Below are 137,726 nucleotides of genomic sequence, written 5' to 3'. Positions count from 1 at the left end.
AAATTACAACAGTGAGGAAAATAAGCCACTCACTATAGAAAAGAAGCTTTACAGAGGTTTTGCTGAACTATCAAATGAGTGCCTACAAAGATCTAGCACTTTTTAATTATTAAAGTGATATTTGATGATCCTGTGTTCACACAAAACCATCACAGATATCAAAAAGGAAGAAACCTTTTATAAGAATAAGGATAAAATCATAATATCATCATCTGAAAAGTTATTGGTCATATGAATCTCAGTATATTTGTTAGTGGTATTATTAAATACAATGGAGAAGTCATTGGAAACTTCAAAAATAGAACCACAGAATTTTAAAACTGGTAAGATTCTCAGAGATAATTTAGTTCACCTGTTTAATTCTTTAGGCCACAGATAGGTGTCACAGTGGTGAGAATTCTGGGTCTGGGATCAGGAAGATTCATTTTTCTGAATTCAAATCTGGCCTCAGACACTGAGTGTATAACTCTGGACAAGTCAATTAATCCTATTTGCCTCAGTTTCCACATCTGTAAAATGATATGAAGAAGGAAATGGCAAATTATTTCAGTATCTCTACCAAAAACACACAAAACAAAACAAAATCCAAATTGTGTCACAAAGAGTAGGACACAACTAAAAATGACTGAACGACAAGTATAATTCCTTATAGATGAATATAGATGAATGATAATATAGCAGAGGCTAGCCACGTGTTTTCCCTGTGATTTTAAATGTAAGGAACCGATGAGGCCAAATGGTCCACTTAGAAATCTAAAGTAGTAAAGCAAATGGCAATGTGTTTTCTTTAGTGTCATTTAATTGATAAACTATATCCATTTCTAATGTCGATTTTTTTTTTTTTTTTTTTTTTTGGTGCCAACAATTTTAGTGATGAGAATTTTCTCTTTTGGATCTTCAATAGTTTGGAGACAAGTTGACTCCTCAAATTCCAAACTAAGAAATAAATTTCTTCTGGATTAACTCATTAATTCAACTTGCACTATGGCCTCCTTTTGGTGATGTGAAGAATCCTCTATATAGGTAATGAGAATAGAATATAGTTTTTTGGATCTGAAATACTACTCATTCAAGAGAGGGCTATTGTTCTTACCAACCTGAGTATATCAACCTGAGTTACCAACCTGAGTATGGGGAACTTTAGGTACTTGGAGAATTGTATTCATCAGCACATTATGGATTTGTATGTCTCCTTGCTTTTGCCTTTCTCTAAATCCCCAGTAGTTAGCACAAGGCCTGATATTTTAAGTGCTTAACACATGCTTGTTAATCAATTTTTTTGAGGCTAATTGCTGCCATTCCTTTTATCATGTTTCACATGCATTCATTCAACAAGCATTTATTAAGTTCTTATTTAAAAAAAAAAAAAAGGTTTAATCAATTGTTAAAGGATGTAAAATACTGCTATTGTTGTCAGTGAACATTGTGATTCCTAAAATGAACAAGAAGGAGCAGGAAAAAAAAGTTTGTTTTAACTTCTTATTTTCCAGTCACATCCAATTCTTTGTGACTCCATTTTGGGTTTTCTTGGTAAAGATACTAGAATGGTTTGGCACTTCCTTCCCCAGGTCCTTTATAGATGAGGAAACTGAGGTAAACAGAATTAAGTGATCAGGATCTCACAGGTAATAAGTAACTGATGTCAGATTTGAACTCAGGAAGAGGAATCTTCCTTACTCCAAATCCAGCACTCTATTCACTGTACCACCTCAATGGAATATGATCATATATGAACAGCTTGAAAGTTTATAAAGTTGTAGAGCATTGTAGCTTTTCAATTCCTATGGAAGTTTAAAATGAAAAAAAAAATCATAAATCATATAAATATATGGCAACTGAGGCATGAGTTCAAAAGGACCATCAATTCCACAGGGGGAAATTTGGTGAGTTGTTACCTTTAAGTGAAAATGGAGTCCTAGAATCAGGAGACTTAAATAGAAATTATTGAAAAATACAGGGGACATAGGAGATAGAAAACTTAGACAAAGTAAAATTGAAGAAACAACTAAAGGTCACCAAAGAACTTTCTTAGATCTCTCTGAAGCAGCCATCAGAGTAATCAGCTGAATGAGGCTTCATTTTGTGATTCCTGATTCACTGAAGATCCACCTCATTGAATAAAAGCTTTAATTCCAGATATTCTCCTTCAGGGTCACATAAAGCTTAAGAGAAGTGAAACTTCCATATTACTATACCATAAGAAAGTGAATATGCATAAGGAGAAAACATTCTAAAAAGCAGAATTCTCCAAAATAGAACAGGCTATCTTAAAAAGTAAATAGTTATCCCTCAGCTAAAACCCTCAAGTATAGGCCACTTGTTTGAATGTTGTAGAAAATATTTTTCTTAAAGGTATGGGTCAGACCATCTGACTTCCAGAATTCTTTCCTTCTGAAATGCTCTTGAAATGGTACTAAAAGTACCTGAAGTGGTAATATGAAATAGATTTGGAAGAGCATAGTTGTAAAAGCATATGATAAAAAAAAAAAAAAATTGTGTAATAGAAATTTGGTTACAGTTCAATCGACCTGAAAAAAATTAAATCAGGCATGCATCACAAGTAATGGAAATTTTACTGTTGTTTTATTTACGTGAGGTCACACATATAGGCTCAAACAAAGACAATGCAGAGTAATAAATGAATGAGCACCTTAGTTTTGAGGAACACAACTTTTAAAGTCTCAGGGGAGCAGAACAGAAAGGAGTTCAGGAGATAAAGGAAAACACATGGCTGACCAAGTCCCAAACCTGTCTAATGATATGCCAACCAAGAAAGATAACTTTCTTTTTGTATTCAGTTATGGTTGATATAATTCATATTATGACTGTCTTAACTTATGGTAATAAGATAGTTGGGTGATAGCATATGCTATCAGACTAGTCATGACTGCCCCTTGACCAAACTTTACAAATGAGGAAATAGCCCAGAAAAAGAAAAGCCTTGCTGAAAATCAGAAAGACTGAGAGAATTAAAATCAGAATGCCCAGTCCACCAAGTTGCTACTCCATGACTCCCTTTTGCTAAAGACAAAGTAATTTTTGTTGATATCTCTTGTATTTTACATTACCAGTTTTTCTCTAGGTATCCTTCTCCTCATCCCAGAGAGCCCTCCCACGTGACAAGTAATATTTTTAAAGAAAAAGAGGAGAAAGAGTGAACAAAATTAAGACATCAAAAAAAATCTGAAAATATGTATAACATACCACACCTATAGACCTTCTATCTTTTCAATGAAGTTGGGGTTGGGGGAAGATTTCTCATATACTTTTTTTTTTAAATCATGCTTTGTAATTTTGCAGCATTCATTTTTTATTTATTTTATAGTTGTTAATTTCCATTTCCAATGTTGTAGTCATAGTATATGTTGTTTTCTTGACTTTGTTTACTTACCCTGTATCAGACTATAAATCTTTCCATGTTTTTATAAATTCATTATAGTTATCATGTCTTACAGCACAGTAATATTCATTACATTTATGCAAATAATTTGTTTAGCCATAACTCAACTGATGGGCATCTACATTCTTTATAATTTGTTTCTATCACAAAAAGTGCTATTACAAATATTTTAGTGTATATGGGAACTTTCTTCTTATCAATGATCTCTTTGTGGTATAAACCTAATAATAATGGAATTTCATGAAAAAAGAGTCTGGACATATTGTTCCTTTTATTTGCCTATTTCTAAAATGCTTTTCTAAATAATTGTACTCATTCACAACTACCACCAACCAGTATATCTTTCTTCCCACAATCCCTCTAAAATGTTCTTTTCTTCCATTTTTTCATTCTTTTTAGTTTGTTTGACTGATGTCTCATAGACTCATTAGCTTCCTTCTGCTTGGTTCTAGTTTTTAATGTATGATTTTCTTCAGTTAACTTTTTCATCTTTTTTTCTATTTAATTAATTCTACTTTTCAAGATGTTTTCTTCAGTGGATTTTTTTTCATTTGGCCAATTATATTTTTTTAAGAATTGTTTTCTTCAGTCAATTTTTGTCCTTTTTCCAAACTGTTGACTCTCTCTTGCATAACTCTTGTTTCTTTTTCCAATTTTTCTTCTGCCTCTCTTATTTGTCTTTTAAAAGTGTTTGTGAAAGTTTCAAAGAAGCCTCTTTGGGCTTGAGACCAATCAATTTTTCAGATTCCCCATGTGGGCATTTTGTCCTCTTCTGAGTGGGTGTTTTGGTCTTCCCTATCACAATAGTAGCTTTCCATGGTAAAGGTTCTTTTCTATGTCTTGCTCATTTTCCTTTCTTTCTTCCTTCTTTCCTATTTTGTCACTTTTGAGATTGAGTTCTGTTCCTGAAGTACAGGGGGCATTGCCCCAAGTTTTTTTGTGATGCTGAGTCTTATGTTTGGTGTCTTGCTCACATCAGAGGTTAGCCCTATCTACTTTCTCCAACAACAACAGCTTGATTTCCCAGCTGGCAATTTGTTTTCTGTACTGGGACTGAGGGCTGTCCCCCTGGTCTGTTTTGCTATTGAGCCAAGACAGAGGGTCTTAGTTACTAATCTGCTGTGATAAAGACTCTCTTATTAGCTTTCCTAGATACCCTCTAAACTTTCTTGAAATCCTTCTAATCTGTCTTAAGCTAGAGAGTAGTTTCCTTCCATCAGACTCTGTTCAGAGGCTTGGTTTAATGTGGTTTTTAGGGAAAACTAGGAAAGATCAAACAGCTTCCTGGCTTCATTTGGTCATCTTGGCTCTGCCCCTGGAACTCTCCCTCTAAAATTTTCTATTCCTATTTTTGGGAATTAGTCTTTGCCTGTTTGTGAGGTGAGAAGTAAAACTTCAGGGTTGTTTTGATTTGCATTTCTCTTATCATTACTGATTTAGGGCATTTTTTTTTAAACATGGTAGTAGTTTGCAACTCTTCTTTTGTGACTTGTTTGTTCTGACCTTCAACCACTGAGCTACTGGGAAATAGCTTTGGGAATGATTTCTTTTTGTTAGAATCTCTGTTTACAGTTCAGATAAAGGCCTCATTTCTATAATATATAGAAAATTGACTCAAATTTATAACAATTCAAATCATTATCCAGTTGATAAAAGATCAAAGGATATGAAGAGACAATTTTCAGATGAAGAAATCTTCATCATGTGGAAAAAATGCTCTAAGTAACTATTGATCAAAGAAATGCAAATTAAGACAATTCTTGGGTATTACCACATACCTCTTAGAGTGGCTAAGATGCCAGGAAAAAATAATGATGAATGTTTGAGGGGATGTGGGAAAACTGGAACACCAACACATTGTTGGTGGAGTTGTGAACTGATCCAACCATTCTGGAGAGCAATGTGAAACTATACCCAAAGGGCTATCAAAATGTGCATACCCTTTGATCCAGCAGTGTTTCTACTGGGCTTATATTCCAAAGAGATCATAAAGGAGAAAAAGAGACCCACATGTTTGTGGCAGCCATTTTTGTAGTGGCAAGAAACTAGAAATTGGCATGCTTTATTAGTTGGTGAATGGCTGAATAAGTTATGGTATTTGTATGTTATGGAATATTATTGTTCTATAAGAAACAATCAGTGGAATGATTTCAGAGAGACCTGGAGAGACTTACATGAATTGATGCTAAGTGACATGAACAGAACCAGGATATCGTTGTACACAGCAACAAGAAGATTATGCGATGAACAATTCTGATGGATGTGGTTCTTTTCCACAATTAGATGTTTCAGGTCATTTCCAATGATCTTGTGAGGAGAATCATCTACACTCAGAGAGAGACCATGTGGAACTGAGTGTGGATCACAACATAGTATTTTCATTCTTTTTATTGTTGTTTGCTTGCATTTTGTTTTATCATTCATTTTTCCCTTTTTATTCTGATTTTTCTTGTGCAGCATAATTGTATAAATATGTAATACATATATTAGATTTAACATATTTTTAACATGTTTAACATATATTATTAGATTACTTACCATCTAGGGAAGGGGGTGAAAGGAAGGTGGGAGAAATTTGGTACAGAAGGTTTTGTAAGAGTTAATGTCAAAAAATTATCCATGCATGTGTTTTGAAAATAAAAAGCTTTAATGAAAAAAAAAAAAAAGAATCACTGCTTATAATGTCTCAAATTCACAGTCATTGAGGTAGATCCTGTACAGAAAAAAAAGGTTAGAATATATGACCTCTAAGATTCTTTGTAGCTCAGAGATTCTGTGAAGATAAGATGAATCTCTATGCTGATGGAGCTTTCTGTCCAAAAGACTGTGCTAAAGAAGAGTGCTTGGGTGTGCTAGTGTTAATGCTGCTTAAGATCCCTTTAGATTTTTTTGGCTGCTTCATTAAATGCTTGTGCATTTTTTTCCTGTACATAGAAAATGTGGTTGCTTCTGGATCAGGGTAAGGTTAGAAGCCTGAAATTTCTACCCTGTTGACCTGGTGTCAGCCTCAGTTTCTGACAGTGATTCAATGACAGAGAGAGAGAGAGAGAGAGAGAGAGAGAGAGAGAGAGAGAGAGAAAGAGAGAGAGAGAAAGAGAGATCCAAGCAGTCTTCATCACCACCCCGTAGACGGGATACTGTCTTCTTTATGATCTGGGTGGCTTACCTAGCAGGAGTGCTTGAGTCCGTGAATACAGTTAAGACCCCATTTTAAGAACTTCCCTCTTTTCTTCCCCCTTCCCTCCTTTCCTGGTTGCAGCAGGACTGGGAGAGAATAGAGAGGAATTTTTTTTTTTTTAAATTTTAGATATACGCTGGGGGAGATCCCAGCCACTGCCATTTTGTCCTCAGGCAACACCTCGAAAAATCTGCAAGCCGGTGTCTCTCAGCTCCCAGTTTCACCTCACGTCTCAAACAGTTCACTGCCACCTTAAAAATTTGCCACCTTAAAATCCCAGAAGAAAAGTTTTGAATGTCAGAGAGTTTCAAGGGGTGAAGGATTGTACTTTTTGAATATAAAAACTAGCATATTTAATATTTCTCTTGATTCATAAAAGGGAGAATTTTCTCCCAAAATTTGACTTTAAATTTGTGTGCATTTAAATCGGAAACCTGATTCTAAATTGTATGAAACTATCACTTTTAATTAGTGTGTACAAAAATTATGAATTTAGTCATTTATCTGTGCATAAGATTTTAGAAAAGTGTATTAGTCTTTAATATTGAAGTATTACTACTGGAAATTTAAATCTTTACAAGATTTTTATTGGGGACTTACTCAGCACTAACAAGGTCATATATTTGTATCTCCTTTAATTAGATTTAATTTATTTAAGGTGCTATGTTGCCTTCCAAATATGTTATGCAATTTGTAAATTGTAAAATTGTGTGAACTATGTCTTGGAACTGGATTTGACTTCTAGAAAGTATTGTGGAAAATATATTTTTCCATATTGTGGAAAATATGTTTTAAATCAGCTATGTTATTGTGTATAATGTTTTCTCTGTACCATTTAGGCAATTAAATATTTTTACCTTTGCTTGTGAATTGAGAAGAAGTTTCACTAAAACAAGTTGGCTATCACTTATAAAAGTTATAAGATTGTTAATGATAAAGCCTAAAATTGGTAATTATTGTACATGGAAAGGTGAGAAAGAGATGAAAACTTTATCTGGATTGGTTTTGCATTTTAGAGTTGTTTATCTAGGAAACTGAGGGTTTGTAGCTCCCTTTCCCTTCAAAGAATGTGGGGAGAGATGTCAAACAAGTCCCACAAGGATAGCTGGGATGAACAGACAAAAGGAGTAAGCTCAGCTCCTTCTCTATGGTCCCTGTAGACTACCCTTAATTTATAAGCTTGCCAGGTTTCTTAAAACACAACAAGCACAACAGCTTTGAGCAAAAACTTATTTGAATTATATAGTTTTCAAACTATAGGAATGGGTTTACTGGAAATCTATAAGCTTGTTACATAGAAATGATTTCTAATGTTACATAGAAATGATTTATACCAAGATAGGACTAAATTCAATAATGAAAAGAAAGAAAAACAATGGAAAGATGTTAAATGAAATCTCTTACATATGTGAGATTTGATGAACTTTGTTATTGTGATAAGGCTAATTTAGTTGGATATATTAAAGTCACCTTAAAGAACATGTTTTACTATAGACAATATTTCTACATTCTGAGTCTTTTGTTGTTGCTTATTGATCAATTTAAAGTAAGATCATGTACTTAAAACCATCTTCTAAGATATCAAGATAAATTGTGAATTTTCTGTGATGAATCTTTTACTATATCAATTCAATACTTATTATTTAGGATATGTGAATTTTGAGAGCTGAATCTACCTAAAGCTATGATTATTTGGTATTTGTGAAACTTTGCTTTGTGAAACTATTTGAGATAAAATCTCTTGGGATTGTAACTGTTATTGTTTTAAGTTTGAATTCAGCTATGGATGAAGTCAGTAAACACACTATCCCAGAAGAATGACTGCATGTTTGGTTGTCATCTGGAGTTCATACCTAATACCTAAACAGAGGTAAAGACACTTTCTATCATAATCATAATCTTGATTTTTCCTATTATAGCAAATTTCTATATTCAGAGGAAGTGGTCAATAGAAGCCATGAACACGATTCAAGTATGTAAGATCTTGTTTTCATTCTAAAAATGTGTAATCATCAGGCAAATTAATATTTGGCCTTGTCATTTGTCTGCTGTTAGATATATATCTTACTAGAAAGATATATTTGTCTGAAATAAAGTTTTTGAAAGTTTTAAAATGATGTAAGAACAATTGATACAATTGTTTGTGGGACCCTGTTGTCATTTTTATTAATTATTGAAACTAAATCTAAAACATCTTCAGTGTGGTTTGAAGAAGAAAATTTTATGAGCAGGACCAGGAGATCATTATATACTTCAACAACAATACTATATGATGACCAGTTCTGATGGACCAGGCCATCCTCAGCAACGAGATCAACCAAATCATTTCCAAAGGAGCAGTAATGAACTGAACCAGCTATGCCCAGAAAAAGAACTCTGGGAGATGACTAAAAACCATTACATTGAATTCCCAATCCCTATATTTATGCACACCTGCATTTTTGATTTCCTTCACAAGCTAATTGTACAATATTTCAGAGTCTGATTCTTTTTGTACAGCAAAATAACGTTTTGGTCATGTATACTTATTGTGTATCTAATTTATATTTTAATATATTTAACATCTACTGGTCATCCTGCCATCTAGGGGAGGGGGTGGGGGGTAAGAGGTGAAAAATTGGAACAAGAGGTTTGACAATTGTTAATGCTGTAAAGTTACCCATGCATATATCCTGTAAATAAAAAGTTATTAAAAAAAAAAAAGAAGAAGAAGAAAATTTTAGTGTAACCAGTTTTCTTAAAGAATGTAACTTATTGCAAACAATAGGAGGTTATGGAGACACCAAAGCCTGGTTGGTAAAGTATATTATAAAGAATATGAAGAAAAGGGATCACAATGCCTGTGCCACTGGTCACTTCAACACCCACATAGTACATTTCCCCTTAGTCATGAAAAAACTTGAGAGTGAATTCAAGTGAATGGTCCTCCTGTTCCAAAACAATACATTTGGAGAAAATTGCAGTGCTTTGTCCTGTCTGTAAGGAAAGGAAGCACTAAGGTTATATCAGCTTCTCATCTAGGTTTGGGAAATCACTCAGCTTGTCTCTCACAGCAGGGTGAAGGATTCCGAAATCTAGGGACTTTGTCATCATGCATTCAAAGTTGGAATGTAACTGAGGATAACTGGCAATTTCTCAGAGATAAATATACTTCTAGTTGACCTTTGGTGGTATTATAGACAACCTGGTTCAAATGTCTATTCCTTTTATTCTGGCATTTGAAAAAGAAAATGAGGATCAAACAACCATTTCCAAAGGAGTAAGAGGAGTTTACCACATGAATTGTTTGATGAAATAATGTTATCAAGACCAGAATCTTCTTATGGCATAATGAAATAAGATACAAGTGCAACAAAGTATAAATAAAAAGAAAAGAAAGGATTGCAGAAAATATGATTCAAGATGTTGCCTCTGCATCAAATTGAGGATGCCTACATGACAACACACACTGATAAATACTGATGTTACAAAGAACATGTAACTGGTTTTTGCCAATATGTTCATTTATGCCTACAGTTACATTTAGGGTTAGAGACTGACATGTAGGGATATTAGGCACTCAGGAGAGGCTGTAACTTCTGTAGTGCCCAGTCATTGGGGAATTAGGGGAGGGACTTGTGTCTCAGGACAGGGAACAAAAAGTTGTTTTAGTATGTTAAGAGTGTGTCTATTTGTGGATACCCATTCTTGCAAGATCATGAATAAAAATCTGTACCTGGCTTCATCAGAGTGTCTGCAGAGTACCAGTTAAGGTCTTTTGTTTCTGTGAATTAAGGGAAAACTAGTTCATGGACAACTAGGGGAATGAATGGGTGAGGTTTAGGCTGGTAGTTTCAGCACTGGGCAATGCCTTCAGCCTTTTCTAGACAGATACTATAGATAGGAAACATCTAGGAATCCCCTGCCCACCAAATAGTATGTAAATGATATGTAAAACACTGCCAGAGTAGTAAGTCTGTTTTTCATGATCAACAGCTGTGGAATTTTTCCTGAGAAGTCCCTTTACCCTGCAATGGCTTCTAAAAATGATAAATTATGGGATTAGACATTGTAAGCAGGTATTTCTGCCCATCTTCAAATTTAGTATGTGATGATAGGCATCTCATTAAACCCCTCTGGATCTCAGTAACAAGAAACCTTACATTTGTGAGGTTTCAGACAAACGTTTAATATCCTCCCTGATCAAAAAAAAAAGTTTTCATTAAATTTATGTGTGTTTTGTATTTATTGAATTTGTATGTGTTTCCTCACAATAAAATGCAAGCTCCTTGAGGGCAGGAATTAATTTCATTTTTCCCCAGCTCCTCCCCGAAACCTAGATTAGTGCTTTGTAGAGTAGGTAACCTGAAACAGGTTAAGATTATTAAAACTATGTAATAATCTTACTATAGATGTTTCAGAATGGCAGACTGACCTTTGTCTAGTTTGTTCCAAATTTTCATGAGCAAGACAGCAATTTTTGGAAATTGACATCCAAAACCAATGAAGGCCTCCTAAAGAAATATCTGTTAAGTCAATCTCCAAATATTACTAAGAATAAGAAAAAAACGACTTTTTGAAATAGCTAATCTACCAAGCAATCGTAAATGTTATGGGCACTGTAACTTGATAACATCAGAACAGGTTAGACAAGGACAACTTGGAAATCTAAGAGTGACTACTTTCAGCAAAGTGACATGCATTATTAACACTATAGTTTCTCAAAATGGAGATGAGGGATTCATATGGAAACCTGGATAAAATATATTCAATATGAAACAAAAAACTATTAGAGAATTTCTATTAGAAGAGAATTGGAGATTTAATTGAATTGGAGATTTGTATGGAAACAGGGATCAAATATATTATATGTGGAAAAAATTTGAGTAAGAATTAATTTTAGAAAAGCACAATTAATAAGTTGGATAAAAATCATGTCAAGTATAATTTTTATTGTATTGAAAATAAAATCAAATGAAGCAAATCCAAATTGAAATCTATTTTATATATCATTAAAAAACACCTTCTCAGACTTGAAAACTCCTTACCACTCTGAAGTAAACTTGACTGAGGGAAATATAAGAAGTAGTAACTGAAAGCTTATATAAATTAAATACCTCTTATATACCTCTGATTATTTCTTTCTTTTATAAGTGTTCTCTAGCAAATTATTGTTAAATGATATTTTCCTTATCTTCAATATCTCCCTATTGAAGAGAATGAGTGTTTATTGGCTGAATTGGTCTCCAGGATAAGGTTGTTTTTTGTTTACTCACTGTAGTAACTCATTTTCATTTTCTTAAGAAAGAGTAATAGTTTGTGTAGATTATTATCATTTTATCTATTTCTCACATTTTTTTGGCATTAACAACACAGTATGTCATATTGAAGAGAAACTTAGCATAATGGAGAGAAAGCAGGTCTTGAATTTTGGGAAATGAGTTCAAATCCTTTTTCCAATATCACTAGTTATGTGACTAAGAGAAAATCCCTTAAAACCTTTGAGTTCCACTTTCTTTATGTTTAAAATAAGGACGGTAATACCTACCTCACAGGAATAATTTGAAGTTCAGATTAGATAAAGTACTTTGGAAATGTCAAAGTTACTGTTTAAATGACAGTTATTATTATATACCATATTTTCTTAGTTTTATTCCTTTCTTACTTGGTATCAATTTTGATCTTTGTTCTAACAAGTCAATGATATGACTATATGGACAATTGATTTGGAAATGTTTCACATGTGGATAACAAAATCTTTTCCACTCTATTAGGAAATTGATAGTTTTATTTTTTTGTAATATTATTTGGTCTCCAATATGTCCAAGACCTCTTCTCTCTTCCTAAAAAGCCCCCCAGAAAATACTCATGATGTATGAGTATGAAGCTTCTATGTACTCTACAAACTTTTGATCTCTCTTGGTGAGAGCAGAGCAACTGTCTGACAAAGAGATAGTGAGTGCAGAGCAAGTCACAGGATAGAAAGTGGGTTGTGCAGTAGTGAGGGCCAGACACAGATGAGGCTCTTGATCAATGAGTATAACTTTTGGGGAACAAGAGAATTCTAATGTATAGCCTGAGAAAAAGCACTAGAGGATAACACTGAGTTTGGCAGAAGGTCCTTGCAAAGACATAAACTACTCCTGCCTATAGAAGAATTAGTCAGATTCTCTCACAGTAAGGAGGACAAGACAGATGATTTCATCTGATCTAGAAAATGCAAATGGATAGAACACCAAGTGATTGCCTAAATAAGGGGGAATCCAGAGGGAAATTTCAGCTTGAAGGGAAACTGGTGGTATTTCTTCAGGAGTTGGGAAGACCCAGATGACTCATTCTGACCCCTTCTTTCTTGATATTACAGCCATAGGAGCCATGGAGCCATGTGCAGAACCAATCTCATTATAGTGTGGACACAAGTGATAGCCTAGGGTATCTAAGAGCTCAAGCTTGAGGATTCAAGTGTATAGAATGGAACTGACAGCAAACATATGAAGCAGTTCAGGATTTATCCACTCTGTGATCAGGCTGGCATATATGATGCTTTAGGGTAAGAGAAGTTCCATGTTATCAGCAAGTCCATCTTAGGGCCCTGTTCTCCCCTAGAACATTATTTCAAGAAAGACCAGGCTGAATTTCCCTTCCTTACCTTTTCTTCTGCTACCTCTTCCACAAATTCACAATAGTTTCACCCAAAGCACTTTACAAACCTTATTCATCTCATTTAATCTTTATAATAACCCTAGCAAGTAGGTACTATTATAGATAATGAAACTAGGCTATAAGAGATTAACTAATTTAACCAGGAATGCATATTTATAAGTATCTGAAGTTAAATTTGACTCCAAGTCCAGCCTCTAATCCACCATGCCACCTAGCATTGCCAGAAATTCAAGTTGAAAACAGGCAGGCAGAGGGACAACTTGGTGGTACAGTGGATAGAGCACCAGCCCTGAAGTCAGGAGGACCTGAGTTCAAATCTGGATCAGACACTTAACACTTCCTAGCTGTGTGACTGGGCAAGTCACTTAAACCCGATTGCTTCAGCAAAAAAAAAAAAAAAAGCCCCTTTTAAGTATCATCTAAGTGGAGGTGAAAAGACAGTCCAAAGCATGTGATGAATTTCCTATTATTTATATATTTGAATATACCTTTTATTTTAATTTACCTTTTATAATTATAATTATAAAATACCTTTATAATTAAAATTATAAAATACCTTTTATTTTAATTTACATGGATAAGCATACTTATCCATGTAAATTAAAATAAAAGGTATTTTGAGAAGATAAGATAAAAATATATATAAATTGCTTACTTACAAAAGGAGTTGGTGTCAGCATATTGAGATGACATCAGATGGTGATTTTTTATAAATTTTCTGTGTGGGAATTCCAAACCAAAGAAGTAAGAAATTCTTCCTCATGTAAACCATTTATGTATTAAGCCTCTAACATAAGTGTTACATGTATGATATTAAAACTCTTTTGAGTCCTACCCCTGAACTCTCCAAACTAGCACCGTCTTATCTTTCTAGCTTAATCATATATTACTCACTTCTCTAGATTCTACATTCTAGTTAAACTGCACTAACTTTTGAATACAAGCCAAATATGCTCTGTTCCCTTAAGGAAGTTAACACTTTTAACATGGAAACATGTTTAGACTTGGAATGAAGAGAGACCTATTTCCCTAGCTGTTGCTATAGAATCCCTTGCCCCTAAGACTTTTTGCTTTCCTCATCTTTGAATGCTGATATCTTATCATCTGTTTTCCCCCAAGCTGCTGAGCATTATTGGGAGAAGAAATCCAAAATGCTTTCACTTACTAAAAATCCATAATACCTAACTTCATCTGGGGTCTGACTACTGCAAAATAATCCTTATTAATTCTATTTGTAAAAAAGAAGTGTTCAAAACTTTTTCTCCTTTTGCCACTAGTGGTACTCTACCTTCCCATACTTAGTACAAATTATCTAGTTTCATACAGTGAGACCATTATATGAGGCCTCCTTCAGTTCCCTGTCTCATTTTTTAAAAATTCAGCATATTTATGATCTCTCTTTTTCCTAGAGTCCCAAACTGATCCCATCCTTTTTCTCTCCCCCTGAACGTGGTTCTTGCAGTTGTTCCCTCTCACATATCCTCAGTCTTTTTTTACTTCCCTCTGGTTACTTCCCATCAGTCCAAAAATATGCTCAGGTCTCCCCAAATGGCAAATGTCTCTTCTTTCTTCTCCATTCATTATTTCATTACTTCCTTCATTACACCCTTTCATTATTTACTTTATTACTTCATTCTCTTCCCTTCAGTATTTCATTATTTTCTCCTCCATTCATGCACTCTTCCAAAAGCCTTGAAAAAGTTGTCTCTAATTTTCAGATAAAGAAATTAAAACCATTTTTAGTCATACAAAAAAATGCTCTAAGTCATTATTGATCAGAGAAATGCAAATAAAGACAACTCAGGTTGTCTCAGAGGTTGTCATACACCTCTTAGATTGGCTAAGATGACAGGAAAAGATAATGATGAATGTTGGAGGGGATGTGGGAAAATTGGGACACTGATATATTGTTGGTGAAGTTGTGAATGGATCCAACCATTCTGGAAAGCACTATGGAAGTATGCCTAAAGGGCTATCAAACTGTTCATACCCTTTGATTCTGTAGTGTCTCTATTGGGCATGTATCTCAAAGAGATCATAAAAAAGGAAACGGAGCTACATGTGCAAAAATGTTTTAGCAGCCCTTTTTGTAGTGGCAAGAAACTAGAAACTAAGTGGTTACTCATCAGTTGGAGAATGGCTGAATAAGTTATGGTATATGAATGTTATGGAATATTTATTATTCTATAAGAAATGATTAGCAGGATGATTTCAGAGAGGCCTAGAGAGACTTAACATGAACTGGTGCTAAGTGAAGTGAGAAGAACCAAGAGAACATTATACATAGTAACAAGAAGATTATATGATGATTAATTCTGATGGCATGAGTCTCTTCAATAGCGAGGTGATTCAGGCTAGGTCTTGTCATGGAGAGAGACATCTGTATCCAGAGAAAGAACTGTGGGGACTGAGTGTGGATCACAAGATAGTGTTTTGCTATTTGCTTGTATTTTGTTTTCCTTCTTTTTTTTCTTTTTGATATGATTTTTCTTGTACAGAATGATAATTATGGAAATATGTATAAAAGAATTGCATGTTTAACATATATTGGATTACTTGTCATCCAGGGGAGGACAGAGGGGGAAGGGAGGGAGAAAAAAAATTTGGAACACAAGCTTTTGCAAGGATAAATTTTGAAAACTATGCATATGTTTTGAAAACAAAAAACTTATATATATATTAAAAAAAGCTGTCTTTACGCTGAGTTTCCATCTATACTCTCTCTACTTGACATTGGACTTTCATTCTAACTTCTTTTTTAAGTTTTAGATATAGTATCCTTTCTTCAGTCATTGTTCCTGACTTTCCTGTACCTTTTTCCACTGCCCTCTTTGAAAAGTCTCTCTTCCTGTAGATTTGGAACACTGAACTCTGGGCTCCCCTTTTACCTTTCTAATTGTTCCTTCTGGCTTCATATTCTCTTAATGATCCTTTCATGAGATATACTCCCAGAGCTTTTCCTTGACCCTTTTCTTCACTGTGATATAACCCCATGATCTTTGTCATTCTCCTTTATTTCCACGATTTTTATTATTATTTCCATAGGGAAGGGAGGGGAGTAACCATATAACTCCTATATAGCATTTTCCAATATTATCTCATTTGATCCTCACAACAATCCTGTGGGGTGAATGGTATTATTATCCCCATGTTATAGTAACTGATTTCTGGGTACTATTTAATAATTTAGTAATAATTCGATTTTACAAGAGCATATTTACTTTGGGGGCAGCTATATAGAGGGGCAGGCTCAGAATTGGGAAGACTTCTCTTCCTGAGTTCAAATCTGGCCTCACACACTTAGTTTTGTGATCCAGGGAAGTTCCTCTATTCTTCATCTGGGGAAGAAAATGGCAAACTACTCCAATATATTTGCCACAAAAATCCAAACAGGGTCATGAAGAGTTGGACATGATTGAAATGTCTTAATGAACCATTTTACTTTGAAGATATAATGATAATGAAATTACAAACAATTCTCCTACTACTTTAGGGGCATATTCTCCCCTCTCTACTTCATTTTCTGAAAAGATGAGCTCAAACTTACCTTAGTTCCTTGATAACATTGGCCCCACCGAATTCATTACTGCTTGGCTGACTCCAAAATATCATTCCTTGCACCTTGGGGCATCGCTTCTGAGCAGGCTGCAAAACCTGGGTGTTGGGATGTCTCTGTTCATTTATCTGAGACAAAAAATGACAAAAGACAAGTAGGAAATGAATCAAAACCTATGTTCACAGAGGTATATTAGCTTAAATAGAAAAAGCTCAAAGCCTCTACTTTTTAACTATCTCTCACAAAATGTTAGGAACAAAACACTCAAAGAAAACCAAAAAGATTAAGCAACTTACAAAATGACAAAGAAAAATGGATGAGTCCAACTCAGCTATTTTAAAAGACAATAGCATTTCAGCATCCCATCAATCAAAAAGGCATCTCCTACTCACCATGTTTAGAAGACTAGAACCAGTTACAAAGGGGACACATGTTCAATGCCTCTCCAAGGCACTTCCATTACATGCCATTATACAGCACATTATCTTTCTCTTGCTCTGCCTTCATTATTTTTAACTGTATTCCAAGTTTGTAATCTAGAAGATATCTTTGGTTCTCTCCTCTCACTCATTTCTTTTTCTTTTATTTTTATTAAAGCTTTTTATTTTCAAAGCATATGCATGGATAATTTTTCAGCATTGACCCTTGCAAAACCTTGTGTTCCAAATTTCCCCTTTTCCTTCCCCCCCCTGCCCAGCAAGTAATCAATATATGTTAAACATATTAAATATGCTAAATACAATATATATACATATTTGTACAATTATCTTGCTGTTCAAGAAAAATCAGATCAAAACGGGGAAAAATGAGAAAGAAAACAAAATACAAGTAAACAACAAAAAGAATGAAAATGCTATGTTGTGTTTTACACTCAGTTCTTACAGTCCTTTCTCTGGGTGTAGATGGCTTTCTTCATCACAAGATCACTGGAACTAGCCTCAATCATCTTATTGTTGTTATAAAAGAGCCATGTCCACCAGAATTGATCATCGTACAATCTTGTTGTTGTCGTGTATAATGACCCTCTGGTTCTGTCATTTCACTTAGCGTCAGTTCATGGAAGTCTCTCCAGGCCTCTCTGAAATCATCCTGTTGTTCATTTCTTACAGGACAATAATCTCCCATAACATTCATATATCACAACTTATTCAGACATTCTCCAACTGATGAACATCCACTCACTTTCCAGTTTCTTGCCACTACAAAAAGGGCTGCTGTAAACATTCTTGCACATATGGGTCCCTTTCCCTCCTTTAAGATCTCTTTGGGATAGAAGTCCAATAGAAACACTGTTGGATCCAAGGGTATGGTGAGTTTGATAGCTGTTTGAGCACACTTTCATAGTGTTCTCCAAAATGGTTGAATCAATTCACAGCTTCACTAACAAGATATTAGTGTACTTGTTTTCCCACATCCCCTCCAACATTTGTCATTATCTTTTCCTGTCATTTTAGTCAATCTGAGAGGTGTGTAGATTTCACTCATTTCTTAATGAATTCCTGTGTCCTGTTGGTTTCAGATCTGTGAAGTTAATCAAAACTATTCCTTTAAGATGGTATCAAAGGCTCAAAAGGAAGTTCCTCCAAGATAGCATTTAGTTTTTTTATATAGTTTTTTTTAATTGTAGTAAGTATTTTTTAAATATACATTGCTTTATGAATCATGTTGGGAGAGAAAAAATCAGAGCAAAGAGGAAAACCATGAGATAAAAAAAAGAAGTGAACATAGGATATGTTAATGTACATTCAGGCTTCTTAGTTCTTTTTTTCTGGATGCAGATGGCATTTTCTATCTTAAGTCTATTGGGATTGCTTTAAATCACTGAACTACTGAGAAGAACCAAGCTTTTCATAGTTGATCATCACACATTCTTGCTGTTATTGTGTACAATGTATTCCTGCTTCTGTTTGTTTCCTTCAGCATCAGTCCACGTAAATCTTTTCCAGGCCTTTCTAAAATCAGCTGTTCATAATTTTTTATAGAACAATAATATTCCATTACATTCATGTAGCACAATTTGTTCAGCCATTTCCCAATTGATAGGCATTCAATCCTTTTCCATTTCTTTGCTACCCAAAAAGAGCTGCTACAAACATTTTTGCACATGTGGGTCTTTTCCTCTCCTTTATGATTTCCTTGGGATACAGACCCAGTAATGACACTGTTAGACCAAAGATGTATGCACAGTTTTATAGCCCTGTGAGTATAGTTCCAGATTGCTCTCCAGAATGGTTGAATCATTTTACCACTCCATAACAATGCATTAGTGTCCCAGTTTTTCTATATCCCCTCCAACATTTATCATTATCTTTTCCTGTCATCTTAGTCAATCTGAAAGGTATGAGGTGGTACTTCAGAGTTGTTTTAATTTGCATTTCTCTAATCAATAGTGATTCAGAGCGTTTTTTGATATAACTATAAATGGCCTTAATTCCACCATCTGAAAATTGCCTGTTTATATCCTTTGACCATTTATCAGTTGGGGAATGACTTGTATTCTTATAAATTTGGCACAGTTCTTTATGTATTTTAGAAATGAGATCTTTATCAGAAATACAAGTTGCAAAGATTTTTTTGCCAGCTTTGTACTTTTCTTTGAATCTTGCTTCTGTTGGTTTTATTTGTGCAAAACTTTTTTAATTTAATGTAATTAAAGTTGTCCAGTGTACCTTTCATAATGTTTACTAGTTCTTTGGTCATAAATTCTTCCCTTCCCCAAAGATCTGATAGGTAAATTATCCCTTGTTCTCCTAATTTGTTTACAGTATCATCCTTTATGCCCAAATCAGGTATTCATTTTGACCTTCTTTTGGTATGGGGTGTGAGATGTAGGTCTATGATGAGTTTCTGACATATTATTTTCCAATTTTCCCAGAAATTTTTGTCAAATAGTGAGTTCTTATTCCAGAAACTGGAGTTTGGGGTTTATCAAATGTTAGATTGCTAGAAATCTTGATTATTGTGTCAAGTGTATCTAATCTATTCCACTATCCACCACTCTATTTCTTAGTACCAAATGGTTTTGATTATTGGTGTTTTATAATATAGTTTTAGGTTTCATATTGCTAACCCACCATTCTTTGTAATTTTTTGATTAATTCCCTTGATATTCTTGACCTTTTGTTCTTCCAGATTAATTTTATTATTTTTTTCTAGTTCTATAAAACAATGTTTTGACAGTATGATTGGTATGACATTGAACAAGTAGACCAATTTAGGCAGAATTGTCATTTTTATTATATTAGCTCAACTTAGCCATGAACAATTGATATTTTTCCAGTTGATTAGATTTGATTTTATTTATAAGAAAAGTGTTTTGTACAAGATAGCATTTAGTTAAGAGCCTTGAAAGCCAAGAAACTAATAGTTAAGGATATACTTAGTCACAAAAAGGTGAAAATCCAAATGTCTCCTATGTTCTCTATGTTCAATTTCAAAGAAAGTTATAAGCATACCTGGGAGGAACATTCTTGATTATGAAGTTATCATGATCAAGTTTTTTTTGACCATTGAGTTTCTATAGAGAAAACTGATAACCTGATATTTATTTTGGATATGAAAATCAACAAATACCAGACCAAGCAGGTTCTAAAGAAGCATATGACATCATTGTCACCAAGGTCAGCACACTGAGCTAGCCTGATGAAGGGGAAGAAGGCCAGTATTTAATGTTGCCAAAACAAGCTAGAATTATTTCAACTATATTCAGCTAGCCTGATCTGTATATAACATTTTCTACTATATAAAAACAAACACAACCTGTGTCTTTCTCTCTATTTCAAGTAGTGTGGAACAGCAGCTGTTCTGGAGTCAAAAAGTCTGAGTCAAAAGATCTGAGTTCAACTGGCCTCAGATGCTTTTTAGCTATGTGACCTTGGGCAAGTCACATAGCCTGTCTCCTCAACTTTAAATGGAGATCATAACAGTATATACTTCCCATGATGGTTGTATGAATTAAATGAGATATTTATTTCTAAAGTGCTTAGTCCAGCATATGGTAGGTGCTTAATGAATGCTTGTCCATCCCTTTTTCCTCTATTCCTGCCGCTATTTCTTAGGAGCATGAAAACTTGTGGAAAGGGCACTAGTGTGTCCTTCATGGAAGATTTCCTCAAAATCTCAAGCAGATGTGTTGGCAGCTGTTTAGTGTATATAGGTTCTTGCTGTTTTATGGGAGTGTCAAGCAATAGTATCTGGACTAGTGTATATCGTATTTGTTTGGGAGACCCTAGAGCTGCCAGAGAAGTCAGCATTTCCAGGGAGAGTGTATTTCTATAAGAATAGAGAGTTAGAAAATCAGCGTAAGTGATGAGTGAAAAGATTAGAAGCCTAAGTAATGTTTGAAATTTAGCTTGGAGGAGAGAAAGTGTCCTGAGAGCAATTATGAGTATGGCTAAAAGCTTCAGTAACTCAGAACTTTTAGGAAATATTCAGAAAAGGCCAGTGAAATGAGGAATTCATACTATTACTGGTTCTGAGTCTGTGATTTGGTTGCAATTATTAATTCTCATTGATAGCAGACACAAAAAGAGAATGAAATTTCAAGATAAAATTCTTTCCAGTCACTAGTATATCAAAATTCTGGACATCTGGATGTCTCCTACCTTCTATATGAAGATTCTATAGTATGGAAGGTGGGGGAATTTTCACAGGAAAAGGAGGAATAAGAGGGAAAATTATGGATGACAACTGAAAGGTAGTTGTGATTGTGTTCAAAAGAAGCACTATGATTAGCTATCACAGAGAGCAATAGCTCGGTGAGCTCAGTGAGCAAAAACTCACAGCCTAACTACCCTTCCATTGATTGATTACATATCCCTTAGGATTTTGTCACAGCTCTGAGATCAGGCCAAGGGGCCTAAAGAGTTGGAACACCTTGTTCCACTACTTTAAGACTACTGCCCTATGGTAACTAGCTTGATGGAGAATATGAAGCCAGTTTTTCCTCTTTTCTCTTCTTTTTGAGTTTAAATAACCTTTGATTAGTTTTGCAAAATATCTGGCAATATCCTCTCCAGTCATTTTAGATATACTTTACAGCCAGGAGCCTATCATTCTTCTTTATTTTCTTCTTCTTCTTCTTCTTCTTTTTTTTAATTTTTTTGCTGAGGCAATAGGAATTAAGTAACTTGTCCAGGGTCACACAGCTAGGAAGTGTTAAGTATCTGAGGTCAGATTTGAACTCAGGTTCTCCTGACTTCAAGGCTGGTGCTCTATCCACTGCACCAACTAAGTGCCCAGAACCTATCATTCTTAAATTTTAATCATCCAGAAGTCTAAATCCCATTCACATATTGTTCACTTGTTTCCAACTCTTAGTGAGCCCCATTTGGGATTTTCTTGGCAAAGATACTGGAGTGATCTGCCTTTTTCTTTTCCAGTTATTTTGACAAATGAGGAAACTGAGGCAAACAGAGTTAAGTGCCTTGCCCAGGGTCACACAGTTAGTAAATGTTTGAGGTTATATTTTGTAATAACAGAGAACCTGAGGCAGAAGAGAAATTAGACAGTTTTTAATATTTTATTAATTGGAGAGCATAATTGACTAGACAGGACTCTTGTCTCAAATTATTCAGTCCAACAGAGATTAGAGACCAATTCAATAGCTTATTAAATGGAGAGATATACTGGGACCAATGGATCCATGTTGGTCCCAGGGCTCAGACTGTCATCTCAAAGAATCCAGCATCCAGCGATGAATGGGAGACTCCCATTTCTTAAGTACTTTTTACAAACAAAGGAAGGGAAAAAAGCAGGAAAACTTCTGTCAGTATGGGGGGACACCATAAATTCCTACTAAAAGCCAGAGTCAGAATGTCTGAATAAACACCAATAAATTCTTGAGGGCCAAAGGAATCAGGAAGTCTAAATTTCCCCTTATCTTGCTTACATTGACAATTTACAACCCCAGAGCAAATGGTCCCCAGGCTTAATGGACCACAGGGGGGGGTTGTTTACAGCTAAGGGGAGTGAGACAAAACAGTTAAGAGAGAAACTAATGCAGGGAAACTAGTACAGGGAAACTGAGTCAGGACGATTAAAGAGAACTGTGGCATAACAATTTGAACTCAGGAAGATGAATCTTCTTGTCTCCAGGCCCAACATTCTATTCATTATGCCACCTGGCTGCCCTACCAATTTGTTAAGCAGCTCTTCGCTTCCCAAATCTGTCTTTTGCATCTACAGATCTTGCCTTTCATAAGCACCAGTGATTAAAAACACTACCAAGTTTCTTAAGATCTTTTTTTCACAGATCTGCATAATCTTTAAGCATATTTTGCACTCTTTGTATGGCTGCATTAATCTTGGTTTGACAGATCTAGGATTTTCCTTTATGACTGGTTATCAGTCACCAGAAGACAGCAGAACCCTTCAATTCTGAAGCAAATAGCTGCTTCAGAGGACAGTCACCAATCACCGCTATTCATCTTTCTTCCTTTAACCTTTCTCCCAGTTCCAATATTTATACCTGGAGATGGATATCACTATTCCTTGTAGAACAAGCACCTGCTTCCTTTTCTGAGCACTTTGCTTCTTCTTCAAAGAGCCTCACCTTTGTCTCATTTCCAAGAGTTCAGTTGTCTTTCATTTTCTCCTTTGTGTGAGATTGATATAGTTCAGCCATTCTCCTGTGTCTATGATTCTCTTCTCCTCTTGGTTGTCACTCTGATGCCTTTCTTTAAATTATTTAAAGAAATTATTTCATTCTTCATAATAATCCGGGAAAGTGAAAAGATGTTTTCTAAGACCCCTTTCCTTCCAGGAGGAAGGACAGCTTGCATTCTGTACATAGAAAGTAGTCATTTGATCATTACAGAAATAAAAATTTGGCCATGACAAATAAAAGCCCTCTCTATTTCCTATAATGGGCTTCAGCCCCTCAGAGAAACTTTAACATAATTGGGAATACCCAAAGTGGTTGGGGCAGGTACCCCTCAAATGGGGGGGCCTCTGAACTTCCAAAGAGCTGACCAATGAGTAAGCTTTCCACCCCTACCTATTCCTCCTCATTTGGGGTAAGGGAGAATAAATTGCATAGAATAAATAGATATGAATAGGTTGCAGTTTGCATCATGTGTTTAACTTTGTGACTTCAAACATTCTGTGATTTTTATTAGTAATATCGTTTTCACTTTCAGGTCGGTAACTCCCGAAACATTTTGCTGCTATGATCAATAGAGGAAAAAAATGAAAAGCTTGATGCCATAAGTTTGTGGAGCGGCTAGTATCCTGCTTATATACTTTTACTGGTCTTGTTCATTAGAGCTCCCATGTACTGCATTCATTGCATGTTTTCATTGTTTGCTTTTAAAATTCAAGTTTTGTCTTCCAATTATGTCCTGAAAGCCACTTAATGCAAGTCCAAACCTGCAAAGTCATCAATGCTACTTTGTGAGAAAACAAACATTTTAGATAAAGTTTGGGGGGCTGCAAGTTTGGAGTTAATGAATAGACTATTTGTTATATCTGGGAGAAAAAAAAAAAAAAAAAAAAAAAAGGAAAGAATTCGTGAATGTTAGTGAATCTACTCCAGAAAGTGTTAAAATAACTTCGCTAGCCTTCAGTGAGGGAACTGAAACAAAATATATGTGAAAAGCAGCTTATCCTTTCTTACTTCTGCCGTCATGGTCCCTACCCCTTCCAATTATGTCCAGCTTTTCCTCTCCTCGCCTTTCTCCTGCCCTTTATAGGTTATTTCATGGTTACTATGTTAGTGAAAGTGCATATTATCAGAATCCGTGTTTTGTTATAAAGAAATGTATGCAGGAAAAGTATGTTTTAGCAATATCTAGCAAAACATCTCAAGTTTTTGTGGTTGAGGAAATTAAACCTCCTATTTCTCACAGATTCAATGTATCAGCGTTCAAATTTTTTATGGCTTTTGTTCCAGTTTTCTAGAAACATTATCCCTGAGAAAGTTGAGGATTTGGTATGTTTCCTTCTCTTCCTTGACATACTCACCCTTCATTCAAACTTCCCTATCTTTGCCAAGGACATAATTTTTCTTCCAATCATTCAAGTTTGCAACCTGAATTGAATTAACGTTAGATAATTAAATATATAATTATTATTCATAAGACTGTCACCAAGGACGTATGCAAAGAAAATAATGAGTTATATATAAGTTATATATTGCTCTCAACATAAAGATTGTCAGTAACTTATATTTGTTAATGAGAGCAAAATATGTGTGTCATGTGAATAGTTTTAAAATATTTATTTCATTTTATTTCATCTCATTTTAATTTTCATTTTGCATATGCTTTATAATGCACATAACATGTTATTTCAGTGCAACATATTTGTAATTTTAAAATATATATATACTTATAAGTTATATGAATGCTATGGAATATTATTGTTCTAAGAAACGACCAGGCCTGAGGAGACTTACACGAACTGATGCTAAGTGAAATGAGCAGAACCAGGAGATCACCATACATGGCAACAACAAGACTATACGATGATCAATTCTGATGAATGTGGCTTTTGTCAACAATGAGATGATTCAGGCCATTTCTAATGGCCTTGTGATGAAGAAAATCATCTACACCCAGAGAAAGGACAATGGGAACTAAATATGGACCACAACATAGTATTTTCTCTTTTTGTTGCTGTTTGCTTGCATTTTGTTTTCTTTCTCATTTTTTCCTTTTTTGATCTAATTTTTCTTGAGCAGAATGATATTTGTGAAAATATTTATAGAAGAATTGTATATGTTTAATATGTATATATTGAATTACTTGCCACCTAGTGGAGGGGGTGGGAGGAAGGAAGGGAAGGATGAATGTTGAATGGATGAAGGATGAATATATTTTGACAATAAAAAGCTTTAATTAAAAAATGTACTAATATGGGGGTACATTCTCAAACATTTTTCTTGATAGGGGTCTACCATTAAAAAGAGTTTGGAGACTACTGGTATTACCATAGACAGTAGATAAAACATAGGAAGAAAACAGCTATAGAGACATCTGGAAGATAAAATCCAAGAAAAATACCTATAATAGAAGCCTCCCCCCCCCCCCCCCGGGAAGGATGAATGTTGAATGGATGAGCCTCAAATATCTATTTAGTTGGAAATTTTCAATTGAATTAGGGAAATTTGGAGAGTGGACAGTTTTATAGGGGAAGATAATTTGTTCTGTCATGGACAAATTGACATATGGGACATTCAGAAGATAATAAATAGCCAGATAGATTGGAGCCATGTTGGAGAATAACTTTCGTGCCAGGATAAGAGTTTATTTTATTATTATTATTTAAAATAAATTATTATTAATTTTAACACAGATGAAGGGAGCAGTGGAATGACACAATTGAAGCTTTGCCTTAGAGATGATTTTGGCAGTTTTGTGGAGTACTGAGTGTAGAGAAGAAAGGCTGGGAGAGAGAAAAGTATTCAGAAACTATTACAATTGTTTGGGCAAGAGGTGAAGAGGATCTGAACAAGGATGGTGATGGCCATGTGGAGAAAAGAGAATGGACATGAGTAGTTGTTTGCAGAAATAGATTTCATAAGACTTGGCAAATGATTGGATGAAAGATAGAGTGAAGGAAAGCCAATGAAGAGCAAATAAGTTTGGAGGAATTGTAGTTCTAGGGGAAAAGTGAATTCATTTAATTTTGGGCATGTTGAATTTGAGATATGGTTGGAGATATTGTTGGAGATGTTCAATAGTTAGATAGGGCTAAATATGTAGATTTTGGAGTCTGCTGTATAGAGATAATATTTGAACCCACAGTAGTAGATGATAAGATCTCTAAAAGGGGAGTAGATTTCAAGAGGAAACAAAAGAGAGCCTCTGAAGGATCCCTGAGGGTGACTTATGCAAAAAGTAGAATGTAGATGATGATCCAGCAAAGGAAGCTAGGCTGGAAAAGATCAGTCTAACGATAGGAAGAAAGTCAGGAGAGAGCAGTGTTATAAAAGCCAAGATAAGGGAGAGTGTCCAGGAAGAGATGGTATTCATATGTATCAAAAGCCCCAGGGAGGTCAAATAGAAAAAGCATTGAGAAAAGACAATCAGATCCAGGAATTAAAATATTGTTGTTAGCCTTGGAGAGTTTGTTATTATTGTATAACATTGTAAATTATAGCTGTTTAGATGTTTTAGATATCTGTAGATCTTGTCTGCACTATGTATCTCCTTAGTATTTAGCTATGCATAAAAGAGGTATGCAGACACTGAATAGCTGGATGATCATAAGAAAGTCACTTAACCCAGGAGCCTCAATTACCTTCTGTATAAAATGGGGACAATGTGCTTTTATCAGTTGTGTAATAGATTAGACAGTGTAAAGGAAGGAAAAGGAAAGCATTTGGTAAATTTCAAAATTCTATATAATTGTGCTATATAAAGTACTATATAAATGTCAGTCATTATCATCATTATCCCTTCCTCTATGTTTTTTCTTACACCATTTCCCTACACCTGGTATATCCTCTTTCTTGCTCTTAACTGACTGAATTCCTACCCTCATTTAAAACCCAACTCACAGAGCATAGGAATAAATGGAGTCTTCCTTAAAATAAGTAGCACTTATCTAAAACCATCAGCAAACACTATATATAATGGAGAGAAGTTAGAAGCATTCCCATAAAGTCAAGGATGAAATAAGATTACTCATTTCACTACTATTCAATACTGTACTAGAAATGTTAACTTTAGCAATAAGAGAAGAAAAAGAAATTGAAAGAATTAGAGGAGCTAATGAAGAAACAAAACTATCACTCTTTGCAGATGATATGATAGTATATTTAGAGAATCCTAGAGAATCAATTAAAAAAACTATTGGAAATAATTAACAACTTGAGCAAAGTTGCAGGATATGGAGTGAACCCACATTTCTGTATGTTGCCAGTAAGATCCAGCAGTGGGAGATAGAGAGAGGGGTCCCATTTAAGATAACTGTAGATGGGGCAGCTAGGTGATGCAATGGATAGAGCACCATCCTTGAAGTCAAGAGGACCTGAGGCAAGTCACTTAACCCCAATTGCCTCAGCAAAAAAAAAAAAAAAGATAACTGTAGATAATGTAAAATATTTGTCTACCTGCCAAGACAAACTGAAGAACTATATGAATAGAATTACAAAATGCTTTTCACACAAATAAAGTTAGATCTAAATAAATGGAAGAACATCAAATGCTCATGGGAAGGCTGAGTTAATATAAGAAAAATGAGAATTCTGCCTAAATTAATCTACTTATTTAGTGCCATGCAATCAAACAGACAAGAAATTACTTTATAAAGCTAGAAAAAATAACAAAATTCATCTGGGAGAACAAAGGTCAAGAATTTCAAGGGGTTTAATAAAAAAAAAAAAAAAATGCAAAGGAAGGTGGCCTAGCTGTATTGGACCTAAAGCTATATTATAAAATGATGGTCATCAAATCATTTGGTACTGGCTAAAAAAGAGAGTAGTGAATCAGTGGAATAGGTTAGGTTCACAAGACACAATAGTCAATGACTATAGAAATCTAGTATTTGATAAATTCAAAAGCTCCAGCTTCTGGGACAAGAAGTCACTGTTTGACAAAAATTGCTGGGAAAACTGAAAATAGTATGGCAGAAACTCAGCATAGACCGACATCTCACACCCATACAAAAATAAAGTCAAAATGGGATCATAATGTAGACATAAAAGGTGATAATGTAAGCAAAGCAGGAGAACAAGGGACAGTTTACCTCTCTGATCAAGGGAGAAGGGAGGAATTTATGACCAAAGAAGAACTAGAGAACATTATGAAATGCAAAATGAATAATTTTGATTACATTAAATCGAAAAGTTTTGTATAAACAGACCATTGTAGCTAATATTAGAAGGGAAGTAGAAAGCTGAGGGAATTTTTTTATAGCCAGTGTTTCTGAAAAAGGCCTCATTTCTAAAATGTATAGAGAATTGACTCACATTTATAAGGATACAAACCATTCCCTAATTTATAATGGTCAAAGGATATGAACAGACAATTTTCAGACAAAGAAATTAAAATCATTTCTAACTACATGAAAAAATGCTTTAAATCACTATTGATTAGAGAAATGCAAATTAAGACAACTCTGAGGTACCACCTCATACCTTTCAGATTAGCTAAAATGACAGGAAAAGATAATGATGAGTGTTGGAGGAGATGTAGGAGAATTGGGATACTGATGCATTGTTAGGGAAGTTGTAAAATAATCCAACCATTATGGAGAGCAATTTGGAACTTTGTCCAAAGAACTATAAAACTGTGCATATCCTTTGATCCAGCAGTGTCTGTACTGGGTCTGTATCTCAAAAAGATCATAAAAGAAGGAAAAGGACTCACAAATGCAAAAATGTTTGTAGCAGCTATTTTTCTAGAGGTGAAGGAGTGAAAACTGAATATCCATCAGTTGTGGAATGAATGAATAAGTTATGATATATGAATATAATGGAATAGTATTGTTCTATAAGAAATGATTAGCAGAATGATTTCGGAGAGGCCTGGAGAGACTTACATTAACTGATGCTGAGTGAAATGTGTAGAATCAAGAGAGTATGTGGCAACAAGATTAGATGATGATCCAACTCTGATGTACTTGGCGCTCTATTCAATAATGAGGTGATTCAGGTCAATTCCAATAGACTTATAATGGAGAAAGCCATCTGAAACCAGAAAGAGACTGTGGGGACTAAATGTAAATCACAACATAGTATTTCACATTTTTTTTTTTTGTTATTGCTGTTTGCTTTTTTTTCTTTCTCATGGTTTTCCCCCTTTTGATCTGATATTTCTTGCACAGCATGATGAATATAGAAATATGTTTAAAAGAATTGCAAAGTTTAACCAGATTGCTTGCTCTCTACAATTGAGGCGAGTGAGGAAGGGAGAAAAATTTGGAACACAAGTTTTTGCAAAGGTGAATATTGAAAACTATTTTGCATGTATTTGGAAAAATAATATTTAAAAAACAAAAATAAAAAACCCAACTCATCTCATATCCCACCTCTTCCATGAAGCTTTCCACAATTCCCTATCTTTCTATTTGGATCTCAACAATTTGTTTGATATATCTTTAATGCCTATATAATGCATTTTCATAACAGTCCTTTTGCACTGCTTCATTGTGGAGAGGGGAACACGAAGGTTCGGCCATCAGAACACAGGATCAGGTAAGTCTTGCCAAACTGGAAAGGCTTCACCTATGGACTCATCCACAAACCACATCACAAAGTCCTGCGCAGTTAAACCCTAGAAGATTAACCATGAAGTAATGAATTCCTTGGCGATCATTATAAAACAGATACTTCTACAATCTTCCATACCCTTGCCTTTGGCCCTTTCTCCATTAGAATGAATTAAAATGTACCCATACTTTCTCATTCCGTGCAATTCTTTTCAATGTTTTCTTACAATCCCTCAAGAGGGATTCTTTAGGCAGCATACTTCAGGCCTTCTCTACACTTCTTGAACATTATGTGAGTACTAATGTTATCTATCTGTTAACTTGCATTTTTATTCATCATCAACCCAAATCCTTTTCTGTTTTTCTGGGTGATAACTATTTTTTAAAGTTTTATCTTCATCATTAATTGACATTTTCTCCATTGTGCTCTTGCCTCAAAATTAACAAAATAATTAGTCAAGCGTCCATTTATAATATTTGCTATTTAAGGAAGGAAGATGAAATAAATACTTAACAACTGACTCACAGGAGTTGACCTAAGATGGAAGAGACAATGACTTTTCCAGCCCTGATAATTCACAAAGAATACATCCTGAGATAGACATATAAGGGTTGTTATACTAGTCACTCTGAAAGTACTCACTGCTCTTTCTTTTTTTTTTTTTAATAGATTTTTATTTTCAAAATACATGCAAAGACAATTTAAATATTGGATGATAACTTTGTGATTCCAAACTTTTTGCAATCTATTTTCCAATTTTATCATTCAACTGAAATGGCTTTCTTTAAAGTTACACGGCAATTGCTTAACTGCCAAATCTAATAGCCTTTTCTTGATTTCTCTACAGCTTTTGATACTGCCAATCACCCTCTTTTCTTAGATAGTCTCTTAAGTTTTTGTGATACTGCTTATTTCTCATTCTCATATTTATCTGACCACTAAAAAAGACCTAGATCTTTTTCTGGGTCATGTCTACTAATGATAGATGTCTCTGAGGGCTCCATCCTAGACTCTTTTCTTCTTCCTCTATAATATTTTACTTGGTGATTTCATCGATTGCCATGGTTCGGTTATCATTTCTGTGTAGGTGATTTTAAAATCTATATATCCAACTCTAACCTCTTTCCTGATTTCCAGTCTCATGTAACAAACTCTCTCCTGGATAATTTACAGTAAAAATCCTGTAGATTTCTCAAGCTCAACATGCCCAAAACAAAATATATTATCTTTCACTCCACCCTCCCCTCTTCTGAACTTCTCAGTGACTGTTAAAGTAACACCATTCTTTATCTATCTAAAGTTATCACTAAGGCTTGGAACTCTGGCACTCACCCTACGTATCCAATCTGTTGCCTAGTTTTATCATTTCTACTTTCCCAACCTTTATTCTGTAAGTTTTGTTCTTTCTACTCAGATTGTTCCCACCCTGGTGTAGACCCTCCTCACCTCACTCCTGGATTATTATCATACTTCTCTGATAAGTCTCCCTGATTCAAATCTCTTCTTATTCCTTCTTACTACTACTCTTCATATTCCATTTAGCTGCCAAAGTGATTTTCCCAAAGTACAGAATCTGACCATATCTCTTTCTACTCAATAAATTCCAGTGGCTCCCTATTACTTCAGGTCTAAATAAAAATCTTCTGTTTGACTTCACAACATGACTCCTTCCTACCTTTATAATGTTCTCTTACTTTTCTCCCCACTATGTGCTCTACAACCCCAGGAAACACGATTTTATTTTGCTGTTTCTTGTGCACACTATTTCCCTACTCACTGACTACCAAAAATGACTATAATGATCTCCACCTTCTGGTTTCTCTGGCTTCCTTCAGAAATCAGCTGAAATCCCACTTTCTGCAAGAGGACTTTACTGCCTTTACCCTCTATTCTGAACTAGTGCCTTCTCTATGAAACTACCTTTATATGTAGTATTTACATTTTATATATAGTAATTTATATTCAATATGTTTCATTTTGTCTCCCCATTAGAATGTGAACGCCTTGAGGTAGGATTATTTTTAACCCCCCCCCCTTTTTTTTGTATCACTAATGCATAGTGCCTGGCACAAAATAAGTGCTTAATAAATTCTGTTGAATAACAGACTGATGCTTTTTATATTCCAGAAGAAGCAGATAACATTTGAAATGAAATTATTGAGAAACAGTCTTTCCTGTGTTGCCCTCCTCCCTTTTTTCTTTTGCAATGATGGTGACAAGGTAGGAGAAAAATAATTTGACGATACTAAGAATCACATAGCAGTTTGTTTGTTTTTACTTCCTACTCTCCCTTGTACCACACATCTAGTCATTTAGCAAGTCCTGTCAATTCTGGACTCTCCAAAATCTTTCCTACCCATTCCTTTTTCTCTATTTTCATAATTGCCTCCTTAATATAGACCCTCATTTTAGCACCCACTTGGACAATTGCAAAAACTTCCTAAAAGATTTTCCTGACTTTATTCTCTCTTCTATTCAAAACATCATTTATACTGATGCCAGACTAGTCTACTTTATGCATAGATATTATCTTATTCTTCTTCTTCAGGCGTTCTTATTGATTCCTGTGTCAAATTAAGACTCTTTTTGCCTGTCATCAAATGAAGACCTTATACAATCCTGGACTACCCCACTTTTTCAATCTTATCTCCTATTACTCTCTAGCACATTCTACTTTGCTAACTCGAACTTTTTTCTGATTCCTGATCATATGTACTATATTGTAGTCCATGTTTTTTTCCCCATACTATTTTCTATACTGGAAATATCTTCTTTTCTTTGCTTGTGAAATTCCCATGTATCCTTGAAATTGAAGTTCGAATGTTAACTGTGTAGAGCTTTCTCCCAATGCTCAGAACCCTTTTTTAACCCCCCTCTCCCCCGGACCCAGAATGTTTTGATTTGCCCCTCTATAATACCAGAATTTAAGAATTGTGTGGGACTCTGAGACCAATCTAGTATTACTTATATCTGGCAAAAAAAAAAAAAAAATCCCTTTCATAACATTGCCAAGAGTTGTTCTTTTAGGCTATACTTAAAGGTTTTGCTCTATCTCCTAAAATAGCCCATTCTCTTTTGGTAATCACTTTAACTTTCATAATTTTTGTCTTAACATGAAACCTAAATCTAGTATTGTCTTGTTGGGAGAGTCAACTTGAAAGTATTTGGAAGACTTATCATGTGTCCTCCAAGCCTTCTCTTCTAGAATAAAGTAGCCCTAATTCTTTCAACTATTTTTTTTGGGGGGGTGTTGAGGCAATTGGGGTAAAGTGACTTACCTAGGGTCACACAGCCAGGATGTGTTAGGTGTCTAAGGTCAGATTTGAACGTTAGGGCTGGTGCTCTATCCACTGCACCATCTAGCTGCCCCTCAATTGTTTTTCTTAAAAGCATGTTCTCTAGATTATCCTCTTAAATTATCCTTCTGGACCTGTTCTAGCATTTTGGGGCTTTCCCTCATTTAATCACCAGAGTGTGTTACTGACCAATTAGTTGTTTCTATGGGAAGCTCATTTCTAACAGTGATGAGTTTGGGTGAGCCCCAAACTAGAGACTTTCTGGGTGGACATGGCTCTCTTCTACAATGAGATGATTTAAAACAGTTTCAATTGTTCAGTGATGGAGAGAGCCATCTACACCCACTGTGGCAAATGAGTGTGATTCACAACATAACATTTTCACTCTTTTTGTTATTGTTTGCTTGGATTTTATTTTGCTTCTCTTTTTTTTCCTTGTGTGGCACGATAATTGTATAAATAGTTATACATATATTGGATTTGATATATATTTCTATCATGTTTAACATATATTGGACTACTTGCCATTTAGGGGAGGCCATAGGGGAAGGGAGGGAATTGGAACACAGGCTAATGTTGAAGAATTGTCCATGCATGTTTTGAAAAATAAAACCTTTCATAAAGAGAGAGAGAGAGAGAGAGACAGAGAGACAGAGAGACAGAGAGAGAGAGATTGAAACAGAGAGAAAGAGACAGACAGAGAGAGAGAGAGAGAGAGAGAGAGCGCACTTTCTGAGGATAATGCCAATCCCACTTCATTTCTCAGAAAACTGGCTACCTCTCTGTCCCTTGGCTTTGTCTCTTCATAGTTGTCAATTTTTATCCACAGTGGGAAAAATTATTCCACCTCTCTTTTAATGGAGAGTTTATTCACAAAAGTATGGAATAGCTGTATACAATTCTTTAATGGAAATAATAAGTCAAGGATAAAATCAAATACAGTGAAGCAATTGTCATCTGAGAGCCCACACTTCCTTTCCAGACCAGTAAATCAAAAAACCAGGTTCTCTATAGACAAATCAAAACGCAGGAGCTCATTTCCTTCCTAGATACTCCTTCAGGGAACTAGCCAGCATTAACACTGGAATTTATATCAGATATATCAAAATTTCCCCAAAGATCATTATTTAGCCAGTGGAGATGGCTCAGAAACTGAGGTTGTCAATATTTCTTTTGAGGTCTGAGCTCTAGACAATGGGCAATATGGAATCTGGATCAATGGCTAATGTCTTCCTCAGAATAACTCTGTCTCCATTTCCATCTCTGCTTAGTTTATCCCTGGCTGCATTCACTGCTTGTCCATGGTCTGACTTTTGTTCCAAGAGGGAGGTGACCTTGCTAATAAGAAATTATCTGAAGGGCCAATCATAACTAGTGGTATCCTTGATGATTGATTCTCTCTATGTGTGTGTCCCCTCTCACTTTCATCAAAGTTAGCACCAGTCTGATGACTTTCATATCTGATATTAGATATTCTTTCTTCTTGTCCTTCATTCCTCCCTCAGCTTTTTCCCCCCTTTGCCTCGACTGCTTTCACCTCATGTTGGCTGATTCAGGGGATGACAACAGTGGCAGAGGACAGGAAAAGAAAGCTATTGCATGCAATGTGATACCCAGAATTGAAAATGTTACTCCAGACATTATCTGACCAGGGCAAGAGTGTATTGTAAAGGTTTGTTTTTTAAAGATCTGAGAAAATGGGCAGTTTGGAAGTGAGTAGGAAAGAATAAATAGAAGATGAAGACTAGAAAGATGGTTGAGGTTACAAACTGCAAACATTGGAGAGAATAGGATTAAGGATATGTATAGAGAGATTGGTTGTAATAAGACAACTCACTGCCAGATTATGGGGAAAGAATTGGGTAATGGGGGATTATTTGAGATGGAATATATCAGATCCAATGGCCTCAATTTTCTCAATAAGAAGCAAGATCCTCTGCTGGGGGTAGGAGGTTACAGATTAGGAGAAAAGGGAAAATAAAGGAATCTTGAGGAGGGAAGAAGTTTTGAAAAATTTTGATAACTTGGGATTAATTAGGGAAGAATGAAAAACATAACCTTGTTGCCATGGGGGTAAAATTGGATAGTATGAATTTGACCTACAAGCTTAAACTCAATCCTATCTTTCTAGAGTCTTTAAGACTACCAATATATCAAATCAGACCTGTAAGATTTTATAATATATGCTCCATTACCTCAGTTCTCTAGTGGGGGGGGGTGGGGAGGGGAGGGGAGAGAAACTATAACAGCCTTCTCCCGATTGAGGATGTGTCAATAATGCTAAAGGGAATTCCAAGAGGAATTGCAAAGATGGTTAGCTAATAGAATTTTATTCATTATATTTGTATTTTAAGTGGCTAGCATTGTGTTAGTACCTATCAACTTTTTAATAAATACTTGATTTCAAGGTGATTATATTTGGAAGATCTGGTGATTCCCACTTGGAAGTATTAGTTTTGGTGATTTTTTTTAAGCTTCAGTTAGGAAAATATGATCACCTCAGACATGGGCAAACTATGTATCCTTTCTGTACACTAAGCAACTAAAACTTTTAAGATTTAAAAATTATAATCTAGGGGCATTAGATGGCGCAGTGGGTAGCGCGCTAGTCCTGAAGTCAGGAGGACCTAAATTCAAATCTGACTTCAGACACTTAACACGCCCTAACTGTGTGACTTTGGGCAAGTCACTTAAACCCATTTGCCTCAAGGGAAAAAAAAGAAATTATAATCCAGGGATGTGGAGAATTTGGAACTCAGAATTTTTCAATGTAAAAAATTGGAGGGAGTAGGCCTTCTGCATGCAATTGGAAAAAATAAAGTATTATCAGAAGAAAAAAAAAAATTGCCAAATAATCTGTTTATTCCAAGACGTCCAAGTAGACTGATTAAAACTGTAAGGTTTTAAAAGATCTTTATTGGATAAAAAGTTACCTGCATTTGAATTTTCTCTTGGCTATCTTAACCAGACCATCCACACAAGCTTCTTTAAATAATTATAAACCATAACTTAGAATTAACACCCTGCCACAGAGATCTTCAGCATACAAATTTTTTTTTTTAAATTTTAAAACAAATTCACAGATTAATATAGTTGTCATCAAATAGGAAGCTTTTCTGGAGGGAAAAAAAATCTAATTCAGATGCACTTGTGGTTTACTATGCCTATAAAAGAAAATCCTGATAAACATTATTTTTGATAAATATACAAAACTTTTGGTTATAGTAGGGTAATTCAGATGTTTCTATTTCTAACATTTTAACCTTTTCCATTTAAGAAGGAGGGTAATGTTAAGAGATGGAAGAAGTGGTTACAGGTTGAAATTAGTATCTAGAAATACACACTTTATCTGCTTTCAATTGCACACAGAGGAGGGAAATGCAGCTGTCCAATGTATTACAAAAGGACAGAGATTAACTGCTAAAGTGAAAAGGAAAAATTAGTTAAAGCTGAACAGACATTATAATTAATGGTATGACAGAGCACGCGAACATTTCTTTTCAACACAGTGACTAATGATAACAGGATGAACTTAACTTATACAAGGATTTGAAACTGGAAAGCAGTCAGCAAAATTGTTCTAAGGATCTTACACTTTAACTAGGAAGGACCATTCAAAACAATGTCCATTATAAAGATGCAATAACTGGAATGTATTGACTATGAAGCTTCACTAAATGAAGTCTACTCAATGCTATTTCAAGTTATCAAAATTAAAAAAATATGCTTCTACAAATTTGGATTTACATACATATAGCATGTAATATACACACATTGGACCTAATTGTTTACTGAAGAAATAAGGATAAGGGGTAGATAGGTTGTGAGGAAGGGAACATCATCACATTGACAATGTTAAATTACAAGGAGAATAGTAACTTTAATACATTAAGGAATACCACTACCAAGTCAAGAAACTATCAAACAGTTGGCCCTTAAAAAAAATCTTAGGCAGTGTCCTGACCTCCTATTCTAGTGTTTTGACCATACTATTCAATCTCTCAAATGATCCAAATCTTTTGTTCAAATTAACAAACCATTAGGTTCTCTAAAAATCAGTTTAATTTAGTCATAAGATACAAAGGTGTTCTAAAATTAGATTTATACATGTCAAATAAAATTCCATAATCAACTGCCGCTCTAATGCTTACCAAACATTAAAATTTTCAATTCCAACTTCAAAACTACATATGGACAATTTGAGCTCAGCATCACAATGTATAGGTGTAGATAAAACAATTTGTACCTATTAACTTAGATTATATTAACTTTTTAGCATTTCTTGTATTTTTCTGGATTGAAATTTCTAGAATTGGTTGACCTTACTTCTTAGAACCAATTTTAAAAATGTAATATGGCTGTTTTGATAGGATCATAAAAGTAAAGCTTAACAGGACAAAATGTATACACTTTAAGGAGAATCAATCTGTCTGGAGCATGAGCTGTTTAGGGGATACAGAGACTGGACCAGATTTTGTTGGTACAGAATTTCAGGTAAGGAAATTCCCCATTATTAGTGAAGGTTGGCATTTTCTTGGCAATTTATATAGTTTCCAAAAGTAGCCTGGGGCATTCACAGGTTGTAACTTGTCCCAGGTCAAAATTATCATGTGTGCAAAGGTGTAGGGGGAGGGGGGAGGCGGAGAGGGACGAGGGCAGGGCAGGTTTTAAATCTTGGAGGTCAGCTCTCTACTCACTACACCATGCTGTCTCTTGGGCTGAACTTAACTGCTTATAAATTATATTTTTCAACAGCATTTGTATTCAGATTTTCTGCCACCTGTGACATTCATTCACCAATTTCTGCACAAGAAACACACCCAAACCCACAAACTAAAATATTTAAGTTAATTTAGATATTCAGGGGACAATAAAAGATAAGCAGATGTTGCTGTAAAGGATTTTATTTATAATAGAATCCTATGTGCTGCAAATGCTACAACATAGAAAAAACACTAAGGAAGGTTTAAATGGAATTTCAAAAATAAGCTAATATCAATTTCAGAAACAATTATAAATTTGAATATATGACTTAAAATCTCTTAAATTAAACCAGGTAATATCTAATCATTCTAGGTATATAATACAATGACCGAAAATGCCTATGAGAATTAAAAAACAAACTGGGGAATTTAATGCTTTTGAAAATCAGGCTAGACTACATATAATACAAAATCTCATTCTTTACTAAGTATTTTCTTATCATGCAGTACCATTTTTGAATTATATAATTTCTCATCTGAATTCTAGCCATACTAATCTGTGGACATCAATTTTTAGTATTTTATGATGTGTTCAAGTGTAGCCATGAGTTAAAAAGGTAACCTATTAGGACAGAGCCCACTAGAAATGTAGTTTCTGCTACCATCTTGACCTGTAAGATCATCATATCTGTACATAATTGGTATTTTTGTTACCATCTAGCATTAAAAAAAATCACTGCACTTAATGACACCAGTAAATACTTCGATACTGTGTATATGAACCAGAGTTTGTCTTAATGAATTACTAAACTAGATGTAATAATTATTTCCAATTAAGATTAAGAACAAACCGATTACCAAGGGAAAAAAAAAAATTTATCTGAAAACCTAATCTGTGGAATGAACTAAAATAATCTAGTCACCAGTATTTAAATTTACATTTGTATAACCAATTCTGCTATTTAAAAAGTAGGAAATTGAAACAGCCTTCATGTTCTTAACTCCATACCTAGGAAAGATACGTTGACTGAAAATTTTAATTTGTCTATAATAATACTAATGGTTAAAGTAATGTATATTTTTATCAAAATAAGCCTAATTACATTGGTGTATGTATGGGTTTTGTTTCTTATTATTAGAAATCTTCTAAATAGCCACTACATTCAAAGACAAACCCATAAACCATTAAGGCGCTTTATGCTAGGCTTTTACCATAAATTTCACAGTCCCACAAAGATGATTATTTTTTGTCCAATTTGAGTACTTTTTTTTGGAGGGGAATAGCAGTACAGGGGTGTGGAGGCTGAATTTTGTCATGATTTTATTTTAATACATTTGCTTCATGATTCTTTTTTAATGTAGTAAGTGAAAAGTAAATTGCAAAGGAAGCTTTCTTAGCTAGATGATTAAGTACAGTACTTTGGATTGTTCAAAAAGGATATTGTATGACTATCCCTAAGTTTTCAGAGCCAAAGCCATCTAGTACTGTAGTTACTTATTGATAACTTGGCTAAAGTTCTTAAAAATTCACTATTGCAAAAGCTATACCTAACAATTTTCCATAATGGTTTAAAAGAAAAGTACCACTTAAGTTGTGACAAACCAGATATGCAGATACACTTTGATATGCTAACATGACTGCAATTTATCAAAAGACAAGATCAATTCTTACGTATTCGAGTTATTAAAAAAAATTAATGTTTTGGCCGAGCCATATTTATAAACACAAGTTGACAATGCAAAATAGTTGCATAATTAATAATGCTAGACAGCTATGATAGGTTCAAATTAACCCGACCTGTCCAAAAACAAATCTCCTAAAAATACTTGAGCCAATATGAACCTAAAGTATATGCCTAAATTTCAGTACTTAATCATTGTTCTAATATTTAAAACCACACCTAAAGGATAAGGCATAGCCATCTACTAATTAGCATAATTGTTTATTTCTCATTTAGTGAAAACGTCCTTATTTTATTTAAGTGGCAAAAGAAATTTCAACTCTGATTGCTATGCAAAAAAAAAAAAAAAAAGGACTGAATGTATCTGCTTTGCAATGAACTTTACAGTTCTCAACCACCCCCCACAACCACACCCCCACACACAACATGCTATATGAAAAAAGTTACTAACTGAACTACAGGTATTAAATACTGAAAAAAGTTAACAGTTTATTATAATTTATTTTATTTAACAATCTAGGAAGTTCGCAGCCATCAGCAATTCCAGTGCAATTTCAGGTGCAATTGGAAATTCAGGAATCTCTGTGGAGCTGTTAGTGTAGCGAACCTTGTAGGTAAAATACATGCATACTTTTGATAGCACATGTGATGGAATTTCTCTAAAATTAACCTCATTGGTTTCGTTTTCAGCAAACTGACCTGAAAAACAAAAATAACAGTTAAGATCTAGAGCTAGCCAACATCAAACTAAAGCACTCACATAATTCAAAATAGAAAAAGGTGAACAAGACCATGAAGATAATACTCTACCATCTTCATATAACAGAATAAGAAGATTTGACAAGGTGGTAGAGTATAAAGAATATTAGGTTTGAGAGTCAGGAGGCCCGAGTTCACATCTAGGCTCTGGTAGTAGATCAGGACATTTAACTTCTCTGGGGTTTAGCTTCCTTATCTTATGAAGTAGGATGCTAAATTTGAAGATTTTTTTCCAGGTTTATAACTATATCCTATTCCTATGAACTAGTTGGCATGTAGTTAGGCATAAAGAGTCATCTCTTTTTAAAGCTCTTTTTAGGGAATGAAATTCTAAAACTTTCTTTGGTGGTCTAGTTCAAGTACTTAATCATTCTTAATGACCTACCCTTACAAACTGTTTGTTCAATGTACTTTTTTTTTTTTTTTTATATAAAGCTGAGGCAATTGGGGTTAAGTGACTTGCCCAGGGTCACACAACTAGGAAGTGTTAAGTGTCTGAGGCCAGATTTGAACTCTGGTCTTTGAGTTCAGGGCTGATGGTCTATCCACTGTTCTACTTAGCTGTCCCTCAAAATTTACTTTTTATATGAACTATAAATTCTACTTCAAAGTCACCCATTAGCCTTCTCTTTTTCTGAAGAAGTCACTTAACCACTTCAGTTTCTCACAAGCATTTTTAGGATTATGCTGTAAGCTCTTCTATACTCATTGCTGGAAGCATATAAACTTTTTTGGAGAAGTCATTGGAGATATTACTTTTTACATCTTTGAAAGAAAGCATCCTATAATTTCTCTACTGTAGTCTTGTTCAATTTAATTGATAGTGAGGCTCAGCAAACAATATGGTATTCAACTCTGCTTGGCTAGAACACTACGATAACCCTAGAACATCCTCTGGTTTAAGACATATGCTGAAATTATGTGTTGTTAACTGTACCAACTTTGTATGGGTGTGGTGATAAATGGGTGGGTTTTTTTTTTGTTTGTATGTTTTGAAGAACTGCTTATGTTCAGAAAGAGTCAAAAGCAGATTGGCCAGCTGAATTTTTTGGACACAGTAAATTACAAAGGCCAACTTATAAGGTCTGTTAGTGAAATTCTCAACTAGTGAAACCATAGACCCTTCAAGTCCTGAAGTACACTTTGGTTAACTCACTATAAAACATTTCCTTAAAATTCTTAACCTTGACCTTTACTCCAAGAAGAGATTTAGGTTACAAGCAGCAAGATTTTACAAAGAAAGAAAAAAAGTCTGGATGTTTGGAGAAGACAGTATATGAATAACTCTAAAATCAAGAGCAAAATTCCTGAAGAAAAGTTATACTACTATCTTATGACTTAAGGAGTTGAACAGGGATACTCTGATTGCAGAGTGAGTGCATCCTCCTTTTACCACAATCAAATCATTCTCTGAAAAAGGTACTTGCTCTAAGCTATGAAGTCAGGTTTATGTGTAAAGAGATCTACCATTCAGAAAGTATTTTAAGGGCAGTAGACAGAATGCCTGACCATAAAGTTAATTTAATCTAGCTGTTTGAGTATGTGTTCAGAGCAGATATAAACTTTGTTGGACCAGTATATAATGATTTATTTTAGTAGTAAGAGAAGGGAGCAAATAGTGAAATAGTCTCAAAGTCAAAAAGACCTGGATTCAAGTACTACCTTTGATACTGTTTAACCCCATCCTGGACAAGTCACAAACTCTTAATGCTCCAAGTAACTTTTAAAGATTCTCTAAGTCACCTGCCTTCCTCAGCACACATGCTCCTATTCAAATTAAGCTATCCTAATCCTGTAATTCTGAAATCTTATACAAACCCCTTTCCCCACCCCAAATTCAACTGTTTTACTTCCATCCATCTCAACCCTGTCTTCTAAATTTCTCCAAATTTATCCAATCCTTTCACTGTATTCTCTAAGTACAATAAACTTACATACATCTTAAACCTTTTCCTTTCTATATATTTAGGCATCCTCTCCAGATGATATCACTGGCTACCCTTTTCAGTACATGCGTAGATCACCAATTTGCAAATCATTTTGGATAATAGTGGGAAAAAGTTGACATGCTTGATGCTTTCCATGGCTACTTCCAGATTCTCTCTCTCTAACCATCTTTTAGCAACCTTTCTTCTTTTGTGGCTCATTCAAAAGAGATTTATCATCTAATCAGGTTGTAGTAACTTTAACCCATAAACTTTTAAACACCTGCCATACTTTCCCCACCAAGTTTAGTACCAAGCTCATAGTTTCTTTCCACATCACCTTCATACTAGGAGAATCTAAGTTTCTAGTTTCTCAATTCACCGATTTTCCATGACCTATTTTTCCTCTGTACCTCAATTACACCTGGTGATACCCTTGATCTTGCCATGTGTTCTACTTCCATGCTCACAAAGTCCAAAATTTCTTTTTGAATATCATATCATTTTATCATATTTTTTCCTGTTTTTATGACTTAACACCCTATTTCTTCATACTTGCCATGGCCCCATATCCTTTATCCTGTCAGTTCTTTTCCACGTCATCAATGCTGCACTCTTCTCCTCCCTTCTCTATCTTAACCCCTTGGCGAATCAGTTTAACTTTACATTCCATGTCCACTTGTCCTATTGAAGATCACATCAAGTTTCAACAGTGGAGATTCTCCTCATTCACTCTCTTTGCTCCTATTCACGGCCTGCTGAACTTGTGAATTAAGTTTTGAAAGTGTTGATCAGAACCACTAAAAGTTTATGTTATATAATCTCAAATTGCAGAGAAGTAATACTTTTATATCTCCTTAACTGATGAACTATCTTAAAGTAGCTATTCCAAACCTTTACATCTCTTTCAATCTCTCATGGAATCTTTTCCTCCCATCCTTTCAGCTGAGAATCTTGTCCTACATTTAATAAGAAAAACCAAAAACCCAGAGGCATTCCCTGAGAATTTAGGTCCCAGGAGGGAGTGGGCATTCCTTCTTCCCTTTCCTCATCTCAAATCACTCTAATGTCTTCATCTCCCAGTATTCTCCTTCACCCATGTCTCCAAGAGAATCCCTTCTTATTGTGGAAAAAAAAACTGCAGTGGGAGAGAACACAAAGCAGGGAGACCAATCAAAAGGCTGCTACAATTGTGCAGGCGTGAGGTGGGGTCTCTGTCAGGGTGATAGCTATATAAGTGGAGAGAAATAGAAGTAGACAAGGAATGTTGTGAAGGTACCAACAATGAGACTTAAAAATGTAATATGTTGAATGAATGTGAACGAGAAGTTGAGAATACCAACAAGGTTATAAGCCTGGGTGACAGGGAGGATGGTGGTGTTTTTGCCCGCAAAAATAAATAAAGTTCAGGTGAATCATTTAAGTTTAGATAGGAGGGCTTGGGAAAGAATTAATTAAAAAAAAAAGTAAATTCTGTTTTGGACATCATGTATTTTACATGTTTATTCAACATCCAGTATAATATGTCTAATAGGTAGATGACGTGAGATTGGAGTTAAGGTTTGGTAGATTTGAGAATCACCTGCATGGAGATTATAACTGAATCCATGGGAGTTGAAGAGCTTATCAAGCAAAATAATACAGAAGAGGGTTCAGGCCAGAGTCTTGGGGGACACCCAAACTTAGTAATCAGGATCTAGAGGAACATCCAGGAAAGGAGATGAAGGAGTAGTAAAAGAAGACATGAGAAAACACTGTTATAAAAACCTGAAAAGAATACAACTGTGAAATTAGCATATAGGGAGAAGAGGGTCTGAGTTGGTGTCTGGGAGAGTATGAGTGTGAGAGTGAGTTGCGAGTGAGTGAGTGTGAAAAGATATTCAGACAATAGCTGGGATCAGGATGAAGATCAACAAAGAAAACCAAGAAGGAGGGAAACTTTTCCCAATAGGGCAGTTTCCAAAAAGGAAAGAAAAGAACCGAGAGAATATTATTAAAAATACCTAGAGAAAAGGAGATACACCAAGGAGAAAAGGGTAATAAAAGTATTTATACCACAGAAGTCGAGAAGGATGAGGACTGAAGAAAGGTCACATTTTGCCAGAAAAATATTATTATTAGCTTTGGAGAGAGACTAGTTTCAGATGAACTATAAAACTAGTATTTAAGTGAAGAATGTTTAAAAGAAGGAGAGAAAGTTGAAGTATCCATTCTAGATGACTCTCTCAAGAAGCTTAGCCATGAAAAGAATATAGAACAATAACAGGGATAGTTGGAACAAATGAAGGTTTTTTTTTTTTTTTTTTTTTTTTTTTTAGGATAAAGACATTTTTCCTTAGAATGTGAATTCTTTGAGAAGCAGGCATGGGTTCTGCCTTTCTTTGAATCCCCAAAATCCTGGTATATAATAAATTGCTAACTGACACATTCGTGTTTCTAAGAGCAGGAAAGCCAATACAGATAGAGAAGATGGGTGAGAGAATGGGTACGATTCAGAGGCAATCCACTAGCAATTAAATGGGTGGAATAGGATCAAGAGTATATTAGAGGGGCAGCTAGGTGGCGCAGCAGATAGAATATCAGCCCTGAAGTCAGGAGGGCCGGAGTTCAAATGAGACCCCAGATACTTAACACTTCCTACCTGTTTGACCCTGGGCAAGTCACTTAACCCCAATTGCCTCAGGGGGAAAAAAAAGTATTAGAGAGAAAGAAGGGTAACTTTTTTGTGTCTGATGGGTGAAGGAACAGATAAATACATCTTGGTGATGTGAGATGAAGGGAAAGAAAACTCTTGATGAATAACCTCACTTTTTTAAGTAAGGTAAGAAGCAAGAACCTCATCCTCATCTGGGAGAATAAGGGAAGAAGGAATGTCATGGGAGTTTGAAAAGAGTTTAAAATAGTGTTAAGTAGAATAGGGAATCAATCAGGGAGGTGACTTGCTGTACTGTGGGATCTTTTGAGATTACATAAGAAACTTGGAGCGAAGCATAATTTTGCACACAAATGGGATCTGTCTTTGGACAGTACATGGTAAAAATGCTTTTCTTTTTATCCTTAGCACAAAGTAAATGCTTGATAATGATGATGATGTCCTGTATCTTTGGAGGGCTGAGTATAAGGAGGGAAAAGGTAAAAATCATTTATAAGGTGCCTACGATGTGCCAGACACTGTGTAAAGATTTAAAAAATTCACATTGATCGTCATAACCTTTGTAAGGTTGGTGTTTTTATTATCCTCCTTTTACAGTTGAGGAAACTAAGACAAACAGAGGTTAAATCTCTTGTCCAGGGGCACACTGATCTTGTTCCTTGTACCCATCTCTCAACTATGTGCATTTGAGGTGTCTGAGGCTGAATCTGAACTTCCTGACTCTAGGGTCCAATATTCTATGCATTTTATTACCTAGCTGCCTCACTAGTCTCCCCCCGCACCCCCCTTTTCATTTATCTCATCTCCTATGGTTCCAACTATCATCTCTCTAAAGATGACTCTCCAGCCTACCTAAAATATCAACTTCTCATATCTCTCCGGAGCTGCCTGAATCATCACACATCTATTCAGATGCCTTATAAGCATTTCAAACTCAACAAAATCTACCTCTTTGCATAACTTCCCTATTTCTATCTAGGGTAGCACCACTCAGGTCTATGTTCAGTCATCCTAAAGTTCTTTGCCTTCCCGTACTTCTCATATGCAATCAGTGGTCAATCTTATTTCTAGCTCTCAAAGATATCGTCTTACGTCTATTCCCTTTTCTTCACTTACAAGCCCATCATATTACTTAAAGCCTTCAATTCTTTTGGGTGTGTATGGGAGGAGTGAGTGTTGGGTGGGAGGGGACTTGCAAGTGAGGTTATATGACTTGGCCACATAGCTCGTAAGTGTTCAATGTCAGAAGCTGGATTTGAACTCGGGTCCTCCTGACTTCAGGGCCAGTGCTCCACTGTGCCATCTAGCTCCCCACAATACTTTTCCCAATAGGGCAGTCTCCTAAAATGATCTCTCAAGCTCAAATCTTTCCTTTTTCTAATGTACTTTCTATACAAGTTGCCAAATGTGTATTCCTCAAGCACAGACTGGACCGTCATCCTCCTACTTCAAAGAAGCTTAAGTAGTTTCCTATTATAAATAGGGTAAAATAGAAATTCTATTGCTTCGTATTTAAATGCCCTTTACAATTTTGTTTTATTATTTTTCTAGAATTTTTCCTAGTTTGGAGGAGAAAATGCTCTCTAAAGTTACCAATGATCTTTTCTTAATCCTTATTCTTCCTGACTTCTCTGTAACTTCTGACAAAAAACAATCACCTTCTTCTGGATGTTATTCTTGTATCTTAAAGTTTTATAATACTGTTCTCTCCAGGTTCTCTTCTTTCTGACCATTCCTTCCTTGTTAGTCCCACATGCTCACCATAGTGTTCACTAAGGCTTTTGGCTTGAGATCTCAATACATGGTTTAAATTTTACTACTTATCCAGTCTAATTATCTTTTCTAATCTTTGATCTAACTGCCTACTGGATACTTCAAACCATAAGGCCTGTAGAATAAATAAATATAGCATTAAATAAATACTTATGTAGGATACAGGCAAAAAAAGATAGTTCCTGGTCTCAAGGAAGCTCATGTACAAGAGACATATGGGAAGTTTCAGATATTAGTCTCTTCTTCAAAGTCATTTTCATTGATAAAAATCATACTTCAGAGTCAAGAACTTTGGTGGCAAAAACTCTGTTTTCAGCAGCTATGGTTGCAATACCTTATAATTGATGGCCAGGAATTACCCCCACAGGGTTTACTTCCCAGGATGCCATCCGAAGATACTAGTCCCTGGTTGCCACCACATGTCTAAAATTGGATTTCTCTTCTTTCAAATTCTCCCTTCCTAATATTTCTATTATTGTTATAGGCAACACAATCATCCTAATCACCCAAATTAGCAACTGAAGTGTCATTTTCTATTTCACAATCTTTCACATCCTATATCCAGGCTATTGCCATGTACTGCAAAAAAGCATTTTTTTTTTCCCCAGTTATTCCTGCTCACCCATTAATGCTAATGACTTTTTTCTGAGATGATTTCCAATTTATCCTGTATATATCTAGTTTACAAAAGCAAACAAAACAAAAAGCTTTACAAAAGCTACAATAAGTAGCATGTAGTATCTTGCATACATAAGTACATTAATGCTTAATGAATTAATTTCATAGTAAGGATTTGTCTTTAACTGAAGATTAGCATAAATAATAGTTTTCTTTTAAAACCCTTATGAAACTTACATTGGGCTTTTTTTAGACCCAACCCCCCCTCAAAAAAAAAAAAAATTCATACTGATGGTAGGACACACTCAAAATCTCTCACCAGTACTTTTAAAATTTCACAAATCATTTAAACAAATATGTAACATACTTCACTTAAAAAAAAAAAAAAAAAAAAAAAAAAAAACAACCAAACACCCAACCATCAAGGGCTAATATGTATTTCTATACATACCTGGGCCACTTAACATGGCTTTTATTGTTCCTGATGTTAAAGCATGCTCTCTTTTAACAATAAATTCATGACCATCGGAAGATATCAATTTCACATACATAGCATCTGGGCCCTCACACCCACCATATGTTTTCTCTTCTCCATCTAAAATAAAACCAATGTTAAAATATCTTTATAATTACAGTCATAAAATAGAAATGTCATTTTATTCATTAATGTTTGAAAAATATTAAGACTTTTAAAAAATTTGGGGCACAATGTCTGGACATCACTATAGAAACTTCACAAAAAAATGTGCACAGGGAAATCTATCTACAAATTTATAATGTGATAGTAATAGCTTTTATTTTTAAAAAGTGGATGTTCTAAGCCATTTCTTTTTACAAAGTCTGTTAATGAAATGAACTTAGGACTTCAAAGGCAAAACAAACTAGTCCTTATAAACAATATTAAATTTTTTTTGGGGGGGGGGGAGGTTTCCACAAAAAAAAAAAAAATCAAAAAAATTCTCTGAAAAAAAAAAAAGTTAACATAGTCTTGGTTATTTGCTTTTAAGTCTCACATGGAATTAGATTCTTAACCTTGTTTTAAGGTACAAGTTTGCTGTTGGTCATTTTAATGATGGAAATATGATAACTTTAAAACGAACCATCTTAAACACAGACAATATTATTTGCACTTTAACTCAAGATATCATAGAGAGAAATTACAAAAGGCACACAAGCATGTTGTAGAAAAACACTAAGCAAATGTTTTAATGACAAATTTTAAATAAAAATAAAATTATACCAATTTAATGCTAACATCTAAAAGTTTGATGCTCCATGGTGGCATTTATGAAGGTAAAGCAAGGGTATTCTCTCTCTCTTTTTAAACATTAAAAGTTTTGTTAATTGGCATTTTTTCCATACCACTTACAGAGATTTAACTTCTGAGCCTGAAAATTATCTCTACCATATTTGGGTCATAGATTTAAAATTAGAAAAAACCATCTTGAGATCATCAAGTCTGCCCCTTTCATTTTACAGATAAGAAAATGAAGCCAAAATCAAGTTATTTGCTTAAAGTTATACTAAGCCATGATCACATTTACTCTTACAGAGCATATCACTATTTTTGCTATTTTATAAAAAGGAAAAAAAATCATGAAGAAATAATTTATACAAGATCACTTAATCCTAAAGACAGTTAAATATAATAGGTCAGTCTTGAACTCAGGAATACCAAAGTTCAAGTCTACTTCAGATACATACTGGCTATGTGATCTGAACAAGTTTTTTAAACCTCTCAGTGCCTCAGAAAATTTTCTCAAACTGCAAGTTGAATCACAGTTGCTTATCTGCACTGGTAGAGGAAATTTAATCACTAGCAATTATAATAATGAAATCATAGCTCTGGACAGAAAGAAAATAAAAGAAGCTAAATTCTTAGACATTTAATTTTAAATGTGTAAAATACAAATTTGTGAAACTAATTATTATTCCATCACAAATGCATTGTTATAATGCAGTTAAATTTCTCTTCATTTAATTAAACTTGTAGAAAAATCAAGTTTTTTTTTTAGCACTAAACAATGATAAAATTGCTATTAAACATTTTAATTATTTCATGATTAATTTTATAAAGAATCTAAATTTTAGTTTAGAGGAAAAGTGCTCAGTTATGTAGAATTCTGGAACTAAGAAGCGATCACTTTAATGGATTGTATTTCTAGAGCTAAAAATGCTTTGAAAGAAAAGTTTAAAGTCATAGGTTAGCCCTAAAACATAGAATCAAAGAACTTCAGAGCTGGAAGAGCACCATAAGATGAAGATGTTCTTTTCACAATGTAGAATAAGCCTTAAAAAGAAGTATGCAAAATTTATGGAAAGAAACACTAAGAACTCTAAGTTTTGTTTAAACAAAGGTAAATAACTATGCAGTAAACTGAAGCAAACATCCTTATTCAACCATGTCAACACTAATTCAGGTCAGGATATTATTTTATGAGCTAGAATTAAAAAAAAGATTCTTAACTACAAATGAATCACTTCTACATTTTTAACAGTAGCCCTTACTCAAATTTATACATGTCTGAAAAACAGACCTTCTATTAATCTCCTCCAAAGTGAAGATAAGAATTTCTATTTATTTTTAAGCAAATTGCTTCAAAAACTTTTGAGCAAATAAATTCTGAATAAAGGTCAATATTTTTCCAATCCTAAAAAATATTATGTACCTCATCAATTTGAATTATTAAAAAAAAATCATGCTAAACTCTCCTTTCAAAAAGTATTTTTTGTTCTGCTATTATTCTGCTCATTGTCTTCCTTGACCATCTACTTTAAAGAAAATTTTGAAGGAAAAAAGGATTATACTCATGCTTTGTAAAACTTGAAGTACTATATAAATCCTAATTATTATGAGCTGTCATTATGAATTATTATGATAACTATATATACATATAAAATAACATTATAAAAATTCCATTACCTTTATAAAACTTACCCATTATCTTCTTATGAAATTATATTTTGTTTCCACAGGAATTTTAACAAAACACCTTCCTGAAAAAAAAAAAAAAATCAGAATTTAAAGTTAAAATGTGAAATCAATATTTACACAATTAACTATTACTAATAATAATGTCATGAATTAAAATTCACTAATTCCATAATACACACTTTGGAAGTATGTACTACCTAATCCCATTTCTACATACTAGAGAAGCTACCTATATTATGAATCTGATGGGCATTAAAATATTTCATGACTTCTGGTTAGATAATTGGTAGAGGTGAAAGAATCTAGCTAGCTAAATTAATGAGCAAAAAAGTTCAAATCAATTGAACATCTAGTTATTAAGCATATACTATGTACAACATGCAAAGGCAGAAAGTGAGACAGACAGTCCCTGGCCCAAACAAGTTTACAATTTACTAGGTAGATAGAACATGTAAACAAGATTTTATTTATATATATATATATATATATATATATATATATATGAATTTTTTTTTTAATTACTAAAAGCTTACTATGTATCAAATGTTAAATGTCAAGGATACAAATAAAACAAGTAACCTGGTTCTTCCCTCAAGGAACTTACATCCTAATAAGAGAAGATAACATACATATAAGAAAGATGGTTACCAAGGAGGAATATATTGGTCAGGGAAATTACAACAATGATGAATACTTTCAAGGAATAATAAATGTTGATGTAATTATTATTCCCAGAGATCAAGTAAGAGGAGGGACATCCAAGGCAGTATGATGAAGATGGTTGGGGAATTATTAAGTGGCGAATTTGAGTCAAGCTAAAAATTAAGTCTGATTAACCAGAAGATGCCCAAACAAATGAAAGTGATAGGAAAACAAAACAAAATTGTGTGTATGTATACACACACCCCAATTTTTGGTTTAGTGGTGGCTGTCAATGGGAGAAGGAGGAAATAGGAAGAGGGTTGGGACATCACTCTCATGATTTTAAGTTTATTTACATTTTAATTCCAAAGTAAAGATACCAGCAATCAAGCAACTTTCTCCCCTGCCCTCCTAAATATTTCCTCCAAAAATGATTTTTGTAGGAGTTATGACATGTCACACAAAGTAATACATCTTTAAAATTGTCCCTTGAGGAGGCAGAATCAAGATGGCAAAGTATAGGAGACACATCGGAGCTCTCTCCCAAGCAATTCCAAATACCTTTAAATAATACTCAATTATAGCAAAACCCACAAAAAGACAAGAGTGAAACAATATTCCAGCTTAAAACAAGTTAGAAAGGCAGCAGAAAAGGTTTGTTGCACCAGGGTGAGAGTGGAGGACAATTCCGTTAGCACAGACCCAAGCAGCAGTGGTAATGGCTTCCACATATCTTAACCCATACCATAGATGGTAAGTTGATTTTATGAGAAATCAAGAAAAAAAAAAAAAAATAAAGCAAAACCAAAAGAAGGGGAGAGAGAAAGATATTGTAAAATCTCACTAGAGAGACAACTAACCTGAAAAACTGACCCAGGAGATAACTGAAGAATTATACCTGAAAATCATGATCAAAAAGAGCCTGCAGCTCATTTTTCAAGAAATTATGAAGGAAAACTATCCCGATATTCTAAAACTGGGAGGTAAAATAGAAATTGAAAGAATCCACTGATCACCTCCTGAAAGAGGTCCCAAAATGAAAACACCCAGGAATATTATAGCCAAATTCCAGACCTTCCAAATCAAGGAGAAAATACTGTAAACAATCAAAAGAAATAATTCAAATATATCATGGAGGCAGTCAGGATAATAGGATTTAATAGCTCCTCAATTAAAGGGATCAGTGGCCTTGGAATATGATATTCCAGAGGGCAAAAGAGAATTACAACCAATAATCACCTACCCAGCAAAACTAAGTATAATTCCTAAGGGGGAAAAAAAACCAAAACAACAAAAATGTACATTGAAATAGAAAACTTTCAAACATCCCTGATGAAAAAACTAAAGCTAAATATAAAATGTGGTTTTCAAATACAAGATGTAAAAGAAGCATAAAAAGCTAAAGAAAGAAATCATAAGGAATTATATAAGAATAAACTGCTTATGATCTCTAGAAACTATTATTAAGGCAGTTAAAAGCAATATACATAGAAAACAGATATTTGAGTTGAATGTGACAGTATGATTATCTAAAAGAAAAAGAGATTTAAAAAAATGCACTGGGAAAGGGGAAAAGGGAGAGAGAGAGAAAGAGAGAGAGAGAGAGAAAATGGGATAAATTATCTGACATAAGAGGCTAGAAAGAGATTTTATACTGAAGGGGAAAATGGAGAAAGCAAGGAGGGGAGCACATGAACCTTACTCCCTCTTTGAGCCAGTTCCAAGGAGAATTAATATAACCATTTAGATATAGAAATTTATCTTACCATAAGGAAGGAAAGGCCTTAAGAGAAGGATGTGAGGAGTTGATAGAAGAAAAGGCAGTTTGGGAGAGGCAAAAGTGAGAAGCTAAACACTTTTGAGAATGGACAGGGTAAAAGGAGAGAAAATAGGATGAAGGGAAATATGTAGTTGGTAATCAATGTGAAAAATTCATAGTGAGTTTCTCTGACAAAAACAGAAACTTAGAAAACTGATTCAAATTTATAGAAATAAGAGCCATTTCTCAATTGATGGTTAGAGGACAGGAACAGGCAATTTTGAGACAATAATCAAAGCTATTTATACTCATGTTAAAAAAAAAAAAAGTTCAAATCACTACTGATGAGAAATGCAAATTAAAACAACTGAACTACTACCTCACACCTGTCAGGTCGGCTCACGTGACAAAAAAGAAAATGACAAATGTTGAAGGTGATGTAGGAGAATAAAACGCCAATGTATCATTGGTGAAATTGTATAATGATTCGATGATTCTGAAGAATAATTTGAAACTATGTTCAAAGGGCTACAAAACCATGCCTACCCTTTAACCAAGCAATGTCACTACTAGGTCAATATCCAAGAGATAAAATACAAAAACGAAAAGAATCTATGTGTAGAAAAGATACAGCAACTCTTAGTAGTGGCAAAGAATTCCATCAATTGGGAAACAGCTAAACAAATTGTATATGATTGTGATGGATTATCATACTTTAAGAAACTGACAAGCAGGATACTTTCAGAAAAAATGTGGATTTAAGGTGAACTGATGCAAAGTGAAATGAGCAAAACAAGAGAACATTATACCCTATAACAGCAATAATGATGATATACTATGAATAACTAGCTATTCTTAGTAATATAATGATCCAAGACAATGCTGTAGGACTTATGATGAAAGGTGCCGTCTATCTCCAGAAAAAAGAACTGGCAAAGCCTGAATGCAGATCAAAGATACTTTTTCTTTATTTTTCTTTTTTTTAAATCTGTGTTTTCTTTCACTTGATGGCTTACATATAAATGTATTTTACATGATTACACATACATAATCGATTGCTTGCCTTTTTAGTGGGGGGGGGGAGGGAGGAGAAAATTACTCAAAATTAAAAAGGAATGTTAAAATTTTTTTTTACAAAACAAAAAAATGTTTTTACATGTTGTTGGGGGGAAAAAAAAACCCAGAGAATCAGCTAAGGTCTAAGAAAACCACCAATCATGCCTGAGAATACTGCTTTAAAACATTCATTTTCCACAACACTACAGTTAACTATCTATAAGATAAACAAGTTTTTAGCTACCACACTGTTGGCAGAAGACCCCCAAGAACATTCATGCAATCTTACTCAAGGAGGAAAAGGAAAAAAGCAGGTTTAAGGACTAATTTTGTTTATTTCTTGTGAAAGTGAATATATCTATTATACAACCATACATTCTTCCCATCTCTCACCTTTGAGCCTTTACATAATGTTTTAGAGCCAAATGATAAAGGATAAAGATTGTAATTTCATTGATATAGCAACCCCCAGGGGGGAAAACTACCTTCTTGCAAATTACAGTCTTAAACTTGGCTAGTATAATAGATATGTCTGAGGCAGGATTTGAAGCCAGGTCTTCCTGTTTTTAAAGTCAAAGTTGCCCTCTATCCACTTATACCATTGATTAATATACTAATGAAAAATTATATTTTGTCTAATCAAATAAAAAAAAGTGACCTTGATCCTATGTTAATCAATAATCCTTGATTACATGCCAAGCAATAGGTGCTGGGGATACAAAGGCAAAAGTAAAATGGCCCCTAAGAAGCTTACCTTCAATTTGAGAGACAATGTGTTTCAATGTTTGACAATTGCTAAAGAAAGCATGAAAGTATTATTAATAACTAAAAATGCCTTCTGGTACTCTCTTAGCAAGACAACTCATGGAATACCTTTCTCAAGGCTTTCCCTTGCCCTCAAAAGGAAGCAGGAAGACTTTATTTCTCTGCTTTAAGAGTGCAGCATAAATAAACCATTGAAGAAGAATGTTAAGAGTTGGAAAGGATTTTAGAGAAAGAAAAAGCATTAAAGTTATTTGCTAAGCAGTGTGCTAAATATTGGAGATATTAAGACAAATGCCTGGATTGTCTCAGACCTGAAGGAGCTTACATTCCAGTAGGGGAAGACAATGAGAAGATGGTGGCCAGGGAATGCAATATTATTCTTGATTTAACTAAAATGCTCAAAGTCACAAAGCAGGTGGTAGGTAGGACAGGAAATGAAACTAGAACATATCTGTTTAAAAAAAAAAAAAGCTTATCATTATTTCCCCCTTCCTGGGGCAATTGGGGTTAAGTGACTTGCCCAAGGTCACACAGCCAGAAGCTGAAGTGCTAAGTGTCTGAAGTCAAATTTGAATTCAGGTCCTCCTGACTTCAGAGCATCAGCCCTGAAGTCAGGGCTGATGCTCTATCTACTGTGCCACCTAGCTTCCCCTAAGTTTCAGTTTTTTTTTTGTTTTTTTTTTTTTTTTTAAGTTTTATTAGCAATAGACAGCCTCATTGTGTTCCAAAATGAGAAGACTTATGTTCAAGTCAACCAACACTTTACTAAATTCTCTCATTCAGAGAGGATGTGTCTAGTAAGCAAGCTATGAGGATAACTGAAGATGGCTTTGGATATAGTAGGAGATCTTGGCCTTTTAAAGCCAATATCTTTAACAGGTTTCAATTTGAGGCAAAGACCAATCAGTGATTAAGGTAAGAAATGAGGTAGGGAATGGCTTCTTTTACCTAGTTTCATTCTCCCTTCTTCCCCATTCCCCCTCCCCCCCAAAAAACCCCAACATCAATCTGAGAGGGGAAGACCCTCAGGATTTCTAGCCAAAACCAAAAAAAGTCAGTATTTGCAGTCACTGTGTGTCAATCAGGACCCAAAGACCAAGTAGGACTTGGGCTGGGACCTAGCCAACAGGCTAATCAATGAGAGCCAGAGTGATCTGGGTTTAAGGCATTGTCAAGGAAAAAAAAACAAAAAACAAAAAAAAAAAAAAACCCAGCTAGTAAACCCCAAAACAATTTGTTAAATTTCAGCAATCAAAATTTATAGTAATTTGGAAAGGGTACTTGCAGGTAGGGTATGATACCTTATGTGAAGGGAAGGAAGGGAAGGAAAAGAAAGGGAAAGAAAAGAAAAAAAAAAAAAGAAAAATTCCTCCAGTAGTGAGGAGAGTGAAACCGGTAAAGTGATATGTAAACAAACAAGTGGATTTACATGCTCTGGAAGAAACTCTAGAGAAAGACTCTTTTCATACACAAACCTATATGGTCCTACACCCTCGGCCTAGCCAATTCCCTTCTATTGTTGTGTTTTGGTATAGACTTAAGCCCTTAGAAAATGTCTCTTTGCAAATTCACTTGATAATGCCCACTTAATAAAGCCTTTTCTAATCAGCCTTTTTGACTTGGCAAATTTCTCGCTTTGGAGCCCCCGTAACCTGGTATTTTGGAGAACCAGGAAAACTTAAATTCCTGCCATGATCCATACATCATCAGTAGAGGAAAAAAAAATCCATATAATACACAATAACTATAGTGGTGAGGTACACAAAACCTAAGCTTTTTTTGGGGGTGGGGTGGGATATGGATCAGGAAAGTTCTTAGTAACAAAAAAAATCTATATAAGGCTTTAAAGAACAAAGAATGAGGTTGTAGGAATACTGTTTGTGTATAGTATCTTGATTGTATCAATTCCTTGATTCCTACAGCAACTTCTTAACAAGATTCATAGCCAAATGTTTCTTCATCTACTAAGTGAATGAAGAATCCATACTGGTCCCATGACAGGAAGTTAAATGGGCATCAGTACACATCTTGACTAATCACTACAGGTGGACAATAATTAAGAATTCAGTACTGAACAGGAAGAAAGAGAAATTTATTGTATCTGGTAAGCTATCACTTAATCGAAAGTTGCTTCCTGATGAAAAAAGAAAAAAAAAAAAAAAACAAACAAACAGTTTTCTCAGTGATGTTATAGAATTAGAAATCATAGAAAACCTTGCTCTCAGAAGACTCAAAATCACTGGTAACCTAAAGGACAATGGAAAAACAGTATGTATTTTCATACTGGATTGCATCACATTAACAATTATTTATGTTAAAGTAGCATAAGAGACGTTAAGAAAACATACAAACAATATAAAATTGTCACATAGTAAAGATGGAAAACCTTAAATGCAGGGATGGAAAGAAAACAAAAATTGAAACCAAACACTAATTATAATTAGCAAGCTTGATCACAAAGAAGAGTTATGAAAGTTCACCAATCTTTTTGCAGAGAGACCTATTGTAGAATACTGTATGTACTGCCCTAGGTATTAATTTATAACAGGAAGGATCTTCAAGTCTAACCACTCTATTACAAATGGGGGAGCAAAGGCTAAGAAAAGTTAAATGACTTGCCCAAGGGTACACAAGTCAAATGGTCAGATCAAGATTTAAATTTGAGTCTTATGACTCCAAGGTCAGCACCTTTTCCTAGATACCATGTAGATTAATTGGCTGAATTGCTATTTTCCCACCTCCCTTATTTATTTCTTTAATAAGAGATGACTAAGAGTGCAGTATACAAAAGGTAAAAACAAAATTAATAATTTTTGAAGCTTCAAATAGGTATTTTTCTAAGAATAAATGAGGGAGAATGAAAAGAACATTGGATCCTGAGCCAGAAATCCTGCTTTAAAATCCTCACTCTATCACTTATTAACATCCTGTCTGAGCTTCATTTTCCTTAATTATAAAATGAAGGTGCTATATTCCTCTAGTCCTTTCTTTCTCTATCTATGACGCTATCTGGAGTAATTCCCTAAGGTAAAAACTTGGTTATATAAAACTTAGCTGGTAACCAAGCAACTATACAAATCAGACAAAATCAGACCTTGAAAACGTATTATGATAGCAATAGGGTGTTTTTTTGCATTTAACAACAATACCACTCTTTGACATATTTTAGTTGAGAACAGAACTAAACCAAAATTTGAATAGTTACAAATTCTAATAGTATAGGAAGTAATTAAAATTAGGATATTTAAAAAATGCTTAAATTTGTTTTTTTTCTTTTATAGAAAAAAGATAAAATATAAATATATAGATCAAGTCACAGAAATTGTTTTGAAGTCACAAAACTTAGTTTCAATATTCATTTTTTGGGTAAGACTTTGAGTTCCAAATTTTTTCCTCCCTTCTCCCTCCCCAAAGAAGCAAACCGATATAGGTTGGTTTTTTTTACACACACACACACATACATATATACACATATATACACACACACATATATACATACATATATATATACACATATACATATACATACACACACACACAATCATTTTAAAACATACCAAGACTCACTTTGAAGTGTCCATTCTGATAACTTACTAACAACCTCTAAGCTTTAATTTCTTTACCTGAAAGCCAACCGTCTGACCTCCTTCAAAAGTTGTTAGTGGAGGATCAAATAAGAAAATCTATTGAAAAAACTATTTTTAATAAACATTTATTTGTACTTCCTATATACAAGGAACAGGTTAGCTTTGAGTGAACATGAAAGTACTTAGACTTGAGTCTTGGGGCACTTATCTACAAGGGAAGACACACATGTATACAAATAAATAGCCTAACAAGTGAGTCTAGATAAGAGTAAAGGAGAAACAAAGTGGTCATATACAAATATATACGCACACATATGGGCACACCCATAGGTATACAAAAACTTATACCCACATAAATGATAGCCATTATAAATAGCTGTATATGCCAATACAAGGCTGTCCCTGAGAGGTCAATTTTGAATTTGGGGTCCAGAGTTACATTCCCAGGAATATCTAGCACATAACTATAAAAATATAAAATAGATAGCTATACTCCTTTTTATTTCTTCAAATATACTTAACAATGTGAATAATTTAGAGGGGAAAAAAATTCCATCAATAGACATTAAATAAACAATTGTATACTAGATCCTACTTTCTTAAACTGCTATTTAAGACCCCATATGGAGTTTCATAACTAAATATGGAAGTTGCAAAATTATGATTTATTATCAATAAATATTTGATTTGTATACCTATTTTATATATCTACATATTGGGATTGTGTTTCTCAGGCAAAAAACGGTTATGAGTGGAAAAAGTTTAAGAAGCCTTGTCCTAGATGACTAAGATTAGAATTTAAGACCACTTAAAAATTAATAAAAATAAAAGTTTCAGCAACATAATATAACATTTAGGGTATATGGATTTTTTAAGACAAAAGAAACATCATAGGTAATTTATTGCATTGCCTTAAATATCAGGAAGGATAAGGAAGATCAGAATCTATTTGAAGGGGAAGACAAGAATTTCGATCTTAATTTAACTCCCAAGAAGAAATAAAAAACTTAAACTTGAAGGAATAAATAACTTAAAATTTAACATTTCTTCAAATTAATAGTTCCCTTCACTTAAGAATTCACAAGTGAAGTTTTCTTCTCATTTAGATTCATAATCAGAAATTACCAATTTCCTGATATTACTCATTTTAGAAAAGGATGTCAAAATCATTGTTTTTTCTTTCTTTTTAATAGTATTTTATTTTTCAAAATATTTGTAAAGAGTTTAACATCCTTTTTTGTAAAATTGTGTTCTAAATTTTTTCCCCTTCCCAAGACAGCAAGCAATATGATATAGCTCAAATAGGTACAATCTTTAGACATATTTCCATATTTGTCATTGCACAAGAAAAATCAGACCAAAAAGGGTGGGGGGGGTGGGGAAAATCAGATAGGTGGAAACATGCTTCAATCTACATTGTCTCCATAGCGCATGCGCTCCCCCGCCCCATCTGAATAGTGATTGGCATTTTCCATCCCAAGTCTATTGGAATTGCCTTGAATCACTACACTGTTGAGAGTAGACAAGTCCATCACAGTTAATCATCATCAAAATCATTCTTTGAAATGCTATGATTGAATTTATTATCTCTGTTGCCACATCTCCTAGGTTAAATTCCCAAGAGAAAATACCCTGAAGTGGCAGACTAGAATAGTAGAGTGAGTGTGAAAGCCAATTTTTTTTTTTTTTTTTTTTTTAAATCATGACTGATATATGGATTTGTTTTGCTTTTTCTGTGCATGTTACATGGAAGGTTCCATTTTGTTTTTTAAATGTGTGTAAAAAAAAAAATGAGTGATGCAAAAAGAAAAGTCATTGTAGCATTTAAAATGACAGCAAAGAAGGTAAATTAAGGAGGAGATTCAGAGCAGGAAAGCTTTGAAATGAATGTAACAAGTTAGTCTTAAAAAAAAAATCCAAAATGTACTAAGATTATGGTTTTATGGGAATATAGAAATGCTTATAATTGTTGATTGTCAAATTCTGAATTATCACCCTCCCCATTTATATTTTTAAAGAGTTAATCATGAATTTTCAATCTACCCAACAATATTTTATGTCTAGCAGTCAAAAACATCTTTTTATCCCCTATGGCCTAACACAGCATCCAGTAATAATTATTGATGAGCATCAAAGAAAAATTCCCAACTTCTAGAGGATATTATTATAAACTTGATAATGGAACATGGCCATCTAATGGTAAAATGGAGGATATACATACCAAGATACTCTCACTGAAGTGTAGATATATACAAACTTTACAGCTTCCAGAGAATGGGAGATATGTTATACTTCTTACCCAACAAGTACCTACCATTTTTGTGGGTGGTTTCTTTTGGTATACTGTCTTACTAGATAAACATATCAATGACCACTTTTCCCACAATCCAGTCCTAGCTGAATGAATCATTTTCTAAACTTCATACACCAAAATATATACATGAACTCCCCCTCCCCCCCAACTCGGAGACACACACACATATCTATATTTTTTTTTCTATAGAACTCTCAAACACCAAATATTTAAGCACCCACTGTGTGCCATACCCTATATATTCTAGGTGCTAGGGATACAAAAACTAAAAGGAAATATCCTTTCCCTTCCCCAAGAACCTAAGGGGAAATACACACATATAAATACAAAGTATATACTTTACAAAATAGAGCAATTTCAGAAGGGAAGAAGGAGATTTAGAGAACTGAAAACTGGAAAAATCTTAATGTAGGAAGAGATGGCATTTAAATTGAGTTTGAATGGAATTTGAAATGTTGAGATATGAAAAGTGAATGCATTCTAGACATGGGAACTAGCCTGTACAAAAAAATCATATAGAGCAAAGATGTGTGAGAGAGGGAAAGAATATGTATGTATGTATATATAATAACAACCAGACACATTAGGAAAGCAATGTGAAATTAACCTGGAAAAACTGGAGCCACATTGTGAAGAGCTTTAGATGTTAAACAGAAGATTTGGGATTCCCTACAGGTAAAAGGGAACACACTGCAATCTCCCAAGTAGGGGAGTTATACTGCCAGAACTTTACTATGGGAATATTATTGTGGCAGCCAAGTGGAGTTTGGATTAGAGAGAAGGAGACACTTGGGGCAGGCACAGAGACCAATTATGTTACTGAAATAGTCTGGGTGAAATGTGATATATAATGTCCCGAAATAGGGGTGGTGGTAGCATTAGTAGAGATGGACTTTGTATTAAAAGGAAATGTAGAAGACTGACTAGTACAACCCAGTAACCTATCCTGAATATGGTAGATAAGGGAGAAGAGTTGAGGGAGGTTGAAGATCCTCCTTTTGCCTTAATCAAATTTCGAGTTGAAGGGTCTAAATTCACAGAATCAAAACTTTCCTGTTCATCGACTATCTAATTCAGGTGTTTTTAAATTGGGGTATGTGAACTTATTTAGTAATATTTTGAAAACCATTTCAGTAAGTTTCCTAAGTATTTTATCTTGCATTTAAATAGATTATTCTGAGAAAAGGCTTTACTAGACTATCAAAGGGGTGCTAGATTAAGAATCTTACCTAGTCTAATTCAGGCCTCTAAATGTCCTTTCTATAACACCTGACAAATGGCTATCCAATAAGAAGCACATTCCATTTTGTTTAGAATCTTGGTTCTGTTCTGTGAGGTTCTAGGCAAGTCACTTAACTTAGGGTTCAGTTCTCATCTATAAAATAAGGACCTTGAACTAAAGGACATTAAGATCACTTGCAAGAATAAACTTATGATTCAAATTTTAACTCTTATCTCCATTATAAATAAGTATCTTTAGAGATTACTTTTCCATTTTTAAAATTTCTCTTAGTATCTTAAGTGCTTAAAACAAGTTTAAGGAATTAAATGTTTATTGAAATTTCTAAAAGTAGCCACATTTTGGCTAATTAAGCACTGGAATCAAACTAGCAACACTTTAGTCTTACAACTTGGTACCTATTCAATGAATCAATGGGAAACTTAAAGAATGTTTCTCTAATATTTTTGTAATTTTTCTGGGCAGATTAGAATTTATTGACTTGCAAATTATTTTGCTAAACTTGTAGACCAAGTTAGTGGAAAAGTAAAAGTAAAAAAAAAAAATTACAGTGACTATCAATTATTTTTGCAGATTTACTTTCAAAACAAAACATTCCAAAATAGTAAATGCTAAGGGGGAGGAGATGAAGAAAAGGAAGGGAACCTCCTTTAAAAAACAAACAAACAAACAAAAAAAAAAAATGAGGGCAGCGAGGTAACACATTGGATAGAGCACCAGCCCTAAAAGAGGTCCCAAGTTCAAATCTGATCTCAGACACTTAACACTTCCTAGCTGTGACCCTAGGCAAGTCACTTAACCTCAATTGCCTCAGCATTAAAAAAAAAAAAAAAAAAAAAAAAAAAAAAAAAAAAAAAAAAAAGGAATTATTCTGACTTCAATACAGAGGCTGATGGAGAGGGGAGAAAAGCCATTATTAGGCAATAAAGAAAAGGCAAACACACAGCAAATTTTTATTTTGTGTCCAAGCTCCAAATTAGGATATCATCCAACTTTTTTTTCTGACGTGTCTAGTTTTACTGAGAATTAAATACAACTGAACTGCATGTAATTCAATATAATACAGATAGTTTGCTGGGCTAATGTCTTATTATCTTTTAACTTTTTATAAATCTTATAATCTGCTAGAAATAAATCTTAAATCTTCTGGGTAATCAAGCTGAAACACCTCTGACTTTAAGAAATCTATCTGTATGTGCGCGTGTGTGTACATATGGATATGGACATGTATTGAGTTGTTACTCAACTGAAATGGTCAGAAGATATTAACAGGCATTTTTTTTTTTAAACAAAGAAAAAAGCAGAGTCATATAAAAATGCTCTAAATATTGAGATACAAATTAATACAACTTTGAGATCTCACTGGTATCAGATTGGTAAAAATAAGATATCCTTCAATTGGGGAATGGCTAAACAAAAAAATTGTGACATATGACTGATGGAACACTATTGCACTGTAAGATATTGTGAGCTGGTTAATCTCAGGGAAGATAGTATCCACTAGTAGAAAAATAAGCCATTAGATGTGTATATAATATGATTTTATGTATATGTATTGTGTGTGTGTGTGTGTGTATTCATGCTTAATAGTCTTCTTTAAGGGGAGGGAGAAAAGTATACAGCAGAGGGGGAAAAAAACCCAATTTTTCTTAGACTTTAGAATTTAAAAAAAAATCCACTCACTCATGACCATCAACACCTTTTAATTTCACACGCAAAAATTCTTTATAACTCTTAAAAGAAAGTTATCTGCTTTTAGGTCTGTTTTGTGAAAACAAGCAGTGAATAAAGCAATTTTAAAAATCCAGAATACAAATACACTAGCCATAAATTTGTAGGCCATATTTATCTTCCAAATAATGCTCTCACTAGATTAATAAAATTGTTTTACTTTTCCTGAGCATATTATAGCCAACTTCCTGTAGGTAAATTCAGAGGAAACCAACCTCCAATTATAAATTATACTCAATTCACCTGCTTTTAAAATAGGGGAAGGACCCTCTTCTCTTGCAAGAGATACCACAATTTAAAAGATTCCCTTCCATTGTATGAATAGTTATACAGAGAGGAATGAGGACAGGAAGGAAGGCCAAGAGGTGTAACAGATGTTATGGAGGAAATATGCTTATTCAACTTGAGTTATTCATACATTTCAATGAATGTCTGATGGAAAAGGGATGGTACCACTTTTCATTCCTATCAAAAGCTTTTTTTCCAGCCCTAACAAGCTGACTGACTATAGGACTCTCTATGCTTTTCTTAATCATAAAAAAGTAGTTTATTTTGTATTATATATCACTTAAATGGGCAAATATAAAGGAGCTTTACAATCTCTGAAGAATTATATTGTCAGTTTGAGCTCCAGTAAGTTAGTTTTCCAGATTCTCTACCCAATAGCTAGATATATATATATATATATATATTTTTTTTTTTTTGAGTACCAGTACAACATTCACACTGTCCCTGTAATCCCTTGCTCTTATATGATCAGACTACTTTCCCCCCCCCCCCCCCCCCCCATTAGTTCCTAGATGATAATCTTACCCTACAGGGATAATATGCTTTAGTCCAGGGCTTCTTAAACTTTCTCCACTTAAGACCCTTTTTTGCCCGAGAAACTTCTAAGTGACCCCAGGTATTTAGATATATAAAATAGGCATATAAATCAAACATTTACTGAAAACAAGTCATAATTTTACAACCCCTACCTTCAGTTACAAGACCCCATATAGGGTCATAAACCACAGTTTAAGAAGCTGGGCTTTAGCCTACTTGCAACTCTCCATTGTCTCAGGGTCCTTCAGTATCTATAGTGTTCCAGGATTGCTACAGCAGGAGAGGCTGAAATAAATGCAAGCTATTATTAGAGTACCTAGCTGATCATCATAGTTGAAGCAACTAAAATATCAATTTTGAAATTAGCCACTACTTACAGCTCTGACTACTCTTATTAAACCTTTAGGGAGAAAATTACAACTCAGCACATCATACCACTTCCCCTCCCTACCCCCCACTCAATCACTTCTACAGGAAATAACTCTATGGTTCATCTATCTCTTAGTGATAGTATTCAGTAGTCCATTAGACTGAGGTTAATGATTTAGAGTTCTTAAAGTACTGATTATAGGGGCAGATTAGGTGGCGCAGTGGATGGAGCACCAGAGTTCAAATCTGATCTCAGACACTTAATACATCTTTGCTGTGTGACCCTGAGTAAGTCACTTTACCCCAATTGTCTCAGCAAAACAAACAATAAATAGAAGTGCTGGTCATTTAGTGACTACTTTAATTGGTAGAGATGTATAAAAGATGTCCGTTATGAAGAGATTCTCTGTTAATATAAACTTCTACAAAGCTCAATTAACTATAATACTCCTTCCTATTACTTGTAGCTTTTCTTGAAAATCTTTAATGTAACATGTTAACAGTTCTGGTGATTAAAAACACATATTGTGTATCAAGGAATTCAGAAAACTAAGATATACATACATCCAGTAATTCCTAATCAACGTATCAAAACCACTTGTCAGATTTCACAAAGAAGTTTTAATACTGGTATATGCTAAGACTGGGGTACAGAGTAAACATTTATGTATCTATTTAATAATTATCAGGCACCAATGATGCTACTTGAGGAGGTGCTGTGGGAGATATGACACAATCCCTGTCTGTAAACTGCTTATAATAAGGATATTAAGACTAGAGCATAACTATCACAAGAGTCAGAATATGTACATAATAAAGGCCCAAAGACAATTCAGGAAAGGGATGCATGGGCTGTGGTTGGAAACATTACAGATTTCACGAAAGTTTGGGCCTTGAAGTCAACTTAGAGTAGACAGACAAGAAGAATTTCAGGTCTAGGGTATGTTACAGGCAAAAGTAAGAAAGAAGGCAACAGAAGGATGGAAAGGCAGAAAGGCCAGTGCCTGGTTAAGTACAGATTAGGATAACATTTGCTTAATAAAAAAATATGAGATGTAAGTTCCCAAAATTTATTGCTTTCGCAAAATGTTATTATAATTATGTTTTTTTTCCCCTCTTGAAATTATAACTATTCTAGAAAATCTAGAATGTGTAGCCACATATTGTTAGATTTATTTTTTTCTGAATTTTATAGTTCTACTTTATTACTCTGGTTCTCTCTTAATTCTTTTGTCCATGTCTCCCTCCTTATTCTTATCCCAGAAGTGTCATCACTATATGAACACCAATCATAAGTCTTGGTATGTGTGCCCTGTCTCCCTTTTTTCTTCCCATATAGATTTTATACAAACTCAACTTCCACTATATTTTTGTTACTTCCAATTTTATATCTCTGACTCTAACTTTTCTGAAGTTCCATTCTAGCATTTTCCCAACTGCTGAACAATGTGGATACTTCATTATCATTTTTGGGCTTTAGTTTCTTAAACTGAACAATTAGAATTTATATAACACTTCAACAGTTTTATAGGTTCACAGATGTGGAGAATGCACAAGCTATCTAGTCCAATTTCTTCTTTTCTAGAAGGGGGAACTAGGGTTGAGGCAGGGTAAGTGTATTTCCTAAGGTCACACAGTTTATAAATATTAGAGATGGGCTTTAATAATAAAAACAACTAAGAAGGCAGCTAAATGGTACCGTGGATAGAGAACCGGCCCTGGAGTCAGGAAGGCCAAAATTCAAACCCAGGCTCAGATATTTATATTTCCTAGATGTGACCCTAAGCAAGTCACAACCCCAAAAGTCTCAACAACAAAATAATAACAGCTAAGGTTTACTTAGTACTTACCATGTACCATGCACTGTGCTAAGCACTAGTCTCATAGCAACACTGGGAGGCAGGTGCCATTATTATTCCCATTTTAGAGGTAAAGAAACAGTAGCAAAATGAAATTAAGTGCCTTGTACAAAGTCACAGCTAGTAAATGTCTTGATTTGAACTCTGATCTTCTTGATTCCTGACCATGATTCTCAAGTCTGGAGGTCATGCTCCCCTTTCTTCTCCCCCCCCCCCCCCCCCATTACACAGTCTCCAAATTATGAGAAACTAAACTAACTTCACTTCTCCCTTCCCTTTCTCTATGAAAGAATTCAAGGCACATTTATTAACTATCTACTTTGTACAAGGTCCTAGAAATAAACAAAATAAAAATGGACATCTTTGGTTTCTCTCCTAATGAAATAAACACATTTCAAATCCATAGTATATTATACATTAGATGTGTGGAGCACTGGAGTAAAATACAAAGTTTCTTTAAGATACCAGTGAATTTGCAAAGAGAGTACAAAAATGGGGAGGATAGCTAATATACTGGGTGAGTTAAGATTCAAAAAAGTCTTGACAAGATAAGCACTATACTGAATCTAGGTCAAAAAAAAAAAAATCAATTCTACAAGTACAGGATGGGGAACACATCTAGCTAACCACTCAACTGAAAAAAGGTAGAATATTACCATTCTGTAAAAAATAATGAATAAAGGTGGAATTAATAAAAATGGAAAGACATATAAACTAACGTAAAGTGATACAAGTAGAACCAGGAAAATATAAATAATTTTAATATAAGTGGGAGGAAAAAATAGTTAAAACTCTACAAAATCATAATAAGTCTGGGCCTAAAGAAATATGTAAGTAAGTACCTTTTTCTTTGCATAAGAAAAAGTGGGCATGAAAACACTGCAAATTGTCAGACTTTAAGGATTCATTCGTTGGCTTTTCCCTCACATTTTAATTCTAATATAAGGGAAGAGAAAGAAAAAGGAATACATTGGGAAATATGAGGGAAAAAATAAAAGCTATAAATTTTATTTCAGATAAGAATAAACCAAATGTATCCTATCAAGGAAAAAAAAAAAAAAAAAAGTAGAATAACTTGCCTCAGGAGTTTGTATACTTCTCCTCACTTGAGATCTTTTAAGAAAGGCTAGATTGTCAGGTATATTGTAGGATATATCCTTTCTTTTTTGTTTTTTCCCATGTATGATTAGTTCTGCTTTCATACAGCTGACAGCCTAATAAGATACGACACATGAAAACATACCTATAATACAAAATTCACAATCAGTGTGTAAGAAATTCAATTCAATAAACATTAAGTGCTTAAAGGTAAGGCACTATACTGGGTGTTGGACTAGAGCTCTCCCCAATAGTTTTTTGCTCTTAAGGAGAGTATATTCTAGAGGGGAAATACAGCATATATTCAGATAATGCAATTAGAGAAACAAGAGCACACAATAACTTACATTAATATAGTATTTTACATCGATTTCAACTGCTCTAAATATTGTTTAAGCAAAAACAGAGCAGGAATCATTACACTTATTTTTACAAATGGAGACATTAACAATCAGAATAAAAAAAAAACAAAACAAAACAAAAACAAAAACACAACAGCTCCTAAGACTCCAAGTGTACTGTTCTTTCCAATAAGGACAGAAAGACTAGATCTATTTCTATGGACTATATCTTACAATATGAAAAATGATCTAACAAGGAAGGAAGACCTATTAAAAGTTTACTGTATGAAATGATCTTATAATTTCAAAGATTGATAATAAAGGATACTAACAGTGACACAGCAGTGATAGATTCAAAATGCTAAACAAGACAAACATTTTCAGTTGTAGCCAATGTGAGAATTGACTTTATATTTTTACTATATATTTACTATATACTATATATACTTACTATTTTACTCTTATATTTTTATTATTGTTTCCCTTTTCTTTTTTCCCCAGTGGTGGATGATGATGGTGAGGGAACAAAGAAGCATAGAGATAAGGTACTTTAAAAAACAAAGAAGATAAAAGCAGGTCCCCGAGGAAATTTTTTGGGAAGAAAAAAGGAAACTGCAAAGGGGGGAGGGAGGAAAAAAAAAAAAGCGCAGGCCCGAAAGAAGCAACAAAATCTGGACAGTTTGGGGGGGGGGGGAGGGGGAAGGAGTTATAGGTTTAAAAAGAAAAGCAAACTATACAAAAGAGAAAAATAGACCCACAGTCTTATAGTACTGTTTTACTACTTACATGGAAATAACTATTTTGTTAAGTTTTGAATTTAAAAAAAAAAAAAAAAAAAAGATTGGCTGACAAGTGAGTTATACAGAAATCTTACCACCCCTCCCCCACTCCCACCCTAACTATATATCATCTCATTTGCTCCTAGTCATCTTAGGAAATATTTAGTCCCATTTTAAAGAAAAAGAAATTAAACTGTATAAGGGTACATTGTGAAGGTTAAGTGACTTGCTCACAGTCGCACAAAAACAAACTTTATGCCCCATGAGAGTTCAGAAACATCTTCTATAAACAGAAGCAAGCCAAGTAAGCATAATCAGAAAAAAAAAAAAAAAAATGATGCTCAACTATAATATATATGGAAAGAACAAAAAAAAATGTAATGACCAAAACTGGAACTTAAAAAACAAACCAAACAACCCACAAACCCCAAAACAAAAAAGAGAAAGAAAAGGTTTTCCCCCTCCCCCCACTTCTCAGCAGAGGTAGGAGGCTATAGCAGTGAAACATTGTATAAACTTGATTGATACATCTGTTAGCTTTGCTGAATAGCTTATTTATCCTTTCTTTATGTTAAATGAGATGGCTCTAAGAGTAGAAGAGAGGGGATAAACAGATTTTTATCTAGGTGAAGTACATGACAGTGAAAAGTTGGAAAGGAGAGTTTGGAGCAAGACGGATTACCTTTTAGACATAATCGAGTTTGAGGTGAGACACTAGAGATGGATATAAATCTGGAAATAATCTGCATAGAAATAATTTTGGAAAATGGATGAAATCACCAAGGAGTCTAAAAGGAAAAATGAGAGACCAATATAGAACCTTATAGTCCATTCACAGGCATGACATAGATGAATACTGAGCAAAAGAGAAGAAATAATCAGACTGACATGAGATTTAGAATAGAGTAGAAATAGAGGAGTAGTACTCTGAAAACCCAGAGAAGAAGAGAACCAACAACCAGGAGGTGATCATTAAGTATCAAAAAGGGCAGTTTCATTTGAATGAAACCAGAAGTGACATTAGAGAGTTTATGGAAGAGAGTATTAGATGTAAAGGCAACCATTGTCAACTGAATTCTCAATTAGTTTAGTGGAGAAGTTAAGTAAATAAGATGGTAGCTGGTGGGGATGGTTAGATGAAGTATTTTTTTTTTTTTTTTTTTTTTTTTAAAGATGGGATGAACATGGTCATGTTTATAGGTAGCAGAGAAGGATCCGAAATATAAGAAGAGTGAAGAACAGTGCAAAGTTGAAATGATTCACCCAAAGCATCCAGGAAAAGGAGTACAATTGAGTATTAGAGTGACAGTCTGCAGAAGTGAGGGGTGGAAGGCTATCTTTTCACAGTGATAACAAAGAATAGAGTCAGAGGATACAAGGTATAGATAGGGAAAGATGAAATGATAAAAATTATGATCATTAAAAGAATCTTGAAATTCATGAACATAGAAGCAGAATGCTTGGTGATCACAAGTTCTAGAATACAACTATGTAGATAAGACAGTGGAGTGGATCATGGTAGTTAAATAGTTTAGGGAATTGGAAAATTAAGGTATTTCAAGAGGTTTAAGTCCTCTAGTGTGAGGGCAAGAGGGTAGAAAGAAAATAAGGAAGGAGATTATTTTAGGGGTTGACAGATAAGGCTACAGGCTCTGGATTATGTGATAAATTAGAATAGCATAAACCTTAAGAAAGGTTACTGAGTAATGGTGGTAGAGAATCTGAAAGTAGCAATGGAAAATAATGAATATTTTGACTTTTACCATCTTGACTAAGCATGTGGGAGGAGTATGTATGGGGTACGAATGAAAGTACAACCAGTACCTGAGAGGGTGATCAGGGATGCAATATAATCATAAAGGAGCCAAGTCCCAGCTATTGTCAGGAAATGAGGAGTGAGAAAGGAAAAGGTTTATTATGAAAGCAAGTTTTTGATTACAGGCTAGGTATTCCAGAAAGCTAAGAGTTAACATCAAGATTTCAAAAAAAGAAAAGGTAGGTGAATAGTGATGCTGGTGTTAAAAATAGGGATAAGGCTTGGACCTGTGTTTATTCACATTTCCTAATGAAAAAATTCCTACCAGTGCACAGGACAACCTTTCAACAAGTAGTAGCAGTTGCCCAGGGGCAGTGAGAAGTTAAGCGATTTGCCAGGGTTCTATAGGTACTATGTAAGATGGGAGACTTGAACTGGAATCTCCTTGGCTTGGAGGCTATCCATTATTCTACTATCTCACCTGTGTATGTATATGTATATATTTATGTATACATTTATGTATACGAAGTATCTGACACTAGCTACTCTTTATCCCTCACTTCTTACTTACTATATAATTCAGAGCTGAAAAGGACCTCAGAGGCCAACTTGTCCATTTCCTCATTTAAAAAATATGGAAACATAGGCCCAAGACTAAATAGGCATTAAGTTAAGGAGCTTATTTTGGAAGCTGGAGCCTCTCTACAAATCCAGTACTATTTCAACCACACTAGGTTTCTTGAGGCAGGACATAAAGCAAAGATTAAGTGCAATATGCTTATATAGAGAAAATTCATTTTGTATCAAACATGACTTGTCTAAAGTCTATCTCCCCATATTCCTCAGTCAAGAAACTTCTTGCATTGCTTTAATTCTGTATTCTGGTACTACACTATTAAAATAGTATCTTGTCCTCTAATGGAAAATCTTCCAAAAGGAATAAAGTATATAAATTGTTAAAGTATTTCTCCAGTAAATACTTTTAAAGCAACTGTACTTAATTTAATTAATTTCATAATTTAACTTTTTTTTCCATTTTAAAGGAAAGCACACTGCAAAAATATTGAGAACAGATGAATAGATTAATTTAGGTCATATTATTCACAAATAGAATAATAGATAAAACATGACTTTAAAACTGTATAGAAAAAAAACAAAACAGCTGTTGTAGGTTGGTATTAATTACCTTCAAACCTGATTAAAAAAAAAAAGCAGAATTTGCAAACTAATTTTGTTTCATTGGAATGGTTAGGCAGCACACAAAAAATTAAACAATTTGTAGTTTTTTTTTTTTTTTTAAATCAAGGTCATACTAAGGGCTGAAAGAGAATTAAATGAGAAGAGTAAAAAAAGTTTTAGATTAATGACAAAATCACAATGATCTGTGTACTTAAGTATCAACCCTGGTTATAAGAACACAGTAAATTATAGTCTCCAAAAAGCTTAGGTGAAGACCAGTATCTTCCTGTGTGTACAAAAAAAGGGGAAATTTTAAATAATTCAATTAAAATTCCAAGCTCATTTTAGTATTCAAAATAAAGATATTCAGTTTCTATTAATAATGACGTTGATGCCTTTACTCCAACTGTGAAATACTTTGTAAGTTAAGTAACATTCAGAAATAGATTTTATGTGAAATTGTCATACATTTAGAGAGTTGACTATTTAGGCATTGGCTGCTTCTTCATTGAAAGGGATCAGAAACTATTCTAGAACATCAATCAATAACCCAAACCACAAGTCCTCCCAACCACAGATTACCTTTTGCCTAATTATATTTCACCCTTATATTGCTAGTATTATATTAAACTCAATGGCACTCAAATCTGTCAACATTATTAACAATAAATGTCAGTCCATTATTCCAAGCCCGTTGTGTATAAGGCACGGAGGTAACCACAAAAATAGGCCATTGTCTATTCCCTCAAGAGACTTAAAAATCCAATAGAGGAGATAACACATAAGACTAATGGTTTTAAAATACCAAGCAAAAAGCAACAGCAGCCTGACAAGTATGAAAGTGCTTAATACTTAATAAATATTCAGACTCCAAGAATTCGAGGTACCAAAGTATAAGATACTTCAAACAAAAGTTCTCAACCTTGCAGACCACTGAAACAATAATTATCTAGGGATTAGTTAAGTATGCATATAAAGGATTTAATAATCTTTGGTATCATAATTAAACTTTCAATTTTCTATCTGACGAACTACGTAACAAACGATTAGGAAAACTGGATTTGAGGATTTAAAAACGCATCCATAAAGATTACGACACACACACACAACGCATTTAAAATGAGGTTTGGGAGTGGGTTGTTGGGGGGGGGGGGGTTTGGTTTTGCTTTTTGTACCTTAAAGAAAATCACTAACACCACAAGTGCGTTACTTGACACTACCATTTGAATACAGTGAGCTGGTGAAGGAAAAAGTCAAATGAGTGCACAAAAGTCCCTGTCTGTTGAACCAGCTTTATGTCCATCTTCACTCATCCCAAATTCTAATAATCCCCTAAATTTACCCAAACTTCCAAGCACACGGCATCGAGGGAACCTGGTTTCCGTTCAGATATCCCTGGGCAAGCCAGCGAGGGTCAGATTCAGCAACGCCAGAAAAAAAGACATTCCCTCCCCGCCTCCACCCACCCAGGCGGTGGGAGTCTGGCCCCGCAACTGGAAGCTCCCAGCAATCGAAAGCCCCGCAAGGGGTACCTCAAAGAGGCCCCGTCGCCCTCCTCTCCACCACCCTGTGACGGCCCCGAGAGAAGGGGTCGCCCGCGGAGGCGAGGTGGGGGGGTGGAAATGGTTTCCGTTCGCTCCCCGCCCAAATCCGAGGTCGGGAAGGAAAAGTGAGCCCTCTCTCCCTACCTCCCTAGTCTCCCCACCTGGCCCCAGAAGCGAACTCCCATTCCGGACCCAGACCCACGACTCACTTGTCAGTTCTGCAGCGGCCGCAGTTGGCTCCCCACTCACCGCCACAGCCCCAGCTCCCAGGGCCGTCCCCCCCCCCCCCCCGCGGGCCACAGCCGCCCGCCGCCGTCTCTTCCGGGGCAACGAAAGTAACCACTTCCGGCGGGTCAGCGCAGTGTTTCCAAAGAGATGGTATACCTAGCCACTAGATGCCTTCTACCAATTGGAAACACGTCGTATACCCTTCCCAATCCTCATACACTTTGGTCGAGCCTAAAAACCCGCCCCGCTTCCACTTTTTCACTCTCTCTACTTTCCACACAAACACTCTATCCTCAGAAGAGGAGCACGGACCGGACTGGTGACCAATCGGAGTCTAAGTCATGTGTTCCTACAAATCCCAGCATGCAACAGGACGACCCAATTTTTCAGCCGGGGGGTTATGTGTGGAAAGACCGAAAACAGGATGGCAGGGTTGAGGGCTGCAGCGCATGCTGGAATTTGTAGTTTCCCTTAATGATTCGGGGTCTGGGGCAGCTGGAGTCACGTACTCTCAGAGTGGAGGACAGATTGCAAAGCGTGGGGCGCGGTTTCATTGCTAATGAGAACATCCTGCTCTCAAACTAGCAGCTTCTGTCTTTTGGGGAATGTTGCAGAATAATCTGGGAGAGTGGCTTGGTAGATTCTTTTGATTCTTTTTTCCCAGTACTAGTTGTGCATTTACTGATTTTGATAAAACTACGAAACCAGATTGACACGTTTAGTTTGCTTATCCTAGTATTGTGCTTTGCACCCCGTAGCAGAACCTCCCCCATTTCTTTTAAATTGCTTCCTCCCTCCCACCCCACCCTCTTTTTTTTTTTTTTTTTTTAAAAGGCCTATGAATTTTTGTTGCTCAGACGTTCTCAATCAAAACATGCGGAGAATGGGGATTTATCTCAGTGGAAAATGATTACTTATGTAATTGGGAAGCATCAAAAATATTTTTTTTCCTAGACTGCAAGCAGTCGTGTTCATTTAAATTGAATACAAAGTTTTCTTGAAATTGATTGAGGTTCAGATGTCAAACCACTAGTTTGAAACACTGGTTGTAAGATAAGTCTTTTAACTGTAACAAACCAACTGCTTACTATACAGTTAGAAACAGATGACTGGGGGATGGGCACAAATAGATTGCTTTCATTTTTCCTCCCTCTCTCCCCATTTCAGCTGCTACAGCTGTTTTCTTACTTGTTTCTCATTCCATTATCAGCGCCTACTTTTTTTTCCTTACCTTCTTTCTTCTCCTTTCCTCCCCGAATCCTACCAGCTCTGAAATCCATTTCCAAGAAGAGTTGTGGAATAGAAATAAGTGATATCTTTAGAAGGATAAATGCAACAGAACTGGATTAGGTGACTTTACCAGTTTGAGAATTAGTGAAAATGTGGGATTGGCAGCATGAATTTTTGCAAAACACATTATTAAAATACCAATTTTGCTACTTAAAATGTTGTGATTCTGCTAGTGGGGGAGGAGGAGATTGTTGTCCACCTTAGAATAGATGTTCTTTGGCCATAATGGGAGAGAGAAAACAGTTTTTCTTTTATTATTATCTATATGGTATGGTATGCTATTATTAATGCCAAGTGTCTCACAGGTGCTCGAACAAAGGTGTGATAACAAGGATACATAATAGTGACTAATATTTAATTATTTAAGTCCCTCAATGTTTTATATACATTTAGTAAACAGAATTGATATAAGTAATGTATTGGAAGGAAATGAGGCTGGATCTATGATTTCATTGGTTTAGCTAACTTCTACATAAGGAGACTCCTAATAAAGGAGGTGGTAGCAGGTTGTTGTCTAGATCAGGACTTCTTAAACTTTTCATCCAGTAAATTTTTACATGATTCTGGGTATACGAAATATATATATAAACATAATTAGTGTGATAATAATATAATATATATTATGTGATAATAAGTATATTTTATACATAATAGGTGTACAAATCAAACATTAACTGATCATAAATTTTGCATAAAATCATAATTTTGCAACCCCTACATTCAGTTCCAAGACCCTATATGGGGTTGTGAACCACAGCTTAAAAATTTGGGGCATATAGCACTGAGAAATTAAGGTTCTTGCCCAAAACCACATTGCCAGTACTATTGAAGGCAAAACTTGAAACTAGGCTCTCTAGGCTCTTTCTAGATCTTCCATTATGCAATGCTGCTTTTATAAGTAAAACATTCAAACACAAAATGACAAAATTTTGAATTATGTTAATGAAATACTTAAGATTTTTTATGTTATATATTTTGTTAAAAAGAATTTCAACAAAAATTAGACGTTAAAAAACAATTGGAATTTAGACTTAAGAGCATGAGATGATAACAAAGAATTTGCATCTATTTTGTGGCAAAATCATAATCAGGTGTGACAATCAGAACTTAGAGGGCACTGAAATTTAAAGGCAGTACAATTTTTAAAGATTAAAATTCATACACAATTAATATTTATATTTTGCCAGTATTTCCATTAAATTGAGTTCTATGAGGGCAGGGAATGTTTTCACATTTCTTTATCTCTAGCTCTTAGCATAGTGCTTGTGCATATAGTAAGGGTTTAATAAATGCTTGTTGAGCTTATTTTACTTGTATTTTCAGTCCTTTCAGAGGATATAAATTAGTTAGCAAGAATAATTAGTTATACTAGGAAGCTACCAGATAGTACCAGGCAAAGTGTTTAAAAGTCCTATTCTGTAGTTCTCTTCTTCAGATAGCAGTCTCATGGTGTTCCAGGGCATCTCCCCAAGCAGGGTAGTTGGGACCAGAATAGAGATTTTTTTTTTTTTTTGATTGATTGATTTGAGGATATTTTTACTTATCCTAATTGCCAAAACAGAGTTTTAGCTGTTTCACTAATTTAGGCAGTAAAAAGCAAACAGTGAAGCTGAATGAAAAAAATAGAAATTTCAGATTAAAATTTCCTTGGAGGCTCTTCTTTTTTTAATGTAAATAAACTTGGCCTCTCAACTACTTGAACTGATAGACAATGGTGAAAATCAGTTTAATTTTGGCTTCTTTAATAATAAGCCTATAATCATAGTTATAATCATAACTTATTCCTTGAGATTCAGGATTGGTAACATATACAATTCTAAAATATGCAACAATATCTGTTGGACTCTACTGCTCACATTAGAGGTATCTTCCACTCCTGCAGTCTCTCCTGATTGGTTGGTTTCTCCCAGAGCCTTTAATGTAAGGAATGAGGCCCAGAACACACATTCCTCTCCATGATGTTCTGCTGACTCATCTCTACAGGACTTTTTCTACTGTACCCCTGTGTACCTGCACCCAATCTCCTTTTCAGTTTTTTTGTGTTGTTTTCCCATTTTAGAATGTAAACTTATTAAGTGCAAGGCATCAGTGCTTTATTTTTTCTTTTATTTGTATTCCCAATGCTTAACACAGTGTAGAGCATGTTGTTAAGCACTTAATAAATGCTCATTGACTTGTGATTTTTATGAATTTTCACTATCCTTGGAACAGACTATCATGGGGATTCAAATGAGAGAGAGGTGAAGAAGAAGGTCTTTCTGAACATAGGTATTGCCTATACTTCAGTCAAGGTACTTTGATTGAAGATGGAATAGCATGTATTGGGAATTTCAAGTGTGTCATTGTGGCTAAGAAAATAGAGTAAGTAAAGGAGAATTATGTGTAGTCAGCAATAATAAGCAACCTATATGGAGTTGACTGGAGCCAAACAGAAAAGGGTTTTTAAACGTCAGATGATGTGCAAAATCACTCAGTAAATAATACAAGTAAAGACCACAAAGGAAAAGATGGCAAAAAATCACAGAAATGTCCGAGCTAAGAATGTACTATCTTTTGTAGATAATCCTAAGAAAGAATAGATAGTCTCTCCTTTTGAACCAATGGACACACTAATAAAAGAAAAATATGATCAAAGGCTTTACACTGAGGTCTAGGTCGAAGTGATGCTCCCATTGGATGAATTTGGTGCAGCCGGGTAAGAGGAAGGAGACTTGCTTTCCTGTACAAGACAACAGTGTCGGAAAGTGACGATTAGGGAAGTGGGAGGAATAAACGAAAAGAAGCAAGGCTCACACCCCCACGACTAGTTAGAGGTACTGGATTATCGAATGAGGGGGAATTCACTACTTCCCAAAACATTCCATTTTATTCACGGACAGTTCTAATTTTGCTATAATTTTTTTCCCCTGACATCAAGCCTAGATTTGTTTCTTTGCTATTTCCACCCATTGTTCTTAATTCTGGCTCTGGACCAAATAGAATTGGTGCAATCTACTCATTCACATACCAGTTCTTCAAATTCTCAAAGAACACGACTTGTTTTTTGTTTTTATTTGGTAGGATTTTGGGGTTTTGGTCTCCGCGATACACTTCTTCGAAGTCGTTTCTCCAGCCGCCAGGCGTTTAGTTCAATCATAGATACTAGCAACAGTAGCTCTTCGATTTTCTTTTTGCTACATTTGCGCCTAAACTCTTCCTTAGGGTCCCAAATTGCAGCTCTACTCTCCCAACTTGGGAACTTTTGTTTCAGGACCAGTTTCCGCGGGGACAGGAAAGCCAGAGTACCAGCCAGACGACCAATCGCTAGCCTGAGGGGTCACGAGACTGAGGGAAAGAGCGGCCGGAGCGGTTGTCTCTGCTGGTGAGAACAGGCCGCTGTGGGTGCCCTTCCCCCCTAACTTCCCCTCCAGAAACTGCCACTCCGAGCACTAGAGATGGTGTTGTTCCTGGCCTCCAGCCGCCCGTGGGTCGCCCGGCTACAGCTCGGCGGTAGCGGGACGAGAATTAGGCCGTGGGCAATGGCGGCGCTGCGGGCTTGCTGGGCCTCCCGAGATCCCCGGGAGACCTCTAGCCTCAACCCCGAGCGCGCTGGCCGTGATTGGAGCGCACGCGCAGCACCCCTGGGAGTGGCTCGAGGCCTCCCTCCCTGGGCGCTCCTCCGAGAACAGGTGCAGCCTCCGGACTCCTGGCCCGTCTGGGGTGGGGGGAAGGAGGGAGGTTGGAGGTCCGGGAGTAGACTGGCGCCTAGGCTTGTCCCATTATCTCCTAGAATATTAACCTTAAAAAAAAAAAAAAAAAGAGAGAGAGAGAGAGAGACCGTGGCAGCCGCCTACAAGAGTCAAGTTTATAGGCGTGGAAGGCCTCGTGGGGCTCCACTTCTTGATTTCTACGTGACACGTGTCGGAAGAATCCAGCCTTTTAGATTAGAGACTGACCCTGGAGACGGCACTGTTTTCTCCTCTTAAGTCTCTTGGCCCTAGTACCCAGTGTGACAAGCTGTTTTCTTACTGTGACTCAAAGATCTTTGAAGATCGGTAGAAATAAGTATTGCAGTCAAACTACACCGTACCCCTCTCCCCACTCCCTCCTCAACAGTTGAGCGCATGGGCTCAGAACTAGGGAGAGTAGGACCCCCCTACTCTTGTTTTTCAAATCATAGTTCTATTTTTCAATTAATGACTTCCAATTCTAGGAATTACATTATATGAAAGTTCATCTGTACAGATATTATACCCCCTCTGGAGTGCTGCAATTGAATTTATGATGGTTACTTAAAGGAAATGACTCTAATGGGGTTGGGAAGTAAAGGGTTAGATAATAAATAGGACCATAAGACAAGATTTAGGATTTAGAGAGATCATGGTCACCTGGCTTCCCCAATTATATTTCACTTTTTTCGGAGCAAGAAAAGTCAATTGCAGTAATGTGCTTCAGCCTTAAGTTTTTGTGAAATTTAAAACAGTATCAATAAAAAGGCGATAAAACAACTATGTGAATTGAGGGTCCATCCATTGTATTCACAAGACCTTTAGGGAAGTTGTTGCTTTGATACTTAACTTGATTTTCTGATCATAAGCAAGGTTTTGTTTGTCCCAAATGCTTGGATTACCGGTAATTGTAGATGTTGGATACTTCTTTCTTTTTTGAAAATTCACTTTACATTCAGTTTCTCAAGATGTTTTTTGTGATCGAGACAGTTTTTGAGGAGAGTTTTGAAAAACCCTTAAAATAATGAAAAGCTCTCTCAAAATGGCTAGATACTATACTATGCACTGTGAACAATTTTTAAAAGTTGTGTAACATATACAATGTGCTCTAATCCATTAGACTGCTTTTTCTTAGGGTGGATGTGTTCGATATGTTCATACTCATGTCCATCTTGAACAATCAGAAGATGGAAGACTGATTTATACGGGGAACATGGCAAAAGCAGTATTTGGTATGTGATTAGAATTGGGATATTGCATATTTGTAATTTAAATATTGTTCATTCCATTGTTTAGAGAGGACTTTTGATAGGAATGGAATAAAGTGGTGTTTTAAATATATTTTTAAGGTCTATAAAGTTTGTTTGTTTTTTTAATTAGTAAGCATCTATTTTGTGGGTCAAGCAGTAGTTAGGTTCATCATACATATAACCAAAAATGAAAACAGTCTTTAGTCTCAAAAAGCTTGCGTTCTATCAAGGGAAATAGCTATACAAAACAATCTGAGGATGTGGCACTAATAGCTATAAGGATCAACAGAGGTCTTAGAGAAAAGAAAGGGGTCAAGAAAAAGGAAGGAAATAAATATTTATTAAAGACCTACTGTGTGCAGAGTACTTTACAAATATTACCTCATTTGATCCTCAAAACAATCCTTTGAGATAGATACTCATAATAGTGCCTATTTTACATTTTAAAATATTTTACAAATTTACGAAGGAACTGAAGCAGATAGAGATTATGTGATTTACTTAGGATCACACAGCTAGTATATGTTTGAGGCTGGATTTGAACTTGGGTCTTTCTGATTCCATGTTTGGTATTCTGTCCATTGTACCAACTAGTTTCTCAATGTAAAGCATGACACTTGAACTGAACTTTGAAAAGAGTTAGAAATTATAAGAGGTAGAGGTAAAGAACAAGTAAATTCCAAGCATGGAGGATAGCCTGTGAAAACACTTGAATATTAGAATTAGAATGTTGTCTATAGCAAGCAGAACAGTTTAGCTGGAATATAGAATGCATGGAGGTTATCATTGTCAAATAAACTTGGAAAGGTAAACTAGAACCAGATTGTCAAGAACATTAAATGCCAAACAGTAGTTTATACTCTCTCCTAATGACAGTAGGAAGGTACTAGAGCTTTTTGAGTCTTTTACTGATATGGACATTCAACAATAAGCAGATATTTTTAAAGCATCTACTCTTTGCCAAATTCTGTACTAAGTGTTGATAAGACTTGTGATTTAGTAGTATCTTTTTGACAGTTGTATAGAGGATGAATTAAAGAAGGTAGGAACTAGAGAAAGACTAATTACTGGTTAATGCAATAGCTGGGGTTAGATAATAGGGGCTTCTTAGTAAATTCTATTAAGTACATACAATGTTCCAGGCACTGTATTAAGCTATGGGAATACAGAAAGAGGTAAAAGACAGTCTCTGCTCTCAAGGAACTAACAAATGTAACTGGGGAGACAACAAACAAATATATATATAAATAAACTACATTACAAGATAAATAGGAGATAAGAAAAGGAAGGCATGAAAATTGAGAGGTTGGGAAAGGCGTCATGTACAAGATGTGGGAGGAAGCCATTAAATATGTGGAAGGACAGCTTTTCAGGTATTAAGGATAGTCAAAGAAAATGTCTGGAGCCAAGAGCCAGTTGTGAGGAATAGTAAGGAGTCCTGGAAGGCAGAAGAGGGGCAGAGCATGTTATGAAGAGGTTTGAGTGTAAAATAAATTTTGTATTTGATTCTGGAATCAATAGGAAGCCACTAGAATTTATTCAGTAGGGAGGGTCATATGGTTGGACCATTACTTTAGGAAAATCACTTTAGTCAATGAATGTATTGAAGTGGAAACTTGAGGCAGGCAGATGCACCAGCAGGTGGATCTCCAGATGTGAGGTAATGAAGGTCTGAATCATAGTGTTACATGGCAGTGTTAGGGAAGAGAAGAACATTTATTGCAGAGATATTACAAAGTTGAAATCTGATAGGTCTTGATGACAGATTGGATGGGTGGGGAGGGGATGTCAGAGATAGTGTGGAATTGAGAATGACACCTAGATTGGGAGCCTGAGGTACTAGGAAGATATTGTCCTCTACATCTGTAGAGAAGGTAGTAGGGTTAAGGGGAAAGATATCTTGTTCTGTTTTTGAGATATTGAGTTTAAGATGTCTATCTAGGTTAGGTGTCTAAAAGGCAGTTGGATATACAAGATTGGAAGTTAGCAGAAAAATTAGGTCAGGATAACCTAAATTTGAGAATAATCAACATAAAGATGGTAATGAAATCCCTGGGAGTTTATGAGATCACCAAGTGAAGTAGTATAGAGGGAAAAGAAAAGAGGGCCCAGAACAGAAACTTATAGGATACTTATGGTTAGAAGGCATTATTTGGATGAAGATCCAGCAAAAGAGACCTTGAGAAGGAATAGTCAGATGTGTGAAAAAATTCAGGAGAAAAGAGTTTTCTGTAAATATACAGAGAAGAGATTATCAAGGAGTGGGTAGACAACAGTATCAAAGGCTAAAGAGAGGTCAAGGAGAATGTATTTTGAGAAAGATGCAATTGGATTTAGCAGTTAAAAGATCAGTGATAACTTTGGTGAAATGCCGAGGTCAGAAGCTAAATTGTAAGGAATTAAGAAGAAAGTGAGACAAGATAAATTGGAGTAGAGTGTTTTTTAAGTAGGTTAACTACAAAGGATAGGAGAGATTTAGGATGATTTCAGGGATGGATAGTTTTTTTTTTTTTTTTTTTTGAGGGTTTTTTAAGAATAGAGAGACATGGTCATGTTTTAGGTAATGGGAGAAGAAGCCAGTAAACAGGGAGCAATTGAAAATAAATGATAGAGTGTGGATGACAAAAAGTAGATAACTATCACAGGATATATGATGGAATGGATCAGTTAACTAAATAGAGGGTAACCTTGGTAAGGAGTAAAGCCATCTCATCATGTGAGACAGGAATGAAGGAAGAGATAGTGACAGAAGGAGACATCTATGATATGAGATGAGGAAGTAGGGAGAAGCTTATTGCAAATGGCTTCAAATGAGGCAAGAATCAAAGGTAGTGTGAAGGTTGTGAACTTGAGAAACAGTTAATATTGTTGCTATGGACAGAAATACTAGATTCAGAAGGAAAAGCAGAAACAGGCCAGAGATAAATGTGGTTAGTTTTGGACATGTTTAAGTCACTAGTGGAGATGTTATTATTGAAGATACAGGTTTTGATCTTAGAAGAGAGCTCAGGACTAGAGAAAGATGTGGGAGTCTTCTACATTCATGTAATGGTTGATTTCTGCAGAGAGTGGACCAAAGACAAACCCTTAAGAAGTGCTAATATAGATGATTGGGAAGTAGATAAAGAGCTAGAGAAGAAATGAATTGGGTTAAATGTGGTATCTCAAGCGAAGGAAGAAGAAATGTATCAGTATTATAAACTACAAGGAAATTGAAAAAAGTGAGGACTGGAAAACCAAATTATTGTCATTGGCATTTAGGAAGTCTTTGATGTTAGAATTGTCTTCCTACAGTGATGAGCATGAAAACTAGTTCCACACAGGTAGTTATATTCTGTAGCTGACCTTTGGAGATATAAAGAAGCCCAAATACGGAAGCAGTCTGGAAATCCTATCTGAAATTAAGTAAACCTAATCAGAATGTTTTTCTTTAAAGTAACTTTCATGTCAGCACTCTGTAATCTATTTGTGTAAGAACATTGTCATAGAGGGTGCATACATTTGAACATGAAGATAAAGACTGATTATAACTATTTCTATTAGAATAATGAATAGTTATAAAAATAAATATAAGGACCTAAAATAGTCCCTAGGGAATCAGACATTTGAATGAATAGTTAATGAGTTGAGGGGTTTTGAACTAAAAGAAGTTATAAGATCTTAGATTTAATGTTTTGCACTTTAGAGATCTTCTACCTTTCTTATTTTGAAAGAATGAATGAATGAATGAATGAAAAAAATCTATTAAATACTTATTATGTTCTAAATATATTTTGGTGTGGTAGGCTTAATTTTGTCCTTAACTATCTTGCCACTGAGAACCTTCCCACAAAGTTTGTGATGATTTGCTTGTTTTTTTTCTTTGCTCTGTTCTGCTAAGATTGTTAATATTGGTATAGATAGAATATTTTATTTAGTATTAAAATTATTGAGTATGAAATTGCAAGCTAGTGTATAATTCAAAAGATCCTATAGCTTATTATAGTGATTATCCGTTATTCATTATGATTGTAGACTTGAGTATTCTGTTTCTTCCAAAAATTGATAATATGCTTTGTAATACATTTATCACAAAAAAAACACTCAGGAATAATTTAATATTATCTGATAATTCAGGGGGTAGTTACTTTGAGGTCTTGAGGTAGATTTAAGTGCTTTACTTTGAATGCTGTAGATATGCAAGAGTGCTGTTTAGTAGAATTCCATTTGATAAGATGATAAAACCAGTTTTTATTTGTTAATTTTTTATTATTAATCTAGATCTTGTAGTAATTTGAAAACCTTGGTGATGAATAAGTTCTTAAGCAATTTTTGTCATGTAAGAAGAAAAATTGAAAATGGGTAGGGGTAAAGTAATTTCTTTGTATTTTAGAAAAACACTAACCAATTTTTGTTCTTTTTTTTTTTAAATTCAGGTGTTAAATGTTTCTCTTATTCTACAAGCCTTCTCAGCCTCGCATTACTCCCATATATATTTGGACAAACTAATATTGAATTTGGAAGTCTGCCTCTGAAAATTGCATTTTATGGTGCTTTGGGAACTTTTACATTAATTACTCCAATGCTGCTTCACTTTATTACAAAGGGATATGTGGTTCGATTGTATCATGAAGCCAAGACAGACACTTATACAGCCATTACTTATAATATTGTTCTTTTAGAAAAGAGAACAGTGTTTCATCAGAATGATGTAAAGGTTCCAGATATCAAAAGTATATTTACTTCATTTTATGCAAAAACAAAATCAATGCTTGTTAATCCAATGCTTTTTCCACATCCTCAAGATTATAATCATCTTATGGGCTATGATAAGCCTTTTACTTTTGACATTGAAGAATCTGATGAAAATAAATAGCATGAAGAAGATAAATGTGACCCTCTTTGTTGTTGTGTAGCTTTTCAACTGTATGTTTTTTCTATCATTGTAAAATAATAAATTATAATTTTATTGTTAATATGTGACTTTTAAAATAATGATGTAATAAAACATGAAACATTTGAAGATATGAAATAGTGTTAGCTTAATTATTATAAGCCATTTAGAAAGAGTTCTTTTATTGAAAGCCAGATTTTTTTTTAAATTCTGAATTTCATAAACCAAAAAAAGAATATCTTCAGCTATAGAGTAGAACAGAAAGACATTTATGTATGAAACTATTACATACTGCTTGCAAAACCAGAAATGCTGAAAATGAGAATTTTATAAATTGTGCGATGTACCTCAAATCTTTCCCAGACCCCTTCAATTACACTATTTTTTAAGGTTTTAAAATGTTTTATACATATGTTATTAGATCTTCACTCTGACACTGTGAGATCAGTTTGCAAATTGGTATCTGGACCTGGTCTATATATATATATATATATCTAGTCAGAATATATATAATGATAGATCAACTCCAAGTTATCTATTCAATGGCATATCGTTATCTGAAAAATGGGCATTCAATTGTTTTTCCTTATGTATATAAACATATTGAATTTTTGAATGATAAGTTCTTATTTAGGAAGCTTAGAAATGTTCATGGGTTTGAAGCAATCAACAAGCATTTATTGAGCACCTGCAGTGTACTAGGCACAAGGAATATGAAAGAGAAAGTCTCTGCCTTTAGAGAACTTATACTTTACTTTGAAAATTCAACATGTTCATAAAGAGGGAAATCAGGAAAAGCCCTTTGAAGGAAGCAGTACTTGAACTGAGGTTTGAAGGAAGTTAGGAGTTCCAAGATGGATCACATCCAAGGCATAAAGGTGGGAGATGGGATATCAGGTATAGTGTGGGGGAATAATGTAGAAATGATAGATTGGCAGAAAAGGTTGGAATAAGCTGTGGAAGATGTTAAATGGAAAATGGGAGTTTGAATTTTATCCATTTTAAAATAAAGCTTCTTTAACTTAGGACACATATGTCTCCAGAGGATATGAAAAGTTGTCATGAGGGCACAAGAAGTATATGACTTCTGACAAACCAATGTTATATTAAGAATTTATGTATTGAATAAAGTTTTATGAAAAAAGTATGTTTCCTTTCATATTGAATAAGGAGGGTACAGGGACTGAAAAAACTTGGGAATTCCTACCTAAGACTGTAATAATCATACTGAAAACTTAGTATATGGAAGGTGTAGCAATTTATAAAAAATCCCCCTTCTATTTATACTCTTTGCTAGATATCCTCTGTGACGGCAGCAAACACCTTTGTGTTTTGTACATTGTTGACAATAGTAAACAGATGGTCACAAATTATTGCTCTTAAATCTTTCAGAGAATCTTAAGGTGGCATTTCCCTTACTAATTTAAATGTTTTTAAAATAGTCAATACAAGTATAATCAGATATTGTATCCCTTGGCAAATTGTATAACTTTATTTTTTTGCTGAGGCAATTGGGCTAAGTGACTTGTCCAGGAGCACAGAGCAAGGAAGCATTAAGTGTCTCAGAACAGATTTGAACTCAGATCCTCCTGATTTCAGGGCTAATCTATCCACTGCGCCACCCAGCTGCCTCAAATTTGTATAACTAAAGATTTGTTTTGCTATAGAATATTGCTTGTGAAAGTTTGCCTATTCTCTTCTCATTATTTCTGTGGATTATACTCACAAACCTTAGATATGAGATAGTAGACTTAAAAGTTTTGGAGTTATTGCTGTTTTATGGTAACATCTATTTTCCTTTCAGCTCCCATCCAATCCTCAATGACCTCAAAATTATATCCATCTCAATGCTGATCAGTTTAGAGTATGTCATGTAGTTAGTTGCTTTTCTTGTCTTTGTTTTCTTCAGTATCATTTAATGTTTATAGATTGTGACTGAGTCTAAATAAGGCTAATGGTCAGAAATTTATCATGAAAATTCCCATAGACTTTGTTAAGTTTTCATGTTTGATGTGAGCACTCAAATAAGTTGGTGTAGTAGATAGAATGTTAGAGGAAGGTCTGGTTTCAAATCTTGCTTCAAATAAAATCCATGTGATTGAGCAAGTCACTTAACCTCATTGATCTTCAGTATCTTCATCTAAAAAAAAGGGGATTGAACTCTGGCTTCTAAGATCCCTTCCAGCTTTAAATAATATATTTAGATATGGGTACATACACACATTTTTTTATGTGTTTGTATGTATGTATAGAACATGACTATAAGATGTCCTTGTGTAACTTGTAATACTTAGAAGTTAGTTTCAGAAGATGATCTCCCAAAATATTCTGAGCAATAGTAACTCTCGCTTTACACAGTAGTCTCCAAAGATAGCTACTTTGAAGGAAGACATTCATTTGATGTATATATTTCTAGTATATTTATTTTAAAAATTAATTCCATTCTTATAACTCACACCTAGGTTTTATGTCTTTCTGTTTTCTCTCTGTATCGTTAAAGCACAATGTAAACTTATATATACCTGAACAGTAAAACTCTTAAAACAGTTCACTTGCATATTTCTCTTTTGATACATTCCAGTTTTAAATTCTTTCTTAGATGTGTGTGTGTATATGTGTGTGTAGGATAGAAGATGGGAAGTGTTTACTCCCAAGCTATGACAGCAATGATATGGGGATGTAATTTAAAATCTATTCTTGGAAATTTGCCTGGGAGCTTTCTCCCAGAGAGAAAACAGTTTCAGTGACTTCTCTAATCACAGGAGCAAGTATGTGTTAAAAGTGAATGTTGGGGTACATGTTAAAAGTGAATGTTGGGGTACATGTTAAAAGTGAATGTTGGGGTACATGTTAAAAGTGAATGTTGGGGCAGTAATATAGTGGATAGAGTAGACAGAGCAAAATTCCTTGAAAATATAACTAAGTTGTCTTTTTTTTTTTACCATGTTTCTAAAAATATCTAAAAAATCCACTGATCCTCTTTATTAATAATTCATACTTTAATAATAAACTGCTCACTTTACCTTAATTTTAATCATGTCACTAGAGGTTAATAAAGCACATCCAAAGATATGAAATCTGTAACTCTTGATGTCTATACCATTACAAGTAATGTGAATCTATTTCCATCAGAGAGATTCGAGATGCTAATTTTCATTGCAGGCATAACCAGGACTAGTTTGATTGTATCTTCTTTTAAATTGCCTCTAGTGTTTTCCAAGGAAAATAATAAAAATCACAAAAAAAAAAGTCACAATTACTTCATTATTAAGGCTCAAAGAAAATTGTCTTAACTAATTTGCTCTAGCTTGAATGCTTTCTGAAGCCTAAGGGTGGGCACAAGAAGCATAGGGGGTTTCTCTCATAAATACCTACCTACATTCTTTATCCTCAGCAGATAAAACAATGTTGAAGAATGAATTGTTCTTTTCACGTTGTCTGGATACTGTTCAAGGTCATAGGATTTAGAGCTGAAGAAATCTTAAAGATTATCAAGTGATTATACTCCAACCTTCTTTATAAGATGAAAAAAACTGAGGACTAGAAAGGTAAAGCTAATTGTCCAAGAATTCAAGAAAAATTAATAATATCACTGCCTATGTAATGTGATTTACAGATGACAGAGCCAGTCTCTCTTTTTTTTGTTTGTTTGCTGAGGCAGTTGGTGCCAAGTGACTTGCCCAGGGTCACATAGCCAGGAAATATTAAGTGTCTGAGGTCACATTTGAACTCAGGTCCTAACTTCAGGGCTGGTGCTCTATCTCCTACACCAATTAGCTGCCCCTCAGTCTCCTTTTCTTAAAGCAAATTTCCCATATTCTTACTTCTCCAAATTTTTCTCTACAAAATTTCTTCATGCACTTGTGACTATTACTTTTTTATTCTGATAATAGGAAACATTTTTATTTCTTTTTTAAAGCTCAGATCACTATTTTTTTGATATTCAGTTTTATTAGGTGTGATGAACTGTTGCATAAGGTATTTTGCACATTCAAAGTTAAGTGGCTGTTCTTTGTATATATAAATATGATGAGCAAATATGTAAGCATTTATTTCCTCCCCTCTCATCTTACAGGAATTGCTTACTGGAAGGTAGTACAAATACTGAAAATCAGAAAAACAGGAAATAAAACTGAATAGGAAGCCAGAAATCATGTGACCGATGACTAAGTCAAATTTTTTCTTTTTACAGACTGAGAAGAGTAAAATACTAATTCTCTGCTCTCCGATTTTCATTTAGAAAGCTTTAAAAGGTACTTAATTATGCTTCTGATTATGTTTTTCTCCACTCTATTTACTTTCACATTCATTGAATCAGTGAAAAATAGGTGGACCTGCCGCACTCAAGATACAGAGATATCTTACTCTTCCTGTGGTAAGTGTATTACAAACTTCACTGTATTAATTGTTTTGAAGATGAGTTTTCACAAGAACAACATTTAGATACTTGCTGAGTCTGAGACCAAAGCTTCTTTGACTGTTGCTGCTGGTGAAAAGAACACCTGCTAATTGTAGTAGCTGGCCCTAATCCTGGTTTTAAGGAAGTTTCTGTCCTTTACACAAGACTAATTTTTTAATTTGTGTTATGCTTCACCTTAAATGACAATTCTCTCCCCCCACTCCTAGATCCAGGGATTAGTTTATTGTTTTTTGAACTCAGTTCAAGATTCTCTTTTATTTTCCACCATCCCTCCCCAACTGATAGACTTCCCTGTTCTCCTCTGTCACTAATGTCATGAAATATGGTTACTTCTCCAGCAGTCTTGATTTCTGAGCTGGGTTAGGGTTTCTAGAGACTCTGAACCTTCTCACAATCCCTAATTTGGTAACACTCCTGGTTTTTGTCCTTCCCATTTTAGGAAAGTGAAGAAAAGAATTTCATTCAGTGTTTTATATACAAACAACAAACTCTATTGAAAAACTCTCCTCTTTGACCATTGCAATTATCCTTACTGGCCATTTTCTCTTGGCCTTATCACTGACCCTGAAGGTGACATTTCTAGGGATGGAACTTCCTGAGGATACTCATGCATTCTGTTGTTGATAGCTCTAAATTGTAAGGAAATTTTCCCTTACATTGGGTTGAAATATACTTCCTATAATTTTCACCCATTGATTCTAGTTCTGTCCTAAATAGACAAACAGAACAAGTGTGACTCTCCTACTTTATGGAAAATATTCAAATATTTGAACACAGGCAACTCTTTTTACACTGTAAGTTGCTGGAAAATAGTATGAGAAACTAGGCATTGACCAACATCTAACACCCTACACCAAGATAAGGTTGAAATGAGTTCATGATTTAGATATAAAGGTCATCACCTATAAGCAAATTAGGAGAACAAGGAATAATTTAAATCTCAGATCTGTGGAGAAGGGAGGAATTTATGGCCAAAGAAGAACTAGAGAACATTATGAAATGTAAAATGGATACTTTTGATTACATTAAATTAAAAAGTTTTTGCACAAACGAAACCAATTCAGCCAAGATTAGAAGGGAAGCCCAAAGCTGGAATTTTTTTTTTTTTTTATAGCTAGTGTTTCTGATAAAAGTCTCATTTCTAAAATATATAGAGAATCGACTCAAATTTATAAGAACATTAGTCATTCCCCAATTGATAAATGATCAAAGGATATGAACAATTTTCAGGTGAAGAAATTAAGCAATTTTTAGTCATATGAAAAAATGCTCTAAATCACTATTAATTAGAAATGGAAATTAAGACAATTTGAGGTACTACTTCACATCTCTCAGACTGGCTAAAATGACAGAAAAAAATAATGATGAATGTTGGAGGAGATGTAGGAAAACTGTGGGGACACTAATGCATTGTTGGTAGAATTGTGAAATGATCCAGCCATTTTGGAGAGCAATGTAGAACTATGCCCAAAGGACTATAAACCAATCCCTTCAGTATTCTCACTACCCTGCTCAGTATATGTTTTCAACTTGCCTGTTTTAAAATATGATGTCCAAAATTAGATAAAATGCCCCAGATGTTCTGCATAGGGCAAAATATAGATCTTTTTTACTCTGGGTTCTATTCCTGCAGCCCAGGGTTTCATTAGCTTGTTTGGCTGCTAACTCTTAGAATCATAAAATCTAGAGATGAGGATGATAATATCACCCCTGGCATTGAGACAGGTGGGTTTTGCTGCCTCATTTCCAGAAATAGTTTGGAGAAAGAGGCAAAGGATAGAATAGAGTGCTAGACCTAGGATCAGGAAAACCTGAATTCAAATCCTGCCTCAGATACTTATCAGCTCTGTGACCCTCTTTGCCTCAGTTTTCTCACTTGTGAAATGGAGATAATAATGGCATTTATTTAAGGGTGCTTGTGAAGTTCAAATATGGTAACACTTCCATAGTGTTTTGCAAACTTTGAAGCACAATATAAATGCTAGCTATTATTATTATCATTATTATCTTAAAGATCATTTAGTTCAAACCCATCATTTCATAGCTGAGGAAAATGAGGCCCAGAAAAGTGAAACATAGTTACTGCAAGTAAATAGCAAACTGATAATTGAACTTGGGACCTCTGGAATAGAATACACTAAAATTTGTAGATATTTTTTACATGATGTTTTTTCTGGCCACATATTCTTTCTCTTATATATGCATAGAATAAGACTCTCATAGAATCAAAAGGCAAGTGCTGTTCCTTCTCTCCAATTAAGAAAAGGGTCAAAGTACAAAGCAGACTATACAATACTGCATTCTTGTCCTCTAGGTTAAGCCTAACCTTGGTTCTATTTTGTATTGGACTCACAAACAAAAGGAACTCAATATCCTTATATAAATAGGCAAATTTGACATCAGAGAAGGTAGAATGAGATATGGTAGAATAAAAGACTTTAAGTGGATTATAGTTCTGGATTTGTATATCTTATTCAAAAGCAATATGTATTTTTAAAAGATGTACTTATGTGAGGAAATTCAGGAAGATGCACAGTGGAGATCACTTGAGTAAAGACAAATAGAAGGAAAAACAAAAGTGATATTTTATCATTAGAATATATTATAGATCACGTAGAAGACCAAAAGAATACTGTATTTTCAATCTCATTTTCATAAACAGGGATGTTAGGGTGAAGAAATGATGGGAACTCTAGGTGAGAAAGGGGAGAAATGATAGAGGAAAGAATGGGGATAGAAGTGGAAGGTGGGGATCAGGGAGAGAGCAACCAAAAAGAAAAGGAAAAAAAAGAATAGAAATACATCAAAACAGTTTAAAATGCACAGAATAATATACTAGGTTTTTCTTCAAATAATGTAAATCTTTTACCTTTTAAAATGTGTAGAATGAAACAGAAGGAAGTCTAGAAAGAATCAAAATAGAGCAGCTTTGAAAGTTACATTTTTAATTTATTATATATTTTAAAAGAAGATCAAATTCTATATTATAGAAATCAAGTGTCAAGAAAAACAATCTTTTTTTCTGTTCTACTATGTATATGGTGAAGTCCATTTTATTTGAAATGTGTAAAGAAAGTAGATGTTTAAAACAAAGGAACATAAACAGACTTTCTCCCTGTCTAGAAAAAGATTTCAGGCTTCCACAAATTTTTTTAGCCCAAAAAGAGAAAGGAGGATTAGTCTGGTATGGAGTTTCAGCAACACTATTTGTCCTAATATTTCTCTATGTCCAAATGGCCCCCAAAGCTTTGTTCCCAGAATTCTGGCTCCTTTCTTTGTGGTTCCTGAACTTTTATTCTCCCAGTTTAACAATGCTTCTCATGGTCTCCCTATTTCAAGTTTTGAATGGCTTCTATGTGGCCTATTATCTTTAGTTCATTGACATTGCTTTCCTATTTAATTTATTCAAAGGACTTTGCTTTTCATAAAGGGATTACTTTGTAGAACTCTCCAATTTTACAGTTATTTTAACACTGAGATATCAGTCTTTTCTCCCTCATTAGATATTGGGTTTCCAAGAGCAATTCCCTTCATATATATTAATTTTATTTCATTTAACAGTATTTTCTTTTTAATTTTTTTTAAAAATTATTTTATCTATTTATTTACAAAACATGGATAATTTTTTCACTATTGACCCTTGCAAAACCTTCTGTTCCAAATTTTCCCCTCCTTTCCCACACCCCCTCCCCTAGATGGTAATCCAATATATGTTAAATATGTTAAATCCAATATATGTATATATATATATATATATATATATATATATATATATATATATTTATCTTGCTGCACAAGAAAAATCGGATCTAGAAAGAAAAAAAAAAACCTGAGAAGGAAAACAAAAATGCAAGCAAACAATAACAGAAAGAGTGAAAATGCTATCATTTAATAGCATTTTCGTAGAAGTAATAATCAAAATGATTTTAAATTTTGCTTTCTGTGTGTCTTGTTCAAAAGAATAATGAATGAATAAGATAAATAATAATGGTTATTTATTTGAATGGATTGATTCTACATAGAATAGTCATTGAAAAAGCTATTTGGGTTTGGCTTTCTTTAAAAAATGGGAAACAGCCATTTATTCATTCAATCATCCAACCATCCATGCAATCAGTATTTGTTACTTATCTGTTGAGTTACAGTATGCATCCATTTAATTCCAGGAAGTACAGAACTGAAATAGATCCTGGGGAATGTGAAAAGGAGTAGATAAATATAAAAGTCCAACTCTGGAGTAAATCATGTTGTGAAAAAGATTTTTTCAAATTCCTTAACTGTTTCTGAACTCTTCTCACAGTGAATTTTTCAATATAAAGACTTGTTGGGTGAATCTGGGTAGGTATCTGGTTGAATCTAGGAACTTGAAAAGTTATACTAAGAGGTGATTTATGATAATCTACTGGCATTGTTTTTATTCCATTTAGATGACAAGAAGCCCATACCAACAATAAATGTTAGACCCTGTTTAAGTTGGAACTACACCAAAGGAAATTTGTCTCTTTACTATGTGCCACGTAAGTCCATTTCTTATATTGTCTTTGAGTCAAAAGAGTACAAGAAACATCTTTGATGATGTATATAGTCCAAATTGTTCCATTAAAACATTTTATAGTCTTGACACATACTTAATTTTTACTATATTCCATTGTAAATTACTGGTTTAACAGTAACGCCCAAATAATAAGAATGACAATAATTTATTTTTGACTCATTGCTTAGAATTAAAAAAAAAAATCTTAGAGTTAGGGACTCCAAAGATACAGTTCCTTCTTACAATTTTGAATCCCTTCTTCAATTACATTCATTTTAATTAAATTCATTTAACAAAAATTTATTAGATGCTACTATGTTGTAAAGCACTGTACTAGATACTTGAGTAAAATGCAAAACAATCCCTGCCCCCAAAGAATATAGATTCTATTTGGGGTGGATATAATGTATACCCAGATAAGGAAACATACAAATTTCAAGAGAAAGATCAAGAAAGACCTTGTGTAAGAGATAGCTGCTGAGTTGTACTTAAAAGGAAAATAAGAAAGGAAAAAATTCTAAGAGATAGTAATGACGAATGAGTGTATTTTAGTGAGTAGGGAAATACCTCTGCAAAAACATATTAATAGGAAATGAAATATTGCATATGGGAAAAAGCTAGCAGGTAAGCTTGTTGGAGACAGATTTGTGTAAGAGAATAATGTGAGGGGCAGCTAGATGGCACAATGAATAGAATACCGCCCTCAAGTAAGGAGTGTTTGAGTTCAAATCTAGCCTCAGAAGCGTAACACTTACTAGTTGTATGACCCTGGGCCAGTCACTTAACTCCAATTGCCTCATCAAAGAAGGAGAAAGAGAGAGAGAGAGAGTAATGTGAAATGTGACTGAAAAGGCTGGTGAGGAGGTACATTGTAAAAAACCTTGAATGGCAGATTGAGAATTTTGTATCGTATCCTCAACTCAGGAATTACTCAAGACTTTTGAATAAAGGAATGACATAGAAAGAACAGTCTTTAGGAATATAAATTTGGCAGCTGTGTGGAAGATACTTTAGAGAAGGGGAAGAATAGAAGCAGATTGACCAATTTGGAGGTTATTGAAATGGTCAATCAATCTATGAATCAATTACCAAATATATCAATCACCTTCTATGTGCCACGTAGCATGCTAGATACTAGGGCTTCAAAAAAAAATGAAATAATTGCTTACGTTCTATTGTGCTAAACAACATGTACATGCATAATTATATGTAGAGTAAATATAAGGTAGTTAAATACAGTAAGGAAATTAGGAAGACAGGGAACTCTCAATTGGAGTAACAAAGTTTAGATGTGTAGGAGGTAGTGCTTGAGCTAAGTCTTGAAGAGGAAAGATAAGGATGGTACCAGCGAAAGCATTCTGGTATGAGACATGACTAATACAAAGGAAATTGGGTGAGATTTGTGAAGAACAGAGAGAAGAACAATTTGGCTAGAACAAAGGTTGTAGGAAAGACAATAGAGTAAAATGGGACTAGAAAGATAAACTGGAGCCTGGTTATGAACTTTAAAAGCCAAATGGAAGCATTTATATTTCATTCCAGTTATGACAGGAAGTCACTAGAGTTTGTTGAATAGAAAAGTGACACTGAATCTGTGTGGAGGAAATGGCAATAATCTAGGTGAGAAGTGAGGAAGGCCTGAACCAAGGTTTCAGTTTAGTAGAGAGTAGGGGTTAGATGTGAGACATTGTGGAGGTAGAAATGTCAAGAATTGGCAATTAGTTGAATATGCTGGGTAAGGGAGTGTGAGGAATACAGCATAAGGCTGAAGTTATGAAACTGGGACTCTAGGAGAAGTGGGGAAGTTTGGAAGAAAAGTCACTTAGGAATGAAAGAGAATGAATTCTCTTTTGCACATAGTGAGTTTATCTAGGACATTTAGTTTGAAATGTCTGGTGGATCATTTAAATTGGATTTAAGTAAAGGAGGGATGTGCAAAGTCTCCTGCCTCACTTTCCCCTCCAGACTTATCTGGGTCCAGTGGCCAGATATAGATCAGGGTATCTGAAAATGGCCCTGGATGAAATGGTAGATATTGGCCTTTTTAAGCTAAGGTCTTCAACAGTTTGAGATCTCAGTTTGACGGAGGCCACACCCATTCAACCATTAAGGTTAATAGCAATTGAGGCAAAGAATGGCTTCTTTCATTTAGTATATATATATATATATATATATATGTGTGTGTGTGTGTGTGTGTGTGTGTGTGTGTGTAAAATCTAGGAGGGGATGAACTTCAGACTTTCTGGCCAAAATAGAAATGATTGCTATTTAGATTCACTCTCAGTCAATCAGGACCCAAACAATAGTATGCAAGTTGTAGAAGTTGACATATGGAGTATACCTAGTGATGCAATCAGGTATCCTTGCCATATTGAAGGATGTATTTAAGATAGATATTTTATTTGTTAACTGTTTTGTAAATCTCAAAGCACTGTATAAATGATAGTTATTGTAGTTGTTACTAATAATAATATTATGTTGTTAGATAATCTAGAAATTCTGGGTACTAAACTACAAAATACTTAGGTCTTTGTAGAAAAGGAAGAGGAAGGTTTCTGCACTTTTCTATGTATACCAGTTGAGCAGAGTAAATGATGCTTAGCAAAATATGTTGTTGCCTTTGTATTAATGGTGACCAATTATATATAGATAATTTTATATGTAAGTTTCACAGTCCACAAATCTATTAGCTAAAAGACTCACTTCTCATAAATATTTTGCCATGGCTAAAAGAAGATACATAATTGCCACTGTAACAGTGACTACTCCGTCTTCCACTGCCTGAAGACCAGGTATGTTACATTTTACCCCTTTCCTAGGGTAGTTAGATATCCTTAAAGATATTTGGGGATATCTAGTCTACTACTGGCTCAAGTTCCCACCAACTGTGTTCTCTAATTTTGGATTCATAGCACCCCAGTTATATTTGGCCACTTAATCATATTAGTGTTTACAAAGGAATGTTTACTTCAAAAGTGTGATAAGAAAAAGGATACAAACATTCCTTTCCCCCTCCCCCTAATACTTGGGAGACAGAATCCTCCTTTATACCACCTCAGTCTTTGGGGAAGACAGGGGTATTAGGGAAGGGTAAAAAAGGCACCAGGAGTAATAATTATCAAATAGTTTGGGGAAAGCAATTGATTGTGAAAAGAATAATTTTCTTGACATGAAGCAACCATGACAGTCATAGGTACGAATGCTATTTATTATGTGAATTAATACATAGGAATTGGCAAGGAAAGGTTTTTTGTTTTGTTTTGTTTTTTTTAAACAATTAACAAGGGGAAAGAAGTTTCCTAGTGGAACTCACAATTAACCAGAGGAAAGATGCCATTAAAAGGAATATGCCATGACTTGGGAGTACACCATTAACTGGCAGGCTAAATCCATAGAGGAGTTTAGCAGACTAACCCCAAAAGGGGTTAGCAAGGGAAGGGGATCATGGGCTAACCCTAATAGGGATTGAGCACCCTAAAAGAATTAGCTATAACAAGGAAAAAGGTACCATGAGGAGATGGAGGTGAGGAAAGGGAGAAGAAGAAAGACACCATGGTGGACTAACCCTAAAAGGGTTATTAAAGATGGCACAGGGTTCTAGGGGTGGACCCAAAGAGGTGGAGTGAAGCCAAGAAGCTGCTTGAGCTTTCCCAGTTTCTCTTGAAAAGCATATGAAACCAAGCCTGTGAAAATAGAGTCTGGAGCAACGGAACTCTAGAAAGAGTTATAATGACTCTTTGTTATTACAACAATGAGATGTAATGAAGCAGTTTTCCAGATCAAGACACAAGGGGCTCCTGTGCTCAAAGCCAAGACTCAAAGCTACAAAAGATTTAAGACAATCCATTGTATCCCAGGAACAGAGCTTGCTTTAAAAGTCACAAAATAGGCAGAGGGGTGGGGAGAAAGAAATAAAGTAAATGAGCAAAAAATAGAAAAGAACCTTGAGTATAGAAAGCTACTTATGATGAAAGGGAAGACTAAAACATCAACTCAGAAGAGGACAAAATCCCAACATGTAAAACCTCAAAGGGTATCATGAATTAGTTGCAAGCTCAAAGAGCCTTCTTGAAAGAACTCATAAAGGATTTTAAAAGTTAAATAAGAGATGCAGAAGAAAAAATGGGAAAAGAAATGAGAAATATTTAAGAGAGAGTCAACAACTTGGAAAAAGGAGGACAAAAACTGATAGAAGAAAACAATTCCTTAAAAAATGCAATAAGCCAAATGCAAAAAAAAATCCCCTGAAGAAAACAACACCTTTAAAAGTAGACTTAATCAAACAGAAAATGAGATAGAAAAGCTAACTGAAGAAAATCATACATTAAAAACTAGAGCTAGGCAACTGGAAACATTTGCGTGAGAAATCAAGAATCAGTCAAACAAAAGAGAGTGAAAAACTAAGAAAATGTTAAATACCTCATTGGAAAAACAGCTGACTTGGAAAATAGATCCAAGAGAGACAGTTTGAAAATTATTGGACCACCTGAAATCCATGACCAAAAAAAAAGAGTCTTCATACCATTTTTCAAAAAATGGCAAAGGTCATGGGCAGATTTAGAGGAGAAATTTAATCTTGGGGGTTTGATATTTTAACATGGCTTTTTGATTGGATGCAGTAAGATGGGATTTCCAAATACCTGAGGTGTATGGGATGTGTCTGTAGAGGGGGAGGGGGTGAAGGGGACCTTCATTTGAACAAAAGGCCTACTTAAGAACCAAAGACTTGCTTAAGGATGAGCTGATCGATCTTATGGGTGCCTTTCTCTGCTTCCCTCAGGGAGAATTATTAAACTTATTAGTGCTTCAGGCATTCTTTGTTAACATCCACCTTGATACCCAGGACCTCATCATTAGTTTTACAATTTAACTAAGTCCTCATATAGCATCTGTCCTACTGAGTTATAAATCCAAAGTTCCCACCTTAGCTTCTCTGAGTTTTCTTATTGGGTTTGCAGTAACAAATGACTTGAGATCTTGCTTCCAAAACCCATGGCTCTCCTTTTGGGTTCAGAGTCCCCTACCTACCTCCAGAAATTTAAAAGGACAAATGAAATCAACTAAACCCTACATACATTTTGGAGGCCATAGGGCCTAAAAGTAGAGGTGGAAGGTGGAACTCTTCTTACATCCATCTCAGTATTGTTTAATCAATTAATCGTGTCTGATTCTTTCCGGATCAAGTTCAATTCTTTACAGCTTCATTTGGGATTTTCTTGGCAAAGATACTGGAGTAATTTGGCATTTCCTTCTTTAGCTTATTTTATAGATGAGGAAACTAAGGCAAACAAGCTTAAGTGACTTGCCCTGGGTTATACAGCTTGTGAGTGTCTAAGGCTGGGACTGAATTCAGGTTCTCATTCCAGGACTGACACTCTATTCACCAAGTCATTTAGCTGCCCATTTTAGTACATGGTGTCTAAGCTTTAGTTGAATAGGGCTTTCAGCAACTAGACACTGCTAGAAAAGAGAAAGATTGACTCAGTTTGGTTTAAAAATACATCTTGCTCCAGCTACACAGTCAATGAAAAGAGATGCCAATTATCTGGGAGGGGAATGGAGACTGTCTTACTCTAGAAATAGGTCCTTGGTTTTTTCCCACATGGTCCCTAGCCCAGTTTGAAGTCTGCAGAAGAATCACAAGAGTAGAAAGCATTTTTTAACAATATGCTATTTACAAGAAATATACTTGATATAAAAATTAACACAGTTATAATGAAGAGTTGGAGCAAAGTTTATTATGCTTCAGACAAATTTTTGAAAAACAATATATATCATCCACAAGTAATGAAATAATATCAGTATTTAATATTTATGTACCAAACTGGCATAGCATATAAATAGTTAAATGAAAAGTTAATTCAATTAGAAGAAGTAGATTGAGTGTCATAGTGACTTTTCTCAGAGCTTAGACAAAGCTAACAAAAAGAAAAACAAGAGAAAGGTCAAATTTATGAAATGAATTTTATAAAATTTATATATTATAGAGATTAATGGGAGTAAGAATTGAAATTGGATTTAAGATTATTTGATAAAGAGAATTCCTAGATAGAGAAACTTTCTCAATTCAGTTTGGCGCCTCATGGTAGAGGTGTTCGGAGAGGTGATTAAAGCAATGAGTAGTTAAACTACTTGTTCAGGGAAATACAGTCATTTTGTGTTAGATGTAAGATTTAAATTCAAATATTTCTACCTTTGATACCAGTGGTCTTCCACTTTGACATGAAAAAGAAATAGAATGGGAATATGCTTATTTCTCAGTTGTGCATGGCATCTTCACAAAAATTAATCATGTGCTGCAGCATAAAAGTCTTAAATAAATATATACATATATTTACATATACATATATATGTTAAAAAGGATACTAAGTATATTCTTTACTGACCACAATGCAATAAATTTTATATTTAATGAAATAAATTTGAAGAAGGGAATTAATCTTAAAAGAGATGTGAATCAAAGAGCAGAGTTATAGAAACAATAAATAATTTCATCAAAGAATGAAAACAATTAGACAATATACCAAATCTTTTGAGATATAGCCAAATAAATCTTTAGGGGAAAATTTATGATTACAAAATTATTAAGAAAAATAACTTAGAAAGCCTTAACAATTCTGATCAGTACAGTGGACAATCATGACTTCCGAAAACCGATGACTTCCCATCTTTTGGCAAAAGAATGATAGAGTAGAAGTACAGAATGAGGCCTATTTCCTGAAACAGCAAATGGATGAATATATAGCTTGACTATGCCTATTCATTATAATGAGCTTTTAGTTTTTTTGTGGAAGACAAAGGAAAGAACATAGGAAGGATAGTGAGAATGATGCTCCTCCTCTTCCCCCCTCCCCAAAGAAAACAGAAAAAAAAAAAGAAAAAAAAGAATACCACTGAAACATTTAAAACTATACAGAAGATAGAAAGCAGTTCAGAAGTCAGTGTTCTCTCCAAGAGGAAGAAAGAAAAGCTTTGGGAGGGAGGTAGTACAAGCATTTTCACATCCCTTTTTGAGTGTTAATTTTTGGTTTATTAGATGAAACAAACTTTCAGTGTAATCTGCATGAATACAAAATCAATCATCTATAATAATGTAAATAATAAAGAAACATGATAAGGATGATGGAGAAATATATCGAGAAAATTTCCCTCAACATAAGACATATATATTAAATTGGTATGTTATCCCCCACCCTATTTTCTAGAAATTAACAATAGCACTTATGTTAAATTTAATATATACTTAAAAACCAAGCCATACATAATAGAAATTTATAGTTTTATATTCTTTTTCTTTGCCCTGTTAATGGAAATATTCATGTTTGTTAAGTTCATAACAAAATAATTTTAAAAGAATGGTTGTAGATAGTTTTTGAAATTTTCAAAAATTAAATTTTTATTTAATTTTTGAAATAATTTTTTGGATTAAAATCAAGATAAATGTTTTCTTCTTTATTCTCTTTAACTTGATATTTTTTCTTCTATTTGTATATTTTTTCTATTCTATTTGTATATATTTTTTCACTTCTAAGCATTGTGTAATAATAGATTTTTTTTTTTTTTAGGGAGAGACTTGAAAGATCTATATTTTAATATTCATGCAGAATTTAAGTCATCTGTAATATTACCACATAGAAAAGAAATTATATGCCATGGAGCTGATGGTGATTATTCATTCTGCAATATTTTAAAGGGAGGTAAGCATTTGTTTCATTTTATTTTTCTTATGTGAGGCAGCATGATAGGAAATCTAGAGAGCCAGCTTTGGAGAGAAGACAACCTGGATTCAAGCTTTACCTCTCATTTCTATTGTCTGGGTGATCTTAGACAAATCCTTCTAATATTTCTGCATCTTGGGTAGCTCTATAAGACTGTAAATTGGTGAATAGTTGCTGTTCTGAACTATTATAGGCAATTCCCTACTAGTGGTCCTCAAACTACGGCGGCCCGCAAGCCAGATGCGGCAGCTGAGGACGATTATCCCCCTCACCCAGTATGAAGTTTCTTTATTTAAAGGCCCACAAAACAAAGTTTTTGTTTTTACTATAGTCCGGCCCTCCAACAGTCTGAGGGACAGTGAACTGGCCCCCTATTTAAAAAATTTGAGGACCCCTGCTTGGACACCAATGAAATCACAGATCTGGATTATCTAGAATTATATCTATATTTATCTATTTATATCTCTACCACTTTTACATCTATCTTTATCTTTATCAACATCATCTGTCAACATAGCTATAACTACATTGACATCATCTCTATTTATATCATCTCTCTCTCTTTCTGAATTCTCTTCCCCAAAGAAATCACAAGTTTAAAAGTTATGCATCTGTGTATGTCTATATGTGTCTATGTGAATACATAAATGTGATCATGGATCCATCAAAGTACATACCCCTTAGAAATTAGCAAAACAATATTTTGAAACATTTAAATTTTAAAGCTGTACTTAGAATATTGAATTCAAACATAGTTGCCACTAAAAAGAAAAATACATTTATTAGTATATATACAAATACACATATATACACACAAATGTGTCTATATATGTCCCTCTGTGTGTTTATAAATATGTATATATATTTTATTGTTGTTCAGTTGTTTTTTAGACATGTCTAACTCTTCATGACCTCATTTGGAGTTTTTGTGATAAAGCTACTGAAGTTATTTGCCATTCCTTCTCCAGCTCATTTTACAGATAAAGACACTAAAGCAAACAGGGTTAAATGGCTTGCTCACAGTCACAAAGCTGATGAGTGTCAAGCACAAATCTATACCCATGAAAAATAATCTTTCTGACTTCAATCTCAGCATTCTATTCACACAGCACCATCTAATGTGTGTGTGTGTGTGTGTGTGTGTGTGTGTGTGTGTGCAGTTTCTGCTTTGGGCTATTGTCCCCAACAGGTACTTGGATTTGCAACATAAGTACCCTATGAGATTGTCCTTCTAAAAAGACAATGCCCATGAGTCTCTACTAGTATGCTTCTCCTTAAGATTATTAGGTAGGATATGCAATTAGTTATAGTATATAATTTGTAGCAATAGTAGTTTGGTTTTCCAGTTACATGTAAAGATAGTTTTCAACATTCATTTTGTATGATTTTGAGTTCCAAATGTTTTTTCTCTTTTCCTCTCTTACCTCTCCCCTCCTTAAGAGAGCAAGCAATCTGATATAGGTTATACATGTACAATCATTTAAAACATATTCCATATTATGTTGTGGAAAAAAATTAGAACAAAAGGGAAAGACCACCAGAAAGAAAAAGTAAACAAAAAAAATAAAAGGTAAACAGTATGCTTTGATCTGCATTTAGTCTCCATAGTTCTCTCTCTGGAAGCAGATGGCATTTTTTTCCCCAGGTCTCTTGGAATTGTCTTGGGTGACCGTATTGCTGAGAAGAGTTATGTCTAACACAGTTGATCATCACATAATCTTGTTGTTACTGTATTCTTCCTGGTTCTTCATTCAGTTCACTTCATTCAGCATCAGTTTATATGTCTTTCCAGGCTCTTCTGAAATCAGTCTGCTCATCATTTCTTATAGAACAATAATATTTCATTACATTCACATACTATAATTTATTTAGTCATTCCTCAAATGATGGGCATCCACTCATTTTTCCAGTTTCTCACCTCCACAAAAAAGAGCTGCTTCAAAAATTTTTGTATATTTGGGTTGTTTTTTCTCTTTTATGCTTTCTTTGTGATACAGACCCAATAGTGATACTGCTGGATCAAAACAATATGCAATTATCTTTTAGCAAAGGCAGTTACTAAAAGGGCATAGTAAGAACAGTAGCTCATCCCATAAATACAGGATACGCTCTCCTACAAATATACAATGACTTTGGGTAGAATGGGCATAAACTTAGAGGTACAAATATGGGGAACACATATGGTTGAAATTGCTCATTGTTTTGGCACTGTTAGGCATTAAAATATATTATCTCCAGTGAAATCCTTATAACACTTCCTCCATGGCTAAGTGTTTCTTCTGTTTGCCCAGCTCAGCTGGATCCCTAGGGTTTGGTCTTTTCTCTAGCTATAATCTTGAGTGAACTAACTCTAGCTAGTTCATGAATAGCATTTTTCTCTTCTGTCAGTGCTCACATTCCTGGATATTGCTTTCAGCCTCCAGTGACTATATCTCTGTAGCTGTATCATTTTGGCGTGTGGGTCTCTACTCCCTCAAATAACCTTAAATTCCCTTGAACTTATTCTATAAATGTTGCTCTCTCTGGGCAGGTAATTTTGATATTAGGCAACATGGCTAATAAATAGATAGGGGGAGAAAAGAAAATCCCCTTATTTTCCCTCTTAAGAAGTGAAGAACTTAGTTATACCTTCATAGGTGGTTATCTCTTATTCTTTTTGATTCATAGAATCTTCCAAACTTTAGCTATTGCCAGGGCTTAGGTATAAAGCCTTGCAAGATTACAAGGTGATTTTTTAAAAAGCCAATGATATTAAAGATGTATTCATAGGTAGAAAAAGTATGAGAGGGTGTTAATACCTTGTCAATATACTAATAATACAAAATACAATCATCTGTGATTCTGTTGACTGACTTGGGTATCAGAGGAAGCAAATCCTCCATATATGTATATTTATATACATATATGTATACATATATGCATATTATATATGTATATAAATTCTTAAATTATATAAAATAAAATTTCAAGATTTTTCTATCTAATACACACAGCTTTTTGGAGGGGATGGATTAGACTATGTGAAAAATTTAAATTTCTTTCCTAAGTAGTTGAAAAATATTTTAAGGGTATTTTATGGAGTATTGTTAAGACTAATAAAATGGCTATATTTTTGTCCCAAAGTGAAGACAGAAACATATTATTGTACTGTATTCCTTTTTTCAATTATATAATTTTACTTTTGGCATGAACAAATAAAAGCAATAATAATAATAATAGTTAGCATTTATATGACATTTAGTATATGCCAAGTACTTTACAAATATTATCTCATTTGATCATCTCAATAATTCTGGGAGGTAAGTGCTGTTATTAGCCTCATTTTGTAGTTGAAGAAAGTGAGGCAAACTGAAGTAGATGACTTACTCAAGACCACACAAAAAGTATGTGTATTAGTGTATGTGTGTATGTGTGTATGTTTTAACTTCTCAGTGATTCATATACTATAACTATGTTGTATATCAGTCCCTTTCATTTCACTCATACAGACACTACTCAGATTCAGGCCTTCACCTTTCTCCAGGAACATTTCAATAGCCTCTTAATTGGGTCTCTATTTAAATATTTCCCTACTATATTCATCCTCCACTCAGCAGCTAAAGTGGGTTTCCTTCAGCATAAGTTATACTTATACTTATGAAGTCAGGAAAACCTGCATTTGAACTCAGGTTTTCCTGACTTCAGGCCTAGTGCTTTATCTAGCTATGGCACTATGGACCTGTCTTTGAAATAAAGAGTAATATAATTAATAGAATGCCTTCTTTGAAATCAAGAAGATCTAAATTCAAGTTCTCCTCTGTCACATACCATTCATATAAATGTTTCCCCTTACTGTGTTCTAGATAGGTCTGTAATATTGTACTCTATGGAAGTAATAGGGAGCTATTAGAATTTATTGAGTAAGTATAACTTATGCTGAAGGAAACCCACTTTAGCTGCTGAGTGGAGAATGAATATAGTAGGGAAATATTTAAATAGAAACCCAATTAAGAGGCTATTGAAATGTTCCTGGAGAAAGGTGAAGGCCTGAATCTGAGTAGTGTCTGTATGAGTGAAATGAAAGGGACTGATATACAACATAGTTATAGTATATGAATCACTGAGAAGTTAAAACATACACACATACACACACACACACACACACACACACACGTAGATTCCAAGCTTGGTTGTTCTAGCATAGTACCTTGATATACCTAACTGAAGATTATTCTTCCTTCCTTTATTTTTTAAATTAAATTAAAGGATATTAATTATTAACATGATATTAAATTATTATAATTAATATATTATAATAATTTAATATCATGTTAATAATTAATATAATGTATAATATATTATTATTATATAATATATTATAATTAATAATTATTAAAGGATAAAAGGAGGGAAAAATCAAAGGTGATTCTAAGGATTTGAACCTGGGTGCTTAGGAAGATGATGGGGCCGTCTATAAACATAATTATGTTAAACAAATGGTTGGGTTTCAGTTCTGTAACTTAGTGGCAAGGTCTGGACTGGATAGAGAGCGCTGGAAGTCACCTGTATGGAGAGACTAATTGAAGACATATTGGAAGAGATTGCCAAAAAGAAGATAGTGGAGAGGTAAAAGAGAAGGCCTGAAGATAAAATTTGGAGGGATTTCCCACACTTAGAAAGTGGAGGAGGAAGATAAAACAGTGAAGGAGACTGAGAGGGTGAAGTCACACAGATAGGAAAAAAACCAGCTGAGGCAGAAGTATCAAATATGGAATGTTCAAGGACATAATGTGTAGAAAGCTGAAGAAGAAGAAGAAGTAAGGAAAAGTTTTTTATTTTGACAACCGAGGAAACTGGAGGGGAGAGAGAGGGGTGGAGAGAGAGAGAGAGAGAGAGAGAGGAAGAGGAAATTGAAAAGTGATTAGGATACAAAGGAAGTGTAGGCAGGTAGCAAGGTAGCATAGACTAGCCTTTGGAGTTTAGCAGTGATGAGAACAGAAGTCAATCCTTTGTGTTCAGATAATAAAATTTCCTTTGACAGACAAATATGGATTTTGTTTGAACTTTATTCAAGAATGGCTAAAAACTTGGGAAGTTTTCTATAAGTTCTGGAGTACAGGGGGAGAGGTGATGGAGACAAGATTTTAGAAAAACTCTCTGACTCAGTTTTTCCTATCTATAAAATAGGGTTAGTCATAGCTTCTACTTTTTTTTTTTTTTTTTTTTTTTAGGATAAAATGAAGTATATTTGTAACATTATAAATCTTAACGTGCTATGTAAATACTTGCTGTTATAATTAGCTGACACCTGGCTTTTTGTTCTTGCTTTTCAACAACTGTTCATTGGGACATGGAAGGCAACAAAGGATATTGATGGATGAGGGAAAACCCATGATAACTCAGATCTACACATTCTCATCTTTGGCAGAATCTCTTTATACACTCAGTGGATTTTGATGACACAGGATCCTCATAAAGAATTAGATGGAAATTAGTAGGAATTCCTCCAACAATGTACTGTTTAGTTACAGACACAGGAAATCCAACAATAATACTAAATTGGACCCTAAAGGCTCTTATTAGTGGAGTAGTTGGCTGCTATGTTCTAAAACCATTTGACTCCTGGAGGCTAAGTCTCTGGGACTAATAGACATCTTTAAGGAAAGGCTACTTCTTGTCTTGATGACTTAGGGTGTGTGTGTGTGTGTGTGTGTGTGTGTGTGTGTGTGTGTGTGTGTGTGTGAAGGGCCTATTTGTCAAAACTGAAAGAGCGGCTTAGTCTATGGACTATAAACTAAAAGAGATGGCAGAAATAGTGCTTTTCTTAGAAGAAAAGAGATTTTCTCAACCACAGGCTCCTGTTCAAATCCAATAGGTAGCTGAGTGAGAATAGCCTTGGAAAGAAAGGCAAATACAGTAGAGACACCAACCAGTGGGAAGTAGTAGGAATGAGAATTGTTACCCAGATGCAGACCTGGAGAGAGCAAGCTGATGATACCACTAGAAAACATTAATAGCCCTGAAGAATCTGAAGTATGAGTTTGTTGCCTTTTCATTCATGGGCCCTGGCCATAAATCCTAATGTGTATACATATCCAATTTTGTTTGTGGTGGAATATTCTGCTTAAAATACAGTCTAAAAGATATAAAAATTGTTAGGTTATTTAACTTTTCTTCTAGGAGAAAAAACATGTTGTGTATTAATAAAATTTTTTTTTTGTTTTTTTTAGAGACCCTCAATGCAACAGTGTACTTTTCCTTCTCATTACTAAAGTTTCTGAAGGTATTTTTCAAAATAAATTTCATTATTTCCTAGTCTACTGGAATAAAGTATTTAAAATGTCAAAGAATTAATTTAACACTCAAGAAATGGCCATAAAGATTAATGTTCCAAAGTAGTAGTGGTGTTATTAGCTAGATAGGAAATATGGTGTGATGCAGTGGTATCAAACCATTCATAAGAATCCTTCTTGGCCACATATTGACTTGGAAAACCACATATTAACATTATTTATATTCTGTTATATTTTTATTTTTTGCTTAATATTTCCTAAATACCTTTTAATCTGACTCAGGCTTCATTCCAGAGTAGTATGAATTTGACACCACTGGTGTAGAAAATGGAGTGATGGAATTAGGGTCAGCATTGATGGAGTTCAAACTAATCATTTTTTATAAGCAATTTTTACTTAACCTTTTGAGATTTGGTATCATTAAGATCAACAATTAGGGATTTTCTCTTTTGAAGGGGTACAGACAACTATTTCTTCTTTTTTGGAATATGAAGAGAGAAGATAGTGCAAAGAAAATTATTTTATGATGTATTTTCCTAAAATAAATATGCATTGAAATCATACTTTATTTCCATTTATTTTGGGATCAAAAAGTTCCAAGTCCATTTTATGTAAGTTTTAATGGCACCCAAAGTGGTCTTTAATATATTTTTCATTGCTTAGTCTGATGAAAAAAATAGCATTTTTTCCCCAAGTAAAATGTAATTCATGTGTGTGTGTGTTTGTGTGTGTGTATGAAATGGTTTATTATCAGACATAGACTGTTAGGCTTATACCTCTGGGGGAGAAATATATGACCTTAATGAATACTGTAAATGTGGATGTTTACATTCATGTTTAGTGTATAAATTCATACATTTCTTATTTTAAGTTACTTGTCTTTGTGAAGAATGGAAATTTTCTTAAATTTCTTGTCCTTCAGTAATGTTATTCCTAATGTTTTGAAATTCCAAAAAATTAGTGAAAAGAAAATGGTAAAAAATATATTCACAGCCTCTCTTTCCCCATGTTATTCAATTATAACAGCCTTGGGGTAGAGGTGCATTTCAGTTGCAATGCTCTAACCCAAAGCTTCTTAAATTGTGGGTTGTGACCCTATATGGGGTTGTGAAATTATGATTTATTATCAGGAAATGTTTGAATTGTATTATACTTATATACCCAGGGTTGAGTAAAAATTTCTTAACCAAAAAGTGGTCATGAGGAGAAACAGTTTTAAGAAATCATTCTCTAAACCATGTCACTAGAGAAAATTCCCAGACATTGGATTCGCAGCTGCAGCCAAGAGCAAGGGCAAGGGTGTAATCTTTTGGCCTTTCCCTGAAGACAAGACAGTCATGTAGAGAAGAACAAGAATCTGAATGGTGGAGATCCTTGAGCCCTAGGCTTCTGATGTCTTGTACAGAGTTCCTGAACTCTCCTTAGAGTCATGGGTTAATGATTTCCTCAAGAAGTGATATGAATCTTGTTGAGTTCCTGGGAGAATTAAAGGACTCAATCATATAGAAAAGATAAAGGAGAATTTTTTGGTACTGTAAGACTCTTGGGGAGAAGGGTGTCATGTATATGGCCCTAGAATTGAAAGAGCAGCAAAAGACTGTCATAATATGCTAGAATTTTTGACTTTGCCCTACTTTATTTACTGAGTTATTTGGGCAATATAGGAACTTTCTTCTTCATTTCTAGATATGTGGTGGAGAGCATATACAAGTAAAATATGATGCTGTCCCAAGGCAGACATTAGAATCTCCTGTTGTGGGGCATGGGAAGGCGGAAGCAGATAGTTACGTATGTGCACTGCCTCCTCACTTCTGTTTTCCCACCTTCATGAGTGAACTTTAATTCTTTAGTTCTGGTCTATGCCCAATTTTCTCAATATTTTTCTGAAAAAGCAGAAAGGACCAACTCAACAACCAAGGAACCCCTTTTAGGGGAATTATTGGATATTCCGCAGTTACTGATATTACTGGGTATATCCCAATAGATAATCTATTTATGTCAGTGTGATTATCAGTGGATATGTTCACACTTTCCCTAAGAAGAAAAAGATAAAAGCCCCAGACAAAGGTTTACTGAGTTGTAATGTCATCAAGCTGATCAATTGCCTACATTTATTTTAAAATAAAATTTATGATCACTAAATGCAAAAATATAGTTTCCTCAGTACTTTAGAAATTGAAAAAAAATTATAATTAACTAATTTTGAAATGGCTTACTCTTACCCTTTCAGAAATGAAATAGATTTTTAGAAAAAATATATGTACATAAAGTCCTATATTAATTATATTCCATATTTTCTTTTTTTAGGGATTCTATATTTTTATTGCAGAAGCTTTCTCTGCTGGTATAGAAGATTCATTGTTTTGTTGTAATATTACACTCAAAGTCAAATAACAATTTTATTCAAAAAATAAATTGATTTTAGAAAAATGAAATGACTGACTTTTCAATCAATAAACATTTATTGAATAGCAGACATTGTAAAGGATATAAAAGAAGTATATGACATATCAGTAGGGAAAAGATGAACAAAGGTAAAACATCTGGGAGAATAATCTGAGATAGCATATAATTAAGGAATAGATTATACAAGTTCTATCTGCAAATGCTTTATTTGTTCAGAAAAAAGAGGACATCAACATTTTTTGATTAGATAAGAAAGGCTTAATAGATAGGGTAAGGTTTGTCCTTGGGTTTTTCAAGAATGGAGAAAATTTGGATAAATAGTCAGCTAGTATAATCCCTTAACGTTATAGATGAGTGAACAAAGGTCCAAGGAAATAAAATATATTGTCTAATGACAATTTTGTGATTAAGATAAAACATGTATACATACACACATGCATAACACAGTATACACACATACATATAACCACTCACATGTGTGTATTTATACACATTTATATGAATATATATGCATATACACACAAATAATCTATAATTGCTCAACCTCAGTCATCCAATCATACTTAGACATTTTTAATTTTATATTTATTATATATATTTTGTTGTACATGTACATTGGGATCCTTCTCCATATATATCTTACTGTGTATGTATATATATATTTTACATATGTATAATACATACACAACTCTCTCTCTCTCTCTCTGTATATACACACACATATATATAATAGACATAATAGAAGACATGACCTAAGTTTGTCAATTACTTATATTTAACTTTTCAAGTTTTGGACAGAGATAAAATTCTTTTTCTTTTCTTTTCTTTTCTTTTTTTTTTTTTTTTGAACCAAGGGATTTTTAAATTGTTGTTCATTTATGCCTGACTCTTTGGGACCCCATTTGGGGTTTTCTTGGCAAAGACACTGGAGTGGTTTGCCATTTCCTTCTCAGCTCATTCTTTTTTTTTTCCTCTGAAAGAGATGCATTTTTTAAAAATTAAAGCTTTTTATTTTCAAAACATATGCATGGACAATTTTTCAACATTGACCCTTGTGAAACCTTGTATTCCAAATTTTCCCCTCCTCCCTACCCCTTTCCTAAATGGCAAGTAATCCAATATATGTTAAACATGTTAAAGTATATGTTAGATCCAATATATGTATAATATTTATACAGTTATCATGCTGCACAAGAGAAATCAGATCAGAAAGAAAAAATGCGAAAGAAAACAAAATGCAAGTAAATAACAACAGAGTGAAAATATGTTGTGATTCACACAGTTCCCACAGTCCTCTCTCTGGATCTGAGTGGCTCTCTTCATCACATCATTGAACTAGCCTCAATCATCTCATTGTTGGAAAGAGTTTCTTACAGAATAACAATATTTCATAACATTCATATGCCATAATTTATTCAGCCATTCTCCAATTGATGGGCATCCATTCAGTTTCCATACACAAGAAGTTTTAATGGGGGGAAATTACTTTCTCTATGATGGGTTTTGAGTGAAAGAGAACAATGTAAGTCTCAGGGTAGGGAGAGAAACCTTAATTTCATTTTTCTCACTTGAGCTGACATATAACTGTAATAAACACTTTGCCTCTTTGTATTTGTTCTTCCCAGTGCTTAGACCAATGGAATGGACTAGATTATGAATGTTTAAGTTTCTGAAGGTTGGAAGAGTTACTAAAGGTCTGCAGTTTAATTAAGGAATGCATCAGGCCTGTGGACTGATCTCCTTGATGCTTCCCAGAGAAGGATTAATCTGGGAACTGAAATCCTGTATCCTACAAGCAAAGGAATAATTCATCCATTGACTACACTGTAACCTAAAGTGAACTTTGTGGTGGGGAGAATTTTTCTAGCTACCACTTTTAAATTTGAGCCCATGCTTCTCAGGATCAGGCATGAGAAAAGAATATGTCCTCAGTATAGGGAAATGCATTCATACTCTGGTTTTAACTTATTTTTTCAGTAAAAAAGAGTAATGGAAATTAAAACAATGCTAAGGTTTCACTTTATACCCATTAAATTGGCAAAGATGACAAAAAAGGAAAATAATTTTTGGAGGGCTTATGGAAGGAGAGACATAGTAATGTACTACTAGTGGAAGTGTGAATTAGTCTAACTATTCTGGAAAGCAATTTGAAATGAAACCCCAATAGTCACTAAATTGGGCATATTTTTTGGCTCAATGATACCACTGTTGGGATTCAAAGAAAGAGGGGAAGATCCCACATGTACACTCATATTTATGGCAGCCCATTTTATTATAGCAAGAACCTGGACAGAAAATGAGCATCTATGAATTGAGGAAGAGAATGAAGAAATTAAAGCATACAAATGAATAAAATATTTTTGTGTCTTAAGAAATGATAAAAGGGATAGATTTAGACAAGCCTAGAAGGATTTGTATGAACTGATGTTGAATGTAGTGAGCCGAAGCAGGAAAAACATTCATACAATTGCAATATTTTGAGGGAAAAACTGGTGAAAGACTGAAGAACTTTGATCAATGTAATGGTCATAAGACTAATGACTAAGTATGCTTCTAACTTCTTGGTACAGCAGTGATGGAATAGAGATGAAATATGAGTCATGCATTTTAAGACATGGCCAATGTGTGAATTTTTTTCTTTTACTTGACTGTAGTCATTAATTACAAATGAGCACTTTTATTAGGCAAGGGGGAAAATGTTGGAAGTATAGTGATAGTTATAAAGAAAATTAACAATACAATTTTTTCTGCTGTGAGTCTTTAAAAAATACACTGAAAAGAAGAAAGTTTAGAAGTGAGTACAAAAAGACAGATCAATTTTGGAATTACTATGTTAAATTCAAACATTAAAGAAAAAAGATTATTAGACTCCTTTCTGAAATTTTATAGACCCCGAAGTCTGAAATGACTTTTAGGAAAAAAAAAAAAAAGATGTAGATATCTCAGAAGTTCTTTAATTAATTTTTTTTGTTTTTAAAATAATATTTACATGTAACAGGGTAAAACTGGATGAAAAATATTTCAAAACTATGTTCTTTTTTCTTCAAAATGTAACTTGTGGTCCAGAACTTCCAACCATAATACTACTGTAAATTTGGAAGATTATATGGGTCCCTAGAGAGCCATACCTCACTAAAGCGGAGGGCTATCTAACTTCTCCAATGAGAAGGAAGCATGAAAGATTCAGAGAAGACTTGGTTTCTCTAAACCACACATACATACACATACATATACATATTTTGCTGGCATTTTCTTCTAGTTATGAGAGCTTAATAGCTTTAAAAATATTAGGTATTAGTTTTAAACTTTTTCATGTGTGAAAATGGGCTTGCATCTTCTTCCTTTACAAAACATTAAATGTGCAAGTGAATGAAAGTGAAAGATATGTACAGGTTCACACAGCCAGTAGTATTATGAACTTAATATTAAATATCAATACAAGTAATTGAAGATGCTTTATAACTCAGGTGTGGTAGGCAAAAGTACATTTCTACACATTGCAATAAAATAGGATAAGGCATATCATCAGAATATGATGTAAGATTAAAAAAAAAGTCAATGTGCCCCCCTCTAGTAATGCAAATGATAACCCTCTTATGTGACTCTTCTCCATGTTCTCCTTTTGCCACAATGGGTCCATACAACATGTTTGGCAGAATCACCATAATCCCAAGTGCATCCAGACTAGATTAAAAAGTCATTAGAAAGGGCAACTAGGTGTCATAGCAGACAGAGCATGGACTTGTAGTCAGAACCCTGATCAGACACTTGACACTTACTAGTTATGTTGTCACTTAACTCTAACAGTCTCACAAAAAAAAAAACCATTGGGAAATATTTAATAAAATGTATAAAAATGGAATTTATTCATTTGTTTTTGGCTGAGTCCAACTCTTTGTGACCCCAATTGGAATTTTTTTTGGCAAAGATACTGGAATGATTTGTCATTTCCTTTTCCAGCTCATTTTTTCATCCAGCTTATTTTTTCAGTAAAAAAGAGTAATGGAAATTAAAACAATGCTAAGGTTTCACTTTATACCCATTAAATGATGAGAAAACTGGATGCAAAATGGATGAGAAAACTGAAGCAAACAGGGTTAAATGCCTTGCCTAGAGTCATACAACTAGTAAGTGTCTGAGGCCAGATTTGAATTCAGAAAAATGAGTCTCAATCCAATGAGCTACCCAGATGTCCCCAAATACAATAAAACTTAATATTAGTGTTATTAATATTAACTTAATGTTAAATAAAATATCAAATATTAATTTTTGAAAACTAAGTCAATTTGTGTCTCACATCCTTACATATGAATTAGTGATTCTGTTTTTATTTGAGTTTGATATTGTTGATCTAGTTCTCCTGATATTTTGTGGGTATGAATGGATCAAAAAAGCTATTCATAAGTTATCCTTTCCTTAGGTAATATGAACAACCTTTAAAAAAAATTAGAATTGTTTTTTTCTTTCTTTGTCATTCATTTTGCCTCTGATATGATTATGTATATACTCTGATTTTGGGTTTTTTTTTTTTTTTTTGCTTTTGTTTAAAAAAAAAAAAAACTAACCAAGAGCTTTGCTTTATTTCATGAAGATTTTTTAGATTTAAAAAACATTTTTCATATTTGCCTAAATTGTATTATAGTTCTCTATTTCATTAGAATCCAACCAGAACATAACTATTTTGAGAGGTGAAAGGATAAGTACAGGATTATACAGCCAGTAGTTGTCAGAGGTCTGACTTAAACTTAAATTTTTCTGCTTCCAAGGCTGTTCCTCTATTCAGTGCACCAAGCCTTTCAGTTTTCCATAACATTAATAGTTTTGTTTGCAGATATGCAACTCATTAGACAGTTGTATGGAGAGGGTGGAGGTGCATGACAACAGGCCTTCTTAAACTTTTTCTACTCAAGACCCCTTTTTGCCTGAGAAATTTTTACTCCATTCCAGATATGTAGGTTTCTAAAATAGGTACACGAATCAAATATTTACTGACAATCATAAAGAAATTTATTTTAAAATAATTATTTGGCATATACATAATTTTACTATTTATTAAAGATGAAAGCAACTTTGCATACTAATGAAATGAATGTGCTTGTTTATTTTTCCATAAACAATTAAATCTTGGTGGAATATTTGATACCTTTTATTGTTGTCAAATTTTTCTATGACCCCCCACATTCATTTATGTGAGTCCCTATGGGGTTGTGACACACAGTTTAAGAAGCTTTGTACCAAGAGGTGAATTACTCTTGATTATACAGCTTTTATTTGTCAGAGGTAGGATTTCAATGCATGTTTTCCTAACTCAGGGCTTGCTCTCTACCTACTATACCAATCTTACTTGTATATGTTTTTGAATCATTAACTTAAGTAGTATACTCTCAATTGCTAGCCATTTAGATTGTTTTTAGGTTTTTGCAATTACAAATACTGCCTGTTATGTACATCTAAAAGATAGTTCTCTAAGACAACAATGATAACAAAACCCAAACACAACAATTTTATATATATTCCCAACAATAAAATTGTTGAGTCAAAGAGTATGATTATTTTTGAGAAGTGCATCATAGTGTCAGATTTATTTTTTTAAAAATCCAAAAGGGCCTTAACAATACAAATTTGAAATTCTGCTAGAAGCAAATAAGTGTCCCTTTTTGGTTATTCAAATTTGCATTTCTTTAAAGTATCAATGAGATAGGCTGCTTTATTAACAATCTCTGCCTCTTTTGAAAACTGCCTGTTCATATCCTTTGTCCATTTATTCATTTTAGAGAGAGAATTAAAAATGCTAATGATTCCTTATATGTTTTTGATATCAAGTTGTTATTGTTGTTTTTTCATCTGTTTTACATGCTATCATTTTTTCCCATTCTATTTCTCTGGAACATGAGGATTTTTTTGATTTTACCAATATCCTTCCATCTGGCCTTAAATTATTTTCTATCTACCTATTCTATATCTACTTTCAAATTATTCTTTATCTACTTATATGTATAGCCATTCCTCCCTGGAAAGAATGCAAATTTCTTGGGATAAGCCATATTTTTTTGTTTTTGTATTTCCCAGAGCCTGCCAGTGCTAGACATATAATATTCACTATCCCCCATATCCTGGCATAATTCTGGGCACTCTTAACAAATGCTTGCTAGCTGATGGATTACACATAAATTTATTTATTAAAAATTTATTTTATATGAAAAATATATAAAATTTTTAAAATATATTTTATAAAAACAAGTATCTTTTGTACCAGACAACTACTTTTGTTTGATTCATAGAAAATTTTCTTTTGCTTCTGCAATTAAATTCCTTTTTCCATTTTCTTTCATCTTTAAGTAGTTCTTTTGCCATCTTTCTTTAGGTGTCTTCTTGTATGGTTTTCAGTATAGTTTTTTTCATACATCTTTTTGCCAATGTCAGTTTTTTCCTCAATAGTATTTTATTTTTCCAATTACATGTAAAGATACCTTGCAACTTTCATTTCTGTAAGATTTTGAGCTCTGAATTTTTCTCTTTCCCTTCCTTACTCCTTCTCTTCTCAAGACAAAGCAATCTGGCATAATATATTTCCATATTAGTCATGTTGTAAAAGAAAAATCAAAACAAAAGGGAAAAACCATGAGAAAGAGAAAGCAAACAAACAAACAAAAAGGTAAAAATAATATGCTTTTCATCTGCATCCAGTCTTCATAGTTCTCTCTCTGGATGTGGATGGCATTTTCCATCTCAAATCTATTGGAATTGTCTTAGATCACTGTATTGCTGAGAAGAACAAAGTCTATCATAGTTGATCATCACATAATCTTGCTCTTACTTTGTACAATGTTCTGATTTTGCTCACTTGAGTCAGCTTTAGTTCATCTAAGTCTTTTTAGGCTTTTATGAAATCAACCTGTTCATCATTCTTATAGAACAATAATATTCCATTACATTCATATGCCCTCAGTCATTTCCTAATTGATGAGCATCCACTCAATTTCCAATTCCTTGCCACCACAAAAAGAGCTGCTATAAACATATTTGTCTATATGGCTGCTCCCCCCCCTCCCCTTTTTTAATCATCTCTTTTGGATACAGATCCAGTAGTGACACTGTTGGGTCAAAGGATATGAACAATTTTATAGTCTTTTGGGCATAATTCCAAATTGCTCTCCAGAATGGTTGGATTAGTGTACAATTCCACCAACAATGCAGCTAATGATATTTTTAGAATAACTATATATGGTTTACTTCACTTCAGTGTTTCCTATTTTACTGCATACCTTCAAAAAATTCTGTCTGACAGAACATTTAAACTTGGGGATTTTCTTAGTGCTTAAAAAAAATGCTTCATCTTGTTTTTTCCCAAGAATGAATGTCCTGCCCTCACCTCCTTCCTTACTTCTTCTTTTAAATTAGTCTTCAATCCAGCATTGAGTTCACAGTCAGTTCACACTGGGGATTTCCATGATGATCCATGAACAACCAGAGAAAAAAAATTCTATGTTGAAGACTTTGTACTACCTAGCACAACTTGTTTTAAAATTATGAACTTTGTTCTTTTTGGGTTTTTTCTGTTCTCTTGTGAATAACTAGAGGGACAAATAGGAAAAAAAAATCTGCTCCTTTACCTCCTTTCTTTAATTCCTTCTCCTTTACAATAAAACTCAATTGTCCATTCTTTCCCAATCTTGGGGAAATCAGCAAAGCACCTATTTTTGTTTCATCCATCACACTATCACAGATCTCTTCGAAAATTCTTTTTGCCATTATCATTTTAGTTTCTTTTCTTGGAAAACATAACAATAAGGAAAAGCAGTCAGTAGGTTTATAAAAATCTATTAGAACTGATAAGATACATACTTCAAGGTAATGAGCTCAGTCTAAAATGTTTAAGATAAATCTGAATTCACTTACAAATGAAAAAAACCTTGTAGATCTCAAAGATCATCATTAGATCAGAATTGAGCAATTTGAAATTATAAAATTCAGATTCATTTCTTTAGCCCCCTCATCAGAACTCTATGAACACAACTTTAGGTTGAGATTTTTTTGAAGAACTACTACTGGAAAATCTGAAAAGTTCCTATTTGAATTCTTGTATATACCAATAAAAATGCAAAGCATTTCAAATTGTATTCTTTCATTTAAAAAATAGCTTCTGAGGATGCTGTCAAATTTAAAAAGGAAAGAAGAGTGGAAATTTCCATTGAAAAATCTGACTTCTTTTTTTTAATTAAAAAAATTTTTTTTTTGGGTCAGACCACAAGGTACTTTTCCACTGAAAAGTTTAAAGCACTTTACCAAGAACTTTCAAAATCATACTATATCTCAGGAATGGATGAATTTGATTCAAGTGATCATTACATATGCTCTTGTGGGCAAAAATCCCTTAGAAGAAATGAAGTAGCCCTCAGAGTCAATAAAGGGATGAGAAAAACAATACTGGGGTATAATCTCAAAAATGATCAAATGATTTCTGTTTAAATCTAAAGGCAAACCATTCAACATCACTGTAATATAATCACTACATCAGCTAGAAATAACACCAAAAAAGATGTCATATTTATTAAAGGGGATTGGAATGCTAAAATAGGTAATTAAGAATAACGAGCAAGTTTGGCCTTGTAGTACAAAATTAAATATGGCAGAGATTAATAGAGTTTATCAAGATGACTCTGGTCATTAAAATTTTTTTTTTTTTTTTTTTTTCTGAGGCAATTGGGTTTAAGTGACTTGGCCAGGGTCACAGAGCTAAGAAGTATTAAGTGTTAAGTGTCTGAGACCAGATTTGAACTCAGGTCCTCCTGACTTTCAGAGCTGGTGCTCTATCTACTGCACCACCTAGGTGCCCTCAAATCTTTTTTTCAACAAAATCGGATTGATTGTATACTTTGCAGCCAAAGGTGGAGAAACTATGCAGTAAATTGAAATAAGATCCAGAGATGAATGTGACTCAGATCATGAGTATTGCATAATACACGTGGAAATTGAAGAAAGTAGAGAAAGCCATCAGATCATATAAGCATCATCTAAATTACATACTTTATGAATATGAACTGGAATAGATTTAAGGGATTAAATCTAATAGATTTATGGAGTCCTTGAAGAACTGTGGACAGAGGTTCACAAAATTATTTAGAAGGTAGTAACAAGAAATATCCCAAAGAAAAAAAGAGCAAGAAAGCAAAATGGCTGTCTGATGAGGTTTTACAAACATCTCAGGATAGGACAGCAAAAGTTAAAGAAGAAAGGAAAACATATATACAACTAAATGCAGAACTCCAGAGAATAGTGAAGAGAGATAAGATTTTCTTAAATGAGTAATGCAAAGAAATAGAAGGAAAAAAATAGAATGGAAAAGATAAGAGATCTCTTCAAGAAAATTAGATATATCAACATATGTTTCATGCCAAAAAGAGCATGATAAAACCCAAAAATTACAGAAATTTAGCCAAAGCAGAAGAGATTGAGAAGAGGTGGTAAGAATACATAAAAGAACCAGAAAAGAAAGATCTTGACAACACCAATAATCACAATGATGTAGTTTTTGATCTAGAGCCAGATAACCTGGAGAATAAAAGCCTTTGGAAACACTGCTAACTAGAAGATTAGTAATTGTGATTGAATTCCAGCTGAGCTATTTAGAATACTAAAAAATATTGCTGTTAAAATACTCAATATTTTAGCAAATTTGAAAAACTCAACAGTGGTCTTTAAATTGGAAAAGATTATTTTTATATCCCAATTCTAAAAAATGCAAAGCCAATGTTCAAATTACCAATAATTGTGCTCATTTAACATGCCAGCAAGGTTATGTTTAAGCTAGGCTTCAGCAATATGTGAAATTAATATTACCAGAAGAGTAGGCTGGTTTTCAAAGAGGCAGAGTAAAATTAGAAATCAAAGTGCTCAATTACAGAGAAAGAAAAAGAGTTCTAGAAAAGCATCTACTTCTGCTTCATAGACCACCAAAATTGTTGACTGTGGATTTCAACAACAAAATATGGAAAGTCCTCAAAGAAATGAGATCATCTTACTTGTCTCTTGAGGAATTTGTATGCAAGTCAAAAAAGCAAGTTAGAATCCAACATGGAATAAGTGAAAGGTTTAAAATTGGAAAAGGAACATTTTTTTCTTTTTTTTATTAAAGTTTTTTATTTTTACAATATATGCATGGATAATTTTCAACATTTACCCTTATAAAACCTTGTGTTACAAATTTTTTTCTCTCCCTTTCTCCATCCCCTCCCCTAGATGAAAACTAATCCAATATGCTAAACATGTGCAATTCTTCTATACATATTTCCACAAATATCATGTTGCAAAAGAAAAATCAGATCAAAAAGAAAAAAAAGAAAACAAAATGCAAGCAAACAATAACAAAAAGAGTGAAAATACTATGTTATGATCCGTATTCAGTTCCTACAGTCCTCTCTCTGATCATTGTATAATCTTGCTATTGCTGTGTATAATGTTCTCCTGGTTCTGCACATTTCACTTAGCATCAGTTCATGCAAGTCTTTCCAGGCCTCTCTGAAGTCATCCTGCTGATCATTTCTTATAGAACAATAATATTCCATAACTTATTTAGCCATTCTCCAACTGATGGGCATCCATTCAGGAAAAAGGAATATTACAAGGCTGTTTGTTGTCATCTTATTTATTTAACTTACATGCAAAGTAGACCATGTGAAATGCCAGGCTGAATGAATCAAAAGCTGAAATTAAAGTTATTGAGAGAAATATCAACAATTTCAGATATATAGATAATAACATTCTGATGGCAGAAAGTGAAGAAGAATTAAGAAGCTTCTTGATGAGGGTGAAAGAGGAGAGTGTAAAAACTGGCTTGTAGAATAATATAAAAAAATAAGATCTTGGCAACTGGTCCCATCAATTCCTGGCGAATATAGAAAGAAGAAATGGAAGCAGTGTCAGATTTTATATTCTTGGGCTCCAAGATCATTGCAGGCAGCTACTACAGCCATGAAATTAAAAGACACTTTCTCTTTGGAAGGAAAACTATGATAAATCTTGTTAGCAGAAACATCACCTTGCTGACAAATAGCTATATAGTCAAAACTATGGTTATTTTGGTAATAATGTATGACTGAGTGATGGAAGGGATGTTGAGTGACACAGAATGAATGCTTTCACATTATGATGCTGGAGAAGACTTTTGAGTGCCTCTTGGACAGCAAGGAGACCAAATCAGTCAGTACTTAAAGAAATTAATTCAAACTATTCACAGGAAGATCAAATATTGAAGCTGAAGCTTAAATATTTTGGCAACACAATGAAAAAGACAGGACTTATTGGAAAAGGACCTGATACTGGGAAAGATTGAAGGCAAAAGGAAAAAGGGGATAGAAGAGAAAAAGATGGACACATAATGTCATGGAAATAACAAACATGGAATGCAGATTGAAGCATACCACTTTTCACCTTATTTTATGTGTGTGCATTTAGTTTGTATTTTCTTTCACAACATGATGAATATGGAAATATGTTTTGCATAATTGTACATATATAACATCAAATTACTTACCATCTCAGAGAGGGGACAAGAGAGGAATGGAGTGAGAGAGGGAGACAATAACTTAAAGTATAAAAAATGTTAAAAATTATTTTTACATATAATTGGGAAAAAATAAATATTATTTTAAAAAAGATCCAATTAACATGAACTTAGCCAAATTTCAAGAAACAGTGGCGGATAGAAGGGCCTGGCATACTATCATCCATGAGATCACAAAGAGTTAGATATGACTTGAATGAGTGAACAACAACAATAAACCTCTGAATAGTCAGTTACACATATACGTATATAAGTACATATATACATACATACATGTGTATGTAAGTGCACATGGCATATATTTATATACATACATATAAACAATATACAAATATATGACAAGAGACCAAAGAGTTCAATCTTTTTCACTAAATCCTAATTCAGAGTTTCATCCTTTTTCTTCTGGTCTGTTGCAATTGTCTCTTAAAAGACTACCATCTTAGCTGCCCCAAAGTTACATTTCTAAAATAAATCTGAACATGTCACTGCTCATGCCAAGGCTCCAGGGGCTCCCTATTACCTTTAGAACAGAATATAAAACTCTTCTGTCTGGTCTTTAAAACCTTTTTCAAGGAAATGACCAAACATAATTCTAGCAAGATGAATCATCTACTCATTTCCTCATAGAAAGATTGATGGACTCAACATGCAAAATGAGACATACATTTTTGAGCATGGCCAATGGGGGGACTTGTTTTGCATGATTTTACATATTTCTTATGACTACTTTTTTAAAATTTTAATTTGTAGGGAGAGAGTGCTTCAGATATGGTTCTCCCTACCCTCCCAAAGAGTAGAAAATAGAGGGAAAGCCAGAAGAAATCACAAACAAGCAGAAAAGCTTTAAAAGTTATACATTGAATTAATTATATTAATTAATTGTATACATAAAAAGGAAACCAAGCTTTATTTAATGGAGATTCACAGTTTCATATATAATTCTGTTCTGCCCCATTGTTCATATGGAAATGCTTGTTTTATTTTATTTTTAAAAGTAAAAATTAAATACAACCCCTTCATTATCTGGCTCCAACCTCTGTCTCCAGCCCGATTTCACATTATCTTACTCACCCAGTCATTTCACATTCTTCTCCTTCAACTTACTTTATGGTCTAGCTAATTGGCCTGCCTGGTCTTTCCCCTGTGTGACATTCCCATTTCCTGCCTCTGGACAGACAAGTCCCATATCTGCTATGCTCTCTCACCTCTCCCTCTAGAAAATCTTAAGTCCCTTTACTATCCTAAGGGCATTCTCTCATATAGAGCCCTGAGACCATCCCTGCTTTTCTGTTCCATCCCCAACCAATTACTTTGTATATATTTTGGATTTATCTTTGTACATATTGTTTTCTTCCCAGAAAAATGTTTCATTTTTGTCCTTGTATCCCCAGCATCTAGCTCAGTACCTAGCATAAAAATGATTCTTTGTTTTTTCCTACTATTGATAACAATCATTGAAAATGAAAATACAAGTGACTTTTTCTTTTTCAGGTAACATTTTAATATCCTTATTTCTTTAGTTAATCTTTAATTTTATTGGCCTTTATTTTTTTTAAAAGCTGCAAGAAGATAGTGCCTATATCAAAATTTAGCAAAGAAAAAACCCCTTAAAGACTGTGGCTTTCTTGGTAGTATTTATGTATGTGAGACTGTATGTCAGAATGTGAGTTATTATGGCATTTTATCGCATCTTTCTGCTTTACATCCCTCTTACATTTACTTCCTTTCATATACGAAATTATCCAGCCAGATTGGTCTAATTGCTGTTCCTCACACAGAGGAATCCTCCAGAGGATCTATTACAGAGACAGTGTGGCCTAGTGAATAGAGTGTTGGAGTCAAGAAAATCTGGATTCAAATCTTGCCTTTAATATTTACCGACTATATGACTCTGGATAAATCAGTTAAACTCTCTTGAGCCTCAATTTGCTAATCTGTATAATGAAGATGTTAGACTAGATGACCTCCAGTTATAAATCTGTCATCTGTGATCTTGTGCCGTTGCACAAATGAGAATAAACTCTTTCCTCATCTCTGCTTTCCAGAATCTTTTGTTTCCTTCAAGATTCAGCTCAAATGTCATCTTCTGTGGGAAGAATTTCTGGTATTTTTCCCTCTGCTCTTTGTCTCCTAGCTTCTTTCAAATTCTATCTAAAAATCCTTCCTTCTGGAGGAAGCCTTTCTCAATATCCTTTAATCCCAATGTCTTTACTCAGTTGATTATTTTCCACTGTTTTGGCCAGAAACCCTGAGGGTCTTTCTCTCCCAGATTGATAAGAAATGCGTAGTTATATAGTAATCCATATGCACACACACACATATATGAGTACATATGCATATATGTAATTGCATGTATATAGAGTATGTATGTGTATGTTCATACATATGTGTGTATATGTGTGTGTAGAGAGAGAGAGCTTGTTGTTTTTGTTTATTTTTTGACTGAGTAAAAGAGACAGACCATTCTCTGCCTCACTTCTTACCTAGCCTTACTCACTGATTGGGCACCGCATCTAATCCTGATCTGTGTTTTGCCACTGGACCCAGGTGAGTCAGGTAACCTTGCCTAGCCCTCCCTCCCTTAAATCCAACTCATTTTCATGTCATGGCATTACTTCCCTGATGTCATGGTCCTTATCAAGAATGAAAGGCAAACAACAATAACAATTTCCCACTTAATCTGTATATAGTTTGTATAAAGTTGTTCGCATGTTTTTCCCCCATTAGACTGTGAGCTCCTTGGGGGGGAGTAAGACACTACCTTTTGTCTTTGTCTGTATGCTCAGCACTTAGTATGATGCTGGGAACATAGTAGGTATGTAATGTTTATTCCTTGACTGGTGTGTTCACCATTAATAATCTGTCAGCCAGAAATTAGCTTTTATAAAATGAATTTATTAAGAAGATAAAATAACAGTAAGAAGGTAAAATAACAGAGGGTACAACTCTCTCCTCAAATCTGGCTTAGAGTCTTCTACAAATACAGATAGTGCCCACTATAGTGGGTAGAAGGAAGAAGAACTTGCCTTTTCTTTCTTAGGATTGTGGCCTGAAAAAATAGGTTTGGATTTATTTCCTTTTTCAGTTTTTGGTAGACAGTGGATGGAATCCATAGACTTAGAAGTTTGAGTTATGAGGACTTTGGATCATGATTGCAGACACAGAACTTTGTGGGATCATGCTACATAGAAACTGAGTTAAATTGGAAACCTAATCCCCTTTCTCTTTTCAGAGACCAAGGTAGTAAAGAGGAAGGTTATGCCATATGTTAAAGGATGGATGTTGTATGGTTGTTGTTGCTATCCTTTTGAAATATATATATTACAAAAGCTGATCTAACCATTAAGAAGTTAAGTGGAACTGAGCTGCTTGGGAATCCTCTAAACTGTGAACATAATTGGTGGAGAGTTTAAGCTTATGACAGAGACACTAAATGCCTTCCAAACCTCCTGAAGTTACAAGAGGACTCTAAGGGAGGCATGAAATTGAACACACCTGGCCTTCAGAAGGTCAAATCAGTCAATGCTATACTAAAATACTCCTCATTTATAGTCAAACCAACATTTTAGTTGTAAGATAATGATAAGCATTTCAATTCTTAAAGAATTTTTTGCCTAGGTCCTGAAAATTTTTGGTCTTTAATTTTGTTTATATTGTTCAGTTATATCTAACTCTTGATGACCCTATTTGGGGTTTTCTTGGCAAAGATGCTACAGTGGTTTGCCATTTACTTCTCCATCTTATTTTACAGATGAGTAAACTGAGGCAAACAGCCTTAAGTACCTTGCTCATGGCCATCCGGCTAGTAAATGTCTGAGACTGGATTCGAACTCAGGTATTCCTGACTCAATCAGGTACAGTACTCTATCTATCCACTCTATCTATCTATTTGTCATTTAGCTGGTCTTAACTCCAGTGGATCTTTTAAAAAATACAGGTGGAGGAGGGTGGGAATAATACCTTGAACAGATATCACTTAGTAACTTAATGAAGACAGTTGCAACATGCAAGAAACTTGAGAGCCAGGTATTCCTTACTCTAAATCAACCCTCTAACACGACCCAATGCTGCTTCTCATCTGATAGTTGAGAGCTAGGCCTTAGGGAAATGAAGCACAAAATGAAGGTGAGGGGAAGTGAGAGATGAAATGCAAATGTCAGGGTAGAGGAGGTGGTGACACTACAGAAGAAGTGAGATTCTTTGAACTGCCAATTTTGCCTACTTTAAAGTTTTGTTGAGTTCTAGTTTTGGATAGCAGAATCTTGAAAGTCCTCAGTAAGTCTTGAGAGAAATTAAAAAATCCAATAGCTGGCCCAAACCTTTCATTTTAGAAATGGGAGAACTGAGGCTCAGAGAGTTAAATGATTTTTTTTTTTTTTAAACAGGGTCATACAACTTGCAAGAAGTAGAACCAAATTTGGAAGTTAGATCCTATTATCTAGAAGTTAGGACTATTTCCACTATATCTTATTTCTTATAGATATGACAGAGCAGACCCTGAGAAACTTGGTGAAAACCATAGGGCAAAACATGTGTGACAACTGAAGTTCAGCTCTAAATTTATTTTTTTCAAATTCTAAGATGGAGTACTGTCATTGTCAGTCATTTTAAGGGATAGTTGAGTATGTCAGCAAATTATTGTGAACATTTGTCAGTACCTTCCCACCATTATTAACCTGTACACTCTGAAAGCACCAATTTACATGTTTTCATATTTCAAAATGTTAATTAGCAAAATAAACTACTTTGATCATTCTATGCGACCATGATCTTGTCACTGCAAATTTCAATCCATCCATCCTTTCTCATCTTTCTACAAACTTCTCATAGAGGAGTTTCTCAACACAATGAAAGCATTTCCTTGGATTTTTACATATAGTGGATATTAGTCAAATATTTAGGCAGTTCATCTACTATGTTCCTTATTCTCAGTATAAAATTGTCTTATCTCCTTTTTCAGACATATAAGATCTATAGCTACATCAGTATTTCTATCTCATGTGATGTCTAGATGAAAAGCAGCATTGGGTAGTGTTAGGGGGTTGGTTTCAGAGTAAGGAAGTCCCATTTCTGATACATAATGATTTTGTGATCCTGAACAATCCCTTCAACCTTTCAGTGTCCTAAGACCAAGACTACAAACTGTAAAAAAAATTATTGATCGATGTTTACTCTCAATGCCTAGCACTGTGTCTGGTACATTAATAAATGTTTGTTAATTGATCTGGAGTGGTAGAGATAATTTCTTCTTTGAGAGCTATATATTCTAATGAATTAATGGGATAAAGCAAATTTACATGTGAATATATGTATATATAGTTCAAATATGGCCCAAATGGGGTCAGGAAAAGTTAGACACGACTAAATGACAGCATAATGTTATAGTATATCTTAAGTGCCAGTTATGGATTGTAGAAAGGGGCTCATCTTCAGGGGTTAGATCCACATGTTCTCTATGTTGTATTCCTGAATACCTCTGTACTTTATTTTTGAACTCACTTTACCTAAAGACCTTGTATGGACAAGGGAAGGTTATATGCCAGTTTGGGGGTATTGTTTTGAACCCACTGTTCTTGCTATACCTTCTCTGTAAATCTTAACTATCAAAACTAATGCTGTTAATTAGCTGGTTACTAATGGATAGTAGTGGGGGTTCAGAAGCCAAAAATCCCAGCTCTTCAAGATTACTCCTAGAGGGCAGTTATAGTAAGCTGCTTCCTGGGGGTCCCAACCTAAAAGTATGTGTCCAGTTGAAAGATTAGCTCAGAGAGGCTGCTGCTTTTCCTCACTATATGTATGTACACATACACATATATATGTATACATTCCCATTCACAATATTGCATATATGTATATATATATATACATACATACTTGATCATGACCTTCTAATTGAAAATTCCTCAATTGTTATCTAGTATAATAGATAATTACATGTGCATATATGTATATATACAAATATATTTCATATACACAAAATAAAATATCGAGTACATATTTTTAATGAATCTGTGACTCAGAACTGTAGTTCTGGATTCAAAAGATGCATTTCAGACTCAGGAAGTTTTTGCTGAAGTCTATTTTGGCTTTTTCCCCAAACTGAATACCATCATGTCTGGGTCTGAACAATCGAAAAGTCTTCAGCTTCTGTGCAAGCAGTCAATTAAAAAAACCCCAACAAAATCGACCATTGAATATAAGATAGACTTTATTTTAGCCATTAGAAAATGCCAAGGACAAACATTTAAGAAGGTAAACAATCAAAATAACTTTATTACTTCTCAGGAAGCCTAATTTCCCCTAAGGACCTATGCAATTCTCTTCATTTATAGTGCTATCATATATTAAGGTTTTGCTACAAGATGAAAGCACTCAGCATTGCTAGAGAGTCCAGACCTTTATTTCTGGTGTTGCACAATCTAATTCATTATGCCAGTGCAAGTCAGAGTCTGGAGTTGCTTTTGTGTAATATAGCTCTGACTCTTGATGTTTCTCAGCTTTGACTGCAGTTAGATTCAGAAGCTCTAACGTCAAAAGAATCACTAAGTACTAGAAAAAACTTGAGGGAGAAAAAGGTTAGTGTAATATATATTTTTTCAGTATTTATTATATATTTATTTATTATATATATTTAGATTTATTATATATATTTTACATATATGAATTAGTATATTTCAGAAGTAACTGTAGGTGAAATATAGGAGTTTTAGGAATCTGAACTATTTGGAATGTAACATTATAGAATAAGCAATTATATAGCACCTACTATGCTCCAGATTCTTTGCTAAGTGCTTTACAATATTATCTCATTTGATCTTCATAACAAACTTGAGAGGTAGGTACTGTTATTATCCTTATATTACCACTAAAGAGACTGAGGTAAGCAGAAGTTAATTCCTTATAAAGGATCACACAGCTAATAAGTGTCTGAGGCTACATTTGAACTTAGGTTTTTTTAATTCTAGGTCCAGTGCCCTATTGACTATACTATTTAGCTGCCTATTTTCTTCTGTTTCTTTATCAGACTAAGGCAACTTCAAATATTATAATTACCACCACCTTTTAATATTTTTATTAAAGCTTTTTATTTTCAAAACATATGCATAGATAATTTTTCACCTCTGCAAAACCTTGTGTTCTAAATTTTTTTCTTCCCTCCACCCCTTTCCCTAGGTGGCAAGTAATCCAATATATGTTAAATATGTGCAGTTCTTCCACACATATTTCCACAATTATCATGCTGCACAAAAAGGAAAAAAAATGAGAAAGAAAATAAAATGAAAGCAAACAACAACAAAAAGAGTGAAAATATTATGTTGTGATCCACACTCAGTTCCTACAGTCCTCTCTCTGAGTGCAGATGGCTCTCTTCCTCACAAAACCATTGGAACTGTCCTGAATTACCTTACTGTTGAAAAGAGTCAAATCCATCAGAATTGGTCATCATATAATCTTGCTGTTGCTGTGTACAATGATCTCCTGGTTCTGCTCATTTCATTTAGCATCAGTTCACATAAGTCTCTCTCCAGGCCTTTCTGAAAATCATCCTGCTGATTATTTCTTATAGAATACTAATGTTCCATAACATTCATATACTATAACTTATTCAGTCATTCTCCAACTGATGGGCATCCACTCAGTTTCCAATTTCTTTCCACTATGAAAAGGGCTGCCACAAACATTTTTGTACATGTGCCACCTTTTAATTTTACTTGAGTTGGCTAACAGTTGGCATAGGTTCCAGTCCTTGGTCATTACTCAATAGCTACTTCCACTTGATTTACATTAACACTATCCTGGGCTCATGGACATCCTACTCTCCACACTATTGCTTAAATTTAGAGAATGACTGGAGCTCTGAGAGCTGACAGTGCCACAGGCTCTATTCCAGTATCTCATTTACAAATTTCTTTTTGCCTCCCTTTATCACTTGGTTTATCATGTTGAGAAATGGAGTTTCTTATTTGTGGAACAAGCAGGAGACTAATGTCATTGGATTAAAAAGTATGTGTTGGGAAGTAAGGTGTAAAAAGACTAGAAAAATAAGAAAGGAATAGTTATAAAGAGCTTTGAATACCAAACAGAGCCTTTTGTATTTGCTGCTGAGGGCAACAGGGAGCTGCTAAAATTTATTGAGTTGTGGGGGTGTTGGTGGTGAAAAAATTCAGAATGACTTCTGGGTTGTGAACTTGAGGAATTGGGAGGATAGTTTGGCCCTCTACAGTTACATGGAAATAGTGTGTGTATGTGTGTGTGTGTGTATGTAGGGAAAATAAGAAGTTCCATATTAGACATATTGTCTAATGTCTACTGGAATCCACTTAGAGATATCTGAAAGACTGTTGGAGATAGAAGATAAAAAGTTAGCAGAGATTTTGGGACAGGATAGGCAGATTTGAGAATCATCAGCATAAAGATTCTGGAATCCTTGGAAACTGAGATCCCCAAATGAAGTAGTATAGAGGGAGAAGAGGAGTGGATCCAGGACAGACCTATGAAAGATACCACTGTTAGAAGGCATGATCTGTAAGAAGATATGGCAAGGAAGACAGAGAAGGAATGGTAGACTGGTAAGAGAAAAATTAGGAGAGAGAGGTACCCCCCCAAAATTAGGGAGCAAAGAGTATCAAAAAGAGAATGATCAATATTGTCAAAAACTGCAGAGATCTTAAAGAATGAAGATTGAGAACAGGCTGTAGATTTAGCAACTAGAATCATTAACAACTCTGTAGAAATATGTGTTAGTGGAATCTTAAGTCAAAAATTAGGTTGTAAGGGGTTAAGAAGAGAATGAGAGGAGAAAAAGTAGAAACACTTATTCTGTTTTGCATGAGCTTTTAAAGGAGTTTAGTGACAAAAATGATACAGGATAGAGATGAAAATAGAAGGATCAAGTGAGGGTTATTTTTTTTTTTTTCAGGTTGGGGAAGACAGGTGTATTTAGACAGTAGAAAATGAGTTAGTAGACAGAATGAAAATAAGTGAAAGAATGGGGATGACAAAAGGGACAATCCAGTGGTGGAGATGGGATAGAATAGAATCACTTGAACAAATAGAGGAATTATTCTTGGTAAGCAGTAAGGCCACTTCATCATGTGAATGAAACAAGTCATTGACTTAAAGAAAGCCATTGTCCAGGTCCTGCATATGTGAGGGAAACTCCATGAGAATCATGTAACTTCCTGATTAACAGACTTGCAGTTTCACCAATTTGGGGAAATCTTGGATAAGAAATCCCCCTTTACTGATACTAGCTGCCACTTTCTCTTCAATTTATAATCCTAGAGAGTTGTCTTGATTATAGAGAACTTAAATGACTTGAACAATACAGCTTGTATGTATTGGAGTCAGGTCTCTCTGACTCCAGCTAACTACCTACACAAGGCTAACCCTTCTGGCTAATACTGAAGAGAAAGATGTTCAGATTTTATGCTGTTTCTTCATTATCCTTCCCCTTTATGTCTATTTGCAGCGCTCAATACTAAAGACCTTTCTCTCCTCACTAATAAAATTTCTTTCCTCTGTTCCATTTCCTTTGGAAATATCCCAGCTCTATCTTTTTGATTACCATATAAATCAATTCTATGTGAGATGGTTTTGACTTAAATGTGTGAACCTCTCAAGGTAAGAAGATATTTACAGAGAAGCAAAACCAGTTAGGAAATAAAACTTTAAGTCAATGTAATATTTTTAATATGGGAATTAGAATAATTTCTTTCTAGACTTGAAATTGTTGAATCATCTTTGACTCTTCTCTCTCATTTTCCATATCCAAGAGTGTCCTGGAGGCATAAGAGAAGCATTTTTTTTTTAAATAATGGGATGGGGATGAAAGAAGACTTGGGGTACTTAGATGGCACAGTGGATAGAGTGCCAGACCTGGAGTCAGATAATTGTTCAAGCTGATGAAGACCTGGGTCACTAGGTGAGTTGGCAGAGAAAGCCTCAGGTATTGATAAGATTATTCCCTGAGGCAAGCAGGGAAGGGCATTGATAGGGATAAATTCAACCTTACAGTCCTACCCTTGGTGGAGGTCTTCTAGAACCCCACCTTTCCAATCAGAAAGCCAAATTATGTCAAACCTCCAAAGATAAATTTTCCCAATAAATCTGTTGATGATCTATGCCATTCTTGTTGAATCCCTTTTGGGTTAGCTCAACATAGCTTCTGCGTTGTTGTCTTTCTCCTCCCCCATGCCTCATAGTGTCTTTCTCCTTCTTATAGTTAACTAACTCTTTTACGGTGTTAAATTCTATGGATTTAGCCTACCACTCAATGGTATACTCCCACCTCATAGTTATTCCCTTTCTCCTGGTTAATTGTGAATTCCACTGGGGAACTTATCTTTTCTATTGTTAATTGTTAAAACCTCTTTCCTTGAAAACTATATGTTATTCCAAATCTATTTCATATTTACCATTTCTGGTACCTCTTCATTTTTTTCTGTAATCTCTTCTCATAAATAAATCTACCTTTTGACAAAGGAGAAAGGCATTGTGAACTCATTACATGATTGGTGCCAAACCTCAACATTTGGGGGCAATTACTCTCATCAGTCTCATCATTTGGTATTTCCTCAATCTCATCAAAGTAATTCACCACTAGAACCTGGATATAAATAAGGTAGGAAGGAGCTATTGGAAGGTTTTTATGTCAGGATCATGTTGCTTTGAGGACAGAGTATATGGCCTAGTACTCATTAGAATAGCAGAAATGGGAAAAGGAGGAACCTGATCTCTTGGCAAAAATATCTCTCTTTTAACGCTTTTAGTGGTGCATAGAGAAAAGGAAGGAAGATGTTCCTGAAGGTAAATACGAACCTAGTCAATGAACTAAAGATGAACTTCCTTTTAGATCTCTAAATTATTACTGAGAACCAGTTTTCTCTTGAAAACAATAATTCAGATAAGGAAGTAAATAGCTTCTGTTTTCTTAGGGGTGTATTAGAGAAAATGAGATCAGATTGACTTCAAATTAAAAGTTTATATTATTATTCCTTTATTGTATTTAGATAGAGTGTTACCCATCATGCAGGCTTTGTCTTCTCCCCACCCTCCTAGAATCTTGGCTCAAACAAAGTTGGGGGTTGACCACAAAGGAGTTATTATCTTCCTTTCCTCACTGCCCCCTCCTCAGAGTGAAACTCTAGAGAAATCTGAATAAAGCTTAGGTATGGCTAATGACTACGTTTCCCCAGATGTGGGTTAACAAGGTTCTGTCTCTCATGATTCATTGTTCAAATGGGTGTTGAGTATAGGCTAGCTTTTATTTCCTCCACCACAAAAAATGCAGGTGATTAAAAAACAAAACAAAACAAAACGAAACAAAAAATCCCCAAATCTTCCAAAGCCCATGAACAAATAAACATAAAGTGATTGAAATGATATTTCAGAATTAATTGGTTCTCTTCAAGATAAAAATGCTGTGTGGAATCATTAAATAAACACTCTCCATTCATGTTAAATCTTCATTATTTGAGTAAGTCACAGCAAATCTATGAAGATTTTGATACAGTCCAAATTTCCTGGACTCTTGTGACATTGTAATAACATATTCTTACTCCTTTAACAGCAGGCTAATCCTCTATGGAAACTATTCTTCTCCTTTACCTTGTGAAGTTTCTCCTACTTAGAAATGTCCATTATCAGGATTTCTAGTCTCTGACATAAGCTCAAAAACGGAAATTGAAAGGCCAAGAATTTGAGGTCCAGATTCTTCCTTTTCAAGCTTACTTGAGAAGCATAGGCAAGTACAGGCCACTCACCATGGAATTCCCCTACATATTGCCACCTTTTCTAACACTCTTAGCAGCAAGGCAAATAGAAATTCTTCTTTTGCTCTCTATTCTAATTAGCAGTTCCAATAAGTAAGTGAAAACAAGGTGGGGAAAGGATTTCATAGCTTACCCTTATAGAGCACAAAGTAGTTGTTTCCTTTATTAAGAGTCCATCCTCCTGAGTTTTAGTTAATCAGGCATCAGCATGTAGCCCCAATCTCAGAAGACCAGAGTTGGTAAAGTGTCAATGCTTAGATCTATTTCTACTGAATATGTTCCTTAGATGACTAAAACAGTTTAACCCCTGTAATCTCATCAGATTGATTTAGGAATTCATCAATTGATTAGGGGTTCTGCTGATCAACCCCCCATTATACTAGGATTAAAATAATTCTAATAAAAGGCAAAGACAAAGGTGATCAAAGCTTAAAGAAAAACATCATATAAATGTTCAAAAGATATGAACAATTTTCAGATGAAGAAATTGAAACTTTCTAGTCAAATGAAAAGGTTCTCTAAATCTCTATTGATCAAAGAAATGCAAATTAAGACAACTTTGAGGTACCACTACACATCTCTCAGATTTCCTAAGATGATAGGAAAAGATAATGATGAATATTGGAGGGGATGTGGGAAAACTGGGACACTGATACATTGTTGATAGAATTGTGAATGGATGCATCCATTCTGTAGAGCAATTTGGAATTATGCCCAAAGGGCTGCCAAAATGTGCATATGCTTTGATCCAGGAGTGTTTCTACTGTGCAAAATGTTCGTGGCAGCCCTTTTTGTAATGACTAGAAACTGGAAATTGAATGGATGCCCATCAATTGGGGAATGGTTGAATAAGTTGTCATATATGAATGTTGTGGAATATTATTGTTCTATAAGGAAAGACCAGCAGGATGATTTCAGAGAGTCCTGGAGAGACCTACATGAACTGATACTGAGTGAAGTGAGCAGAACCAGGAAATTATTGTACAAAACAATGACAAGATTATATGATGATCAATTTTAATGGACAGGGCTCTTTTCAACAATGATCTTGGGATGAAGAGAGTCATCTACAGCCAGAGAGAGGACTATGGGAAATGAGTGTGGATCACAGCATAGCGTTTTCACTCTTTTTTGTTGATGTTTGCTTGAATTTGTTTTCTTTCTCATTTTTTCCCCTTTTTGATCTGATTTTTTTTGTGCAGCATGATAATTGTGGAACTATGTATAGAAGAATTGCACATATTTAACATATAATGAATCATTTGCAAGCTAGGGAAGGGGGTGGGAGGAAAGGAGGAAAAAACCACAAGGTTTTGCAGGGTGAATGTTGAAAATTATCTATGGATATCTTTTTTGTATAAATACGTATACATATATTGGATTTAACATATATTTTTAATATGTTTAACATATATTGGATTAGGGGCAGCTAAGTGGTACAGTGGATAGAGCACCAGCTCTGAAGTCAGGAGGAAATGAGTTCAAATTTGATCTCAGATATTTAACACTGCCTGGCTGTGTGACCCTGGGCAAGTCACTTAACCCCAATTGCCTCAGGGGGAAAAAACAACACAAACATATATTGGATCACTTTCTATCTAAGGGAAGGGGTAGGGGGAAGGTGGGGGGAAATTTGGAACACAAAGTTTTACAAAGGTCAATTTTGAAAAATTATACATGCATATGTTTTGAAAATAAAAAGCTTTAATTAAAAAATTTTTTAAAAAGAAAAACATCATAACTTCTCCAATGTCTGCCAAGAAATGATTCCTCAGCATGAATTTGAAGTTATTAGATATCAGATTATCTTCAAGTTTTAAAAATTCTGAATTATAATAAAGGATACTCAATATTGATTCAACAAATCTCAGAGTTGGAAGGGATCCTAGTGGTCATCAGGCAACTAGGTGACATCGTGAATAGAATGTTGGCTCTGGTGTTGGAAGACCTGGGTTGAAATCCAGCCTCACATGCTTACTAGCTGTATGACTGTGCAAGCCACTTAATCTGTTTGCCTTGTTTTCCTCATCCGTAAAATAAAATGCAGAAGGAAATGGCAAACCACTCAGTATATTTGCTAAGAAAACCCCAGATGGAATCAGGAAGAGTTGGACATGACTGAAACAATTGACAAACAGAGAAACTAGTGGTCATTTACAACTTCCTAAAGTATTCACTCCTCTAGAACATTTAGTATATGTATTATTTAATGGGAGGTGACTATGGTAATGTATGATGGTATGTAGCTGCAATGTGGCTACTTAGCATTATAGAGTTTTGATCTAGAAAGTAAATTAAGAGATAATCTTTTCCACTACCTTCGTTATCTGGTATTATTTTCCTTTGTTGAGGACAAAATAAAGGAAGAAAGAAGCCCTTATATACAGGGAAGGTGAGTAGGCTGGAGATTAGGAACAACGATAAGATTCCATTTCTACCAATCGAAATATTTTCCCCACACAGTACAATTCAGAGTATGATTGTAAACAATATATGTGGTTACAAAAATTCTTCCTGTGGCTAAGGATAGAGTTCATCTGGGTCAGATGATATGAGATCATCAAGGGAAAAAAGGTACTTTTTAAAAAAAACACCTCCCTGCTTATCTTGGGTATCAATTCCTTGTTAAAAATAATGGTACATTGTCTGTAATCATGTCATCAGTGACTCAGTTCCCTTCTTCTTTTACTTCCTCTTCTAAAGAAAATAACCTTTAGACAAATTATCTTTAAGATCAGTCTAAAAAAAATAGATCAGTCTAAAGACTTTGTAGCTTGGAAGAAGAAAGAAAAGAAAAATAAGAGCTGAATAGAACAAAAGTACTTAATAGATTTAAGTAAGAAAATGACAAGAAAAACAAAACCTTAGAGTTGGAAGGGTTCTCGGACGTTATCTATTCCAACACATATTGTTGTTCAGTTGTTTCACGAAATTTTCTTGGCAGAGATACCAGAGTAGTTGTCATTTTCTTCTCCAGCTCATTTTTATAGATAAGGAAACTGAGGCAAACAGGCTTAAGTGACTTGCCCAAGGTCACACAGATAATAATGTGGGAGTTTTCCTCCTCCCCCCCTTTCCTAGATGGCAAGTAATCCATTATATGCTAAATATGTGCAGTTTTTCTATACATATTTCCACAATTATGCTGCACAATAGGCTGGATCTGAATTCATGAAGAGGAGTCTTCCTGACTCCAGGCTTGGTACTCTATCCATTGAGCCACCTAGCTGCCCATATTCCAACACATAATTGAATATGACTTGCCTTTGCAATTTATGTCACAAATTATGCCATTAAACCTTTGTAGAATTCTAGTGGTGGAGAACATATTACTTCCTTTCCTCCTCTTTCAGTCCTTATTTGGACACATTCCAGGTTATCAATGTTTTTTCTAAATCTCAGCACATAGTATTGAACTAAATGCTCCATGTGTAGTGTGACAGGGTTATAGCACAATGAGATTATTATAGTTTTCTGTTGGATGTTGTGCTTCTTTAATAACTATGATTGCATTAGTTTTATTAACTAGAGCACTGGATACAGATTCAGTACCCAAGAGATCTCAACAGGCTAGAATGGTAAGCCTAATCTATTGACATAGGATTTAATAGAAAATTAAAAAGCCCAACAAAAAGGGATCAAAAAATAATTGGCTAAGTACAGGATGGCAGACAGTAGTTCATGTGAAAAGTCTCTAAACTTGTTTAACTTATTCCAGGAGCAATAGGTAGAAGTTGTAAAGAGGTAGATTTTTTTCTCCTTATAAAAATAAATTTCATAACAAAATGAGCTGTTCTCAAATTCAGGCAGCTTCTGGAGACATAAACTTCTCCTCTACTAGAGATCTTTTCCTAGAAGCCTGTTCAGTCACTTGCTGGGGATTTTGTAAAGGAGATTTTGCTTAGTCAGGTTGTCTTATATGACTTCTTTAAGTCTTTTGACTTTTGAATTCTTTTGAAATTCTGTAACAGGATGACATGACAGAGGAAACAAGCAAGCAAACCAACAAAACCCCTGCCATCTTTGGTTGCATTTAAGAGATTAGTATGTATGTATCCAGAAAAAGGGAGATACTAATCTTCTTGGTTTTTGTCTTTGTTAATCCACATTTGGAGCACTATGTTCATTTCTAGTCACTAAACAGTGACACATCCGTGCTTTGATGGTGGAGCTGTGAATTGATTCAGTCATTTTGGAAGATAATTTGATACATAGATAAAAAGTTCCTCAGTTGTATATAGTTTTCTTTCTTTCTTTTTCTTTTTTTATTAAATAGTATTTTATTTTTCTAATTACATGAAACAATAGCTTTCAACATTCATTTTTGTAAGATTTTGAATGCCAGATTTTCTTTTCTCCCTTCTTCCCTTCCCTCCCCCTCCCCAAGACCGCAAACAATCTGATATAGGTTATAACTACATAGCTTTCCTTTGACTCGGCAGTATTGCTGTTAGGCATGTACTTGAAAGAGAACAGGGATAAAAGGAAAGTATATATACAAGAGTATTTATAGCACCACTTTTTGTGTGTGGTCAAACTAGAAACAAAATAATACTTCCTATTTGAAGATC

General features: G+C 34.4%; 3 protein-coding genes across 8 annotated transcripts; 2 read left to right on the top strand and 1 right to left on the bottom strand.

Moving 5' to 3' along the window:
* Window positions 1-36,124: 36,124 nt before the first annotated feature.
* ELOC (elongin C) lies at window positions 36,125-73,785 on the bottom strand. 5 transcript variants are annotated; one of them, XM_003759701.4, is made up of 5 exons: window positions 73,330-73,584; window positions 67,503-67,666; window positions 50,280-50,338; window positions 47,793-47,936; window positions 36,125-40,312 (listed from the first exon to the last, which is right to left on the bottom strand). In XM_003759701.4, the coding sequence occupies exons 3-5, from the start codon at window positions 50,281-50,283 to the stop codon at window positions 40,122-40,124; spliced, it is 339 nt and encodes a 112-aa protein (XP_003759749.1). In that variant the 5' UTR covers window positions 50,284-50,338; window positions 67,503-67,666; window positions 73,330-73,584; the 3' UTR covers window positions 36,125-40,121. The 5 variants fall into 5 exon arrangements, with proteins under 5 accessions (XP_003759749.1, XP_031802108.1, XP_031802109.1 ...); XM_031946248.1 differs by having other exon boundaries at window positions 67,503-67,637; XM_031946249.1 differs by lacking the exons at window positions 67,503-67,666; window positions 73,330-73,584 and adding an exon at window positions 73,661-73,785.
* A 3,971-nt stretch (window positions 73,786-77,756) lies between these two features.
* On the top strand, window positions 77,757-84,550 carry TMEM70 (transmembrane protein 70). The gene is made up of 3 exons (XM_003759700.4): window positions 77,757-78,306; window positions 79,481-79,577; window positions 84,011-84,550. The coding sequence occupies exons 1-3, from the start codon at window positions 78,073-78,075 to the stop codon at window positions 84,448-84,450; spliced, it is 771 nt and encodes a 256-aa protein (XP_003759748.2). The 5' UTR covers window positions 77,757-78,072; the 3' UTR covers window positions 84,451-84,550.
* Window positions 84,551-88,619: 4,069 nt separating this feature from the next.
* On the top strand, window positions 88,620-125,692 carry LY96 (lymphocyte antigen 96). Of its 2 annotated transcripts, none has more exons than XM_012541257.3 (5): window positions 88,620-88,843; window positions 93,316-93,405; window positions 100,988-101,119; window positions 107,350-107,402; window positions 109,720-109,847. In XM_012541257.3, the coding sequence occupies exons 1-5, from the start codon at window positions 88,732-88,734 to the stop codon at window positions 109,804-109,806; spliced, it is 474 nt and encodes a 157-aa protein (XP_012396711.1). In that variant the 5' UTR covers window positions 88,620-88,731; the 3' UTR covers window positions 109,807-109,847. The 2 variants fall into 2 exon arrangements, with proteins under 2 accessions (XP_012396711.1, XP_031802106.1); XM_031946246.1 differs by lacking the exon at window positions 109,720-109,847 and adding an exon at window positions 125,133-125,692 and having other exon boundaries at window positions 88,625-88,843.
* Window positions 125,693-137,726: the final 12,034 nt, after the last annotated feature.

Source organism: Sarcophilus harrisii, chromosome 1 (assembly GCF_902635505.1).
Source record: "Sarcophilus harrisii chromosome 1, mSarHar1.11, whole genome shotgun sequence".
NCBI lineage: Eukaryota > Metazoa > Chordata > Mammalia > Dasyuromorphia > Dasyuridae > Sarcophilus > Sarcophilus harrisii.
Note: the sequence above shows the minus strand (reverse complement) of the source record. Positions and strands in the feature narration are given on the sequence as shown.

Coding starts and splice junctions, on each gene's coding strand:
- ELOC (XM_031946249.1), bottom strand. Junction 40,313..47,792: donor AGCCATGTTAAGTGGCCCAG/GTATGTATAGAA, acceptor TTTGTTTTTCAG/GTCAGTTTGCTGAAAACGAA.
- LY96 (XM_012541257.3), top strand. CDS start 88,732: ATGCTTCTGATTATGTTTTTCTCCACTCTATTTACTTTCACATTCATT. Junction 88,844..93,315: donor GATATCTTACTCTTCCTGTG/GTAAGTGTATTA, acceptor TATTCCATTTAG/ATGACAAGAAGCCCATACCA. Junction 93,406..100,987: donor GTCTCTTTACTATGTGCCAC/GTAAGTCCATTT, acceptor TTTTTTTTTTAG/GGAGAGACTTGAAAGATCTA.
- TMEM70 (XM_003759700.4), top strand. CDS start 78,073: ATGGTGTTGTTCCTGGCCTCCAGCCGCCCGTGGGTCGCCCGGCTACAG. Junction 78,307..79,480: donor GGGCGCTCCTCCGAGAACAG/GTGCAGCCTCCG, acceptor GCTTTTTCTTAG/GGTGGATGTGTTCGATATGT. Junction 79,578..84,010: donor CATGGCAAAAGCAGTATTTG/GTATGTGATTAG, acceptor TTTTAAATTCAG/GTGTTAAATGTTTCTCTTAT.